The sequence below is a fragment of the Patiria miniata genome, unplaced genomic scaffold (assembly GCF_015706575.1).
Source record: "Patiria miniata isolate m_02_andy unplaced genomic scaffold, ASM1570657v1 HiC_scaffold_11, whole genome shotgun sequence".
Lineage (NCBI taxonomy): Eukaryota > Metazoa > Echinodermata > Asteroidea > Valvatida > Asterinidae > Patiria > Patiria miniata.
In genome coordinates, this window is record NW_024037049.1 from 3,990,096 (window position 1) to 4,094,467 (window position 104,372).

Sequence of the window (104,372 nt, forward strand, 5' to 3'; positions counted from 1 at the left end):
TGCTGTTCACATTATTTTTCACGAAAATCATGTTTGATAACAGGCTGATGAAGGACTGCTGGGAACAGCGAATGGAATTTACAGTGTTCACAAACAAATCCGTAAAAAACAATAATCGTTTCCTTTTTTATAGACGTCTGTAATATGTTGAAATAGTAACGGAGTTGAACATCTGCATCTGTCAAAATACAAAGAGAAGTCAAGCGCGGATCCAGAGGGAGTCGAACCACGGGCCTCGCTCACCCCGCTCTGATGACGGGTGCGCACCTGTAAATAGGTCAAAATATTCTGTATTAGAGAGTTTTGAGAGCCATAAAATTGGGGGATTAAAGAGATATGGTAATGAACCTCTGGCCTGGACTTGGGGCTTCCAATTCTGAGCATTGTGGATGCTATTAAGCTCGAAAGTGGCGCTCATATTCGGATGGAAATTTCTCCCAAAAGTCATCAAGTTAAAGAAAGACCATAAAATAAGCTTTAAGTTTGATGTGTGTCTCGAACACCTTGGAGAGTAATTTGTGAGTATATTTCCTGACTTTCTAAAGTGGGGCCATTTACCATTTGGGTCTATGGCAGTTTATTGCACCCATATATGGCCATAGGGACACTGTTAAAAGCGGGCCCTTATATGGACGCTCTCGAAAAAAAGGTGGCGCTCTTCATCGCTGCCGACTGACGTGACTAGCTTTTTCCGATGATGTCGCCGGCCCCTTCGCGCTCCCCCCTCCCGGCTCGCTCTTAAACTCTGTAGCCGGTAGCAGATACACATGTACATACTTTATTGCGTCAGAGCAGGAGAAGGGTACGACCCCCCCCCCCCCCCCCAGCCCCTCCGGATCCGTGACTGCATGACTGACAGTCAAAGGCAAGTCTGTAAAAGCCCAATGTTATGGAATTTTCCAATTCAATCCTTAAGGAACCCTTGAACACATTCCAACTCGATTTAGGGACAGATGTATCATTAAAAAGAAATTCATATTTTGGCCAATTTTTATGAAAAATCCCTGCCCCCTCCCCCCTCTTTAACTGATAAATCGAGAATTTGTTGACAAATACAAGAATGTTTTGCCCCCCAGTTAGAAAAAGTCCTGGCGACGCCAGTGGAGGTGGGGGACCCCCCCCCTCCCCAAAATCCGCGCCTGCACCTCCTCGATCGTATTGTGCAACACATGATCGAGTAGTATGCAATGACACTTGGACTCCGAAAATCAAAAGGTGGTAAGGGGGGGGGGGAGATCGCACTATACTTTCAATGGGGGCGCTGTTCAAATCCGATGATTATTAACACTAGGCCTATATCACAGAATGAGCATACACCCCTAACAAAGCTGCCGATGTCCGTATTTTTGTGCAAAGCGGACATTATTACCAGCAAACAGTTTTTGCGTGTCAGAGCAGGGGTGGGGTCGCATTTTTGCATGGATTTCTATAGTTCTTTTTTTGGATAGAGCTGGGGGTGGGGTTGACCCCCAAACACCCCACCCAGATCCGCGCCTGCACCTCCTCGATCGTTTTGCGCAACACAATGATCGAGTTGGTGTGCAATGACATCGGAGGTGACCCTGCATTTCTTCAGAAGCTTTCGGCCGCAGCACGCGCCTTCCGCCGCCGTCTCCTGCAGTGCTGTTTTGGCTCTAAAAGGGAGTATTTTTTTCGCAAGGCGTTAAATCTTACCCTCTCGAACAAGCTGATGAAACTCAACCCCATAAAAATGATTTGTCGTGCCTTGTCAACATGATATGAACGTTTAGTTTAATTCCATTGATAAACAACAGTGTTAAGTAAGAATAAAAAATAGGACATATTTTGGACATGTCGTACCAGAGTGAAAAAGTAAGGATGTTCATCGGACATTTTGTGATTTTTATATTTATTTGCAAAGTTGGTGTATACTTGGCTTTTGGGTGTGGAATCTTGAGAGATAGATTTTCAAATTGAGTTGACAATTTTCTAGCATAACATTACTTTAATGAGCTTCCCCCCCCCCCCCACCGCAAAAATTCCTGGATCCGCCCCTGCACGCCTGATGTTGCATTATCTGTTGCAGGGTGGCAAATTGCAACGGGCTACAGATTTTAAGAGCGAGCCAGGCGGGGACGCTGAATTATAGCAGCAAAATCAGGGCGGCGACATCGGCCTGTTGGAAAAAAGCGTGAACGTCAGACCGCAGGGATGAAGAGCGCCGCCTACTGTCCGAGAGGGTCCATGAGTGTCCGCTTTTGACAGTGCCCCTATATGGCCTGCAATAAACTGCCATAGACCCCAATGATAAATGCCCCCACTTCAGAAAGTTAGGGAAAATACTCACAATTTACTCTCCAAAGAGTTGGAGACACACATCAAAACTAAAGCTTATTTTATCACCTTCCTTTTTCTTTTCAATTTTTGGGGCATTCTGATGACTTTAGTTGAGAAACTCCATCGCCATTTTGGAGAAACGGTGCCTACACTCTATTGCAAAATAGAGCGCTTTTTAAGGCCCCAATTTCATCCAAACTTGCACAGAAATACAAACTCTGTGTCCTGTGCACGGCTTCCACCCTTATTGTTAACGAACCCTCAACTTCATGGCCTACAATTTGCTCAAATACTGAAGAATTTGAGTGCATACAAAATAATCGTGATTTGGCCGGCGTAGGCATTTTTTGACCGATTTACTGGCCTGCAACCTGGACTGTTTCCCGGCCCATGCACCTAAATATATTTTTGAAGTCCAAAGGACAATGGGGTCTGGGAACCGGACTAGCCTGCACCCTTTAAACAGCTTCAGAAGCTCTTATTATGTCTTTAGATATAGGCCACGATAAGTTACCCAGAATGCCATCCCCACCGTCCTTCACAAGATTATGTGAAGCTCGTCAGCCCGCCCAGCGTCCTAGGCCCAAATTGCAGGGCGGGGTACGAGCGAAGCGCTATGCACATCGGTATCATGAACAGCGCCCTTGGTGTAATGCGGTTCATGTCCTGGTGTAATGTTGTCTACATTTCAATAGTCTTTTTTTGGAAATTAAGGAGGAGAACTTCCAATTCAAATTATTTTTCACGAAAATAATGTTTGATAACAGGCTGACGAAGGACTGTTGGGAACAGCGAACGGAATATGCATATAGGCCTGATATACAGTGTTAACAAACAATCCGTAAAAAAAAATCCTTTTCTTTTTTAAAGACGTCCGTACGATTTTAAAATAGTAGTAGGGGAGTAGAGAATCTGTGTCTGTCCAAATACAAAGAGTAGAAGTCAGGCGCGGCACCCCTGAGAGAAGTTTGAACCCCCCCCCCCCCCCCGCCAACCCCCCACCCATGTTCTCACGCACAAAAAAATGTACATCTATCACAATTATAATAATGATAAGGTCCACCTGTCCGCAACAATCGAATATAAACATATATCTCTAACGGGCCTGAACCCTCCACCCGCCAAAATTCCTGGATCCGCCCCTGCACGCCTGATGTCTTTTTCAAAAAAGGCCTGCATAATAATAGTTTCCATTGTTGCGTAACGAGAAGTACGTTTAGCACACGTAGGCCTACGACTAACGAGGCTGCCGTATACAATTTTACAAAGAAATGTAAACAGTGGGCTCATTATTGCCCGAAATGTCAACTTTTTTTCGTCCATGGAGCCAAAACAGATGAACCCACCAATGTGCCACGTTTCTCCGCCTATTATTATTTTCAAAAGAACTCTAAGAAAGCCGAATGGCCTAGTGGTTAGATTCGCCGTCCACGCATCGCGCAGGGCACGGGTTCGAATCCCGTCGGTGTCTTTTTGGTTTTAATCGCACTCGTTCAGTCATTATATAAGATGTTTAATTTCCCGTCGTAAAATACCAACAGTACTTTAGCTTAACCGGTAAGCACTGCTGCTGGTACTGTCCGCGAGTTCCAGGTTGGCGCCTTCGTACAGGTTCAGGGCATTTGGTCCACTCGGAGGATCAAGGTTTAGGGGCCGCCCTGTTCCTCCCTAAGCTCTTTGCTTTTACATGGTGCCTGGCCCTCCGGGGTTATATGGATGGACAGGGAAGGAAGTGTGTATTGGTCGGGACCCCGAGATCCCGGAAGAGTCCTAAGGGATTGTGACGGGCATCGTTATGGCCCATCCAATCCCTGAGTGCTTGGCTAGCACATAACTTTTTGATTTTTTTATCCTATTTTTTTAAACTTTGGTTTAATTAGTTTGATATTACATCTGCTCGGCAGGCCTACGGTAGTATTAAAAACAAAGCAAAGGTCTATGTAATAAATCAATGAATTTTTATAACTGACTATAATCAAAACGAAGTTTTGTTCGATCAATATGACTACCATTGTTAATGGCGCAATTACCAATTTCACGTAAAACGCCATATTATACCGGGGAAAAATAAAGATGTACATTGTAATATAAACATTATTTACATCTTTCAAATAATGTTTCTTTAATTGTGAACATTCCCAACAAATATAGTAATTCGCAAAATAGGGGGGAAAACGCAAGATAACAAAGTCCATCACCCTTAAAACTGGAAATTCAAAGTCAAGAGGAATACCAGAATGTACATGTACATTAAGGGTTGAATTGGAAAAAAATCCATTGCATGGGGCTTTAACTGACTTGCTTTTTTACAGTCAGTAACATGCAGGAGCGGATCCTGAGCAATTTTTTTTTGGGGGGGGGGGTGGAACCCCTCCCCTGCTCTGACACAAAAAAGTAAACCTATTCTACAGCGGTTATTAAAACTAGGCCTATATCACAGTATATGCATATGCCCCCTAACAAAGCTGCCGATGTCCGTATTTTTGTGCAAAGTGGACATTATTACCAGTAAACAGTTTAAGCGTGTCAGAAAGGGGGAGGGGGTGTTTCGCATTTTTTTTCACGGAATTCTATGAATTTTTTTTGGACAGAACTGGGCATGGGCATCGCAAGGGGGGCAAGGAGGGGGCGCTTGCCCCCCCCCCCCCCCCCGCGGAAAAGCAAAAAAAAAAAAAAAGGGAGAAAATGAGGCGCGAAGTCATAGTGGTGTAAATCTAATGAGTTGGGAGGGGGTGCAAAATGTTCCTGCCACCCTCTTTAACTGATAAATCGAGAATTTGTTGAGAAATACAAGATTTTTTGGGGAAAATTTTTGCCTCCCTCTAGAAAAAGTCCTGGCGACGCCCATGGAGGTGGGGGACCCCCCCCCTCCCCCAGATCCGCGCCTGCACCTCTTCGACCGTTTTGCGCAACACATGATCGAGTAGTGTGCAATGACCCTGCATTTCTTCAGACGCTCTCGGCAGCAGAACGTGCCTTCCGCCGCCGTCTCCTGCAAGGCTAACCCCTTGCAATTTTTGTCAATTTTCGTCAAAAAAATGAAATTGCTCCAAAATTCCTGGAAAGACGCCTAAGGTCCCCTGGAACACATTCCATTTCGATTTAGCGACAGATATAATTATCATTAAAAAGAAATTCATATTTTAGCCTAATTTTATGAAAAATGAAAGGCTAACCCCTTGCAATTTTTGTCAATTTTGGTCAAAAAATGAAAATGCTCCAAACTTCCTGGAAAGACTGCTAAGGGACCCTCGAACACATTCCAACTCGATTCAAGGACAGATATATCATTAAAAAGAAATTCATATTTTAGCCTAATTTTATGAAAAATGTGAGGCTAACCCCTTGCAATTTTGGTCATTTTTGGTCAAAAAATGAAAATGCTCCAAACTTCCTGGAAAGACTCCTAAGGGACCCTCGAACACATTCCAACTCGATTCAAGGACAGATATATCTATAAAAAGAAATTCATATTTTAGCCTAATTTTATGAAAAATGTAAGGCTAACCCCTTACAATTTTTGTCAATTTTGGTCAAAAAAATGAAAATGCTCAAAACTTCCTGGAAAGACTCCTAAGAGACCCTCGAACACATTCCCACTCGATTTAGGGACAGATATATCAATAAAAAGAAATTCATATTTAGCAAAATTTTATGAAAAATGTAAGGCTAACCATTTGCAATTTTTGTCAATTTTCGTCAAAAAAATGAAATTGCTCCAAACTTCCTGGAAGGACTCCTGTGCAAAGTGGACATTATTACCAGTAAACAGTTTAAGCGTGTCAGAAAGGGGGAGGGGGTGTTTCGCATTTTTTTTCACGGAATTCTATGATTTTTTTTTGGACAGAACTGGGCATGGGCATCGCAAGGGGGGCAAGGAGGGGGCAATTGCCCCCCACCCCACCCCCCTCCCTCGGAAAAGCAAAAAAAAAAAAGAAAAAATGAGGCGCGAAGTCATAGTGGTGTAAATCTAATGAGTTGGGAGGGGGCGCAAAATGTTCCTGCCACCCTCTTTAACTGATAAATCGAGAATTTGTTGAGAAATACAAAAAAAAATTGCCTCCCTCTAGAAAAAGTCCTGGCGACGCCCGTGGAGGTGGGGGACCCCCCCCCTCCCCCAGATCCGCGCCTGCACCTCTTCGACCGTTTTGCGCAACACATGATCGAGTAGTGTGCAATGACATTGGGGATGACCCTGCATTTCTTCAGAGGCTCTCGGCAGCAGCACGTGCCTTCCGCCGCCGTCTCCTGCAAGGCTAACCCCTTGCAATTTTTGTCAATTTTCGTCAAAAAAATGAAATTGCTCCAAAATTCCTGGAAAGACGCCTAAGGTCCCCTGGAACACATTCCATTTCGATTAAGGGACAGATATAATTATCATTAAAAAGAAATTCATATTTTAGCCTAATTTTATGAAAAATGTGAGGCTAACCCCTTGCAATTTTTGTCAATTTTGGTCAAAAAAATGAAAATGCTCCAAACTTCCTGGAAAGACTGCTAAGGGACCCTCGAACACATTCCAACTCGATTCAAGGACAGATATATCATTAAAAAGAAATTCATATTTTAGCCTAATTTTATGAAAAATGTGAGGCTAACCCCTTGCAATTTTTGTCAATTTTGGTCAAAAAATGAAAATGCTTCAAACTTCCTGGAAGACTCCTAAGGGACGCTCAAACACATTCCAACTCGATTCAAGGACAGATATATCTATAAAAAGAAATTCATATTTTAGCCTAATTTTATGAAAAATGTAAGGCTAACCCCCTACAATTTTTGTCAATTTTGTTCAAAAAAATGAAAATGCCCAAAACTTCCTGGAAAGACTGCTAAGGGACCCTCGAACACATTCCAACTCGATTCAAGGACAGATATATCATTAAAAAGAAATTCATATTTAAGCCTAATTTTATGAAAAATGTAAGGCTAACCCCTTACAATTTTTGTCAATTTTGGTCAAAAAAATGAAAATGCTCAAAACTTCCTGGAAAGACTCCTAAGAGACCCTCGAACACATTCCTACTCGATTTAGGGACAGATATATCATTAAAAAGAAATTCATATTTTAGCCAAATTTTTTGTCAATTTTCGTCAAAAAAATGAAATTGCTCCAAACTACCTGGAAGGACTCTTAAGGGACCCTGGAACGCATTCCGACTCAATTTAGGGACATATATATTATTAAGGTACATTCGGGTTTTCCACTTGACTTTGTTTTTCTGTTTTGTATTTCTAGTTTTAAGGGTGAGGGGCTTTGTTTTCTTGCGTGTTCCTATTTTGCGAATAACTATATATTTTGGGAATTAATGAAACGTTATTATTTTGAAACATGTAATAAACACATTAAAATTTACATTTTTTTTTTGCCCGGTAGAATATTGCATACTGCGTTTCTTACTTCAATTGAAAATTGCGACATTAATAATGGCATAGTCATATTGATCGAACAAAACTTCGGTTTGATTATAGTCAATTATCAAAAATTCATTGATTTATTACATAGACCTTTGCTTTGTTTTTAATACTACCGTAGGCCTGCCGAGCAGATGTAATCATCAAACTAATTAAACCATAGTTTTAAACAATACAGGCTAAAAAACATTCTTAGGGCTCTTCCGAAATCTCGGCGTTCCCGGCCAATACACGCTTCCTTCCCTGTCCATCCATGTAACCCCGGAGGGCCAGTCACCATGTAAAAGCAAAGAGCTAAGGGAGGAACAGGGCGGCCCCTAAACCTTGATCCTCCGAGTGGACCAAATGCCCTGAACCTGTGCGAAGGTGCCAACCTGGAACTCGCGGACAGTACCAGCAGCAGTGCTTACCGATTAGGCTAAGGTACTGTTGGTATTTGTATTTTTCGACGGGAAATTAAACATCTTATAATGACTGAATAGAACGCGTGTGTTGAAAAGCAAAAAGACACCGACGGGATTCGATACTGGGCTCCGCGAATCGTGGACGACGGATCTAACCACTCGGCCACCAGGCTTCCTTAGAATTCTCCTCAAAAACAATTTGTCTTAATAATAGGCAGAGAAACCTGGAACATTGCTGCGTGCATCTGTTTTGGCTCCATGGACGAACAGAATTGAAGTCGATATTTTGGGCAGTAATGAGTCAACTGTTTTCATTTGTTTGGACAATTGTATACGGCAGCCTCGTTAGTAGTAGGCCTATACGTGCGCTAAACATACTTATCGTTACGCAACAATGAATACTATTATTATGTAGGCTATTTTGAATTTTGGCGGGGTGGGGGGTTCAGGCCCATTAGATTTCTATATCCGATATTATCATGTTTGGAATTTTTAGCCTATTTTGTGTGTGTCAGAGCGGGGGGGGGGGGGTTCCAGCTGGCTGGGGGGGGGGGGGTTCGAACTCCCTGTGGATTCGCGCCTGACTTCTACTGTTTGTATTTGAAGAGATACAGATTATCAACTCCATCACTACTATTTCAACACAATACGGACGTTTTGAAAAAAAAGACAACGATAATTTGTTTTTACAGATTTGTTTGGTAATCAGGCTTCTATGCCTAATCCGTTCGCTGTTCCCAACAGTCCTTCACCAGGCTGTAATCACACATTATGTTCCTGGAAAATAAAGTAAACAGTACGTTCTCATCCTTAAGTCTAACAAAAAACAACCAAAACACGTAAATATACACGAAAACAACATTACACAAGAACACCACATTACACCAGGGGAGCTGTTCACGATACCGATGTGCCTCCTTTATGATAGCGCTTCGTACGTACCCCCGAGACATTTTTTTAAATCCATGTCTATGACGCGCAACGGGTGAATGACCGAAGACCCGATAGACCTATAGAAAGCGCCTGCTGATTGGTCAAAATCTAGAGAGTCAAGAGGCGGGGTCTTGCCTAATTAATCAGCAAATCTGTTTGCGCATAATAGACTAGGGAGGGTGGGGCCCAGCGAGATTCGGCCAGGATTGTAGGTATGTAAAACCAACAGGTGTGAGTTTGTGTTACATACCCTATGTGGACTTGTGAACAAAAGAGGTCCACATAATGCAGGTTGTGTTAACGTTATGTGGACTAAGCCGTGTCCACATAAGGTTTTGCCCTTTCTGGAAAACAGGTTTAGAGGCATTTTTGGGTTAGGTTTATGTGTAACAGAATGAAGAGAAACACTATAGGGAATCATAGAAAAAAAATTGGGTTAAAAGAGTTTTCACAGTTTAAGTAAAGTTATTTTTTGTACCGAGTTCTCTTAACCACACGAAAACAAAGCAATGTCCACACAAGGTATGTAACGTAATTCTGGGTGAGTGTGTGTGGGTGTGAGCTTGTCTTACATACGCAGTGTGGACTTCCGAACAAAAGACGTCCACATAATGTAGGTAGCACCGACGAAGTGTGGACTTGCCCACGTCCACACAGTGTTTCCCCATTTCTGGAAAACAGGTTTAGAGGCATTTTTGGGTTAGGTTTATCTGTAGCAGAATGAAGAGAAACACTAAAGGGAATCATTGACAAAAAATTGGGTTGTAAGAGTTTTCACAGTTTGAGAAAAATGAGTTTTTCCACTGGTGTTCCTTAACTACACGAAAAGAAAGGAAAGTCCACACTAGGTATGTGAAACAAGTCTGGGTGGGTGGGGGTGTGTGTACGTGTTTATCTTTTCAAACCGTGAACGAAAAATACCAGATAACAAAAGAGAACAATATCGTCCACGATTCCCTGTATACGTCCGTGATTGCGGTCGAGTACAAAACCTATGGGAGTCTTCCTCAGTACAAACAAAAGTTGGACAATATAGGACGTCCACGATAGACGGTGAACACACGTTTGCGTGTGTGTGGGGTTATCATAATTGTTTTTATGAATTTTTATTGAAAAAACAACAACAACAACAACAACAACATTTTGACAGAGCTGGGAGGGGGTGTTGACCACGCCCCTCCCCTCCCGGATCCGCGCCTCGCAGTTCTGCAGTTCCAGTAGAATAAACAATCCCCTTCGAAACTGTCGCAAGAAAAACCCCTTCATTCCAGCAACCTAGACAAGAGACGTTGTTTGGGAAAATGTCACAACCATCAAATATGTTGTCATGCATCACCACGAGAACAAACTATGCAAAACAATGTAATATTGTCAGAGAAGAGGATCACAATTGCACCTAGGTAAATGCAGGGCCACTCGTCCAGTGCACTTCAACATGGGAGATGAACACAAAGGGGCATCCAATGTGCCCAAACACTTTCACATTGCAAAGAACCTGTTTTTTTAATAGGGTACGTGACAACCGATTGCTGTACTGCCAGAAGGTATGAAATCATATAATTATTCAAAGTAAACAGATTCCTTTGTGCAGCCATAAGTCGTGCAAAATTCAGTCCAGAGATGTTTATAGGCCAAAATAAAAAGGAAAAAAACTGCAGGATTGATTTGCCGATGACGTGAGCCACATGCAGGGCAAAGGCCGAGGCTGCTGCTATAATGAATAAAAAGCGGTGGGAAAGACTTCCAAAATGACAGCCATGGCTGCAAATGCAGCAAGTGCCATTGTTCAATGTTACTTGGGAAATCATGGCCTTTGCAGAAAGTGGTCACAAAGTTGTAGGGGTGGTAAATATAAGTTTCCATACCTGCAAGTCAATGGCCGTGGCAAACCTAAATTATCAATTTGTGATGAACAGAATCGGTGAATAACGGACAAAGTGCACTTTGTGAATAACGGACGCGCCATGATAGTCAACAAGTGCGAAGCTGCTGCTTGTCCAGTAACTGTTGGCTCCCAAGCTGCCAAAGCCTTGCTGAAAATGTTAACGGTCAGGAACACAGAACACACATGGCACAATTGCGTTCGCAAAGATTTCATCTGTATCAAACAGCACAGCCACTGTATAAACTTTGCCAACTGGATCCAAAGCCAAACGATGATTCGAAATGTGACAGCTATCAGCCATTATGCACTGTATTTACACATTCATGAACCTAGCAATCGATTGGCTACAAGGTTTTTTTTACCACGTGACGTGTATGTCCACCCTCCATCCTGCATTTTATTAAAAGTTAAAATTAGATTTGGAAGAGCTCAAACCAATACAAAAACATTTAATTCACTTATATTTGTAAAACTAAGGAATGTATGTGCCTTCTAAGTGTGCCATTTCAATAGTATCCAAATTTAATATTCCGTAAAGAAAAGAAAATACGAGCAGGCAGAGACTAGGGCAAATGACTCACTATTTTTACAATTTTATAGATAAACTTTCGCCTTGTAAATAGCGCCCTCTGTTGTTGGGTCATGCACGCCCGGCCCGCGTGCAAATATTTTTCTTTTAAGCAACCAAGTAAAGTCAGTGACAATTCACATGCGCTAAACTTATCACACAGTGGCGTAGCCAGGGTTCTCAACATCATTATCTGGGAGTGCACTTAATCGGTCCAAAATCACGATTTGCATGCCCTCAAATTATACAGTATCTGTGCATATTGTGAGCCATGAACTTGAAGGTTTGTAGAAAATAAGGGTGGAAGCCGTGCAGATCGTGAGCTTGTATTTCTGTGAAATTTGGATAAAATTGGGGCCCAAGAAGCGCTCTATTTTGCATTGGAGTGTAGGCACCGTTTTTCAAAATGGCGATGGTTCATCTTCGGATGGAAATTTCTAAAAAAATTATGGTCATTGACTGTACTTGGTAGCGCGCCCAATTACATTATTTTTTACAAATCCCGGCTTCCTCTAGGTTTTGGCGTTTCCGTCGCATGAACCATTTTGTGAACATTTGCGATCTTTGTTGGCTTTGCGCCGGTCTGGCCCAAGCCGTTCACAGAGAGCAATGAACCGGTCTGGCCAAAGCCATCTACCGAGAGTACTGAGCCGGTATTTACGTCCCAAGCCATCTACCGAGAACACTGCGCCAGTCTGGCCCAAACCATCTACAGAGAGCACTGGGCAATTCTAGCCCAAGGCATGTACGGAGAGCGCTGCGCCAGTCTGGCCCAAGACATCTACTAAGAGCAACGAACCGGTCTGACCTAAGCCATGTACGGAGATCACTGAGCCAGTCTGGCCCAAGTCATCTACTAAGAGCGCTGCGCCAGTCTGGCCCAAGCCATCTACGGAGTGCACTGAGCTGGGCTCAAGCCAGACTAAAGAGCCGGTCTGACCAAGGCCATCTATGTTAGCACTGCTCTTTGTGTGGCCCAAGTTACAGAGAGAACTGAACCGGTCTGGCCCAAGCCATCTACGGAGAGCAACGAGCCGGTCGGGCCAACGCCACTACAGGGAGTACTGCGCCAGTCTGGACAAAGCCATCTACCGAGAGCACTTAGCCAGTCTTGCCCAAGCTACTTCTGAGAGCACTCAGCCAGTCTGGCACAAGCCATCTACTGAGAGCAACGAACCGGTCTGACCTAAGCCATTTACGGAGATCACTGAGCCAGTCTGGCCCAAGTCATCTTCTAAGAGCACTGAGCCAGTCTGGCCCAATCCATCTACGGAGTGCACTGAGCTGGGCTCAAGCCAGACTAAAGAGCCGGTCTGACCAAGGCCATCTATGTTAGCACTGCTCTATGTGTGACCCAAGCCGTTTACGGAGAGCACTGAACCGGTCTGGCCCAAGCCATCTACGGAGAGCAACAAGCCGGTCGGGCCAACGCCATCTAACGAGAGTACTGAGCCGGTATGGCTCAAGCCATCTACCGAGAACACTGAGCCAGTCTTGCCCAAGCTACTACTGAGAGCACTCAGCCAGTCTGGCACAAGCCATCTACGGAATGCACTGAGCTGGGCCCAAGCCATCTACAGAGAGCAATGAGCCGGTCTAGCTCAAATCATCTACAGGAAGCACTGAGCCGGTCTGCCCCAACCTATCTACGGACTAGCACTGAGCAAGTCTGGCCAAAGCCATGTATGGAGAGTAATGAGCCAGTCTGACCCAATCCATTAATGGATAACACTGAGCCAGTCATCCAAGCCATCTACCAGGAGCAATGAGCCGCTCTGGTCCAGGCCAGTCTGGCACAAACCATCTACAGAGAATAATGAACCGGTCTAGCTGGTCCAAGCTATCTGCGGAGAGCACTGCGCCAGTCTGGCCCAAAACCATCTACTGAGACCATTCAGCCCGTATAACCCAAGGCATCTACGGAGAGCAATATTAGCCTGTCTAGCCCAAACCATCTACAGGGAGCACTGAGTCGGTCTGCCCAAGCCATCCACATAGAGCTCTATGGATAGTAAAGAGCCGGTTTGACCCTAGCCATCTATGGGGAGCACTGCGCCAGTCTGGCCCAAGCCGTTTACAGAGAGCACTGAGCCGGGCCCAAGCCATCTGCAAAGAACGATGATCTGGTGTAGCCCACACCATCCTCGGAGTGCACTTGTGCCAGTCTAGCCCAAACCATCTACGGAGATCATAAGGCAATCTGGCTCAAACCATCTACGGAGGAGAGCAATGAGCAAATCTAGCCCAAACCATCTACCGAGAGCAATGAGCGAGAGTCTGGCCCAAGCCATCTACGGAGAGCACCGAGTTGGGCCCAAGTCATCTATGGAGGGCACTGAGCTGGGACCAAGTCATCTACGAAGAGAGCGCTACTGTAACACTTGAATACGATAATTAACCTGCAAAGCTAATTTGCAATTGTTTTTAGTTCATTGATTTCATGACAATTTTAAAAAGGCACCCCCCGCAAAAGGCCTTTGTAAAATTGTTACTAGCATATCCTTTTATGGAAACTGATTAATCGCCTAACAAAAAGAGAATATCGTGCTAACAATTGAACGTTGGTGTTGTATTACAAAACATGGCAGCCAAATTGAAAAACAAACAGCTTAGTCGTCATTTCTGATCGAAATGACGTCACAGTTTCTAAATCGACTCGGATTGGCATACATGAATGTGTGATCCTCGGACTAATCTTTGGGTGGTTACAGTTAGAAATCATTCTGTCAAAATTTAAAGGAGGTGAAAGGGCAACCCAATGTAAAATGCCCATAGGCGGACCGTGCGGTGGTTCGTTGTTCATTCATAGCTGTACAAAAAGTGAAGCTATACGCAGGAGGGAACCATGCAGTCTCAACCTCTCTCATTGTTCAAAATAATTAAAATAGTGTCGTCTAAAAGCTTACGAAACTTTTTTCTCTACTCAAACAAGAAATTGTATATAAAATACGTTGTGTTGCTATATTAATTTTGTGCAAAAACAAAAATAATTGTCAAGTAAAAGTGTACATGTAAATGCGATATCTTTCTTTACAAATCCATGCAGTGGTAATATGGCGGATGGTGACTTCACTTCTTACAGCTAATTGGCTATCAAGATTTTTATATGGAGATCAGTGGTTCCGGGAGCTTGCTGCGTGACCTTGTCACTTTCAGATTCTATGCACCAGCCAACGCAGTCCTGGTGCAAGACGTGCTTTCACTACAGACGGTACATACTTTGTATCGTGCAGCTATAGCTGCATGCCCGTGTGTTAGTAAATGTACATGTATGTTCCTATCCACGAACCTTTCTCGGTCGACAAACCGCACAACAGCACATTAAGTGTGCATTTATCCTACATGTATGAACCAAGTAGCCTATAGAGAGCAACCGCCGTCAACAGAATAAACCACATAAGTTCAAGTGTACCTCTCTCATTGTCTTCCTTTGTTCATAACCTGCCGGGTTGTAGATGTTAGGGCTCGTGACTCATTATCAGTTCGTGTGGTTGCATTCAATTTTAGGAAAGAATTCTTTTAATGAAAATCACAAATATAGGCCTATGAATGAATGAATTAGATTGATGAAAGACATTCTTCATAAATGTCACCAAATTCCTGCTCGCCAACGCACCGCACGTGGAGAATATGAGTTTTGATTTCATTGCAAAGCTGATTTATTGCAAAATATCCTGAGCTGTCAAAACACAAACCTCTGTTGATAATAATTAAATGCATTATCTAAGATTGTTTGTCTTGTCGGATGAAGCAAATATTTAAAGTTACCGATCTTTAAGTTTCAGGTGCCATTCAGTTCTCCCAGTTTCTCGGCAAGTGGAAAGATCTCTAGGCCCATATAGCTGCCTAAATCATAAAGGTTTACGAAGGGGGGGGGGGGTTCCAATAATGTAATTAATTGATGATTCGTTGATTTGTTTTTAGATTTCCAAACCATGACTTTATCCCCAGCTCATCCATCATCGATATTTATAGATAGTTTGCACAGAACGCCCTCGATGCGAACAGGTCTTCGTTCCTCTATGATACACAATAACGAGTTGACGCCCTTCTACTCTATAATTGTCACTGAGTTTAAATTACAAAAACAATTCCCCACTTCGGAGCGCTCTGTGTAAGCTCTCTTTAATCTTCCGAAGCCGTAGCTCCAGGCGAGGCCGTGGTTTGTGGAAAAACGTTTCGTTGAACTTGTGTCAGTGTGGCAATCCGGGTATCTTTTATTCGGTCATGCATGTCGTATAGCTGCGGGCGGGATTTAGTACATACATTATGTGCCATAACCTTGAAAATTTGCAACAAAAACCCTTTCACTAGCTTTGATATCATGAAGGTATACTTTGTGACACATAAATGGTCGCAAGGAATTCTCTATAAAGGGGAATGTCCTGATAACCGGGAATATTCTCCATGTTTCAGCCCCTTATGGGACCGGGGTATTTCGGGTCTTCTAAAGACCGAGTGGGGCACATTTGTTTGTGTCAACAGTCAAAAATAAGTTTACAACGATTTTGTTCAACAGTTTTACTTGTAATATACCTCTCGCGAGTAGTACTAAAAATCTCCTGATATGGAGATTGGCGCGCGTGGCGCGTAGTGTGCGATGTTGCGTAGAACGCAGCGGTGCCGGTGTAGTGTGAATTTAGGGCTATGGAAATACTGACTCTTTGGTAATATTGTCCATGACTAAGCGAAGATAATTAGGAGAGTGACTGGTCACGTGTGAGGGTTCAACCAATAAAATGGTAAAATGGACCAGATTTCATATAGGAATCCAATTCATGTGACACCGGTATTTGTTTGACCTATTGTCAATTTAGGTTCCCGGATATCCCAAATATTGAAAGAAAGGATAAGGCTGGAATTTGAAACGGAAACAGCATAACTGACCTTTTGGAAATAACAAGTTCCTTTGACAAAGTGGCTCATTAAAATAAACAAAATTTCCACCACTCACATCCAGTGGACAAGCTCACCTCCTAAATGTCAAAACAGGGGGTTTTTTTCTTCTAAGTTTTCAAAGTTGTGCAACTGCGTACTTCAAATCTGTCGTATGTTAAGTTGAAATTATTGTACTATTAAATTATATGACCTATATGTCGGGTCCAGATTTTGTTTATGAGACAACTCATGTGGCAAAGGGAAAATGTGTTTAAAACCAGTTGGTGTTTTAACGGGTTCAAAACACCCACGTACATAACGAGCTCTCGTCGACCAATAGGAATGGGTAAACTGTCTTAGGTATTTATGAAGATAAAACTTTCACGTTTTCTTCAATGCATCATCAGCGACCCGGGTTAGGGTTAATAGGAGTCCCTGCATATCCCGGTCCCGCACGAGGAACCACATGTCATGCCCTCCCCCGCACAAAGTCATCGTGATTCCATGATGCCTGGCACCTCAATCGTTATAGGGGACGGCGCCAAACTGATATCTGTTTTAGAGGTAGTCTATGAAAATGGCTACCAGAGTTGTAACAAGTCACTGATTTTGTAACTCGAGTCGAGTCGAGTCATTTTTAAGAAGTGACTCGAGTCGAGTCGAGTCATTAGGTCAAGAATGTAGAGTCGAGTCGAGTCGAGTCTAGTAGAGTCGAGTCAAAGTGTGTAGTCAAGTCAAGTCGAGTCAAGTATTTAGCTCGAGCAAATTCGAGTCACAAATATTTGAACACTATACTATAAGCATAAACACAAGAGAGAAAGTCATTGTTTGGCTTTTTTAATTTGAAATTCGGTCTACTACATATGGCGACACCACATTTGACTCTTACTGAAAATAAAAAGGGGGTGCCAGCTGATCGCCATTCAACTAATGGGGACACTGATCAAACCACGTATGTACATGTATACATCATTCGCGAACATACTAACGTGACGTGAACAAAAACCAGCACCGGCGTAAGTCATTGCAAATAGTCTTCGCAAAGATTTGCTTTTATTTCTGGGACTCGAGTCTTATTAGCATTCCTCGAGTCGAGTCAAGTCATGCTGATGAGGGACTCGAGTCGAGTCGAGTCATTTGCTTGCAGTGACTCGAGTCGAGTCGAGTTACCAAAACTTTGGACTCGAGTCGGACTCGAGTCGAGTCATTGACTCGAGTCATTACAACTCTGGAAAAAAAGCCCCTTGCACTGCAAGGGTCGATGATAATGCTAGCAGATTCGGCGATTAATTATTAAAGCACAAGGAGACTGCGTCGTGACCACGAGATTCTGACCACTCAGCGGGCGCCTTCCATTAGGTCTTCCGTTTATCCGTTGTTGAATTATAAATACATGTCAGCCAAATTGACCACTCCACAGCTTAGTCCACATTTCTGATCGAAATGACGTCACAGTCTCTAAAGACCACTCCGATTGCCTAGCGCGTGGGGTCGCATCATGCTATAACTTACGTTCAACTGCTACTCTGCCCACGTAAATGTGTGATCTTCATACTACTTCCAAGCCGGGACCGAACTCAAACCGAACTCTTGATCCTAGGTCATACATCCGTGTCGTTACCTGGAACGTTTGCACACTGTCAAAAGGTGGGATACCTGAAAGCTCTCTCCCAAGAACTTCTGCACAACCGCATCAGCATTGCTGGAATAGAAAAAGCTTGTATTCCGGGAAACGGGACTCGCCGCGTTGACCAGGGATGGTACTGATCGCAAAAACGTAGTGGCTTGCTTTCTTATGAAAACAGTGTCTAACTCCTTTGCACGGGAATACACTCTTAACTTGCGGGATTACAATAATTTTGCGGGAGTCCAATATTGCGGGAGTACAATCTTGCGGGGTCCGCTCATAAGTCCGACGCCTCATAGGTCCGACGCCTCATAAGTCCGACAAAATCGCATCCCCTAACCAAATAAAGGCCCATAAGTCCGACGCCTCATAGGTCCGACGCCTCATAAGTCCGACGCCTCATAGATCCGACGCCTCATAGCTCCGACGCCTCGTAAGTCCGACAAATTAAACGCTTCGTTTTTCCGTTGTCGGACTTATGAGGCGTCGGACTTATGAGGCGTCGGACCTATGAGGCGGAATAAATAAATGTTATGCCTCATAAGTCCGACGCCTCATAAGTCCGAAATTTCGGACTTATGAGGCGTCGGACCTATGAGGCGTCAGACTTATGATACGGCCCCAATCTTGCAGTTGTCTTTACATGCGCATTGTATACAATATTGCGAGTAGTATATGCGCCCGGGTGTGTTGCGTTTGTTTATGGTGTAAATCGAGGACACACACGTGCAACATCATCGGTGAATCGAGGACAGGAACCAAATCTAGGACGACCTTGATTAGAAAACGTGTACAAAACCAATGGGAGCTGTTGCGAAAAAGTTAGAAGTACAAAGGAAAAGAGAAGAGGAACAAAAGAAAATCCTCGATTTACACCATAAATGCGTGTTTATGAGTGTGTATTATTTTCTGTGTGAATCAGTGTCTATAGGTTTCCCCGTCAATTTCGGCAAATTGATCGGCAAATAATAACACTTGAATTTTGCATGTAAATACAATTTGCAAACTGACTACCTTCAATCCATAATTTAGTTATTATTTAGGAGACAAAATTCACTTCCATATTCTTTTCATTCATTCATTCATATTTATTTCCACTTAATCATTTTAAAGGGAAAGGGTTTAGACAATAATTTAGATAAACGGATAAGATTAAATGGTGGGCTTCTCCAAAAAGCAATCTTGTCAAGTGGAGAAGTCCATTATGTGTAGGAAAAATATATATTAATTAAATTTGTTCCTTTAACTTAACTACACAATGAAATACACTTTAAGTTGTACATACAGAGACACGGGGACCAACACAAACAGGACAAGAAAAAAAACAAATCAAGTACAATCAGAACCTACATGGGAAATCATAAGAAGAATATGTTCACAGCAAATACTAAGTAAAAGTAAATTAAGCATTATTGTAACTTTCCATAATCAGAGACTTTAGCTTTTTCTTAAATAAAAGCCTACTGCTGATAATTCTAAGAATTTGATTTAATGAGTTCCAGAATTTGGGGCCCGGATAATGAATTAACTTTTTCGCTTTAGCAGTACGTATGTGTGGGATATGTCATTGGCACGCACCAAATTAATGAAAGGTTATTGTTCCCGTTAATTTGATGCCACATTTGTTGTTGTTATGCTTATAGTTCTGAAGATTTCAATATTTCATTTTCCAGCCGTGTCCACCTTTGTGTGGAATTGCCATTAAAAGACTTTTATTTTAAATACGGACCTAGGTCACACTTTAAGCAATGATTCCTCTGTAAACCTGGTGGAAAGATTCAAAATAAACTATCTCTGCACATCAGAACTAATTACTTCTCATTCCTTTGGTATTCCTGGCATGTTACTATAATGAGCAAATCCACCAAAAATAGGCATGGTATACGAAACGTGTATGCATATGACTCAATCAACATAGAACAAACCACATCTCTAGAGATTCAAAGCCATTGAGTTTATTTACTCGTTGCAATTTGTTCATTGTTGAGCCTTAAGTTATGGTAAAATGCCTGTACTAATTACGCCAGCCGCTGAAAACATCTATTCATTTGCGCACGAGTTTTCATCGGCGTTCCCACCCACCTGTAAAAGAATGCCACACAACAGTGCTTATAAATGTGATAAACATAATGCCATTTTTCGACGTGTTGGCCCACGCACGTGGCGCTTACAGTATCTCCTTAAAAGCCCGTTGTGTGTCCTGCATTCATCGACCCTTTCGTATTTGTATGACCCATTGTCATTTTGGGTTCCCGGGTATCCCAAATTTAGAAAGAAAAAAAAAGAGTTGGAATTTGAAACAGGAAGGGCATATCTGACCTTTTGGGAATAAAAAAGTTTCTTTTGACAAAGTGGCTCAATGCAACAGATAGATAAGTACACATAATCTCCTTCCACTCACATCCGGTGGACAAAAGTCAAAAAGGAGTTTGCTCTTTTTCTAAGTTTTCAAAGTTGCGCAACTACACATTTCAAATCTGTCTTATAGGCTGGACTTATTGTACTAGAACTGATGATCTATATCCCTGCACTAAAATTGTGGTTGAAAGTGTATAAAAATCTACTTTTCTCTAGGATCGAACATTTATAGAGAAGAAGGCCTCCAGTACGCATCTTGCGAACCTTTGTGGCACTATAGACAACCTTCACCGTATTACAGCAACGCTAATTCTTAGCTATACCATAATCATTTGGCTTTCGACTCATTAGTCCAAATGGCAATTTCCAGCAAGAAAATTATTTGAACTGTCTTCTTGGCAGTGACATTACTATCCAGCGGCAGCCTGTGTTTCCCATCTTTGCAGTTTCCTTCGGAGGAGGCCGCTTTCGCCACCAAGACCATGCAAAGCGACACCATTAAACTAAGTCTTCATGTTATATCACCGAGGGACGCGGACATCTTGCTGTCTTATTCAGTCCGCGCACGCCCACGCGCGCACGGCAACTCGTCCTTGCCAACGCGCCAACGCAGACAGGCTGCTGGCTGTCAACTCGTCGACAGAAGATATCAAATGCAGCTGGCTCTGTTGCCAACGTCTGTCACGACCGTGCCCTACGGAACTCAAGATGGTGAGTAAAAGAATTATGAAACCACTTTTAAGTCCGAGGTTGCCAGAAGTTAGACTGGTCCCCCCCCCCCGACCCCTCATAAAATAATGGGGACCGGTAGCTACAGTGGCGTAGCACGATCATTTTCATGGGGGGGGGGGGGGGGGGGGGGGGTAATGTTTCTTTTAAAAGGGCACTTGCACATCCGTGCTGAAATGTAGACACGTTTTTCCCACCGGACACTTGGCCTCCGTAAAATCAAATGGGGAGTGGGGGGGGGGGGGGGGGGGGGGGGGGGGGGCTGGTACCATATGTCGATTGGGGCGCTGTTCAAAACCGACGATTTATGCACACAAACGGACAATATAAGGTGCTTTTAACGGCGATACATGCGCGAAATGAACAAAAAAGACACCCGCAACGGCCAATGGCACCAACAAAGCCACCACTTACTTTTAAAAAGGGCACTTGTTCAGAAAAAAAGGGCACTTGTTACAAAAATGGGCACTCTTTACAATATATTGAGGGGGGGGGGGTAAACGCTGTTGAAAAAAAAGGCATTTGAATAGAAAAGGGCAGTTTTTACAAAATATTAGGGGGGGTAAATACCCCCTTACCCCCCCCCCCCCCCGGTTACGCCTATAAGATAGCTCCCATTTTAAGCCATTGATTGGATCACCTCTGCACGTGCGCAGCATGATTACTTAGTTTATAAACGATATTCGCTTTGTATGTAGATGGCAATTGAACACACGGTTATCAAAAAAACTAACTCTCTCTTATTCTTACCGCAACCAGTTGGTGTCGCCAGTGTCTCAACGAAGGCAACTTTCAAACATTTTAACTGCTTAAGTTTCAAATACTGAAAAGTACTGCTCCCCTCAATAAACATGTAGTTAGAGGCACTTTCGAATGCAGCGAAAATCCGAAGCTCACCACCACAGAAATTGCACTTTCTAAGTCCTGTCGCTATTTTGCAATAGGTAGGTTCCACGCAAACATTATCGGTTTTATTTTGAATTCGGGGGTTGGGAATCAGACATTCAACAGAACATTTATTTCCAACTTCAACGGTGATAAAGATACAAGAATAATGCAATAAATTATGCAAACACTTAATGTAATGCTAAATGACTGTTACAAAAAGAAAGAGGATAAATACATAGGCCTATAGAAACAAATAAATAAATATAAATATGACAATAACGACATATGCAAGTTCTGCATATAATTTGCATACAGTAGGAGGGAAATCTCCTATTCATTCGGGATTCTTTGCTAGCCACCTGTCCCTAGTCCGAAGGACAATGGAGAGACCGGCAATTCGTCTAGACAGAAGTAGCCCATGTTCAATTTAATATGCCATATTCTTAAGCAAATGAGGCCGCTGTTATCAATGTCATATCACGTTTATTGGAACCCTGTAATTTCTAAGCTTTGATTTAAAAAAAAAGTAACGATGGTTGGGGGGGGGGGGGGCTGTGCCGGGTCCATTGGTTACGATGTTCAACTCGTGTGCCGTGGTAGGTGGGTTCGAATCCTGACAGGGAACATGCATGCTTGTGCGCTTCGGCAAGCCCCTTACTACGATTGCCTCTAGCTCTCTCCACCCAGGCTAGGAGTATTAATAGGTACCTGTGAATGAGAGACCATAATGCGCGGATCTCGTGCTGATGCAGGGTCTCACTCCTGATGAACAGGGATAATAATTGAGATGCGAATTTGATCAGATTCTTATGGAGTTTGCGCAATATAAATGTGTAAATTATTATTATTTGTATTATTTTTAAATGTGTGTTTTTAAGGTATAAACGTAAACCTTTCTCAATATTGCAATAATATGGGATTGATATCTGTTCACCTCCTAAAATAGAGTCGTTAAACGCCCCATTCGGTAAAAAAAAAATATGGCCTATTCTGGTAAACCATCTCTAAACAGTTCAAAAAATTGTAAGTAGCTGCTCATAAAAACAAGTTATGGTACAACTAATAGTTATTGGTCGTAAAATCGAAATAACAAATTAATATATATTTTATCGTGTTTTCCCTAACACGTACAGTAGGGGGGGGGGGGGTAAGTTTTATTTATCTCCAGTGAGATTCGAGCCCATCACGATTCCTGCTTTGTTGAATTGAGCACATTACATGTCTTAACCAATAGACCACCGAATGAACCGGCGACAATAGTTAAAGGTATAGTCCATCATTTGTAATTTGTGCATTTTGTTCGTTTGAAGCAACAAAAGAGTTCAAAATCTAATGAAGGATACTGAGCAACTAATTACCTGATGAAGTTTCAGCTAAGCTTCAGCTGTACATTCCGAGAAAAACAGCATTCTAAGATCTCAATTTCAAATCAAAAGTTGCTGAATCATGTTTTGAATTGTTTTGAATTGCAACCATACGCGACGTCGCGCACTGATCCGACGAATTATAACAACCGCGCGCGCGTGTGCGTCGTTCGAATACTTGTGCGCGCTTCGCTGAATAACAAAATGAACTACTAATTTAAATTTTCCTACGGTGCTTCTTAAGAATCACCGTTGGAAATGCCTTCTTTCGTTGATTACTTCAAAATGACAGCTTCCCAGAAAGAATAATTTCACAGGGAGTTTAGTCCCCTTACTATCTTTCAACCAAGTTAGTTTTTCAACAATAATTACGCCAGTTACTTCTCGGATGGCTGCAAATGATGGACTCTACCTTTAAGAGGCCATGTTACAATCCTTTGAAAGCCCAACTTTATTGTAGCGTGCATCATAACGGTTCACCATGACGGTTCACCATGCCATTTTGGCCAATAACTGTACAAACTACAGTTTGTGTTTAACTTGAAAGGCTCTTAATGAAAAAGCAAACAAAATACAATCCTTTTTAATTTTTTTGTATTCACTAATTCCGTTATTTTGCCGAAAAATCCATCGGTGATCCATCCAAACTAGTAATATTTAAAGGAAGTAAGTGACTCTCCTTCTTATATAATTTACAGCGGTGAATCGTTGTTACACTATGGTTTGGATGGGTTTTTCGTCCAAATAACGGAATGACGGGTATAAAAACAAATTGAACAAGATAACACGTTGTTTGTGCATCGTAATACGGCTTTACATTGAACACGATCTGTATTTTGTAAAAAATATCGGCCAAAATGACATGGTGAACCGTCATGGTGAATCGGGTAAATGCGTTAATCATGTTGTATATGAAACCAGCGCGCGAGCGTGTGTATTGTTATTTGAGCGCGTAATACGCGCAATGTCCAAATCCTAACATCAAGGCTATATTGTACATTCAGACAATCCCGGCCAAAATGGTTGGGACACTGAGCCTGCCACGGTCACCCACTCCCCCGCTCCCCCGGTCAATGTTGTTCTCTCCAGCTGATGGAGCACACACAGCGCTATGAGAGACAACATTGAACGGGGGCCGGGGGGTGGGGCACAGCGAGATTTGGCCGGGATTGTAGGTCATACATCCGTGTCGTAACCTGGAACGTTTGCACACTGTCAAAAGGTGGGATACAAATGGAAGCTCTCTCCCAAGAACCCCTGCACAACCGCATCAGCATTGCTGGAATAGAAAAAGCTTGCATTCCGGGAAACGGGACTCGCCGCGTTGACCAGGGGTGGTACTGATATCGCACAAACGTAGTGGCTTGCTTTCTTATGAAAACCGTGTCTAACTCTCTTGCGCGGGAGTACACTCTTGCGGGATTACAATAATTTTGCGGGAGTTCAATACTTGCGGGAGTACAATCTTGCAGTTGTCTATACATGCGCATTGTATACAATATTTCGAGTAGTATATGCGCCCGGCCGGGTGTGTTGCGTTTGTTTATGGTGTAAATCGAGGACACACACGTGCAACTTCATCGGTGAATCGCGGACAGGAACCATTTTTTTTTTCACTGGTTTTTCATAACCACACGAAAACAAAGGAATGTCCACACTAGGTATGTAAAATAAATATGCGTGTTTATGCCTGTGTATTATTTGCTGTGTGAATCAGTGTCTATAGGTTTTCCCCGTCAATTTCGGCAAATTGCTCGGCAAATAATAACCCTTTAATTTTGCATGTAAATACAATTTGCAAGAATGACTACCTACAATCCATAATGTTGGTTAAAAAGAAAAATCCAACACAATTTGGGAGACAAAATACACTTCCATATTCTATATCGTCGGCATGCACCACATAAATGAAAGGTTATTGTTCCCGTTGATTTGATGCCACATTTGTTGTTGTTATGCTTATAGTTCTGAAGATTTTAATATTCCATTTTCCAGCCGTGTCCACTTTTGTTTGGAATTGCCATTAAAAGACTTTTATTTCAAACACGGAGCTAGGTCACATTTTAAGCAATGATTCCTCTGTGAACCTGGTGAAATTTAAAGATTCAAAATAAACAATCTCTGCACATCAGAACTTATTACTTCTCATTCCTTTGGTATTCCTGGCATGTTACTATAATGAGCAAATCCACTTAAAATAGGCATGGTATACGAACACGTGTATGCATATGACTCAATCAACATAGAAAAAGCCACATCTCAAGAGATTCAAAGCCATTGAGTTTATCTACGTTGCAATATGTTCATTGTTAAGCCTTATTTTATGGTAAAATGCCTGTACTAATTACGCCAGCCGCTGAAAACATCTATTCATTTGCGCACGAGTTCTCATCGGCGTTCCCACCCACCTGTAAAAGAATGCCACACAACAGTGCTTATAAATGTGATAAATATAATGCCATTTTTCGACGTGTTGGCCCACGCACGTGCCGCTTACAATATCTCTGACCTTTTGGGAATAAAAAAGTTTCTTTTGACAAAGTGGCTCAATGCAACAGATAGAAAAGTAAACATAATCTCTATCCACTCACATCCGGTGGACAAAAGTCAAAAAAAAAGTTTGCTCTTTTTTTCAAGTTTTCAAAGTTGCGCAACTACACATTTCATATCTGTCTTATAGGCTGGAATTATTGTACTAGAACAAATGACCTATATCCCTGCACTAAAATTGTGGTTGATTTAGACAATACACAGGTACGTTATGTAGACACACACAAAAAGATTTGAAATTTCGACGGCTATGCCTACGTACATTTTCAAAGTGTATAAAAATCTACTATTTCTCTAGGATCGGACATTTATAGAGAAGAAGGCCTCCACTACGCATCTTGCGAACTTTTGTGGCACTATAGACAACCTTCACCGTATTACAGCAACGCTAATTCTTAGCTATACCATAATCATTTGGCTTTCGACTCATTAGTCAAAATGGCAATTTCGAGCAAGAAAGTTATTTGGACTGTCTTCGTGGCAGTGACATTACTATCCAGCGGCAGCCTGTGTTTCCCATCTTTGCAGTTTCTTTCGGAGGAGGCCGCTTTCGCCACCAAGACCATGCAAAGCGACACCACTAAACTAAGTCTTCATCTTATATCACCGAGGGACGCGGACATCTTGCCGTCTTATTCAGTCCGCGCACGCCCACGCGCGCACGGCAACTCGTCCTTGCCAACGCGCCAGCGCAGACAGGCTGCTGGCTGTCAACTCGTCGACAGAAGATATCAAATGCAGCTGGCTCTGTCGCCAACATCTGTCACGACCGTGCCCTACGGAACTCAAGATGGTGAGTAAAAGAATTATGAAACCACTTTTAAGTCCGAGGTTGACAGAAGTTAGACTGGTCCCCCCCCCCGACCCTCATAAAATAATGGGGACCGGTAGCTACAGTGGCGTAGCACGGTTATTTTCATTGGGGGGGGGGTATTTTTTTTTGTTTAAAGGGCACTTGCACATCCGTGCTGAAATGTAGACACGTTTTTAGACACTTTAGTATCGAAACAGAAAGAAAAAAATAATATAAATGGAATGGCAAACTTTGCGTTTTGATAAACTTTTACTCATTGAATTGGGTGGTGCTGCAAACGTTTCTCAACGGCAGCGGTCAAACCCGTAATGAATAAATTAACCTTAAGGAAACAACTTGTGGGCGAGTTGGCTGAACTAACTCCATAACGACTTTTCTGTACTCTTTATGCAAATAATTTGCTCATGTAACAATGTAAATGGAAACTGCATATTCAAATTTGCATAAAATGTATATTGTGACTGTTCTTTTTGCAGGGGAGGTCATAACTGCTGTTCATGTGATAAGCGCGAACAGGCCGGAACTCGTCCGTTTACGTTTCGGTGCCAGTCTATATTTGGCAACTGATGAGGCTGGAAATCCGTCAAGTTTCTCCGATACAGTGAGTGTCGAATCCCCACCCCCACCAAAAAAAAAATTACCAAAAGAAAAAATAAAAAAGGAACGTTTTTCTCATTAGGGTCACTTTAAACGCCAAGGCTTATGTGCATGAACCGTATTATAGGACGCTGTGTGCGAACTGCTCGTGCAATTAGTGATTAACACTGGGTCATGGAGAATTTAATGTACCATGAAACTTTCCTCCAGATCCTCAAGTAGACCTATCAATGTTCCATTCCTTAAAAAAAAATGTATTCCCATAGTTGCAAATGTCAACATCAAATTTGTTTGTGTTTTTTTTTAACCAGTATAGCGTATACCTTATAGGGGCCAACATTGATTCATCATTATTCAGCGCAAACAAAGGCCGAGGTCGTTGGTACCTAAACTTATTAGTTCACAGAGTTTAAAATAGATACTACTATTAACATCGACGAATATGGAAACAGCCACTGAGCCACTACCAAACCCAAATAAAGATGTCTTCCTCTTCAAAGCTGACATCTCAGTTTGAGCAAACAAGTGGCAAAACAAAAATGGCGGCCATACAAAATGGCGGCTGCCAATTAAAATAATGATAGCTCTCACATATAATTGTCCTTTTTGCTTACAAGATTTCATTTTTAGAATCTTACTTTCGTTTATAAAAGAAAGTTCTGTATCACACAACTTATTAAACACAAGTTCAGTTATAAACAAAGTTTTCGTTTCTAATTTTGCACGTTATTTCTTCCCCAAACAGCCTAATATTACACACATCAGTACGCAAGACCGCACGCTCTGGTGCCAGCGAACGTTTGGTGTCCGCGGGGAGCAGTTCAGTCCATTCAGTGACAGCAGCGTCACTGACAGCTGCAGTTACGACAGATTCTTAGCTGTGATAGAAGAGACGGGAACCAGCGGCGTGTATACAGTCGGGTTCTCAAATCACAGTAGAAGGAACACTTACTTCCGGAAACCATGTTAACAGACCTTATTAAACCCTTCACCCTTCCAATTTTAAGTAAGGTATTTAAATTGTCATGTCCGTGCCTTCTGATGGTTGACGTTTCCAATTATCTAAGAGTGGTTTGGAAACTGTACGGTGTGTCTGACAGACATCTGCAGACGTGAGGTTTATATAGTTGTATTATTTAATTATTAAATTATGCATTGTTTGTATTATTAAAGAAATTGACTGGAGTGGGGTTTGAACCCGCGACATCCAGATCGCAGTTCTGGTAAGCCTACTCCACCACCTAAGTTATCTTGCTCTATGTTGGCGGCTCCCCATTTTGTCAATGTTCAAGACTTTATTTTAAAATACAGCTATAGTAGGGCCATAGGCCTACTCACATCATATGCCTCCAAACGCGAAAGTTTAATTTTTGTATTCTTGTCCCGCAGGGAATGCAAAAAATATAGGTTTCACTGTAAAATTTCGCAACTTGTTCATTCTATCAGAAGTTGTGCATTCCATTTCAGTAGAACCGTTTAGAAAGTGTGTGCTTATCAGTTTGTTTCTGCATTTAATAGGGGACGTTGAACAATAGGGGACAATAGGGTCCCCAATTCAGAATCGTGTAGATTCAGAATTGTACCACATTTTCAATTATTTCCAAACAAATAATACGGGGTGTCGGGGCAGGGAAGGGGGGGGGGTTCGCATTTTTTTCATGAATTTCTTTGGAAACTTGGTTTGTTGTTTTTGACAAGAGCTCCCCCCCCCCCTGCTTCGTATTTTTTAACACCAGAAAAATAATCCATGCACATGTCGCAAATTAATAAGTCCATCACACAAGGTATTAAATTTGTGAGACATAAACAATGGTTTATTTATTATTAAAGGAAAAAAATCCAATCCACCCAGTCGAAGATTCAAGCTTATTATTTTTGTGTGTTCTCCGAGTAACAGTACGCACTTCGTAAATGGTGCCGGAATTAACAATGTATTTTTAAAGACACTTAGAAAGTACTGAAGAAAGCTCACAATACAAGCCTCTCCGTGATGCTAGGTATGGGGTCATTCAGCAGGGGTAATTAGTAGCAGGGGTTCTCTGCGTGGTTCCTCCATTTTGACAAAATTAACTAGTTCCGTAATTTCTGGCTACAGCAACTTTATTATGCTCAAACAAAATAAAACTATCCCTTCATATAGTGATAAACCGTGAATAGATTTTTTATACTTTACAAGAAAGACTACAGAAAACCCTACAGATAACAGGTAAACCGTGCTGAACGAATTAAAACTCTTTTAAAAGTGAGAATTTTAAAATGGGGAAAAAGCCAATGTTCAATAAAGAAATTTAGAATTTTCTGACAAAACAAAGTCCCCAAATCGGTTAAAATCCACTTCTAGGGTCTTAATGATTTCAATGGATTCAGAGCTACAGTCGAGGTGGCCTGGCGGTTTAACTGCACTACGATTTGGGCAACATTGCAGGATGATTCCTAGGATTAATCAACAAAAATTCACTTGGAAAGAATGGTGATTTAATGACAACTGAACTCAATCAATTTCTCAAAAAAATAAATAAACACATCTCTTATGTAATTCTTTATAACAGCACCTAATTCGTTTTAAAGAGATTCTCAATTTTGGCCATATTTACAAGACAATTTTGGTTGGGCACAAGTATTTCCTATTTATAATTTTTCTTCGTACAATTAGAACCCAGTCTCACTGACATGATCACCTGTAGGTGCAATAACCTTAAACAGCACATGGGAGAACCAGACTCATCAGTGACTCTGCCCATGGCTAGGAGAATCTCTCCATAACAATGTTATAAAGGTAATAAGGCTATGGGATTTCTGCATGAGCAGTGAATCACATTGTGATTACCCAATACAGCTCCAGCACCAGGATACTTCATTTTAAACACAATAAGGCATGTAGTTCAGAATACACAACCAATTTCCAACCCATTTTATCACCAACTATTTGGAATTGACAGAATATAAGCATTTCATTAAAAGTGCGCAAACACACAGCTGTAGAATATTCTCCAGGATAGTCCCTGACACATTCTAAACTTTATAAAGGTTGATTTAGCACAGCTAACCCTGTGAAATCAAACCCTGCAATTTGGAAACAAAATAGACCACATTCAATAGCAAAGAACAATCAATGGAGTATAGAGTATACATCCACCAGGGTCAGTTTTAGACTTCCATTTTGTTTTGGACTGAAGAAAAAAAACTTGAAATGAACCTGGACATCAGCACGTGTACTTGTTATAAATCAAGTGATTGAAAAATATTTGAACAGAAATCAACAAGTAAATTCCACCCATCACCCAAAAACTGAGACGATTTGGTAGTTTTCTTGGATCATTGCTTATAAGGTTCTTAGAGTTGTTGACAATTTCTTGCAAGCAATCTTGGCTCTGATTTTAAGCTTAAACCTATTGTTAATACACCTGCCAGTCTAAGTGATTTTGTACTGTAATTTTTCCTAGCAATTTACTTTTATGGTTGCTCTATTGAAAATAATTGCCTTTTTCACTGAACTTTCCAATAAGGACCTCAAAGTACTGAGACAACTTTGTATCAATTGTTTTATTTTTTTTTTTATTTCCCCCCTCCAGTTGAAAGCATAAATACAAATTTTAGGGTCAGGACCATAAAAATAGGGTAGGTTAAACCAGAACCAGATGTATTTTTTTTTTTTTGGCCTTAATTCTGTTGTTACAACATCTTTCAAATAAATTACTTTCAACCATCATGGCTCTTAATCTGCATAGAAACAGGGTCGTTAAGAATCATAGATTGGTTTACCCCATTTAATGTATCATAATCTATCTCTCAACCGGGTTTAAGCTCTAAGCATAGTAACAGGGCGACACTAGTAGATTGGTTAGCACAACCAGCTGGTCATCTGTAAACTGCTGCTTATGCTCATGCCAGTTGTCGTGGTGGGTCCTCCTGAAGTCAGAGAGGGTCTTGCGCACAGTCATCTGAAAAATGGGGAAAAGGAGTAGACAAAAACATTTTCACACTTGTATAGTGGAATCTGGCGACCAGGAATAGAAGCTTTTGCTGCGGTGGTGTCACGCTCACGCACACACTGCACATGTTCTTAAAAGCGAGGCACATGTACTTTTTGGTATTCTTATTGGTCGTAGGAACCCGGAGTGCGTGTGTACTACTAGAGCACCACTCCGTCAGCTTGGTGCCACCGCAGAAAGTGGCTGCCACCGAAGTTGTTTATAATTCCAACTTATAAATATAAAGCCATGAGGGTGCATATATATTGGGGGTCCTGATATATTTTCAATTCTTTCGGTCAATGTCTCTATGGGTTGGTAATTTGTATGTGTATAATATTTGTATGTGTATATAATGTGTGTATTTTTTGGATACTTTTATATTTTTTGGATTGTGCGTATATTAAGTTTTTCTATTTTACTATTTTTATCTTTGACATTTTTATTCCTTGTATCGACTTTTTCAAACATTTTAACGTTACAGTTACTTTTTTTTTTTTTATATATAATGCTATAGTATTAGTTTATTTTTTAAACTTGTAAAGCGCCTTGAGCGTCTTTTTTAGACGGATTTTGGCGCTATATAAATGTTCTCTATTATTATTATTATTATGAGAGGGATTTTTTAATAAAATGTGTGCCGTGAAGATTCCACCTCAAGATGGATTTCCTTTATAACATGGAGTCTCTTTCACCAACAGTTTTGCCACCCGCAATTAACCCTTTAGCACTAACATGAAATTGTATTACATTGTATTTACTCCTCCATAAACCAATAAGACCATAGAGTGCTGGGGCAGTTTGAGGAGTAAAATGGCCGGGCCGTTGCGAGCACGTTCAGTGCTAATGGGTTACAGTTGGAATTGCAACTGCGAGTATAAATTTCAACTTGACTAGACGTTTTGAGTTCTTTTAAAATGCAGAGATGCCACAAATCTATCAATAAAAAGCCTGAAACACTACTAAAAAAAACCCTGAAACTACCCTTACCCCCTTTCAAAAATGTGTTTTCTGGATGTTTCAGACCAAATCTAGCTCTTTTAATTTGTCACATTTTTGAAAGAAAAACCTGAATTCAGGTTAAAACCTGAAAAGTGGCATCTCTGAAAATGGCTGCTACTGTTGATGACTTTCCAGTGCAGGTGCTCCAAACTATTCATATGCCACACTTAAGTTATATCGTGGGAATAATTGGGCTCAACATGACTCCGGACTGCCAGTCTTACAGGGTGCTACTTCTATTGATTTGGGTGGTGACTGACCTCTATAGGTTGAGGGTCGTGTAGGTGATCCGTGAGATCCATGAGAACCCCTGGCATCCACTCTGGCACATCGTAGGGGTAGGCCTGGACACAGGCACTCAGGCCGATAATGCCGGCATGACGCTGCACCACCGAGGCTGAAAACTCTGGAGATTGCAAAAAGAATCAAATTTACTTAAACCCTATAATGTACGTTTTCGCATAATTGCACCTTTTCCTACGTGCCTATTAAAGCTATAGTCCATCATTTGCAACCATCCGAAAAAGTAACTGGCGTATTATTGTTGAAAAACATACTTGGTTGCTTAGTAAGAGAACTAAACTCCCTGTGAAATTAATCTTTCTGGCAAGCTATCATTTTGAAGTAATCAACGAAAGAAGGAAACTTTAAATTAGTAGTTTGTTTTGTTATTCGGCGCAGCACGCGCAAGCATTGGCACGACGCACAGGCGCGCGCGGTTGCTATAATTCGTCGGATCAGTGCGCGACATCGCATATAGCTGCAATTCAAACAATTCAAAACATGATTTAGCAACTTTTGATTTGAAATTGCGATCCTAGAATGCTGTTTTTCTCGGAATATACAGCTGAAGCTGAACTGAAACTTCATCAGGTTAGTTGCTCAGTATCCTTCATTAGATTTTGAACACTTTTGTTGCTTCAAACGAACAAAATGCACAAATTACAAATGATGGACTATATCTTTAACTGTATTCTGAAAAAGTGCTCTTGCTATCACGCTTTGGGATATACACCGTTTTATTGATAAATGCTGTTCAACTTACCATCATTGTTGAAGTCACTTTGCAGTCGGACTTTCTTGGTGGGCAGTCTGGTCTTACACAGGATCTCGAAGTGGCTCTGCAGCTTGGGCTCAATGGAGAAGACCCCACAGTGAAGCAGACCACTCAGGGTGGTACCTGCCATCTCTCTCACCTATTAAAGAGACACAGGGGAACAATCACAAGAATGGCATATGGCACGGGGATCAAGACCATTCCAAAGCTTTCAAAAGCCTGTGGCTAAGCACAGATATTATTTGCTTAACATATGTTACCAGCCAACTGTCATGCAATGTGTATCCCTTGTCACTGGCTCTCACGTGATTCATCAATTTTCTTAGCAATAATTTCCACTTAGAAGCTCCTTAAAATTGACCACCGAATTTGTTAAAATTCAACTAATAAGTAAATGAATCATGTATGATTCTTTGGTTTAGCTTGAAATAAATATGTGGGGGTTCTGGCGTAAGATGACAAAACTTGGCAGAGGTCGAAATGAGGGTTTGTGGTTATTATGAAAGGGAATACAATTCCATTTACAATACTGTTTATTGCACTTCAATCTGAAATTCCATGGACATGTGTGGCTGTTTAAAGGTTTTTTATGGCTGTTTGCATTTATTGATGTGTCAACAAAGTAAAATACCAAGAAATTTAGAGTTTCACCTGTTGTATTCGTGAAAATGAAAGATGCCCATTATTTATCGATAATAACACTTTTATTAAACCATTTTTATACTTTTTCTTTCGACTTTGTGTAGTAGATATATCAAAGATTACAAACATCATTAAATGTGAAAATTGAAAACAAAAGTTGCCCCTATTTGTTTGTTTGTTTGTTTTTTTTTTGGGGGGGGGGGGGGCATTTTTCTCCTCTATTTTGCCAGAACGCCTCACATATTTTCAAGCTGAAAATCTGGTGCATCTATTCAGAAATCTGCTGTAGGGCAAAACGTGTTTCTGCCAACTCAAAATTATCAGTTACAACTGTAGCCAAGTTCATAAACAGGTTTTAGCCTGAAATGATAGTTTCTTTGGCAAAAAAATGTTTACCTGCTTCTTGTATTCCCAAAGGGGTGCCAACTGTACTTTTCCAAGATCTTTTCTTGAATGCCAAACTTTGAGAAGTTTTTGAAACCACGGCTTCATGAGATTTCAGGGCTCTGACCAATGAGACTCCAGCTAACTATGGAGTCCTAATCCTTCAGTGTTATACCAGAGTTGAAAGTATTCTTCTATAGTCTTCTATAATAGTCTTCTATAAAGCCAAAGTTGGAGACAGAGCCACGATTTTACTTATCCCCCATACCCTGACATCAGTGCGCACTTGCCAGGGCAACAGAAGCTGCTGTTTAAATCTAAGCCAGTACACACCTCGAGTCGGTCGTCTTTCAGGAGATCCAACACCAGCTGATGTATAGTAGCTACAGACTCGGATTGACTGCTGACAGTGAAGAGGTTGTAGTAGACCATGACTTGGAGGTAGGCTAGGAGGCTGACTTTAGCTCTCCATGAGGTTCCCTGGGAAATCTGAACAAACAAAAAATGACAAGACAGAGAAAAAGTTTCTCAGGGACACTGCTTGCATTCATAATTGTTAATAATTGTTTGCATCTCACCACTTACAATTCTGGAGTTCTGCCTACAAATGTTTTAATGGAGAAAAGACTTATACTACAAGAACTTAAGTCAAACCAACACTAAGACTTTATGACCCTCGCAAGGATCTGCCATGAAACACCTTTTCAGTATAACCTGTTTTGATTGAACACTACTTGATCAGCTCTTGGCTGGGTGAAACAAAGATACCATTCCAAGGATTACCACAGTACCTCAAGAACCTACAGATTTAAAGCCTCAAGACCCTCAGATGATTGTTCAAAATCCTCAGAATTCTAACCTGGTGCAATGAGTGGAGCACCAATGCGAAAACGCCTCGTAAGGTTTCGAATTGTATTACCTATCTAGACTCAATGCCTCAAGCACTTCAACACTTCAAAAAGCTTCATACATGTAACACTTAGGAGGTTTATACCCCAACCTCAAATTCTCATCTATAATTATGCAAGAAGTTTTAGTGTTACACAAGCTGGCTGAGGCTATGACTCTGCTCTTAAAATCATGCAGACCCAACCACTGCAATATTTCAAACCTCATCAGAATCAGGAGGTTACATCTCCACAGTTCAAACCTTTTGCAATGAAAGGAGACTTAACTGGCACACACTGTTTGACAAGGATTTCGAAGTGTACCTGTCCAGACTTAAAAACCTCAAACGCCTGACCACCTCAATCCTCATGAGGTTCTATACCATGTACCATTAGGAGGTCTAACCTGTTGTAGTGAGTGGAGAACTATTGGCACCACTTCTGGTTTGAGCAGGGTCTTTGCCATAGCAGCCATCCAGAATCGGCTCAGTTGACTCAGCTCCTCGTCGCTTTCGTAACTCTCAAGAGGTGCCACCTATAAAAAAAGGAAATTGAAAAAGGGTTGTGGTTCAAAAATGGTTCATACGCAATAAAGTTCCAGATGCAAGCAACAAGGAAGTCAAAAGGAAGCAGTGCTGTAGGCTCTTTAATGTACTGCATTTACGCTAATCAGATATATTAAAGCCAGAGTCCATCATTTGCAGCTATCCAAAAAGTAACTGGCATAATTATTGTTGAAAAACATATTTGGTTGAAACATAGTAAGGGGACTAAACTTCCTGTGAAATAATTCTTTCTGGCAAGCTGTCATTTTAAAGAAATCAACAAAAGAAGGCATTTCCAACGGTGCTTCTAAAGAAGCATCGTAGGAAATTCAAATTAGTAGTTCGTTTTGTTATTCGGCGAAGCGCGCACAAGCGTTGGCACGATGCACACACGCGGGCGGTTGCTATAATTCGTCGGATCAGTGCGCGACATGGCGTAGCTGCAATCGGCTCAGTGAGAATGTGTCTCGGACGCTGAATTCATGCCCAATTGAAAACATGATTCAGCAACATTTGATTTGAAATCGAGATCCTAGAATGTTGTTTTTCTCGAAATATACAGCTAACGCTGAGCTGAAACTTCATCAGGTTAGTTGTTCAGCACCCTTCTTTAGATCTTGAGCACTTTTGTTGCTTCAAACGAACAAAATGCACAAATTGCAAATGATGGACTATACCTTTAAGCACAATAAATTGCTACTTTAGTACAAACCATAGTATCATTTCCACATACCAACGGAAGAAGCTTGTATACTCCTGGTGCTGTTGGTGCAAAGAGCCGGCTTAGGGTACATTTCATTACTGCATAGAATAAAAAAAAATATATGGAAAACAGTTTAAGACTTACTCCAGCAAAAAACAAAAACAAAAAAAAAAACATTAACAGGAGCCAAAGAAGCTACCTGTGACATAAGAATGGGTAATATCTTGCAGAACTAGGGTTGAGATTTGAAGGTTTGCATGGTGGAAAGATACTAAGACAAGATAAGTTTGTGGTAGCACCATGTGAATAAATCTCTTTTGTGAGTATGTGCGGTTCTGAAAAGAACCGGAGAGACTCACTGTTTCGAACAGTATGTTCTGCCCGTCGTCAGGAGAACAAGGGTTGTTATTGGACATTTTGCAGGAAGTCCTTCTTATGTCTAAAGTTGATTCAGAGGTATAAAATGAGGCAGAAAGTTGGCATCATTTTGGTATTTTGCTAGGTAGAGCCAGAGTGTTTATTTTGTTCACTCGGGTTTTACGGCGCATCTCGATTACTATCCAGGACGAGTTCCAGACAAGTTGCGAGTAGAAACATTCCGTTGTCCGGAAGAAGCTCCGCATTTGTCCTGGACATGTGCCACACAAGTTTTCATGAGCAACTGCTTCACTCACCAACACAGACAACTTCATTGCGGGAAGATTGCAGGGAAGTTGTTCAAAATCCCGCAACTTATATACCCGCTTCAATGTCCGGCACTTGTCCAGAACTTGTACCAGATATGAATTGAGATGGGCCCTTAAGACTTTCAGAGCAATAATGTGCATGTTTCCAGTTGTGAATAATGACAGGAGTTCAAGATGATGAGAGAAATATCAAATCAAAAACCTGTTACATTGTACATCTCCTCTCATTGTTCACTTGAATTTTTTATCTAATCATGCATGATTCCCACTGATGCAGACAATGTTAAAGCCAGAGTCCATCATTTGCAGCTATTCAAAAAGTAACTGGCGTAATTATTGTTGAATATTTTACTTGGTTGAAATAAACCCCCTGTGAAATTATTCTTTCTGGCAAGCTGTCATTTTGAAGAAATCAACAAAAGAAGGCCTTTCCAATGGTGCTTCTTAAGAAGCACTGTAGGAAATTCAAATTAGTAGCTTGTTTTATTTGGTGAAGCGCGCGCAAGCATGAGCACGATGCACACGCACGCGCAGTTGCTATAATTCGTCGGATCATTGCGTGACATCATGTAGCTGCAATCGGCTCAGTGAAAAAGTGTCTCGGATGCTGAATTCAGGCCCAATTCAAAACATGATTCAGCAACTTTTGATTTGAAATCAAGATCCTAGAATGTTGTTTGTCTCGAAATATACAGCTAAAACTGAGCTGAAACTTCATCAGGTTAGTTGTTCAGCACCCTTCTTTAGATCTTGAGCACTTTTGTTGCTTCAAACGAACAAAATGCACAAATTACAAATGATGGACTATACCTTTAAGTGTCTGAAACAGGTTTCTAACTGTGAGTGATTACTCATTTTGTAATCGAGGCTGCTGCATTTGTTATAATTCATCTAGAAAACTGACAACGATAAACACCTGTTTTACAAGTTCTGATCGCCTCCTCCTTTTCTCTTGTGTCTTGGTCGTTCAGAGAGGTCACTGCATGGTTGACACTCTCAAGTGACTGAAAAGGGTCCAGATCTTGTAGGGGGGCCAGCTGAGGAAGGACGCGGTCCAGAAAGGCCTCCGAGCGGGGGGATGAGGGGGAACCATTCGGCAGAGCACAGTCGTACAAGAACACATTGCTCAAGGAGCTGCGGGTACCAGCATACAAATGGAACAACATGCCAGTAGCATTCAGAACAATTAAAAGGATACTGCAGTTAAGCGTTATTTTATTCTGTCACCCTTTTTTTTTTTTTGGTAATAAAATTTATATATAAAGGGAATATTCAACATTTGCAAACATCCAAAAAACAAAACTACCAAACTATTATCAAATTTCTAAATGGACTGTCAGCGAATGACAGTTTAAAGCATCCTGTAAAATCATGGCACCTGGTGTGCTATCATTTTCAAGACAGGTGGTACTTTTTGTAGTAATTTTCAACGCTGATTGGCCAACCAGCGGTGGAAAAAACTGGCTGTTTCAAATACTACCCCTAATTACCATATTTAGTTAGTCCAAACTTGTTTGCAATAGATTACAAACCTATGAACAGATACAAGCCAGCCAGACTGGTTCCCTGACCTCACAATTCATAGACATATATAAATTGCTCTGTTTCATCTTCAGTGGGGTCAGGGAACCAGACTACAGGAAAATGATTGTTTTTCTTACTTTTTCCAGCATCTACAAATACGATACTTCAAACAAGTCACTGTAACAATATTTGCTATAAAATTCTAACCCCCACAATCCATCAATTTCTGAAAATTACAGAAAAACTAAATGCTGTATATTCCCTTTAATTAACAAAACCCAATAAATTCCACATCAACTCCCCCCACAAATTACCAACCCATTCACTATCCAACCCGACTAACTTAGAACTATTTACTTTTTCTCAATGCTTCCCTTTTTTTGAGGGGCTGGAGGGATGTGATAAATGCCCAACCAAGGGTTTAACTACCAATGCCTGGTGCAATCCCACCCATCCATTGTGTGTGTCTCTCTATTTGATGATATCTCACAGGAAAGAATTCCATACAAGGCCACCACTCAGACCTGCACAAAGTCTATGGGCCATTACAGAAAAAGTTAAAGTATTATCAGAGAATTTTTGCACTCCTAGTGTTTCTTCATCAGATTTACAACTTTGGGTATTTTACAGGTCGTATTAAGGAGAAGGAGTGGTGGTATGGTATGGAATTCTGTCCATATCCCAAACCAAAGGGATTGCCACAGACAGTGGCAAGTGTGTGGTAAAGGTGTTTTAAGGTAAAGCATCGGGTGTGGTTGTAAGGGGGAAGTGATTACAGATTGTCACCATTTGATGGATTCAGCCACAGCAGTGCCTACCTGCCAATTTGATTTCTGACATTCTTGTAGCTGTGTGCCAGATTTTTCTCCAGATGGTCTAGCAGTCGATCCAAGAGCTCAGGTATTCGCCATTCCTGCTGGGCTAGACTGCCTTGTAGTATCAACAACCAACTGAGCAGAAACAAATACAATTATTTACAAAACCAAGAAGTCATATGAACTGCTCGCAAAAAGATATTGCAATTTTCTGATGTTGGGTAAAATTAATCTTTCCGTTAAATCAAATTTCATTTGTTTATTTATTAATTTTTATTATAATTTGTATCTTTCTGCAAAAGCTTCTTTCCCATGGACAACTTTGGAAGAAATTAAAGTGTTTATAATTCATGAATGGTGCCACGATATGAAGTTTAAAAATTGAGAAAGCTAAACTTTGAAGTTTAGATTCGAAAGACACAAAAACTAACATTGAGAATTAACTGTATTTGTAGCAAAGGCCTCACAGAGGCTCACGATCCTCGTAAGCTCTGTACAGTTACAATGAGGCTGTTAACAGTGGTATAGACTGTAACAGGCAGGGCGATTTGGGGTTGTACAGGGACTGATTTGGTTCAAAGATGAACATGTGAATTGAGTACCTTGCTTCAAGGAAAGACCCGCCTTCCACGAATGTCGGGAATTCCATGAAGGCCTCCAGGAGCCACTGCAGCTTGCGTGGGTCTCTACTCTCACACATGGTGGAGATGCAGGTGGTCCAGTCGCTGCGGGTTTCTATGGTCACTAGAGAGATGGCAGTCCTCAAAACGGGCACCAGGAACTCCCAGAGTTGCGCCGTCTGGCAAAAACAAGATGAAAGAAGCATTACTAAAGGCGGGTTCATACTCGGCATACACGTAAATGTAAGCACGGAATTGTGCATCACATCAAATTTGCACCTTGCAAATTTGTAAACGTTCAACACATTCATGTTTTGTGTCCTCAAATATGTTCTGCATTCACATTCGTGTTCAGTATGGACCAGCCTCAAAGATTGTTAGTAAATCCTCTTTATTCCCAATCATCATCATCCTTCGGCCACGGCCAAGATCGAATTCACAATGTCTTTTCAGGCATCTCTGTCAGTCATCAGGCAGGTTAAGTTATCTTCTTCTTGCTGAGTGTGACTGCTAACAGCATCCAAATAGTTCATTGGTCTTCTTCCTCTGTTGTAACAGGGGAGAATGGTTCTGAAAAGAACCAGAGGTATAAACTCTGGTTCAAGAACCAGAGTTTGTACCAGCTGGTTCTTTTCAGAACCATTCTCTTAGTTGAGAAATTATTCGCTCCTGGTGTTTCCGCAAACCTTTCATTATTTAGTATCTCCACCATGCAAAGCTTACTTACAGGTAAAGCCTGTGAGTTGTTTTATTATGAGTGCCAATGGAAATTTAGAATGGTCTCAAAACTATTGTTCATCTTGTCTGTCTTGAGCCCACCTTGGTGAAGCCCCAGTGCTTGCTACCCCTGCTCAGCCCAGCTACTATCTCAGCCAGACATCGCTGCTCGCTCTCCTGCTTGCTCTGGGCCAGCCGGCTAAGGTGGGGTTTGAAGACTGGGAGAAAGGTGTCGCCAAAATTACGAAACAGACCCTGCAACCAAACACGGTAAATAATACAACCAATGTAAATGAATCCAATTTTGAAAACATTTGAACATATCTAAAAGAGCTTAAATAGTTCCATCCATTTTCACATGGGATTCCTATTGAAGTCGAAAGTATGTCCCCCAAAAAGTGTCTGGCTGACTATTTTTGAAGTAACTACAAAACCATTAAGTCAATTTTGAAATGTTTGAATTGTGATGCTCCTAATATCCTCGGCATAAACCCGATGAGTTTCATTTAATTTCAGTCAAGCATCACTGCACAATGGTCAATTGATCACAACAATATTTTTGGACACTGTGACCAAGTTCCATGACTTAATCAATTTAAGTGCTGTGTTATGTAATCTGTGTAAAATCATGCACGTTGTGAAAAGGGCTGAGTTAGGATTGGAATCATTTACCTGGCTATCAGTCATCATGGCAAGACATCAGTTTAATGCTCAATGGCAACTCCCAAAACCACATCAGCCTTTTTTCACAACATGCAGGATTTTACACAGCTTACATAACACAGCACCGAAATTGATTAAGGCAAGGAACTTGATCACAGTGTCCAAAAATGTTGTTGTGATCAATTGAACATTGTGCCGTGATGCGCGACTGAAATTAAATGAAACTCATAGGGGTTTAGGCCAAAGATAAGGGGTATGTGCACAATCAAAAAAATTCAAGATTAACTTCATGGTTTTGTAGTTATTTCAAAAATTGTCAGACAGACACTTTTTCTGGGACGTACTGTATATGGAGTCAGTTGGAAAAAGTTGATTCCGTATTCATTGTGGTTTAATTAGAATGTTTCTATTCCTGCTTAAAACTATGCATGTGGAAAAAATACATTTCTCTAGCCAAAATTTCACACGTGGTAGGTCTAGTCAGCTTATCAGCTTATTTTCTTTTTGAGAAAGTTAATTTATGCCTGGCATATTCCCTAAGTGAGACAAATAATTCAGTTGGTAAAAACATTGAGAGTTTTGTTACAATAAGCTGTGAAACTGGGTTTATAAGCCCCATGGCATAACGACATACATGTAACATTCTTTTTAGTTGTTCAAAAAAGACAAAGGTGTTGGCATATTGTGTTAATCATGTGACATACAGGTTCTATACCGGTAGGCATATCACATCTTGTTATTCAAATTTAAAGGCTCAAGTGTAATAAAACTCCAGATACTCCATGCCATTTATATTTATCTTGCAATATGACTTCATTCTGTTATAGAGTTGGACACTGAAAAGTATGATCTGACATTAGACACTGAATTCAGCATACAGAGTGTGCCAAAAAGTGCAACATTCAGAAAACAATTATTAATACTGTTGAATAGTTTTTTTTCTTCAATGAAATTATAATACATTAAAGCCTGACTATTTCTCAATCCACTTATTTTTACCCTGTTCCATTTGGGTCCCTCAATCCAGAAATACAATCAATTAAAGGGAATGTACATCATTGGCGGTTGTTGTAATTTTCAGAAATGAACTATTTGAGGGGTTAGTATAATAGATCAAATATTGTTACACTGACATGTTTGAAGTTTTGTGTTCGAAAATGCTGGAAAAACTAAGAAAAACAAAAATCTTCGAGGAGTCTGGTTCCCTGACTCCACTAAAGATGAAATGGATCAATTTATTGATGCCAGAAATTTGTAAGGTAATGGAACCGCTCTAGTGCCTGCACCCCTTCATGAACATGTAACCAATAGCAAACAAAATTTGGACTGAACAAAAATGGTAAATTGGAGCAGTAGTTGAGAAATAGTCAGGTTTTTCTACGGTGGTTGGCCGACCACCGTTGGAAATTTATACAAAATACCAATTTTCTTGAAAATGACTTCACACCTGGTGCCACAATTTTACAGGATGCTTTAAACTGTCGTTTAACAACATCCTAGTAAGGTTTTTCGTAAAAAAAAAGGGTGGTTTTGTTTTCCGATGTTTGCAAATGTTGTATATTCCCCAGAAGTGAAAGGGTGTAAATTGTACTTTGGCCACTCTCACCTGGACATGCTGAATCTGGGTTAAGCATTGAATATGCATTGAATAGGCACTGAAGTTGGTGACATCACAGGTGAGAGTGGCCCAAGTAAAATGTACACCCTTTCACTTAATCGATTGTATTTCTGGATCTAGAAACCCAAATGGAATTGGGTAAAAAGGATTGAGAAATAGTCAGGCTTTACTGTGATATGTAATTTCATTGAAGAATAAAAACATTAAACAGTTTTAATTATTTGTTTTCTTCATGTTGCACTTTGTTTGGCACACTCTGTCGTCAATGTTTAAAGAGGTTGTGGAATGCTCGAAGACATTTCCGTCATTTTTCGGGTATATGTAGCCTAAGGTGTGATGAAATAAAAACGACTATTGTGTCTGTAATGAAATTAGTACAAAAGGTACTTTTGAGAGCTGTTTTTCAGGTCCTGTTTCGACCCGAACGTGCAATTTGTGTAAAAGTCGTCGTTGGGGGCAGCAAACAAAACATAGCAAATCGTGACGTAATAAACAGGACTCCCGATGCAGCGTAGTATAAACGAGTCCCGTTTATAACGTCACGATTTACTATGTTTTGTTTGCTGCCCCCAACGACGACTTTTACACAAATTGCACGTTTGGGTCGAAACAGGACCTGAAAAATAGCTCTCAAAAGTACCTTTTGTACTCATTTCATGACAGACACAATAGTCGTTTTTATTTCATCACACCTTAGGCTACATATACCCCCAAAATGACGGGAATGTCTTCGAGCATTCCACAACCTCTTTAAAGTATTATCATTCATGGTTTGAACACAATAGGTTCTATTTGTTATACCAAGACAGAGAATGAAGCCGAGGCTGGAGAATAAAGCCAGCGTTTGGTAAACACCTAAGAGATCAGGAGTGAGTTCATTAGTCTGGCTACCTTGAACAGGATGAATCTCTTTGCGCTGAATTTGTCTTTGCCTTTCCGATCCTCCAAGGACAGGAACCGGACCAGCTTCTCAACAAAGTCTTCATTGGAGAAACAGTCATAGATAACCTTCTCATTCTGCATGAGAAAAAAAAAGAATACAATACAACAAAACTTGTGTGATTGCCAGTAATGAAGCAGCAAATTCTCTGACATGTTTTAACTCTCCAATTTCGGAATAAGCTGACTTAGTTAGAATTAAAACAATGCAATATTCAGGTCCAGCCAATATGAGCTCAAAGGCTTGCCCTTTCATTTCACCAGGTAAACACTTTTTATGTAGCTGGTATACCATTACTTAGCTGAGACTTTGACGTTTTTAAAGGAAGGGTAGATCATTTGTCATTTGTGCATTTGTGCAACAAAAGTGCCCAAAATCTAAAGACAGGTGCTTAACAACTAACCTGATGAAGTTTAAGCTCTGCGAATGCTGTATATTCTGAGAAAACAATATTCCAGGATCTCAATTTCAATTCAAAAGTTCTCGAGTCATGTTTTGAATTGCGCCCGAAATAAGCATCCGGGACATGCTCTCATTCTGCTGATTGCAGCTATACAATGTCACGCACTGAATCTACGAGTAAAAGCAACTGCGCGCGTGTGCGACGTGTCAATGCTTGAGTGCACCCTTTCACGGATTCGCCGAATTACAAACCATCTACTAACGTTCAAAAATTTGTCACTTGATACATCTTAGGAAATTGCCTTCTTTTATTGGTTGCTTCAAAATGACAGCATTCCAGAAGGAAGAATTTCACAGGGAGTTTAGTGCCGTTACTATCTTTAAACCAAGTAAGCTTTTCAACAATGATTTTGACCAGCTACTTTTTGGATAGCTGCACATGATACCTTTAAGAGCCCAGGGGGCATGTCAGCCTATGGAATAAACACTCGGCCACTGAGCCTCTATCTTATATGTGTGCAGATTCGGAGATTAGTTATGTACAACAACTGCCTCTTGACCTCCAGATTTGAACCATTTAGCAAACGTTTAGTATTGGACAGTTGCTCCATGGAGGCTGCCATGTTGGAATAATTCAATTTGGTGGCATACAATTTGCATGCAAGGATATATCCCGCATTCATCACAGAGCTGACGGAGCTAAAATGTATAATACTCAGACTAGGATCTGAAGCAAAAATGGTCAATTAATGAAAACATTTTGGAGGTAAAGTCATACTAATATACCTTAAGGCCAAAAAAAAAAAGTCTCCGGTTTCTGGTATGGAGCTTGCCCAAAAAGTGGTGCGGCGACGCGGCTTTTTTTTTTTTTTACCTGATTTTTTTGCTTCAAATGTCAGCTGATGACTGCAAATGGTGCCCGACTAAACTTAGTGCAAATATATGGGAGTCGAGAGAGGCCACATAAAGCTTATTCTTGACCATAACCCCATCTAAAAACACGTTAAAATTGTGCAGCAGCAGGATTCCAGTCAAACCAGTGAGTTTGGCGGTTTTGAGACATCATCTTTCATTGAAAAAAAAACTTTTTCATTTTGCCAACGCGCATGGCTACGGCGACGCGCGCATACCAGAAACCGGAGACTTTTTTGGGGGGGGCCTTTAAGAGCCCGGGGGCATATCAGCCTATGGAATAAACACTCGGCCACTGAGCCTCTATCTTATATGTGAGCAGATTCGGAGATTAGTTATGTAAAGCAACTGCCTCTTGACCTCCACATTTGAACCATTTAGCAAACGTTTAGTATTGGACAGTTGCTCAATGGAGGCTGCCATGTTGGAATAATTCAATTTGGTCGCATACTATTTGCATGCAAGGATATATCCCGCATTCATCACACAGATAGCGGAGTTAAAATGTATAATACTCAGACTAGGACATATAAGATCTGAAGCAAAAATGGTCAATTAATGAAAACATTTTGGAGCTAAAGTCATACTAATATACCTTAAAAGGTTTTTTTTTTATTAAATAAAACAGCCTTATTTTCCAAGGCCTGGTCACACTTGTTTAAAGCTGTAGTCCATCATTTGCAGCCATCCGATAAGTAACTGGCGTAATTGTTGTCGAAAAATATACTTGGTTGAAAGATAGTTAGTGGACTAAACTCCCTGTGAAATTATTCTTTCTGGCAAGCTGTCATTTTGAAGTAATCAACGAAAGAAAGCCTTTCCAATGGTGCGTCTTAAGACGCACCGTAGGAAAATTTAAATTAGAAGTTTGTTTTGTTATTCGGTGAAGCGCGCACAAGCATTGGCACAACGCACACACGAGCGCGGTTGCTATAATTCGTCGGATCAGTGCGCGACATCGCGTATAGCTGCAATTCAAAACAATTCAAAACATTATTCAGCAACTTTTGGTTTGAAATTGAGATCCTAGAAAGCTGTTTTTCTCGGAATATACAGCTGAAGCTGAGCTGAAACTTCATCAGGTTAGTTGTTCAGTATCCTTCATTAGATTTTGAGCACTTTTGTTGCTTCAAATGAACAAAATGCACAAATTACAAATGATGGACTATATCTTTAACCCATTAGCAACTGGACCTCATTGTATTACACTGTATTTACTTACTGAAAAATCAATAACACCATAGACTGCTCGGGCAGTTACGGGTGCTACAGTGAGTTATAATAGGCAGGGCGGTTTCGGGCGCTACAGTGACTAAACGATTAACTGAAAGATAACTTGGACTAACCTCTGACAGCTCATCTCTAGATCTGTCCAGCTTAGGTTGTTCACTGTAAGGGGCGTATTGCACCATGTTCCTTCAGAACAAAAAAACACCAGAAGCATGTCACATGTTTACGTGACATAATGTAAAATGCAATTGTGACATGCAACGATGCTGGCTGTTTTAATTATTGGAAGCGATTCTCTCAATGGATGTGAGTGAAATGTTTGTTTTTAGTGAGCCGATAAATTGGAATGGATTGAGGGATATTATATTTGTATAGGCTGGCTTTGCCTGAGTTTATAAATAAATGTTAATTACATGTAATTATATCAGCATTGGCAATCCGTTATCCTATTCAATTTCAATACCACAGACTGTGCAGGAAGAAAGGATAGCACTGCCTGGCCTACTCGTGAGACCTCTGGTGTACACATAGAGCTATATTAAATTACTAGAGCGCTAACTTGTCATTCTGTGCGCGGAGACGCTTTGAAGCCGTCCTGGGCGCAGACATTTTGAATTCATGTGTGTGTTTGTAGAAGTAATGAAATTTAGATGGATTGAATTTTTAAAGTGTACTCTAAATGCAACGCGCAAGTAGCGCAAACAACTTCAGCGCGTCATTGACGGTTCAAAACAACGTGACGGCAAAAAGCATCTGCAGCGAATACGCGCACGCGTTGCGCTGTTTGCGTAGAGCAAAATGACACGCTCATTTGCTGATCGTGCGTTTCGGTTTCGGGCGTATTGGCTTCGATAACGCACTGGTATGGAATACAAATGCAGATATGCAAATAGCCATACAAAATGTCTAGTTCTCCGTAGGTTTGTGCACAAACATGGATGCGCCCAGCAGGCATTACTTTGTTCACGAAGTTAGCACTCTAGTAATTTAATATAGCTCTATGGGTGTACATGACACAGCACATGCACACACACATTCTGTGTGTATGGGGAGGGATATGCAAGACTAATTTCCAACTCAATATCCGTAAATCCATATGTTAGCGTGGAAATATGCTCAAGGTTGCAATAGCAGTCAACAGTTGGTCTATCTCTCATTGTTGGGGGGGGGGGGGAGGCGTTTGTGCACTGAACCCATAAGGTTGAAAGACAATTGGGATATGATACAATGGTAAGAATATAAATGACATGCCGTGAATCCCTCTTTTAAGACAAAACCCGAGTACAGAACATATATTCCGGTTGTTGCCCAAGCCTGTGCCAGGATTTCAACTCTCTCATAGCTCAAAATGTAATCCCCTGGGGAATTTATTACTAGTTGAATGCCCACAACCAGCAGGAAGCAATTAGCATCATTTGACTGATTGACTTCTTCGGTTTTGCCTTAACCCTTCCCAAGTGGCCTAAATGCACACATATCTTCAACAAGTATTACTGAATATATATTATCTAGTGCAACATTTGTCCAGAAATGAAACCGTCTTTCCTTTCTTTTTATCGTTAAAATTGGTGCACAAAAACTGGAAATCCTGAATGGACTGTACATGTACACTGTAGGTATGATCTGATACACCGTGCCCTCTGGAGACGTGCACACAATCGGGAACAAAAGATTGTAAATGTCTCCACAGGGCAATTTCTATAGATGAATACGTCTCCACAAGGTTTTCACGAAATAGATATATGGATTTTACTCAAAAACTAGGAATTTCCAAGGTGGGTTGATCCGTCGCAAATGGAAGAGTTTTAGAAAAGGGATATTAAGTCCCAATTTCAGCCAAAGAAATTAATTCTGGTTAAAATAAGAGCATTTTGAAACTTCACTTTCAAACTCGAAAACATTACTACATGAGAACAAAGAAATGTCTCCACAAGGATACAAATTTCAGTATGCGTGTGGCCTGTATGTGTGTGTGTCCAGATAGGATGGCCTGGACTGGCCACCTGTGGTTTGGCAAATTGCCTGAAGGGATTAACCAGACAATGTTACAGTGCGCTGAGTAAAATATAAGCATCAAAATCCTGGTATGAAAAAAACCGGAGTTTAAAAAGGCAAAATCACCTCATGAGCTTACTGAATGAACTAAGCTTATTCTGCTTAATGAGCTTGATAAATTCGCTTACTTTGGCCATGTGTAGTAACCCCAATGGGTCTTCTCTACGAAGACACAGGCCTCCCACTCCGTCTCAGTTCTGGGCATCTTGGAGGAATCGTAGAAGTGCCACTGGTTGTCTGGACGGACCCCTGGGGCTAACCGGGCTGGAGGGGAGGCGCCCGAGACCGCGTAGGGGTCCAGGGGGGTCTCCTTGTGAGGGCGCTTCAGGACTTTCAGAATCGCACCAACGACTGCAATAGCCACCTGGTGAGAAGTGACAACAAAAACATTTTTTTTATTTAAAAATTTCACAAAGCTTGGCAATTTGCACATCAAAGTTTGTCCCACTTTTGTGATGACACATTAACCCTACCTCCGTAGTCATTTTGCTTGGGACCATCTCAAATTCTCCCAAAAAACTTCTCGGATATCAACTTAAAAGTTCTCGGACATGGTCCCATGTATTCGATGTGTTATGTAAGAATGAAGACAGATCACGCTGATCTTGCCATTCATGAACAAAAAGAAAGCGGAGAGTTTTTCTCCTTTGATGATTTTGTCTTGTTTTATTTCCCTGGCTAGCTTATACAGTCCCAAGAAACTGACTGGTACTGTTGTTTTTGTTTGCCTGGAGGTTTTTTTTGGTCTGCTTTCCGTTTTTGTCTTTGGTTTTGTACTCTATGTTGCAGTATGGCATTTAAAGGGTTTGTTTCTGTGTAAATTTGTAAATTTGATACATATTTTAACTTCAAAATCGAATTAATGTCAAGTGCGATTGATTTAAAAGCAGGTTGACAAAGCTTTCTTGTATTTGTACCTTGCGCACTGCCAGCGTGTCATCAACGAGGAAGTTTGTAAAAAGCCGGACCATGGCTGTTGGGAGTGGGGTGTCTGGCCTCACCATAAGTTTCAACATGCCTGTCGCCATCTGGGAAAACTTCCATCGTCTGTCGGGGACAGAAATGACAAGAAATATTTCTATGAAGAAAATGGCTCTTTAGGTATAGGATTGGGAGTTTCTCCTATGAACCAGGCATTCTTTTCTTACAGCAGGCCTCAAATTTCTACCAAAAAAAACCCCAAAAAGCCAGTGGCTCAAAAATGATCTACACAAAGATTCAATTTTTGAGACCCTTCTTTTCGAAAGAAATGTGTTCAATTCAGAGGGGGAGCCGGACTTTCTCTTTGAAAGTTTTGGGACAAATTTTGAAGGAATAGAAAAATGGTGGGAATGTCAAGCTAAAATCGGGAAAGTTTTGATTAATGGACTTTTTAATTTTTTTTTAAAGTACTTCGGGACACAATTTTGGTTAGGTAAATACCGGTATGAACAATTGGTATATACATGTGTGACTTGGTGGAGATCTTAGTTAACCCTCCTACTGTTTAAACAGTCACAGACAGTCAAAATTTCTATCCACTTCCCTGCTATACCTTTAACACAGGCTAGTCACCAACAGACAGATCATACGTCAAGCAAGCACTGTGACTAGTCAAAATAGGTCAACAGACAAAGCAGGCAAGTTGTGGTCACAGATGTTTTATCACTCACCCGGAGTCGAAGCATAGCTGTATCAAGTTACTTATCAGTCCCAGCCAGTCAATCTAGCTTTATGTAGGCTGGGAATTCTTAACTGTTGAAAACAGTTACTCGTTTGATTTTGACTGAAAGGACTACTTGGCACAGAATGTATATTTGCATACAAGGGTTAATGAATATAAAAAGCTCTTACAGGTTTCCTCGTTCGACCAGCTCAACTAAAGACGTGACCATGTTGGTGTAGATGCTGCCAAAAAAAAAAAAAGTATGAAAACTAACAATTTAAAAAAATTGATTTCAGGCAGCATGAATATTCATCATAATCTTACATGTGTAATGTTTTCAATAAAAGTTTGAAAAGTGGATCAAGCAAAGCACATTTTGAAAACTGATTTTTTTTTGTACACACCTTAAGTTCTTGTCATTGTTATTCTTTAGCCTCACAACGGCCTGCTCCATTTCTTCAGGGGTGGGTGCTTTAACCACAGTTGAAGGGCTGCCTGACTGTGACAGTTGGCCAGCTACGTCTACGCATTCCTGAGACACCTAGATGGCGACAGATGACAATGTGTGTCAACGATGACATGTTGGTTACAAAAAAATGGCAAGCTACTGGAAACAGCTTACTGACTAAATTAAACTTTGCATAATACTTTTTTTTTTAATTCCTCCCCCCCCCCCCAAAAAAATTTATACACAGTAAACTCCGGCTAAATGGGCACTCTCGGGACCCGAAAATTTGTGACGACTTAGGCGAATGCTGACATGTGCTGTAAGTCGTCATTTTGCCGACTTACATGAATGGTCTTTTGCACACATGATTCATTGCACTAATGGGCTTCGATTTACCCTGGATTATCTCCTTAATGCTTGAGTTGAATCCAGCAAATTAATCCTCGAATTGTATCATCGTGTTTGGGGTATTGATAGTGGAGACCACGATACATTATGTACGCGCACAGTAACGAATTAAATGCGTGCGTGGTACAGCATATACGCACGCATTGACTGCAGCATAGCAGTCATTCAATAAGACGACCCTCAAAATGGACAGAGCGCATGCGTACAGCATAGAGGGGGTACTGGTATTGATATGCTCACGAGGCATATGCGATGTATGCAGCAGGACACCCTTTTTCGACACCGGGGATGCAGCGATCACGGGCCGTGCGAAACCACTTTTCACTCGACACTTTGCCAACCGCAGTACAGGAAGTTGATGTCAATGCGTGATTTGTTGAATGCCGACTTACACAAAGGATTTTGTAATGCTTTTTATGGAAAGGGGACCAAGAGTAACATGACGACTTGAGCGAAATGGCTACTTATAAAAGCCGATTCAAAAATATTGAATGGAAATGCATTACAGACAATCGGGACTTTAGTCAGACAGCCGACTTGAGCGATTTGACGAGTTGTCCGATGTCGGTTTAGCCGGAGTTTACTGTATATACAATCAATCATTTAAATATACTCTTAAGGGCTATTATTATAAACTACATCCCAGCACATTTAAAAATAATTTGTACAAATATAGATTATGGTTATTTTTACTATTTCGCAATGGTTTTACAAAAGGCACTCAAGTGGTTTCTTTTCTTCCTGTCAAAAAAAACTCTTCTTTGATTAAGTTCTTTCGTTTAAAAGCCGAAAAATTATTTACCTTGGACAATTTGTTTTTATAAGACATTTTAAAGCAGTAATACAGCATCCCCTTATGCAGGGTTTCTCAATCACTGGTACCCCGCTTACCTGGTTCTTGATTGCCAGTGTGTCATACACCTTGTGTATCTTGACCGTGATCCCGTCAATCACCTTCATGATGGACAGTTTCTCTGAGTGACCGGCCTTGACCAGGGCCGTCCAGCATTTCTGCATGAGTTCCCAGTCGTGGACGCAGGCCAGCGTGCCCATGCCCCCGGCCTGGAGAATGTGCAGTGCGCCCTAAGGTGGTTCACGGGAGAGGAGAGAAAGATAGAAGAGTTTAAGTCAAGTCTTTTTCTGTGTCCATTAAAGTGAACTGAAATAAAATGTTGTATGGACTCCTGTACAAGTACCACCCACTGATCTGTATATAAAGACTGGATAGCGGATATCCATACACCATTCACACAGTAGACTTTGCATATTGACCAATTCGCCCCGGTCTCACGAAGATGGCCGCGTATAATACGAATGTTCTACGCGTATATACTGCGCGCGCTGTATCAACAGTTGACACGCATTTTGGTCACATACACATAATGATGTTCTAAAAAGGACACATTTTCGTAGTGATTATTATTTCCAAAACGCCGAAAAAATGAACTGCAGCATTAAAAAAGTAAAACCACGATGTTAGAAAAATTGTAAACCACTGTCAGTGCACTCAGTGGTGGTGGTCAAAATATAAGTCAAGTGAACTGCGAAGTTACAAAAGAAATCATGCTGTCTATAAAGACGGCAACTTGTCCTTTGTAGATCACCAGCCGATCTCACCAGTCTCACCAATATGGCGTCAAATGCATTCATTGTGCGGATCTTTATCCGCTATCCAGTCTTTATATAGAGATCAGTGGTACCACCTCAACAATTACAAAAAGAAAGATGGAGGGAGGGGGGGGGGACAATAACACATTAGAGATTTTCTTCAGGTTTGAAATTTGTGCCTGTATCACGTGTCTCTATCAATTATACGTGTGACGTCATAACTAATTGCGTTCTTCTCATACGAGATACGAGAAAGTGACGTACCTGATCAGAAATTTCCATCTTTCGCTCAAAATTTTGCCCAATCTAATAATTATATCAACCTCTCATTCTTTTTGATGTACCAGACATGTCGGATTGTAATTGAAAGCGCTAATAATAAAAGTGAAATTTTCAAGACATGTAGTGAATTTGGCTTTTTTTTTTTACATAAAATTGTGACTTGGTTTCCTTAGCAGCAGTACGTTTACACAGAGGTGCGATGGCGAAACTGAATATGTATATGCTTTCGGCATTTTTTCTGAATGCCGAAAGTGTCTATTGCTGGTGACACCTGACACTCACTCGAAGAAGCTTAATATTCATAGTATTGTGCCAAAAGTAAAAGTGCATGAAACAGCGCACTGCACACAATGTGTCCCTCCAACTTGTGAGCTGACGAAGCACCAAATACTGGTCGTGCTTCCAGTATTAGTCCATGGAAAGGAATCAAGCCTACATAACATGGCTATGTTGACTGAGCACTTACGATTAGGAGTATGAGTGATCAAAAACACAGCTGAAAGTTGGGCAAGGGATGTACAACTTTTTGCAAAAATGACTCAGACTCAAGACTCCATCCAAGTCCTTTCACAAATACTTGGGCTATTTCAGCAAATTGTTCATTGCAATATTGAGATTAAAAGCCAATGTATTCAGCCAGATTCTGTTTTATCATGACACATTTCTAGGGCAGTTGTTAATTTCTTGAGATGCTTAATAATATATAAATTTTCAAATTAATCCCAAAACAAGCTGGAGACATTTTATCAGGTGTTACAGGCTTAGTGTGTTCTTTCAGACGATGCATAACATATTTACTACCATTTTTTTTTACATTTTGATTGAGTTCTTCTGCTCACAGCCTCTTATCGTGAGTGGCTTTTGATCCTTTGTCATTTTTTTTGGTCAGGAGCAACCTCAATGGAATAAATAGAAACAACAAACCTTGAAGGTGTGGTGCGAGATGCTTTCATCCTCTCGCAGGTTTTCCAGAACTCTTGGGATGATGTCATAGCGACTGTAGGTCAGGTGATCTATGCTCTCGAACAGGATATTCTGGGCAACCTTACGAACCTAGACAAGAATCAAATGCATAAAAACCTTAAGGAATATGTAAACTTCTTCAGCATTGTAGAACTCAAGTCCAGCACCCGATTTCACGAAGCGCTGCGACGCGTCGCAACTCGAGTTACGACGTGTGACACGTCGCAACTCGCGACGCGTCGTATCATCCATTTCACGAAAGTTGCGATGTGTTGAACGCGTTCCTTGACAATGGCTTAAAACACGTCGCAAGTTAAGACGTGTCTAGTGGTTGTCGCAAAATAAGAAGAGTCATTTCTAAGCCAGTTTTATGCCATAAACATTACATTAACGAGATTATAATACCGAGGCAATGTGTGTAAAGTTGTAAATAGAAAATTCATTGAATAATTATGAACTAGACCGGAATATTAGAATTGAAATTTCAAAGTAGCTATACAGTCCAATGAGTTTGTTTTCCTTCAAAATTGCATCGCACGGCCGCCATTTTGTTTTACGTTTTAACAAATTTCGAGCTGAGATCCGACGACTCTTTGTTGAATATCAGACGACTATTTACTGTACGCTGACTAAATACAAAAAACAGTCACCGAGTTGTGCTATAAATACAACTACGACGCGTCGCACTTACGACGTGTTTTGTGAAATGGATCGCAGGACGCGTCGCAGCTGCGACGCATCGTAGAGATACGACGCGTCGCATCGCTGCGATGCATCATAAGTTACGAAGAGTTTGATGAAATCGGGTGCAGGACTCGGAGTCAGGTCTGTCTCGAGTCACAATATGACTTGACTTGACTTGAGGAACATCAGCAAAAGACTCGAAGGCTTGGAGTCAACCATTATGACTTGGACTTGACGCTAATGAATAAACAAAATACCTTTTCAAAACTTAACTACAATGCTTATTTCCAGAAAGTAACATTAAAGGTATATAAACAACATTTGCATACATCAACAAACAAAACTACACAATTATTATGAAATACCTTACTTGACTGTCAGTGAATAATAGTCTAAAGCATCCTGTGAAATCGTGGCACCTGGTGTGCTGTCATTTTCAAGGAAAGTGGAATTGTTGTATCAATTACCAACGATGGTCTACTGATGGTCGAGGATGCAAGTTCACTTGAGTATAAGCATTGCTTTTAATAGTATAAGTACTTGAAATTGTAAGTACTTGTAAGTACTTGAGCACTTGTTCTTTACAATGCACTCTCATGCCCATACTCTTCAACCTGTTCTTGACAACAAAATGGCCATTTTGGTTCTTTCATCAGTCCTTTACTGGATGCTACTATGCCTGTAGAGCGCCATGATCCAATGGTTATGGTGTTCAACCAATATGCCATGGTATTTGGGCTCAAACCTGCGATAGTGTTCTTGGGCAAGACACTTTACTAAAATTGACCTATCAGCGTTTGCGAGTTGGCCACAACCTTAGACAACCCTATGGAATTGTGTACGTTAAGTTTTGTTTGTCTCCGATTTTGCGCTTTCTGCGTCCATTTGTATATGTAATATGACAATATTTCACAAGCTGCGTTGGCGCAATTCTACCGCGATATGTTAATTGCCTCTCTCCACTCGGGAGTATAAAAAGGTACCTGCGCGCTTATCTTGGCTGCAGAAATGTGGTCTTTAAATCTGTTGAACAGGGGTTATACTTTTGAAGCACTTTAACCCTAAAGGGGCCGGGTTATTTTGACCATCTCTCAGCCGGGGGGGGGGGGGGGGGGGGGGGGGGGGGGGGGGGGGGGGGGGGGGGGGGGGGGGGGGGGGGGGGGGGCGGATTCCGCCCCCCCCCCCAAGATCTCGGCCATCGAGTGACGAAAATTTTTGAAACTCAGCACATGCATAGAGCAACTCTTCCTTAACATGCCCAAGAAATTTCATGACTATAGGTCAAAGGGTTTTGGAATTATGGCTAATTAATTATTCATATGTATGAATGGCAATTCTGCTCGGTGTACACGACATATATGCGAAAATTCAGTTTTCACGGCGCATAGCGCCGGAAAATTTTTCGCTACGTGCCAACCCGTGGTCCGAGGCTAAAAAGTCATAACAGCTCGGGTCGCGAAAAAATTTTTTTAAAAGCTATCGCGGAAAATGTTGAGGGGGGGGGGGCGGATTCCGCCCCCCCCCCCCCCCCCCCCCCCGGCCCTTTTAGGGTTAAGACGTTCCTTTGGCAGAGAGTGATATATCAAAAGCACCTCACATACCTCACTGTATCTGCTCATAGATAGCATGGTCAGGTCATGCAGGACCATCTGGTCCACTTCTGAGTAGATGACATATCTCAGTTGATTCATGAGCCGCTGGTCGTGCTGTATCTGAACCCGGTCGATCTGGAGGGCTCGAATCATGCGGTTCTTGCCATGTAGCTGAAAACATAATGAGGAATGAAAATGTCAAAAAGGAACAAAAAAATTCCAGGGAATGCTATGTGTTTTTGTTTGCATTTTGAGGGTGACAGGAAATCCATATATATTTGTGGAGAAAATGTTGAAAAACCTTGTTTGTTTACATAGCCTGCTACAGCAGCTTTCTTTTGCCTTTCTGGTGTGTTTCTAGCAGCGAATAAGAATTTGTTCTTAATCAGCACTGGAACATTGTATGTTATGACTTGTTTAAATACTAAAGTGAAGGTTTTTACATCAGTCCATTATTAAGTGGTTCTTGTCAATTTAATGAATTCAGGTGTGTATTTTCTTATTTGTTTGTTTGAAGATTTTTCGTTGGACAAGCGTTACATTCACTGTGTAGACTTCCTAACCAAAGACCAGGTAGCAGCGACGCTGTGTGGACTTGCCCACGTCCACACAAGGTTTTCCCCTTTCTGGAAAACAGGTTTAGAGGCATTTTGGGGTTAGGTTTATCCGTGAAAAAAATGAAGAGAAACACTAAAGGGAATCATAAAAAAAATTTGGGTTGAAAGAGTTTTCACAGTTTGAGTAAAATAAGGTTTTTCCACTAGTTTTTCTTAACTACACAAAAACAAAGGAATGTCCACACTAGGTATGTAAAACATGTCTGGGTGTGTGTGTGTTTAATTTAATTTGAATGTTAAGGTCTCTTATGTTCTATTGATTTAAATATAACATTTGTATGGATACTACACATACTTTTTACTAATTGCACATAGGAAAGCATAAATCTTATGTAATTTTTACGTGGCAAATAAAAATCTTGAATCTTGAATAAAACCAACAAATTTAAAGACAAGCCTGTTTTTAGATTGTTTTTTGAAAGGGGGGGTGTTACTGACCTTGTCTCCGATGGCTTTCTTGATCATCTTCCAACTCTTCATGCGAGTTTCAGAGCGTTGCTTCTGGGTTCCTGTGAACCACAGCAAGGCATGTTGGATCTGTGAATGGGGCACAAACCAAGACTATTCAAAATATACAATCTACAACCAACAAGTCCTGCTAGGACAATGGTTACATGGTGTTCCATCAGAGGTTATAATGAAACCTGGCAGAGCCCTGATTGACGTAGGTAAGCACCAACAATCTTACACGACAAATGCAAAAGCGACGCAAATCTTACATTATTCACAAGATGGAATTTGCGTCGGGGTGATGGAAATTCCATACTATTTTTTGCCCTTCACCGATGTAATATTGAATTTCCATCACCCTGACGCAAATTTCATCTTATGAATACTTTCATTGTGGTACCCGCTGCTACATCAAATTAGAACCTGCCAACCTATCCCGCAACCTCGGTGGTCGAGTGGGTGACGTCTGCACTAGAAAGCAGGAGATCGTTGATTTTTTCCAATACACTCGGGGGGGGGGGGGGGGGGGAACCACACTGAAACCTGACATTCCCTATTCAAAAACCCCTCGCACGCTCCAACCTTACACTCATTCCGCAAACCTATAGCCCTTCCTTATTCACTAACCCACTTCCACCCTAACTCCACCTCCACCCCCCTCTCCTGTTACCCAACACCCTTACATCCACTACCTTATTCCCTTCCCTATTTACCATCCCCTTCCCCATCTCACAACATCTCTACTTTCGCCCACTATTTCCATCCCCCGACACACTGAAATCTGACATTCCCTATTCAAAAACCCCTCGCGCGCTTCAACCTTACACTCATTCTGCAAACCTATATCCTTTCCTTATTCACTAACCCACTTCCACCCTACCTCCACCTCCATCCCCCTCTCCTGTTACCAACACCCTTACATCCACTACCTTATCCCCTTCCCTATTTACCATCCCCTCCCACAACATCTCTACTTTCACCAACTTAACCCCATCCCCTATTCACCAATCGCTTCCCCACCCTCCGGCCACATACATCCAACAACCTATTTAACCCTTCTCCCTCTTCAGCAACCTGTCCCCTTAAATCCACAACCTTATCCCCCTCCATTTACCACACCCCTTGCCAAAACCTCCCTAAGTTCATCCCATCCTTACCCTGCACACAAGCTGTAATGCTTTGGTATCGTCTTCCCCGGTGGCCAGCATGTGATTCATCAGATCGTGCATGACCAGCGTGATCTCTTCTCGTATGCGGGAGAATGCCGAGCTGAACTCCGAGATGCCCACTTGCATCGGGTGGGGGACTCTCTCTTGATTGACCGTCTCAATTCTGTGTGGCCAAGAAATATATAGATTGAGCACTTCAGCAACACTTGTTGGGCAATTCCACGCAAAAGTGGACATAGCTGAAAGTGGAAAATTGATGTAATCTTCAGAATGATAAGCGTCACAACCTAAAGCGTGGTATCAAATTTAACGGGACAACAAGATGTTTCATTTGAATGGTGTGCCAAGGAGATGGAATTTGGTCAAATGCATTTTTGTGTCAAAAACTTACTGCCAAACTAGTTAGTCACTTAACTTCAAGCGATCTTCTCTGAGAAAAATGCATCCTAAATGCTTTGACCTCCTAGAATAATAGAATTTTTATTGACTACCTGGTATAAGAAAAATAAATTGTTAAGACGGCCAACTACTCACAAATTGGTTACAACAGGTTTGTTCCACCTCGGTATAACAAAGCCAGCACCAGTGAGGAATTCATGGATGACTGTAAGGCTCTGAAGAAGCCGCTCCCTGTAAAATATACAAATGGTGTCATTATTGAGCCAACATTCTTCCTTTCATTTGTCTCTCTGGACAATCTTAAACATCAGAGTTTAAGTGGAAAGACCAACTAACGGACTTTGTTAACACTAACCTCATTTAAACAAATCAATTAGAATATCATAATTCCTGCATTGATACCGCCTCAACAAACTCAGTCAAAGGTAGGATAAATCATTTGTGCATTTTTTTCTTTCGAAGGAACAAAAGTGCCCAAAATCTAAAGACGGGTGCTTAGCAAACTAGCCTGATGAACTTTTAGCTCAGGGAGTGCAGCATATTTCGAGAAAACAATATTCTAGGATCTCAATTTCGATTGAAAAGCTTCCGAGTCATTTTGAATTGCACCTGAAATCAAAATCAGCTGATTGCAGCTACGCGATGTCACGCACTGAACTGATGAACAACAGCAACCATGCGCATGTGCATTGTGTCAACGCTTGCATGCACCAATTCACGGATTCACCGTATTACAACCAACTACTAACGGACATTTCCAAAAATCTTTGGAAATTACCTTCTTTTATTTTTTTTCTTCAATATGACAGCATGCCAGAAGGAATAATTTCACAGGATGCTTATTTACTGTCTTTAAACCAAGTAATCTTTTCAACAGTTATTTGGGTTACATTTTGGATAGCTGCAAACAATCTACTCTACCTTTTAGTGCACTTTTTGTCTCACTCCAACACCTTGGATGAAATTTTTTTTTTTTCAAATGGAAAGCAGGGTAAGGAGGAAGCAGTTTCCTTAGTTGGCTCCCAAACTCATGTCACAACCATAGTTGCTCATCGATTAAATGTACCGGTATATCGTTATACTAGATCCGGGTATCTCAACCCTTTGGCACTGTAGTGCCCGAAACTGCCCTGCCTATAACTCACTGTTGCACCCGAAACTGCCCAAGCACAATACGATTTAATTGCTTCTTCCGTGAACAAATACAACGCAATACAATAAAGTACAAGTACTAAATGGGTTAACCCTAACCGCCCTGAATCCTTCAAAATCCTCTTTGCCACAGTAAAGGAATTTGGAGGATTGAGGTTACATGGCAAAAGTGTGTTACTGATTTCGTACTATGCACTTTGTCAAGGTCTTGGACCGGACCTCGTGCTGTTTTTGCTCAGCCATGCATCAATATAGGCCTGGATTATGCTTGAAATCCTCCGTACTGCTCCAGGATGTCACTGGCCAAGCCTCAACATATTGACAGTCACTGCCGCAGGATTTTGCAGGATTCAGGCAGTGGTCACTCCTCCACTGACCGTATTCAAGAAATGATGAAGGAATTTGCAGGATGGAGGCTATATGCTATTTTTTCCATGAGGCCAATTGGAGGATTTTGCAGGATTGAGGCTACATCCTAGCAAAAGGCCTAGGATGTAAGGGTTGAAGTTTCTCTGCACATGCTATTTTCAGAGTTTGGACTCCCCCAATCAAAACAAAAAATGTTTTTAAGGTGCTGTTGTTCTAGCGATATCAAAGTTAATTACTTGTTTGTGCGTTATCGTTACAAAAGCAACCCAAAATAAAAGCGTATTTTCCGAGGAATTAAAACGTCTAAAACAGAAAAAAATTAAACAAAACAAAAATTGAAAACTTGTTTGGAGAAATAATTGAATAAGATGGAGAGAACAGGTAGAGTAAAACTGAAGCTTATCCTACCTGGACAGCTCTTCTCCCTTGATGAAATCCTGGATCTTGGATATCTCTGGATCAAAAAACATCTTCATCAGGTCTTTGATGGCTTTGATACTCTTCTCCGTGGGTAAATGCCACTTTATGTCCAGGTTGTCAATGTCGGTGGACGTACCCCAATCCTGAACACCGAAATAAAAAGTATGGTTTACTTGGTGGTAGATCCTTACATTCTACCCATGGTGAACTGAATCCCATATGTACATGCAGCTAATCCAAACTCATATGAAAAAAAAAATAATGATCGGACACTAGAAATAGGCTAGGGCGAATCCATACCGGAATTGATTAGAATTTTTTCCTAATTTGGAGTCAGAATCTTGATGCCATGAATTAGAGGAATAGACTCCTTTTAGTGCCCAATTCCATTTTGCTGACTGCTGACTCAAGTGTCAAATCCCGGTCTGATTCCAGATAATTTAAAGCAATTATTTTCTGTGGTACATGTGCATGTAAAAATGATCAAGTTTTTAGAGAGTAAATTAACATCTCAATGCCTGCCCATTTTTGATTCACTCCTAATTCATTAGAATATTCATTAAAAAAAAATCCTAAATCATTTTGCTGCTGTGTAAATCTGGAGTCAACCCCTGGCAAGAATCGCAATTGATTCCACAAATGTTGGAGATAACACAATCCTGCCTGACTTGAAGGTGGCCTGTCTCCACAGGCTATCATCCCAGCCCTTAAATAAACATTACCCTTGCTAATTATTTTGGTCAGCTTCATTGTGAGGTCAGTGAAATGCCTGATTTATCTCCATAAATGTATTTATTTCTTAACAAGGTATTCCTTTTTTTCCTGTTTATTGACCTGTTCACCCTGGGGCCCCAGAGTACATTAAAATTAACGCTACACCCCCTTGTACATTTAACAAGCTCAATCGGAAATATCTCGGAAGCTGCGGGCCAACGAATTCGTGTTCGTGCATGAGTCACCTGATTGTGCTATGTAATTCCTGGAAGAAGTAGTGTTTCGAGTAAAAAAGAAATCAGGTTTTTACCCAGTGACCCATGATGACCTTTGACCCCAGTTTGGTCATGTGACATGTTGGGGCTGGGCTACTGAAACTTTCGACAAAGTTTGGTTGAAATCGGTCAAATTATGTAGGAGCAATAGACAATGTCGGCGTTCGTTACTATTACTAACTAACGGACTATCACAGAGACACGATGATTTATTGAGCTGCTATCCCGCAGCTAAAAACATAATATTGGAAACAATCACAGGAATATAAGACGGTCATAAAACAATCATACAAAAATTTAAAAGCGAGAAATCACCTCACCCTGATTGGCAGATACTCATTGAGCGGTCTATCGAGTCCACCGGGTACGCTGCAGTATTCCAATGGGTAGATCATACAGCAGGCTTTGAGGGTGTGTTTCAGGAGGGTACAGGCAAAGCCATAACCTTCCTTACAGGTCAGATGGAGGGTGGATTGTAGGACAGACACCAGTGTAGACTGGTACTCCAGAAGGTCGTGGCTGGGGCACTGAACGATCTACAAAGCGAGCAGAGATGGTGTAAAAAACAAAATGAGGCTTAGGCCAAAAAAAAAAAATATTCAGTCTCTGGTCTACGGAGCTTTTAAAGGGACATAGGTGAAAAAATAAAATTGAAAAAATCATCGTAAGAATGAAAAAAATCTGCGTTCGAACGAAAAAAATCTGCGTTCGAACGAAAAAAATCTGCGTTCGAACGAAAAAAATCTGCGTTCGAACGAAAAAAATCTGCGTTCGAACGAAAAAAATCTGCGTTCGAACGAAAAAAATCTGCGTTCGAACGAAAAAAATCTGCGTTCGAACGAAAAAAATCTGCGTTCGAACGAAAAAAATCTGCGTTCGAACGAAAAAAATCTGCGTTCGAACGAAAAAAAATCTGCGTTCGAACGAAAAAAATCTGCGTTCGAACGAAAAAAATCTGCGTTCGAACGAAAAAAATCTGCGTTCGAACGAAAAAAATCTGCGTTCGAACGAAAAAAAATCTGCGTTCGAACGAAAAAGCTGTTTCCTGTTTGCTGTAAGCTGTTTGCCCTCCCTGTGCTGCCCACCACTTATGTGGGTGATTTTTGTGGGTCAAAACATTCTTTGCCCTGAAAACTGTTGTACCAAACATGTAAAACGTATCAATCATGATGTGACTCATATCATGCTCTTGTAAATGCAACAGTTTCTCCACATTTAACTGGTTATCCATGGGCCACCAAAAAAACATGTCGGGCTAGCCATGGCTATCAGAATAGCCCGACATGTTTGTCAATTGCTATGAGTATGAGTAGGAATCAGCTAATTAGTGAATCCCGTATCTGAAAGTGAGGAAGCAGAAAGTACATGTACATGTACAAGTGTTAGACTAGTAAAATAGGCTTATTGAAAGCCAGAAATGATCAAACAATATATACATGTCAGTCGCTTCTAAAGTTTGGAACTATTACAAGGATTAGGAATGAACATTTATACTGTAAAGGATTTGTGGATAGACAAATTTTTGAAAATCACAATGACGACCAGTTATATTTTTTTATCTGAAAAACTTGAAAGATAATTATATAGCCTTTTTTAATTATTTTTTTGAACTTGCCTCACTTTATAAAAAGAAACCAAAAAGGCAAATTACTTTATAAAATGTCTCATAAGTGTGTTGCCTCAGCATAGCATAATGGGTGGGACTGATGGGGTGGGGGGGGGGTTGTAGCTAGTATTGTAACAGGATAGGGACTCTTAAAAAAAGAAGGACAATTAGCTAGAACTTCATTGCAATGGTCAAACGTCATGACCAACTAACAGCAAGCCCTAGTAAGACCGTTTGAAAGCTCATAGACTGCTTTAAGACCAGTTATTGAAATTCCTGTACTTGGGCCACGGACCTATATTGGGCACATATGTCATGCATGTTGGACCTGAAAAAACATGACCAAATCACCCACATAAGTGGTGGGGCAGCACAGGGAGGGCAAACAGCTTACAGCAAACAGCAAACAGCTTTTTCGTTCGAACGCAGATTTTTTTCGTTCGAACGCAGATTTTTTTCGTTCGAACGCAGATTTTTTTCGTTCGAACGCAGATTTTTTTTCGTTCGAACGCAGATTTTTTTCGTTCGAACGCAGATTTTTTTTCGTTCGAACGCAGATTTTTTTCGTTCGAACGCAGATTTTTTTCGTTCGAACGCAGATTTTTTTCGTTCGAACGCAGATTTTTTTCGTTCGAACGCAGATTTTTTTCGTTCGAACGCAGATTTTTTTCGTTCGAACGCAGATTTTTTTCGTTCGAACGCAGATTTTTTTCGTTCGAACGCAGATTTTTTTCGTTCGAACGCAGATTTTTTTCGTTCGAACGCAGATTTTTTTCATTCTTACGATGATTTTTTCAATTTTTTTTTTTCACCTATGTCCCTTTAAAAGCTCCGTACTGGTCAGACCAAAGTTCCGGAATTGACGCGGGGACGCGGCTTTTTTTTTTTTTTTTGCTTTTTTTTTTTTTCTTCAAGCTTCGATTGTACAGACAAGGTGGGGTACTATTTTGCTTTTTTGGTGTCCTCATGTACATTGGTGTCCTCCATAATTTGCCTTGGTGCTCTCGATCATTTGCCTTGGTGCAATTTCCCATTCCTTGGTGCTCTTTGGTAAAAAAAAAAATTGAGGAGGTGCGCTGTTGGAGCTACCGCGGAACATTTTGGAAAAAAAAAAGATTGACGCGCATGATTAAAATCGACTGACCAGAGAGCGACTTATTTTTTTTTTTGGCCTTACACTCAAGACAGGCTTTATGGTGGAACTTCCCCCATGAGAAGTTAAATCTGTGAGGCGTTCAGGCAAAATGAGACAGAACTGGGCAGAGGTCTATACTGTTTACTACACTGTTTGTTGCACTTCAATCGGACATTCCGTTGACAGTGTTTTTTAATTTTTATTTACGTCATATTTAGTGAGGGTAGCTCCGATCAGTGCAGGGCACTGCTTTCCATGGAGGCCCTCAATATGAGAAATATGAGACCCATTAAGTAGCACCTTTAAGGGTTACAAGGTGCTCCTTAGAGTTCAACTTGATCGCCATTTCAAAAAAGGTAAATTTTGTAAAGTGCATTGAGATTTTTCTGATGATGTAATGTGCTTTATTAGAATTATTATAATATTATTGTTATTTAAAATACTGACAAAAAAATGTTAAATTTCTGTCTTCTTGTCGTGAAAATTAAAGATGTAGAATGTTTTTCTTTAAAACCTTTTATCACGCGATTTTTATACTACAATGTATGTCTTTAAAATATGGGTAGTAGCCATACGGTATCAAAGATTACAAATATCATTAAATCTTAAAATCTATTTTTCTCCAATACGGCCTATGCCCAGTCTCATGTTAATTTCTTTGTTTTGTTGTGCTGCTCAAAATGCAATAAGTTAAATTATTCCTATATTACTAGTGGGGCAGAAATGGGAGAAACTCGGGGGAATTGTGCCTTTGATGATACAAGCATGACACGTGGCACACAGTCAGAGTAGGTCTTAAGAAAGATATTTGGCTATAGGGCCATCACAGATCTGTCCTTTGAAAAAATAGGTAGAATAGCAAACAATTTCCAAAATTTTGAAAATGGCTGCCATTGCTTGTTATTCGACCTATATTTTTTTCAAAGGACACATCTGTGATTGCCCTATAGCCAGATATCTGTCTCATAACATACTCTGCCATGTGCCAAATGCCATGCTTGTATCATCAAAGGCACAATCCCATCACCTATCTGCCGTACTATACTATCTGAATGTGACGTGACTGAATCCAAATTGTCTGTCATCTTCCAAAAGGAAAAAAAATACACTGTGTCAACTGTTTAATTGGAGGGGGATACAACTGAAAACTAGCATAAATATGGGTCATTCCACCGGGTTGGGGAACAATGTGTGACATATGACCATATTAAGAAAAGCATAAATGCCTTGCTAGTAGTTGCTCTACATAATCATGACAATTTTTGTTGTTGGGTATTTCACGACTGCAGAAAGTTTGCAATGATTTCAATGTATTTTGCCAAAAGTTTGAGCAAAAAATGTCATTTTGGATGTAACATTGACACCGTGTCAGTGTTACGTCCAAGCATGACATTTGTACCTTTTTTTTTAAATTTCTGCGAAACATTACCCAAATTCACTTTGCGTACTTCTTACTATGCACGCAATACAATAAGAAAAGCTTTTGTTACGGTAGTCAGGTATCAAAAGGAGCAGAAATGATAGCTTGGTTGTGTGGATGTAACATTGACACGGAGTAAAACCCAAATGTCACACTTCCATTGAGTGATTTTTCACCGCTACATCCACACTTGAGGTATTGTTTCTGCTATATTTGAACCCCGACTATACCAAAACAAAAGCTTTTCTTGGTGCTTAGGTGTCCAGTTGTAAATATGCAATGTCAGTTTGGGTAATATTTAACATACGAGTAAAAATGGCAAAAAAAGAATATTTGGATGTAACAGTGTCAATGTTACGTCCGAATTAATACATTTTTGCTCATATTTTTGTCAAAGTACTTTCAAATGATTTCAAACTCTCTCAAGTATTGAAACACCCTAAGACAAATATTATGTTGAGCAATTGTTTAGAATGCATTGATACTTATAATAATATAACCAAATATATGGATGTAACATGCACTGCTTCCCAACCCGGTGGAATGACCCATAATGTCTTTGTCTTACCTCGGACAGAATCTGAAGATTAAAGAGTAGTTCTCCATCCAGATGTTCTTCTAACTGGACCTCCTCAGAGGCCGTCAAGTTGAGGATGATGCCACTACAGTGAGGGATGAACTTACGCAGAGCCATCTTGGCATTGGCCTGGGGAAAAAATTGAAACGAGAGAAACATGCTGCCAATACTGTCAACTGTAAGAGGATTAAAGTTATAATGAAGAATGGTATTTCTTTTAAGTGGTAAGAAGATTGTTCTGAGAAAAACCTGTGGACAAACAGTATGCTCTTGTTGTCAGTATGGTCTTACTGTCTTCGGGAGACATCTCTTGAAAGTTAAAATCATTGTGTCTGACCCAATATTTCTATCAAAAGTCATTAGCTGTGGTACACTTGCCATGAACTCATGAACAGTAGATGCGTGAACAGTAGATGACCTTCATGAGGACTCTGTGGGAGAGACACATGTTCAGTGCATGTGTATATGCACAATTTTCTGTGCGTGCACAAGTCTGTATCTTATTTGCACGAGTGCCATGCATTTTTTTTGGGGGGGGGGATCAATGTATTCAAGTCACTCCTAACTCTTTCTTTGTAACCGAGCGAGGGGGTAATTTTGCACGGGTCTACAACATAAAATGGTATTTTAGTTAGAGTAGTAGAAACCATTCCTAGAAACACCAGTGTTGTAGTACTTGTACTCAGTACTCGTACTCCTCGGGTACTTTTTTTGTCGCACTCGTACTTGTACTCGTACTCGAATGTCAAAGTACTCGTACTCGAAATGACGGTACTCGTACTCGGATAGCAAAGTACTCGTACTCGACATGTTGAAATTATACTCGATCATTATAGTACTCGTACTCGAATAGCAGTACTCGGGGGAAAAAAATGTTATAGCTTCACTTATCATGGCCTTATTTTTTCGATACTTTCAGTTTGAAATGGTTGATTGGCTTGTTGAGAAATCAAGATCTCCTGATTTTCTTCTGTACAAGTCCGGACAAACACATTTAACAGCTAGCCATGAGTGGGTCTGTACATCGGTCTGACTGGGCCTGGGCCAATTACGCACAATGAACCATTTGCCGTATGGCCGTATTCGGAAATGCGAGTACTCGCACTCGTACACGTACTCGGAAGTACAAGTACTCGTACTCGGCAACCTAATTACTCGGCAGTACTCGGTACTCGGAAAAAAATACTCGACTACAACACTGCTAAAAACACATCATTTCCATCAGTATGTTTCTTATTATCCACCATCAGGCAAAAAATAATCTTCCCACCTCATTACTGCATCAACAGACACTGATTACAGAAGATTCGAACTGGCAAGCCAACCCTGGCAAGCTCTGTTGTAGAGTGGTTAATACATTTCACTAGTATTAGCAGGTGGTCTTGGGTTCCAGTCCCACCGAAGAAGTGTTTACCTTTGTTGCTGACCGACACATGTGTGCAACCATCTTGCCAGCTACTTTTGTCTCTAGTACTTTGTTAGCAACAAAGGAGAACAGCCTATCCAGTGCAACCTGCAGGGAGAACAATTAAACCGACCAATCAATGCTAAGTTGAACAAAGAATTGGTGGTTGTGGGATTTGAACCTCCAACCTCAAGAATGCAGTACCGGAGCCCAATCTATACACAATCATTTGGTAGAGTGCTGCTTCATTATGGGGTCGCAGGCTCAACTACCACTTCAGTCGATATCTTTTAGCGACCTCACATTAAGTATTTTCATATTGTTACGTCTATTAATTGTACATATATGCATATGTTTTTATGGTTTCAATGTGAAGTTTTTAATGTGTATTATACAAATATTGAATGCTTCGAGTGGTGTAGTAAAACTAGCCTCCCAAGGTGATCCATGGACATTCTATTTTCCCGAGGCGAAGCCGAGGGAAAATAGAATGCTCCATGGATCACCGAGGGAGGCTAGTTTTACTACACCACGAGATAAAGCATTCAATATTTGTATAGTATACATGTAGTCATTTATAACACTTCACCCACAGATTCTGCTTGGTTATATTAAAATTATTTAAATCTGAACACAGTTGAAATAAACTTCAATTTCAATGCAAAACTGGAGGAGAATGTGTTTCTCTCTTCCAAACTACCCCTTCGCGAAATGTTTGAACCCAACTCTGCAGCGCGCTCTCTTTGGAACAAAACGCGCTGCGTGCAACGCGCACACCAGCATGCATTTGCACACAAATACCGCAACGTGGAAATAGTACTTTGTTTGCTAATGGTATAGTACTTTGGTTGCTACGGGTATAGTACTTTTTGCGGTGCACAGAAAGATAGCAAAAATACAAAGTATCATGTGACTCGCTCTCGGCCAATCAAGACAAAGAATCTGTGGGTGAGGTGTTATAAATGACTATACGTGTGCAGAACGAGGAGACAAGTTTCATGTTTTACATGATGAGAATAAATTGAATTGAAGTATAAATATCGATGTGCCAACAGATAAAGAATGAAATCTTACCACCCAAAAGAGAGATAAGCTTAGGGCTCACTCCCCGCCTTATCCCCCAAAAAATGAATTTTACGAAGTGATACAAAACCACTGCATTCTAGCTCCACCTATAACACGTAAGGTCTATTAAACTTGTGGAGTTTTGCGACATGTATCCATCTGGGAGATGTAGTTGTGTTCCATTCATTTGTTATTTAACGTGTTTTCAATATCAAAATAAAGAGACAACACAGAAGTCTTGTATCTACCTTGTATAATTGTGGTGAGCACTGTGTCATGATGGTACTGAAGGTTGAAGTTAATCCCATATCAAACAGGTTCTCTTGCTGGTTGGCCCTGTTAGGATTACTGTCTTGTGATCGGATGTGCTCCATGGTGCTGTTATCTATCAGGCTGAAGCACCTGTAATAAGCAAAAGTAGTTTAGCGTAAGTTCCAGAATAATGGGGGTTGAGAAAATTTTAACCTTTTGCATATTCATCAGGCTCCCAAAACATTTTGCCAACTTTTATGTTTTCGGTGGGCAATGGTCGCAAATATGTCGATGCAAAATTTACCCAATTTGTATTTGAAATTTCCAAATTTTCCACAAATATTGAAAAGTTTGTCTATGTTATTGCATCCAAAAAGGTGAATGAGTCTAGAAATTTTACTTAAAGTGAAACCAAAACAAACTTCGAACTCTTTTTCTTTAATGTACTAATCATTGTTTCAGACCCATGTACAGTAATTTTCTTTTCAAGTTCTGTTAAGATTCAACAATGTGAATGGTTCTTGACATTTTAGTGGACATTACTGGAGCTTGCCTTGTCAACTTTGTGTAAATAGTTGACATAATGAGAGAAAAAAATGTGGATTAAGAATGTTCGCAAAGGAAAATTTGAACAAATATTATTAGTGCACAAAAATCAAGGGGTCCTCCAAAGCTTAAAGGTAGAAAAAAAACTTGCACTATGAACTGCCAGAGAAGAGGGCAGTATAATGGACTTTCCTTTTACTTTGAGTTTTGGCAATCAGGACAAGAAAAAGACATTGGAAAAAAAAAATTCTCAATGATTGTTAAAGATGTTTACAAAGAAACATGAAACAGCTTTCTTTAATTACCGATCCATGAAGGTCAGGATGAAATCTTCAAAGCCGGCGGTTGCTGAGCACAGCTCCCGCTCCTGTTCAGTCAGGTCATCCCTGACTAATGGGGCCTCCGAGCAGTCCACCAGGGGGACAAGGGAGATGAAGGTTGAGATGGTCTGGAATGTGATCTATTGAAGGCAGACAAACGTACAAGCAACATGACAGAAAATGATGCCCCATAAACTCGATTAGATGTTTTTCGCTGGGGAATTTCATGAAATCTACGGGTTCTGAGCAGTTGGTCTCGCCTAAATCTCTGTACATGTACATGTAGCTGTGAACACTTCTTACAGTTACAAAAGTTAATTGATCTTTCAAATTTATCTATTCACCTTGGATTCCCAATTTTTATAAAACATCTCAAGAAATATAATTTGACAATTATCTCCGTCAAGGTCAATGGGCGTAGCATTTTTCAAACTGCTTTTAATAAACAAAGTCATCTGTTCAGTAATTTCTGTGCTACAGATTTCCAGTGTTTTATACTGTCAAATTCAAATTAGCATTTCACCACTATGCACGCCCAAGTGTTTTATCAGATGTCCAAGCAGATGTCTGACTCACAATATCCAACTTACCATGCACTTGGCAAAGTCATTTGGGTCAATGCCAGGAAGCATTGCATTAAGCAGAGGGAGCACGTGGCTACGTCCCTCTGAGTACCACTTGCTGCTCCTCAAGAGACTCCTAGATACAGAGACTACGCAGCTGACTGTGGCAATGAGCTGATGGGGTTCCGTCAAGGTATCCAGGGCAGTGTAGGTCCTGAAACCAGAGTGGAAAGGAAAGGATTAACAAACTAACAATGAGTTTAGGGGACTCCTAGATGGAACTGACTATGCTACTGCGGCAATAAGGTGATGGGGTATTTAGCACAGTGTAGGTCTGGGTTCTGGAACCAGAATTGAGAGTAAAATGCTCAACAAACAAAAAATGAGTTTCTAAGGAGACTCCTAGATATAATAGACTACTCAACTGAGTGTGGCAATGAGCTGATGGAGTTCTATCAAGGTATCCAGCACCCGATTTCATCAAGTCTTTGTAACTTACGATACATCGCAGCGCTGCGACGCGTCGTATCCCTACGATGCGTCGCAGCTGCGACGCGTCCTGCGATCCATTTCACAAACCACGTCGTAAGTGCCATGCGTCGTAGGTGTATTTATAGCACAACTTGGTGACTGTTTCATGTATTAAGTCAGAGTACAGTAAATAGTCGTCTGATATTCAACAAAGAGTCGTCGGATCTCCGCTCAAAATTTGTTTAAACGTAAAAACAAAATGGCGGTCGTGCGATGCAATTTTGAAGGAAAACAAGCTCTCAGTGGACTGTATAGCTACTTTGAAATTTCAACTGCAATATTCCAGTCTAATTCCTAATTATTCAATGAATTTTCTATTTACAACTTTACACACATTACCTCGGTATTATAACCTCGTTCATGTAATGTTTATGGCATTAAACTGGCTAAGAAAGGGACTCTTCTTATTTTGCGATGACCACTAGACACGTCGTAACTTGCGACGTGTTTTAAGCCGTTGTCAAGGAACTTACGACGCGTTCAACACATCGCAACTTTTGTGAAATGGATGATACGACGCGTCCCGAGTTGCGATGCGTCGCAGCGCTTCGTGAAATCGGGTGCAGGGCAGATAGGTGCTAGAACCAGGATTCAGAATAAATGTTAAACCAACGAGCAATGAGTTCCTAAGAAGACTCCTACACGAGACTAAGCAGCTAATTGTGTTAAGACCGGTTATTGCAATCCGCTCCTGGAACCAGGATTCAGAGTAAATGCTTAACAAACAAGCAATGACCTCCTAAGGGCACTCCAATGTAGGGACTTCTCAGATATGTGTAGCAATGAGCTGATGGGTCCTATGAAGGTATCCAGGACAGTGTAGGTCATGGAACCAGGACTGAGAATACATGCTTAGCAAACGAGCAATGAGCTGACCACTGCAATAAGCTGATGGGATTCTGTGTAGGTTCTAGAATCCCAGATGGAGAGGAAACATCAAAATCTTGAGCTAGCAATGGGTTTCTACAGAGACTCCTACCGGTAGATTCATAGACTATGCAGCTGTGGTAGGTAGCCAAATGCCAATGGGGATCTATCCAAGGCGCACAAAGTGAGGTAGGTTCTAGCTAGAACCAGGATGTTCCATTTCTCAAACTATTGGAGTCCTTTTTGAATTTGTTCGTTTCATTGGGCTTGCTGCTTCTTCTTTCGTATGAACTCTGGACCAAGGTGAACATCATAGTTAGACTGGTAATTTGGTCACTTCAAGTCATTTGATGGTGTCCTCGTCACGGTCTACGAGTCCATGGTCGCCTTTTGGTGGTCTGAAGTCAGGATAGCCATGAATGATGTGGTCGATGGTTTGAGGTCTGCCGCACTGACACAGATTAGAGCTGGTGGCTCCAATGCTGTGGGGGAATGAGGCACTACAGCCCTGACCAATTCTAAGATGATTGAGTTGGACCCAGGCCTCATGAGGAAGATCCCAGCCTGCGGGTCTGAAGGATGAAGGCTGAATGAAGTCACGAGAGTCTTGTTGAGGCTGTTGACCAGGCTTCCTTCTACTGATTCAAGGTCCATGATGGGGAAAGAGGATGAGAGGTGATGATACGGAGTGCTTCTATGGCGAAGTGCTTGCGGTCGAGCCTGCTGCTGATTTGTGGATCAAAGATACAGGGCATTCGACTGTCTGGATTAAGGCCTTTCTGAGCAAGTTTTGCAGTCATGAAGTCACAGCGAATGTTTGGTGGAGCAATACCAGAGAGGATGGGTAGGTTGCTTGCTGGCGTGGGTTTTATGGGGCCTGCTATTCAGGTATCAAAGTGTTTTGTTAATATAGATATTTAAAATTTTAATACGTTGTCCTTGAGTAGAAGGAGTAAAAAGGAGGGAATCGTTGTCATCAACGTTTACGTTCCATAAAATTTGAATCCACAGGAAAAAATTATAAGTGCATTGAAAACACAGCATCTCAACACAATTTCATGAGTAATAAAGTTAAGTACAGTACATAGTTTTCAAACCAAATTTTTGCTGAGAAAAAATCAAACACTGGGTTGAATTTACTCACTTTTCTAACAGTTGGGGTATGACGAGCTCGGGCCTGACCCGGGCCATGTGTTGTAGTGCACTGGCTGCTTCCATACTGCCGATTTTGCTGTACATGGCTAGGAACACGGACGGCTTGAGACACTCCACAAAGGCAGTGATGTCATCATCACTGAGCTTGTGGGAGTCAGGGATGGGATGGACCCAGGTTGGTTTCTTGTACCGCTCCCTGGAGGAAAACAAAATACCGTCATTACGTAAACAAGGTGATCTGCGGATCGCATGTGTCACCTTTTTTCGCGGTCAATTCCTGTATGTTTTGTGTTCTAAAAAAAAGGTAAAATTTTGTGCCTTTTTAAACAATGACTTCAAATGACCCCTAGTGACCTTTGACCTCCAATTTTGGAAGAGTTGTCATAAACCCCCACCCAAGGATCACTCCATGAAAGTTACTTTGAAATCCATCAAACTCTGTAGATAATGGAACATTTGAAGCATATTTGAACAAAGACCCCTACATGACCTTTGACCTCAGTAATCCAGTGAAGAATTGTGTCTTCCCACCCCAGGGCACTGCATCTACCGGTACGTTTCAACAAAATCCACGAAAGCGTGCACCAGTTATGACTGTGGGAATCATATTTCGAGTCATCCAGACTGTGGTTTAATTGTGCCCATCAAATAATGGTGACATTCTCCAAAGAATGGAAGTTGCACGGTCTGTAGATCTGAGCTGTACTGATCTGAGCTGAAACTTAAATTCGGGCGATTCACAATGCAGTGCGCCACCAAGAGTTTGCCACGGAGAGTTCCTTTTTTCCCAGTGCATTGTGGGAGATGGTCGACAAATTCGCAGCGCGGGACATTTGAAATTGTTAGTTTTTCCGGTCAGTGGTTTCGTAAGCGTATGATCCGAGTATCTGTTTGCCCTTTTCTTTTTCTTTTTATCAATATGGTATTTTTTGTAAGGCGTCAGAACGCTATGCCCCAATCTATAACAAATTAGCTGAAGTTGTCTACTGACACTCATTCAAATGGGCCATGTTTTGTCGACCGTAAACTTGAAAAATAGACTCTCCATGGCAAACTCTTGGTGGCGCACTGCATTGTGAATCGCCCGAATTGTTGCAAATTCACTTGAGAAGCATAGGCAGGTCTTGATGACGGAACCAAAACACCTTTGCTTTGTGGCCTTATTTGGTTATTGTATGTGGAAATCACAACACGCTGCTGAATCCAACCAAATCTTTGTACCAATACAATCTTTCACGCAAAAGCAATGAACAAAAAAAACCTACCTGCGTAATCTTTTTATGAAAGCAGATGGTAGATGAGACAGGATCGGTTGCAATTTCAGCTGTAAAACAATGGGAATGAAAAATCACTGATAGTAAATTATTTTGGTTTCCCTTCACTTGATGAACAAAATATCAAGTCAGTACATTGGCCTCCTGTGTGAAAGGAATATCTTTGGCTCAATGTATGAGCACGTCCTGAACAAACTTGATTGTATAAGCATACGAATGAGCTGAGAATAGAAAATAGGGCAGTCCATTTTCGAATAATTTAGTCTTCGGTTACTTGAAACTGTGTTGGACCGAATATTCGGATATTCGAAAAGTTCTGCCAGCTGCAACTGCATGCTGCGCCGGTATACAAATATTGAGTGGCTCAGAGTGAAATGGGAGAAATATTATCGCAAGGTAAAATCTGGACTTTGCCGAGTGAACTGGAAAAGTCCAGATTTTACCGAGCGATAATATTCCTCCCATTTCACAATTTAAAGCCACTCAATATTTGTTTTATATAACTGACATATAGATCCTTGTCATTTGATATATTTGAACTTTTATTTCACTACAAAACTGGAGGAAAATGTATTTCTCTCTTCCAAAGCACCCCTTCGCGAAAATGTTTGAAACCCACTCTGTAGCGCTGGCTCTTTGGAACAATACAATGCTGAACGCGCACACCAGAATGCCTTTGCACACAAATACCGCATCTTGGAGCAAGAATGATCCTAAATGTTCAATAGTATTTCCCATTCCCCATGGGCGGATAGTACTTTTGGAGACCCGGTGTGAATGGGATTAATAACAAATGTGATGTGAGTTCCACCAATCAAATGACAAGGATATGTATGTCGGATATATAATGACAAATAGTTGCACGAAGAGTGTGGGGTGCTGGTTAAAATTTGCTTGCGGCAATTGATATGGGGCGCTGGCATGTTTTGCAGTAAGTGTTTTATAACTGTAGAGGGGCTTTAACCTGCCAAAAGGAAGAGTAGTTACAGTCGACCACAAAGTGGCACCTGACAATAAAGCGCTGCAACTTTACGATAGAATAACATCACAGTCATCGTGTGTGTAAGTGGTTGGTTTTTTATTTTTCTTCAAATATTCAAATCGGCAATCAGCTATTCTAGTATTCGGTTGATGATCAAATATTCGACTTTTCCTAACAGAAAATGCTTGGCAAATACCATGTACTAGCCAATCTGCTAGGCTTCAGTGTCTATACATCAGCTAATTTGGGAGCCTGAACAAATTTTCAAGGAGCTGTTTGTATTAAAGTTTGCTAAAAACAGAACACAAAAACAGGTTTTCGACCAAAGTCAAACAATGTGTACCATCGTGAGAGTTTCCAGCTTATTCACTGTTTCTATTTCGATGCAGCTCAATAAATCTTAGCCCTGATGATTTGAAGAAAAAAAGGGACAAATTCAAGGCAAGATCTTATTTCTCGCATAATGGCATGAATAGAGAGGCAAGCCAAGTTGGTTAAGATGGATTTTTGCGTCGGGGTGATATAAATCAAATTAGGTTTTGCCCTTCACCGACGTTTAAACACTGTATACTCAGTGTGTTACCTCCCAGTGAAAGTTGGGAAAAATCACTCGGTGGGACTCGAATCTACGACCTCCTGCTTTCTAGTGCAGACGTCTTACCACTCGACCACCAAGCTAACAGGATTGGTTGGCTGGTTCGAATCTGATGTACATAGCAGCGGGTACCGCATAAACTATTGAAGGGCAAAACCTAATTTGAAGTTGGTTACTGTAAGTGTTACAATTAATCAACCATTGCTCATGTCATGATATCACTTCATTATCACTTCTATATTATACAAATATTGAATGCTTCGAGTGGTGAGGTAAAACTAGCCTCCCAAGGTGATCCACGGACCATTCTATTTTCCCGAGGCGAAGCCGAGGGAAAATAGAATGGTCCATGGATCACCGAGGGAGGCTAGTTTTACTTCACCACGAGATAAAGCACTCAATATTTGTTTTATAACACTTCACCCACAGATTCTGCTTGATTTTAATATTTTACATTATTTAAATCTGAACACAATTGAAATTAACTTCAATTTCAATACAAAATTGGTGGGAAATGTATTTCTCTCTTCCAAACCACCTCTTCACGAAATGTTTGAACCCAACTCTGTGGCGCGCTCTCTTGGAAACAATACTCGCTACGCACAACGCGCAACGCGCACACCAGCATGCATTTGCACACAAATACCGCGCCGTGGAAATAGTACTTTGGTTGCTAATGGTATAGTACTTTGGTTGCTATGCACATAGAACTTTTGGCCGTGCACAGAGAGATAGCAAAATTAGAAAGTAACATGTGACTCGCTCTCGGCCAATCAAGACACAGAATCTGTGGGTGAGGTGTTATAAGAAGTATTATCCAGCGTTTGCAAAGGAGGACATGTGTGTCTTACTGTGTATTTGCCGATGTTGGAGGGATGGAAATAGGACTCCACAGCATTGAAGAAGTTGGACAGGTGCTCCTGACACAGCTTGGTGTTACCCTGGCAACAAGCAAAACAAACCAGCATTAAGGATAAATGGAGACACCATAAAAAAAATACAAGCATTTTGTTATGTATGTCCTAGGTATGAGGGCTGATAGATGTCCATGGCATTTTGACTCTTTGCATGCAACAAGCCTACATGTATGTATTGGATTAAAATTGAACCCATTAAAGGGAAAATACAACATTTGCAAACATCAAAAAATAAAATTACCAAATCATTTTGAAATACCTTGCTGGACTGTTAGTGAATGACAGTCTAAAGCATCCTGTAAAATCATGGCACCTGGTATACTGTCATTTTCAAGAAAAGTGGTATTTTTGTATCAATTTCCAACGCTGATTGGCCGACGAGCGTTGGAAAAAACTGGCTTTTTTTCAAATACTGGCCCGAATTGACCATTGCACTTGTTTGCAATCGATTACACACCTATGAACGGGTACAAGCCAGCTAGACTGGTTCCCTGACCTTACAATTCCCCAATGTATGTAAACTGCTCTGTTTCTTCTTATATGGAGTCAGGGAACCAGACTACAGGAACATTATTGTTTTTCTTGGTTTTTATAGCATTTTCGAACCCAAAACCTCAAAAAAGTCAGTGTTACTATATTTGCTATATATTTCCAACCCCCCAATTCCATCCATTTCTGAAAATTACAGCAAAAGCAAATGATGTATATTCCCTTTAAAGACAGTGAGCTCTATGAACTCTGCACATGAACAGTAGTTGGCGGTTTATGACCACTTTCAAGAGACCCAGAGGGAGGGTCACATGGTTTCCGCGCACTGGCTCACACACGTATGGCACTCAACTCATTATTCTGAGTGTGCACAAATCACAGACATATAATAAAACCTAGACACAACATTTGCTATTGCGCCTGTGAGCAAAATGCTACGTATACGCGAACGCCTCGCGTCGCGCAAGAAGACGGTCTCACTGCGTGCGTTATTTGCAATCTTTTGGTCCCGTACGCATGCGGGAAACAAAATAATAAGTGGTGCACAAGTGCATTGTGGCTGGCCTGAACATTTCTGGTATACGTATGAAGTATGACGTTAATCGAAGCCACATGATAATTCACGCTTCATGCCAGGCTGCGTGACGCAGCCCGTTTTGCTCACCTAATTTACAACGTAAAAGCAGTTAATGTCGTGTCTAGGTTTTATTATATGTCTATGGCACAAACCAGTTGCATCTTCGCGTGAGCGTCAGGCACTGTTGGCAATGAGTTCCAACGTTCGTTCCAGTGGTCTCTTTCAATTTTCTCTCTCTTTGTAACTGTCGAGGGCATACATGTACTTATACATGGAGTCCATACCCTCACATTTAAAAAAAAAATTGGGGTTGTCAGTTACGGGCCTTACGGCATTAATTCCATAGTCAAGGAGTAATAACGCAAAGCTATCTCAACACTAAACAGTATAACACAAAACATTTCAAACATGTTTAAACCCAGTTGCACTCACACGGTCATACCATCTCAGCTTGAACAATTTCAGCATTGTGACCTTTACATTATGACCAACTTTTCCCAAAATGACAAATCCATACATGTGACCTACTCAGGCAAAATGAGGCATGTCCCCCAAAACCTTGTATTGACTAATCAACGACTGAAGTTGGATATACTAGAAAAATCATGTCAAAGTCGATATTGATTGTTTTGTATTTTTGAGTACCAAATGTATCCAAGATTCACATTTTGCATTTTTGTTGAGGAAAATATACCCACAAAAGTGGAAAAACTGAAGAACTTTTTCATTGCCGTTGATGGCGCAATGCATGGGGTTTTTTTTTCAAAGCAGTTTTCCTCGAAATGTGGTTAGTGAAACTTGGCAGGACACTGTTGAAGATTCTGCATTATATCTTTGGAATAAATGAAGCTACAGAAATAAATTTGGAATATCATTGGAAAGCCAATGAGTTGCGCTTTAACATAATGTACATAACATAAAAAAGTCAAAGGTAGGGGTTATTCCTCATTATGCTATGGCAGGTCACATATTTTTTAGTTTATTGTAGATTCCATTTCATATGCTTTCTGAAGCCATTTTCCGACTTCCATTGTGTAAAAGAGCAGTTAGAGTTAACTAAAAATTCACAGTGGTTTGGAACAGTTTTTGAAGTGAGCAGCATTGCTCTTAAAGGTGATGTTTGAGGATTATGTGGACAATGTCTCAACCAAATTCAATATAATTGTTCAAATATCAAATTCTTTTAAAGTCAAGAAAGAATGACTTTCTGTAACAGATGTTTGGAACAGCTATGTGCCATGTGCAAGTGAAATCTGCATCAGAGTCATTCCAATCGTTGGTAAATCTGTGCTAAACACACCATCATGGCAACAATCCAAGTTGCGGTGACTCCAACTTCGAATCCTTTGATGGGACAGGTGGCCGGCAGTTTCTTTGCTCCGACAGGAAGGTTCAATCCGCGCATAAAGCGAGTAAAGATCTGAATTGGATGTGAAAACGGGTGGGAAAACAATTCTTACTTTCTATTCACAGTACCGGTATGTATATTTTAGAAGACTCCATTATTATAGTGTTAATTCTTAAGATGCTAAGTACCTAATATAAGGTTGTACGTGGAATTATGCACAACCACTGGCAAACTTGACCTAACTCATTTCGCTGTACAAGTACTCTAAGAAAGGTTTTCATTTTCACATTGACGGCAGTTGGGGACTTAATCTTTTTTCATTAAACAGATGGGTTTTCAACATCATCAATATCAACATGTTTTAGAAATTTCATCCCCCCAAGCCAGAAACATTCTCACGTCAAGCTATGATTCCACATAGAAATATAAAACCAGATACTAGTTAAATTACCGGTATCATATTCGACTGGAAAAAAGATAAAGACCATGTCAGATTTGTTTACAAAATTGCATAATGTGGTCACGAGATGCCAACTTTCAACTAACCGTTCTCCTCTGCACTACATGTGTATCTCTTGAAATATGAGTGGATTGAAAGTTGTGACAAACTATCCGTGTGTCCATATACAACTTGCAAAAGATTCATAAATGTTAGGGTTGCCTATTGGTTGCCTGTCGGTCGGACATAGTGGTGTAAATTTATGGGTACATAGCTTGGGAACCGGGTACCCTTTTGATAAAAAACATGGGTACCTGGGGACCATAACAGATGGTCTATCAAAACTGAAGACAACCCCCCAAAAAAATGAAACCTGGTTTATTCCCTCTTTTGACAGGAACTCTAGTCCTTAAAGGGAATATACAATATTTGCAAACATCGAAAAATAAAACTACCAAGTTTTTACGAAATACCTTACTAGGATGTTGGTAAATGACAGTCTCAAGCATCTTGTAAAATTATGGCACCTGCTGTGAAGTCATTTTCGAGAAAATAGTATTTTTGTATACATTTCCAACGGTGGTCGGCCGTTGGAAATGCTAAGACTGGTTCCCTTGCCTTACAATTTTCCATCATCTATAAATTGATCCATTTTATCTTTTGTGGAGTCAGGGAACCAGACTACTTGAACATTTTTGTTTTTCTTGGTTTTTCCAACCTTTTCGAACATAAAACTTCAAAAATGTCAGTGTGACAATATTTGATCTATTATACTAACCCCTCAAATAGTTCATTTCCGAAAATTACAGCAAAAGCCAATGATGTACATTCCCTTTAACAAAACTATAAAAGTGTGATTATTAGAGGTGTCAGAAGGGCTTTATAGCTTTACAATGTAATCATGGTAAACTGCAACTTTCAAGAGCATCATCTGTCACGTGTTAAAATGCTAAAAAAAACAACGTAAAATCTGCTTGGTTTCCATGTAGCCTGGTTTTCATTTCGAAAATCCCCCACAAATGGCATTCAAAACCTTTCTGTTTCATAGTCTGAGAAGTTACTTAGTAATTTGTAAAGTTGGTTTTGGGCACCTGATCCCTTAATCTGGAACTGGTTCCTGACATCAGCCGTCGGGAACGGTTCTGATGCACAACCCTAATCTGACATCTTAGGTGACATGGTCAATAGCAACTCAATTCCGTAAGACTTTTTTCCTGTGATTTCAAGGATGTTTAAAGGACGTGCAGAAAGTCTCACCTTTGCCATATAAGGCTCCCAATCGATGTATCCAATGTTGTTGTTGGCCACCCTTGAAAACAGCTCAACCAGTTTCTGACAAAGAACGAGAAAATAAGGTTAGGACATTCTTGATGAGCTTCTTGGCACAAGATCGTCATCTTCAAATTTAGAGAGTCTGCCTATTATGTCTAGATACTCCCATCATGCGAATGGCTTTTCTCGAGTTCTGTTCACACTTTGTATCTATCTGACAAACACCAAAGGCTATATTGTATCGGTCAGCATCGGTTTGCATAATTTCAACTGAGGTCGGCAGCAGATCCTGCCTAAAATGAAACATTGTGTATAGACCATAAAATACTGATACTCTGATTGAAGATAATCCCTTTTGAAAAAAATAATAAGTACTTGCTTTTGCAGATGATTATCAATATGTACATGAAAGCCAACCATAGGTTCGTAAAACCAATGGCTGTATAATGCAAAAAAAAGTTCTTTAAATGTTGCTTGAGGACCTACAGGTATGAGATTGGCACACCCATATATGTATGAGATTGGCAGACTATGTTCAGAGATCTAATCAAGTCAGTCACATATCACCAAAAGTCATCACAAATCAAAAGCAAGTCTAGTCTCAAGTCATAAGCTATTCAAAAGAACAGTGACATGGGTAATACTTTGTACTACATGTTATTTGTGCATCACCTGTTTGCTTGGGACTGACTTGTGACAGACTTGTACATTGACATGTGATTAACATGTGTTTGACAAGTGAACGACTTTTTCGATACAACACTGACTGTGATGGACACACTGAGAAGATAACTGACCTCTTCCCAAGTCATGCCGTTGTGTGGCGAGTCCCATATGCCAAGAAGCTCATCCAACCACAACCTGTACCATCAAACACAACATAGCCAGTTCATACCAGTTAAAAATGACACTTCACTTTTATAACTCCATCGGCATTTTTGCTACTTGAGCATTCACAAATCATCATGCCGGAAACTCATGGCAAATTCTTCTCCTTTAAACTTTCATACCACATAAACCCAGTGCAAGTTAGCCTCCAGTAGACAATTACTTGTCTACACTTTGTAATTACACATGCACCTATGGTAGTGTCTGAATCCACGGATCGTGTGTCACTGCCACTTATCAGACATTGTGTAGCAGGGGATGAAAACTCCCTTCATTCCATTGGAAAATTCTTCTAAAACCCACTAGTGATGAGAGGGATGTTAGAGTTAATGACGTTCTTTTAACATATGTCATCCACTGTCATAATGTCATCCACTATCTTAACCCTTGTGCTCCTTTCAAATCCATGAAGTTCTGAAAAAGATTGCCTCAAAAGCTAACTTGAAAAAAATAGGAAAAGCAAGGTACACTGCAGCACTTAAATGGTCAACAAAAGTAAAAGTGTGCATAATAAAAGTGTGCATGAGTTTCGTTGCCACAACTACTTCATCAGATGCAACTACTTCATCTGATAAAGCGGCTGTAGTTGTAGCCTACAAAAGCTAAATAAATGCAAATTTATTTTGTTGGAAATTTAAGAGCTACCTTACTTTTCCATGTGATTTTGCCCGACTCCACAGCTTCCCACTAATTTATAGTTTTAATAAACTGATTAATAAGAATACAAGGTCGCTTATCTGCAATTGACACATTTTGATGCAATGAAAAGTAATAGAGTAATATTTGTTAACTCTTTCAGTGCCAAACTCGTACATGTACGAGGTATATTTGTTAGTACAAAAGCGCCAACCTCGTACATGTACGAGGTAATGTTCGTGCTTAAAATCGCCAAACCTCGTACATGTACGAGGTAGAGTAAACATGTTATCAAAAGGGGGCGCTCTCGCTCTTTCTAATGGTACCATTTTCATGCATGTACAAATTTATTTTTATATCGAGTTCTTGTGAGAGGGCGTCACACTGAGTTTCGACTTGTTGACAAAATGGCGGCGCCCATAAACCGAGCTCGCGTGTTATCTCCACAGAAAAAAAGTGTATTTTTTTGCCAATTTGGACAGGGAAAGGGATTACTTTTCTGATTCAGAATAATCCATGGATATTTCAGAACTGGATGGCGAGTCAGAAGACGAACATTGGGATACCGATACAAATGATAATGATGGTGCTAAAAGTGACAATCATGACAATATTTATGATAATGAACAGAGTTTGTATGAGGAGGGGTATCAGACGCGACACACGTATATTCTGCAAAAGTGCGGAATTCCCCTGTGTTCAGGAGAGTGTTTCAGGGTTTATTACTAGGTGCATGACTAATATTGACTTTTGAAGGTAACAAGAATATACCAGAGAGCAAGATACAACAAGTTTGGTGATTACAACTTATTTACTTTTCTTTTAATAGAATTTTGAATAATTAAAAAAAAAGCTCGAAGTTGGGCACTTTAGGGTTAAACTTTTGAAATGTCGCGGGCACTGAAAGAGTTAACAGGTATCACCTTATTTAACCTTATTCTCCTTAAAAAAAATCTATGGTTCAATAACAAAAGATACTAGACAAACATGTAAGAAATTTGAAAACAAATAAAATAAAAATAACAAATGAAGAAGAAAGAAAATGACAAGTGAACTGACTTGAAACCAAACTGGTGTTGTTCTGGTGGTAAGAGAGTAGGCAGGAACAGCTCCAGGTAAGCAATGCCTTTATTCATGGACTCATCAAATGGACAGAGCAATGGTCGCCACTCATCCAGCATCTCCTGGGTACTCTCCACTGGGAAATATCTGATGGGGAAAACAGTGGGTGAGATTATAGACACAAAACCTGCACACACACAATGAAACAGCACAATCAATTTTGATCTGTCACAGGCAAAATGTCAAATTCTTCAATAACCTAGAATGCCCGTATACTTCAAAATAGTGTCGAGTATATTTCCGTGAGTACGAGTACTTTGCCATTAGTATGAGTATGAGTACCACGCCATGAGTTCAAGAAACATGCTCGATTGGAAATAATTCGGAAGCCGCTGGCCTACGAATGTGTGTTCATGCATGAGTCACATGACTGTGCCATGTACTTTATGGATCGAAGGGGTAGTGTTCAGAGTAAAAATGTCATTTTTGTGACCCCATGATGACCTTTGACCCAAGTTTGGCAATGGGACATGTTGGAGCTGGGCTACTGATACTTTTGACAAAGTTTAGTTGAAATCGGTCAAAATATGTAGGAGCAATAGACAATGTCAATGTTTGTTACTAACTAACTAATTAACTAACTAACTAACTAACTAACTAATGGAATAACGGAGAGACACAATGATTTGTTGAGCTGCTACATTGTATTGCGCAGTTACAAACAATTTTCCGATGAGTACGAGTACACTTTGATGAGTATAAGTATGTGTAGGAGTACTTTCAAAAGGATGATAGGTATGAGCATATTTCAATTGGTATACATGTACAAGAATTTTTGCTGTCAAACTTGTCATTAGACAAATGCAATTTCCTCCCAAACAGTAGAAAATTGCTTTATTACTGCAAGTACCTCTCAAAGAAATAAAAAATCCAGCGGGAGAACATTTCTATGAGTACAAGTGGGTCATTCCGTAAACTTCAGGTCCAAAAGTGTGACTTTTTTAGTCCCTGTTGCACGTGACCTGTGCAATTTGCCATGTAAGCATCATTAAAATGGACTTGTTTCAGTTTTTTTTCTTTTTGTTTGGTAGACACTTTGCTCTTGGTATGCTTGGAGATACAAGGCATTAAAGAATGTAACTTAAATTTGATATCAGACGTAAAAAATCCGATATCAGACGTTACAGGGACAAATTTACAGAATGACCCAAGTACAAGTACAAGCATTTTGCCACAAGTACATGTATGAGAACAAGCACAGGTACTATTTTGCTTGGGAGTGCGATAACATTCTCATGAGTACACGTAGGAGTAGGAGTTTTAAAAATTCACTTACAATGTAAGTACGAGAATGAGGCAAAAAAAAACCAATTAGTTCTGCTTCCGATTACACAGCATTTGAAAATAAAGTAGGAAGGCAGGGATTTTTATTTTTTTTGCAAATTTGTTTGGTGTACTATCATATGGAGGCGTCTACCTGTAATCAAGGGTAAAATGTAAAAACTGATGGTTTTTGGTGTTTTTTCCTCATTTTTCCCATAAAGAAAATTAAGGTAGGGCTGTCAGAAAAGGGTACATGTAGGTAGGGAAACCGGAAACAGAACTATTTTTTTTTGGCCTGAGTACCAGTACAAGTACTAAAATACAACACCGCTTCAAATTTGGAATGAGCACATCCATTTATATTGGGACACAGGAAGTTGAAAGCAGGACGTTGAAAAATTGAAAACTGAAAGGCTTTTTCTCTTCAGGTTTTTGGGTAAGCAGCCTGATGAAAGCAAAACTGTATATTTTTTTTCCTCTCTTTTTTAATAGACCAGGGAGGATAGTTCCAAGCAACTTACTGCCTCGCAACTCTCACTACATTCTTCACGTTTGCTTCTATGGTCCTGCAAAGGAAATAAAAGCATTTCATTAAACTTTTTTCAAATGAAAACATTCTGTGAAGTTTAAGACACACACAAAAACACCCAAACTTGTCAGTAATAACAAATGTTATTACTGACAAGTAATAACATTTGTTATTCGTCTGTTCAGCGACAGTCTGACATCAGGTTGGCGTATGGTGAGTCAGGTTGGTGTAATGGGGAGTCAGGTTGGCGTAGCGGTACTTTCCTCGCCTTCCACCGCTGTGACCCGGGTTCGAATCCCGCCTGGGCCAATATGTGGATTGGGTTTTCAGTCCCCGCCTGATTCCGTGGGTTTTCCCAAGAATATTCTTCCGGGCTTTTCCTCCCACCTCTAAAACTGTAATTTCTTCTCATTGTCTTCTCTCCACAGGTTTCTTCAGGCTTGCGAGCTACAGTGCCTTGGTCGCTTTTGAGGAATCCTTGGTTTCATTAATACCAGGAATGATTAATAATAATAATAATAATGTATTCTTTTAAATGTAGGTTCACACGTAAATGATAAGGTTGTAGGATGTCTCATTTCAGTGCAAAACAACTGGATCACTACTTTGAACTATCAAAGTCAATAAAAAATGAAATAGTCAAGTCAGATTCTATCTCACTGACTAACAGACTGTTTGGAAAGATAACAAATGTTCCAGCTATCATATTTTTAAGTCTTCTACGTTGTTTTGGTACATGTAAATGTGTGTAACAAAGTACATTACATGTATTTTTACATGTATACCTGATGAGTATATAGTTACACAATCAAGCAGGAAAATAAATGGAAAGGTCCTTTACCTGGGAAACCAAGCCAGACCAAGATCCTCATACTGAGAGCACAATACCCGCTCCACCAATTCGTACAAAGGTCTCCATTGTAGCACCAAATCATCTCGGGAAAGTAACTTACGCTTTCTGTGAGTGAACAAACAAACAAAAAAGAATCTGGTGCTTAGGACAGGTTAATAAACAAGCAAGGTATCGGTACAATGTCTGTATACATGTAACGGGGTAAGTTGGTAGGGCGATAACAAGTTTTAGCCAGTAATTACAAGATGTTGATGAAGCTGATCTGCAACCCTCCAGCACAAAAACCAGTCCCTTGGACAATTTTTGAAAACTTGGATTTTTGGCTCATTTCAAAGGGCATTGAATGAAAGCTTTCCAATGATACATAGAATACTGGAATTGGACAAAATCTGACAGAGTTATAGGTACATTGTATGCTCAGTTTCCTAGAAAATGTACAAATTCACTTTTGTTGAAACCTATTCTAGTCTCTAACGCCTCAATCTGAATTTCACTTATTTCGGCCTGTACAATGCATTATAGGCTGTACATGTATCTCTTCCTTAGACCTGTACAAAATGCACTATTTTGGAGTACCTAATATTCAAAACACAATGTCCATCTCTGCTCTCTACATGTAACAGGTACAGTTTTAATTGAAGGGCTTTCTGAGCATCTTTTGCTCGTAAGTAGCGCTCTAGGCTATTTTGAGCACCCACTTTTGTTATACATGTACACTGAATAAATATTGGCTACTTGAACAACTGTTTCTTAAATTTAAGTCAGATTTGGGCATCCAATTCTCAAATGCTGTTAAGTACCCAACTCACACGCATGATCTCCATGGTGGAATAGTCAAAAGATAAAAGTCACATACTCTTCAACCCACTGAACTGAAGTGAAATCCACAATCTACAGAATTTACTTGACAGAACTGATGACAAAAATCACATACCTGAGAAGTCTACAGAAGTTGGCAGAAAACTTGTCAATCAGGGCCAGCTCTAGGTCAGGAATAATAATAAGTTCATACAGCAGCTTGATCAAGAAGATGTGGTCCTCCTTAGAAAACTTGTGGCCATACAGCGTCATGTACCTGTGTGGAAATAATACATGTACATGCTGTAATGGCATTATGAGCAATTGAAGCAAAGTCTACGGAAACGTGCCTTGATATCATATCTTTTAATTTTCTTACAATTTTGGCAAAATTGTGTCTCACAGTGATCACTCGAAATCAAATGAGGCCTTGCTCTGCACCTCCACACCTCATACACTCTTCTTTGATTGATGGAAATATGTGCCCCATGAGAAATTGTTTTTAAGTGAAAAAAAAACTTGATTATCCCCCCCCCCCCCACTCCACGCCTCCCTAAAAAACAGCCCCTTCTTATGATCCTGTCCTGGCATACCCATACCTGGCCATCACTTGTCACCCTGTGCACAAACCCTATGAGACTGGTCTGGAAAATTTCTATTCTAAGTGTTTTCTCAGTTTCCACTTCGGAAAATTTCCACATCTGGCCATCACTTGTCACCAGGTGCACAGTAGTAGTACAGTCGTTTTCCTAGTTCTGGTTTTTTCCTAGTTCCGGATCGCTTCAAATAAAAACCTATTTCTTTTGAATTAGTCTCCTATACATTTTTTATGACGGAGTGCATTTCAAAAAGGAATATAGCCCAGCAGATATGTGACAAAATATCGATGAATTGTGCACTTTTGCATAAAAGTGTGAAACTTGGCACAGACATGACAGATGTTCATATTCATGTCAGAAAATGTTTTAGATGTGGAGCCATCGCAAATTCACCCTTTCAGGGGCGTGGCATCCATTTAAAAAAAGGGGGGGGACTCATCATGCCTGCAGTGAAAACGGTTGTTCCCACTTGTCACAAAAGCAGGAAACTTCAAAAAGATATAATATTAATATATAGATTGTAAGTGTTTTCCAGATTCGGAGCCACCACAAAAGTACCTTTTTGGGGGCGTGTCAGCCGTTTAAAAAAGGGGGGGGGGTAATTATTATAATGCCCACCTTGGGAAAAATTGTGCCAAGATTTCATGAACGAATAAAACGTCCCACAGACATTTATATAGAACACACCCTTTTAGGGGTGTGGCAACCGTATTAGAAAAAAAGGGGGGAGGGGTTCATTATGCCCACCATGGAAAAATTGTTCCCATGTTCATAGAGAAATGGAACTTTCCACAGACATTGACATTCATAAGAAAAAAAAGAATCCAGATGTGGAGCCGTCGCGAACACACCCTTTTTGGGGGCGTGGCAGCCATATTGAAAAAAGGGGGCCAGGTTTCTCATTATGCCCTAACCATGGGAAAAATGTGCCCACATCTCATAAACGAATGAAGCTAATTCCCACAGATGTTAATATTCACACACACAAAATTCAGACGTGGAGCCATCTCAAACACACCCTTTTAGGGGCATGGCAGCCATAGTAAAATAGGGGGAGGGGTAGTCATGATTGATGCCCCTATAAAAAGTTGTGCCTTAACCTTTCATAAATGCATTAAACTCCACACAGACAATATATTCATGAGAATCTTTCTTTTTTCGAATGTGAAGCCATCATAAACTACTTACCCTTTTAGAGGCGTGGCATCCATTAAAAAAAATGGGGGGGTGCTACTTATCATTTGCCCACCATCATGCATCAAAACTTGTGCCTACCTTTCATAAATGACTAACCTTCACAGAAACTTGGTGAAAGAAATTAAATTCAGATGTGGAGCCACCACAAACTCATCCTTTTGGAGGCGTGAGGGGCCTACTCACTGTGCCCACAATTGAAATTTGTATATTTTGTGGCTGATACCGGGTATCTTATAATGGTGATTGGCCCATACATTATTTGGTAACACTGTAAGTTACACCACAGAGCATGGGTAAAGTACAGGTACCGACTACCTACTTCTGAAATCAGAAGGCTTCTCTCTGTCAGCTGACGGAGAGAAGCCTTCTGATTTCAGAAGTACCGACTACCGGTGCCTATTTTATTATCATGCACATATATCTAAATTCCAGATTGATTTCATAATTACGAATACACAGCACACAATTTGTAGCCCCAAACTGTAACATGTAACATTTATGGGCCAAGGAAATCCTTTTTTTTACAAATGTTTTACGGGGGGGGGGGTCATTTGACGCCTGGGGCGCTGTTTAAAAAAAATTATAATCACATTTTAATTTATGGCCATTTCAATACTGAATTGACTTTCAATCGTTTCTTTTGAGGACGTATTATCACTTTCTGATCACTGATGGCTGATAGGTCACTGGAGGAAAAACAAATTAGTGATTGCCAGATATAGGAACCTTTCCCAATTGAAAGTATCCCATTTCTTACGTGTTCAACCGGGCAACCCAGTACAGCGCACCAGGCCGCAGTTCTCGCAGGAGGACGGTACGGGCCAAGTTTCCCTTGATTTCCGCTAGCAGCTTGTTCGATTCATCGTCAATGTCGTCGGCATATGGAAGAAGTTTATTATACACAACTTCGTGCTGAGGCTTAAAACCAAGCCTCAGCTCTCTGTCACTTATCGACTCCATTCTTGAAATGATCAATATTTCGTCTGGTGTTTTCTGCAAATGATAAGAAAATCGTTCAATTTCTGGCACATCATCGTGAAATGCAGTTCTCAGTACGCCGCCATGTTGAATTCCTCCTGTTCGATTTTTGCATGGTGGGTGTCGGCAAACCTTCACAATAAATGTAATCAATTTCTCCTTATTAATAACGACATCATCCCATTCTTATGCGTGAATACATTCATGACGCAGAAATCTAAGAGAAAATAATCCAAATTACATTTATCTTCTTCTTTTAAAAGTTTATCCACATTATTTTTATTCCCTATGTGTTGAGGAATTTACCCATTATTGAAATAGTCCCGTCCACTAGCTGCGTGAATAATCATTTTGGAAACATGACATGATGGCGGCGAGAGCGTCGTCTGCGTTGGTTTCTGTTGATTTTGAGATATTTGGCAAAGTTCAGGGTAAATTCTGTTTTACATAAATGTAGGCTCTGTTGGCACACGTGGTGGATAATGAATTATATTTATAAAGAATTTACGTTAATAATTTTAGTTTAGTTTATCAGGAACAGAAAAATCTTGGAAAATAACTAGCTTTCAATAGTGCTTTACCCTTGGCATAGCTTGGTTACAAATTTGTTTATTTGGTAACGTGGTTAAACTTACTGTTTTTTGGATGACATCTGACACGCATTTTTCTCGGTTTTGTTTATAATTCTTCACGCCCAAGAAAAAAAAAACAATTAAGAATAAGATGTGCCATACAATGTCATGAATGTATACATGTCTAAATATGTACATGTATGTAATCATGAACGTCGGAGTTCTGTAACTGTAAACAGTAACAATCACATTTCTGATGAGCTTCTCTGAGCATGACTGCATGGGTGTCACTTTACCAGATAAATCACTTTACCAGATAAATTCAAACCTGTTTTAGCTATCCGATGCAAGGCAAGACTTAGCCCCACTCTGTGACCAAGATATAAGACTCATCCGTGTCCTTTGAAAATGCAACAGTACAGTCATTGACAGTGGACAAATGGATGGGTCAATATGGAGAAAGAATGACTTTTGAACATGTTGAAGCAATTAACAGCGGAATATTTCTAAAAATGATTCGGAGGAGGGGGGAACGGGGATCAGTTTCATATATAGGCAGAGCAAATGTTTGGGTGCTTCCTACCTTTTTCCATTCCCTGCAACCCCCCCCCCCCCCCAACCACCCCCACCCTACCACCCCCCCCCCCCCCCAAAAAAAAGAAGACACACTCAGTCATGATAGGGGAAAAAAGGGTAATTACATGCTGCATGTACACCCTCTGTATATTTCAAATTCCTTAGCAGAATAGAAAGTAAAAGTGTATTTTCATAATATTTTGTTTGTTTATTTTTGCAGGTGTGTTCTTCCGAAGAGTAAGTGAAACCTTCTTTCCCTTTTGTAGTTCCTGCTTTGCCTGATTCACACTAGTCTGATGAATTAACTGCAGGAAAACAAATGAGCTTTGGCTTTATGTATTATCTCTTTTTGCTACCCCATCCCCAAGTCCCAATAAACCACTATTAACTTTTTACTTTAAATAAAGTACATTTGTTTTACAGTTAACTGTTTTCCTTTCCAGTTAACTTTTGTCATTATACTTTGTTAAATATTAATTCGTAAATTTGTACCGAAATAATTGTTTTTTAAATGTCCAGTTTATACTTAAAATTAATTTGTAAAAAAAAAATAATGTTGTGTATTCGCAGGATACAAAGAGGACAGCTGATCTCTATGGGCTGGTAGGCTGGGTGAGGAACACCAAGAGAAGCACAGTCGAGGGTCATGCACAGGGACCTAATGACAAGATCAAGCAAATGTGTGTACCTCATACCTTGTAGATTATGACCTATAAGAAACTTCCTCATCAGCTGGGCATGACGAGAGTGGTATGCTGCCTAGGGGGACTGGTTTACCCAGCTGATCATTGGTAGCTGACTACCCTGCAAATATGTGACGATAGTCCATTTTCTATGTTTTGAAGTCCCCAATAGATAAACAATGCAGTATCAGAAGAAAATATTTCCAGTTAATGTGTGATCTCTGATATCATCATTGTTTTTATTGACAGTTAGACACTGGATAATGTTTGGCCATTTACTGCATTTATCCAAACAGAAGAGGATGTGCTCAGTCAGACTGGCTGAACAAGAAGAGAAGTCACAGACCAAAATCTTAATTTCCAGAACCTCAGTCTGAAACCTTATTTCCTGATTGCTTATTTCATGTGAACATTTCATGTGTTTTTGTTTACAAAACTCATAATTGTTTAGTGTTTGAGGAATGAATACTCATCATATGACACCTTGTAAGGCAGATCAAATTTATTATAGGTCTCTCTAGATGGCCATCTCTGTAGAAGAACTGCAACTGCGCAGTATTAAAAATATTCCAAAGCGCGCTTGTTGCTTGAAATGTGTTCGAAATACGACACAACCAATGCGCGCTATGCAAGTTCATGCTCAAAATGCCGATGCTCGTAGCTGGTCTGGTGGTAATGACGTCATTTGAGAGACCTATAGCAGAACAGAGATGATAGACTGAGCATAAATATTTTGGGCAAATTGTACCCTCTGCTGTAGTAGTCCCCTTTTTAGACAAAGTAACGCATTCTATTGCAACATAATACTCCGGTGTAATTTTGAATAAATATTCTTAGCAACATATTGTCAATTTGTCATGACAGGAAGACTTGGCTTCAGACTAAAGGTAGTCGTCGATCACACATCGAAAAGGCAGATTTCAAGAATCAGAAAACGATTGAAAAATTGGACTATACAGAGTTTAAAATAATCAGATGAACGTTGATAGCCACAGTATTACTTTGTAGATAAAATTGTGTACATTTTGCCTTGTATGTGGAGTTAAAGTTATACTTTCTTTTTGTTTGTGAGGGCATGAGACTTCTATATTTTACGTATTCAAATGCATTATTTATTGAGTAATCTAACCATTCAATGTGCGTTTTAAAGTACATGTAGTCAACTTGAATTGTATTAACTGCAGCAGTTTATACAGTGACTTTCTTGATGAGGGCCTTGTATCATTATTTTTTGAAACTATATGTACCTGCACCATGCATCTTGTTAAGAGTGCTGGTGTGGACAAATCCATTGTACCAAAAATACCTGGTTTTATCTGCCAATTATTGCAAACCTAATGAAATTATCTTGGGAACTACATGTAAGAACCATTGATATGGAAAATTTGATTCCATCAAAATCCTTGATGGGGTTAAAATCTCAAAATATGTGTACGTTTTTCCAAGTACCAAAACAAGGTACATTTAACAGGCAAATATGCCGCCAGTTTCCATTTTAGACATGTACATACATTTGTAGCAAAATGAAAATGTGGACAGTCATAAACTGGATGTTGAAACAAACAGGAGGGATAACTGTATGGCAGGATGTACTTGATTCCATACCGTGTTTTCCACTTCTATGACAGGATGCAATGTATATGTCTAAAGCAAACATAAAATGTTAACAAATGGAAAGTGAAAACTTGCTTTGTTTACGACACTCTTTTCAGTAAGCCCAATTGTGTAATACATGTACAATGCCTGTCAAGCCCATAATTTTCTCATAAATTGTCTTTATTGATGTTAAACATTAATGCTTTTTTATTTTGAGGGGTATTCCATCTAACAGAAGGTGAGGCTTACATGTATACGACAAGTGTAATGGAAGCCTCTCACTGCCAGACTGGCACTCCACATTGTGTTTAGAGCAAAACAGTAAACCCGAATAAAATCTGGTTACAGATGTGCACTTCCATGTTCTAATTTTGAGTTGACTGGACCCTGGCCATTTAGAGTGACTGCAAAAGTTGTTGTTATGCGTATAGTTGCTCCTTGAACTTGATTCTAATCTCCAGAACAATTAAGCTCACCACGACTCTGGAAACCAGTCTGAACAGGTGTAGGAACTGTTCAAATGAAACAGCCTTTAACTTTTAGGCCTCCCCCCATAAAAAAATAACTTTTCTGTCATGTTCACAAAGGAACAAGTGCTCGTTTCAATTCCCGTGAGACGTTGGTATCTGCTTATTTGCCTTGTAAAGACATTGCAGGAAAAAAACAATTTTAGGAGAAACACATTGTTTAGGTTTTGAAAAGCTGCATTTGATTAATAATCGGGTGCTCACTGCCGTCCCTCAAGCACTGACATAATTTAAATGAAATAACCACTAGCGTGCGTATGTGAACATAGCTTATGACATAAATGGCTCATAAAAATGCATGTTGCTGACAGAGTAGTAGAACTTAGTCATGGGGCCTGAATGAATAATAAGAGTTTAGGAAAATAAAAAAGAAGTTTAAAACTTGACAAATGGATTTTGTATTTTTGTGTGTAAGAGTATTATGTGTAGAATATTCCGTAACCTGTAGTTCAATTTCATGCCGAGCTTATGGACTGACATACTGAGGAATGTTGGAGTAACACTGGACTTCAATAAATTGAATAAAATTAATTTTATTGACTCGCTTCCATCTTTGTCTGATAGTCACACTATGTGAAAAACTGTGGGCCGGGTTCCCGGATATTAACAAAACATGCTTGCAAAAGCATTTATTCATGTTTGTGACTAGAGTAACTAGCGTCACACAAATGGGTTGGACAATGACATTTACATTATACCAGAGGGAACTTCCAGCTGAACATGGCAACCTTTTGAAACAAACTGTATCATGAAACTCTTCTGCTTGAATGTGGCCCCGTTTGCTTTTTGTAATGTTCTAGCAAAGTAGGAAACTTATTTCAGATTTGAAGGACTGTTCAAATGACTGACAGTTTTTTCTTGGCAGTCAATGGAATTCACAAAAGAAAATATACCTAATTCACAACTGAGGTTAGCGAGATCAAACAGAAAACGCCTACACGTACTTGGGGGGGGGGGTGGTTGGATGAAGTATCCTGTTTTACAATACATGAGGGAAGATTCACACTGATGTTGAATGCAAATGTTCCAATGTGGTTAAATTAAACGAGGCAAATGTGCCATCCGTTCACTCATCATCAGCACATTGAGCGAGTATGCTCATGTGGTGGTGTCCCACACAAAAAACCTCCCATGAATGGTCACAAGGTGCAATCTACCTTACATGCAGAGAGTCCATTGGCATCAGCATTTCAAGTTTTCTTACATGGTGAGTGTAAATATACTCCAACCTTGACAAAAATTGTTTTCTGAGCAACAGTATGACTGGAGACAGGCCGCTTTGGAGAAACAATGAACATTTTCAAGCAGTAACTTTCAATTAGAATTCACAAAAAAATTTAAAATAAGTCTTGAAAATCCAAGGTATGACACTGTTCCATTCAGGAGTTGACATCAGACTAGATGATTACGTGCACTTCGGAGGAGGGAGATTTTGGAGTCTATTTTGGTCTGGTGAGTGTCGCTTTGCCCGTTTCACTGTGAAAGTTTCATTACAGAAGCCACACCTGCAACGACACAAACAGAAAAAGGGGAAATGTTACTTAAAAAAACAACTGAATATTCTGTTCTCTCTAAAGCACCCAATCAATTTTCCAACACAAGGCTCTGGAACCCTTAAGATCATAAAAAAAATTAATAAGTACCTTAACCCTAACAACCCAAAATCCATCGAACTCCATCCCCCCCCCCCCCCCTTAACCATTATTGCTTCGTCCTTCGGATGGGACGTAAAGCCGTAGGTCCCGTGTGTTGTATAATGCCTAATGCACGTTAAAGAACCCAGTACACTTATCGCTAAGAGAAGGGGTTCGCCCCGGTGTTTCTGGCAGTGCGATTATCTTCAGTCATGAAGTCTGCACTTGTAAGGAAGGAAGGAAGGAATTCAAATCCATGTAGCTTGTAATTTGACTTGGGACTGGATGACTTGTGATGGAATTGAGGACTTTGGATGGATTTGTGAGGACTTTTGATAGACTTGTGATAGACAACACTGACTATACTTACTTTCAAAGTTGATTTTCTCTGTGATGTTCTTGGTCTTGATACTCTCCTCTTGTTGAGCTATAAATACACGGTTTCCTTCCAGTGGTTTCCAGCCGTACTTGTTCATCCACTGGTTGAGTTCCTGGTCACTGAGATACCCTAGGAGGTCCCCCAGCTGCCGCCGGTCGATAGTTTGGTAGGTGATCCTCAGAATATGGCAGATGTCTGAAGTGAACAAAAAAACATGATAAACTTCAGTTTTTGTCAACACTCTACAAATGTATCCATGTTGAAGATATATTATACAAATATTGAATGCTTCGAGTGGTGTAGTAAAACTAGCCTCCCGAGGTGATCCATGGACCATTCTATTTTCCCGAGGCGAAGCCGAGGGAAAATAGAATGGTCCATGGATCACCGAGGAAGGCTAGTTTTACTTCACCACGAGATAAAGCATTCGATATTTGTTTTATAACACTTCACCCACAGATTCTGCTTGATTTTAATATTTTACATTATTTATATCTGAATACAGTTGAAATAAACTTCAATTTCAATACAAAATTGGTGGAAAATGTATTTCTCTCTTAAAAACTAACCACAAAAATGTTTGAACCCAAGTCTGCGGCGCACACACCAGCATGCATTTGCACACAAATACCGCGCCGTGGAAATAGTACTTTGGTTGCTAATGGTATAGTACTTTGGTTGCTATGCACATAGTACTTTTGGTTGCTATGCGCATAGTACTTTTGGCCGTGCACAGAAAGATAGCAAAATTAGAAAGTAACGTGACTCGCTCTCGGCCAATCAAGACACAGAATCTGTGGGTGAGGTGTTATAAACTTCCTTATTTTACATGTGAATTGTTAAATTAATCATTGAAATCCACTGGCAGATGACATTTTGTAAGAGTTTTTGCTAGACTCAGTTTATTTTGGCTTGTAGGTGTAACTAAACACATTAACCCTAACAGAACTAAAATCATCAAACCCCAACGGCATGTTTTGTTGGAAATCTGTCAGAATGGGTAAAGTACAACTGACAGTCTTTTACATTGGGTTAGCACACCTCCAGAAGTCAGAAATATGTGTGTGCAGTTTCCCATATGGCGTTGGAATTTGCCAGGATGGGTATGGTTCCTAGTAAGTCATGCTGGGGAGTTAGGGTTAAGAAATAAAGTCAAGGACAGTAAAACACTTTTGTGCATGTCACTTAATAGATACAGATTTGATGAAGTTCAATACTTTCCATGCCAATGAATAAAACTACTGCAAACTGTTTACTGACTGGATTGACCTAAATTATACAAATCTAAAAAAAAACATTAGATGGCTTAATGTTTTGGTTCTCTCAAAGGCAAAATGACATTTGTACAGGAAAAAAACAAGTAAGGGACACACATGCCAGGCATGCAACTGGGAAATCACAAAAAAAAGAGGAAATTCACATTTTTCCCAGACTTTGTACAGTGTTTTTCTATTTTCAGTGGCACACATGGGAATTAAAAAAAAAAAGGAAATCAGCCGATCCGAGGAAAAGTTGCATGCCTGACATGCATGCAAATTTGTCAACATGAATTCAGATATTTTAAGCATAGAAAGAACATATCGTAATCATGAAAATACAAAAACTGACTTACATTTTCTAATTGAATCTTTAAAGCCTGCAATTCCCATGAATAACGTACTTGTTGCTCCATCACACTCACTCTGAAAATAAACAACAAACAGAAACACTGATTTCAACAGCATCAGACATCCTACAAAAAGACCCTCGATATACTGAATAATATTAATAATAACTTATGTACCGTAATTTTCGGAATATAAGCCGCGGCTTATACGTTGATTTTGCCCATGAAAATGTTTACTGCGGCTTATACACAGGGCAGCTTATACGCCGAGCCTTGAAGAATAAAAATGAAATTCACATGTGTATTTAATGTACATGTACTGGTATAAGAAGAGATATGTTGCTGAAATGAATTATCAATTAAGAAAGTCATTAACGAACCTAAACCACGTGCCACGTAAAGGTGCCGAGCGGTAAAAAGTACGGTGAAAGCTGTCTTCGATCGACGCTTGCAACAAGCCGTACGTGATTCTATCTAGTGCTGGCTTTCCCCAGCGGACCACACCATTTGAGGTAATATAGGGGTGTACTATCTTAGAAACAATAATTACCAACATTTCCGCTGTTTAAAAAAAGAAAAAAAGGCGACTCATACTTTTTATGGTGTCCGAAACATTTCTTTAGTCGATAATCAGTTGTTCAACTTCACAATATAATTTTTGTACTTGAAATGTATTCAAGAAACGATGTAAACCTCAAAACAGGGACTACATCACCCCTTACAAAATTAATGGATTCGTCCATGAAAATGGCAGCATCGTTTTGACTATTTTCGAAGAAAGTTACGATCGAAACTTGAATACTGCTCGTTAGTAATCACACAAATTTGATAAGTTTTGAGATAAAAACGGACCTGTATATTTTTAGGACAAAACAAATCAGCATCTGTTGCCACAAAGCAAGATTTGTACGTAGCGCTCCAGTCAGACAACACACGCAATGGGGGAAAATCACGGTGGGTTGCATACTCTCTCACGTGCTGCAGGAAAATGTTGTCCTAGGCCGGCCCGCGCCGGGCGATGTACGGCCGGGGAACGGACGGGGCAGCCGGCAGCAATTCCCGGTGATTATTTCTCATCATCAATTTCCACATTTGTTTGTGAGAGTATCGATTGTAAATGATTTGATACAACTTTTGTGGCCCTTTTTATAGCTTCTGTAGTGTAAATGGAATTGGTTCAGAGCATTTTGGCTAGAATTTGGAGGCCTTACAAAATTGAAACCGCTGCCGTCGGTGCGGCTTATACGCCGGTGCGGCTTATACGCCGACTTCAAATCTTAATTTGCAGATATTTGCGTGCTGTGGCTTATACGCCGCGCGGGCTTATATTCCGAAAATTACGGTATTTATATTGTGCAAATTCCATATGAATATGTTCAAATGCGCATCATTTTATTATTACCGTTCATCAGGAATGAGATTCTGCTGGAAGTGTTGCTGGAAAATAGCACTTTTTAATATAAATGCTATTTGTTAGGTGACACTAAAAAAAAAAACTCAAAACATTTCCTATCTCAATGGCATGATCAAAAGATATGAAAAAAAAAAAAATGGGGAAAACTTCAGTTTTTTCCTGATGCACACAATTCCATCAATATAAAATTGTATAGAAATGTACATCAGGCATGTAACTGGGAAGTTACCCCATAAAAGAGGAAAGGCCAAGTTTTACAGGACTCTATACAGTGATTTTCAAATTGTAATGGCCTAAGTGTGAAATAAAAAGAACCCTGAGGAAATCAATCGATCCAAGGAAAAAATGTATGCCCGATTTATGTGTGCTTGGCTGTCAACGTGCTCTTGGACTTACCCAGAAGCGCTTGAACTCGCACGTTTCCAGGAGGTTGGCTAGGTACATGATGGTTACAAGTGGAGCCTCCGATTGCTGCATTCAAGAAGTCAAGGTAAATGCTCAAAAACATTTCCAATTTCAAGATCAGAAGATATCATAGATACTAGGGTTGTGCCGAATATTTGATGATGAAGCAAATATCTGAATAGCATTTTTCGATTCATATTCGAAAAAGTTGAGGTGGTGATAAGGAAGTGCAGGATGTTATAGGTTGCGTGTTTTTTTTGGTAATGCTACACCTTTGTTAAAAGCCACTTTTGTGCATGATTTGAAAGCTTCTATGAGGAACATTAGCTCAACTTTTTCTTTAAACTTGGTCAAATATCAGTCATATGATTCTGCTACCTAGGCCTGTTCTACATAAATATTTTAACCCTAACTTACCAGAATCCATCAAAATCCACACCACTGTTTCGGGGGATTTTTCGGCGGATTCAGGATACCTCCATATTGAAAAAGTTGGGGGATTTTGATGGATTCAGGACATGAAGCCTAGCGGTACTGCAGGATTTTGATGGATTCAGGATACCTACATATTGAGCAGTTGGGGGACTTTGATGGATTCAGGATCTCAACAGATTTACTCCTGGCTAACTGGTGGATTCTGATGGACTCACTGGCCACCAACATTATTTTGCACATGTTGCATGGCAAAATTTATGGATTTTGGGGGATTCAGGATACTTTCTAGTAAATATACCCAAGGGGATAGGGTTAATAAGCTCTTTGTCATTCTAACAAGCGCAGGTACATGTTAAAATCGATGAGTGCATTTTGCAGTGGAATATTCCGATATTCAATGAAGTCCAAGTTCAAATAATCAAACACAAAACTATTCGAAAAATGCACAGCCCTTACTGATACAAGTTTAACGTGGCCAACCTGATATAATAACTTGACATTAGGGAAACATGAATGTCTTTTACTGGTTAAATTGTTGCATGTGGTGTGATTTTGCCATCAAAGTTGGACTCTGTAATATGTAACTTCTAAGAAACGTTTAGAGGTTTAGGGAGACCATTACATGTACAACTGAGAACAGAGTAAATTGCATCTGAATTTGAGACTCAGACAAAATCCCTGGATTTCAGATGACATGAGCACCAGATGTTAATACATAGCTACAGGTGCATGTACTTAATCAAATGATAAAAAACATGCACTACATGGATGTCAATAAAGCGTGACAACAAAAAGCACTATTTATGTGTAGGTCAAGTTACTGTAAATGTACAGAATATGCTAAGGATACATGGACCTCGTCAATGAGGCATTTGCAGAGGATAAAATCTGTATGAGGGAGGTTGGTAAGAGCCTTCAGGAGGACCATGGCTGCAACATTGACCTTGAAAGTGCCTGGATTCAACTGGTACCTGGGAAAAGGGATCAAAAGGTGAAAGGGAGTGGTTAGCCTTTGTGTCAAGTTTGGCTGCATCCGAATCACTTGGCGCCTGGAAGCAAACACATACATGTACATGGGAAGTGGGGATAACCCTCGTAGTTCCCCAGGACTACCAGGCTGCTATATCAAACAGAGTCCGACGGTTACTCATGTGAGTTTCCTGCTCAATACAAAACAGGCCCACACAATCCAACTTGCCAAGTTGTTGGATACCTGAACGTATAAAATGACTGGCACGCTCAATCCAACAGAATCCAACTGTGCCTTGTTTTTCTGTTTCCTGCTGGATCCAACAGAGTCCAACTGGGCATTATTTACCAACACCCAACAGAATCCGACCCCGAATGATTTCAGTTGCCTGCTGAATCCAACATATTTCAACAGGAATTCAAGTACATACACAGGGTTTAAACAGGACCCATTGGGTATGTAAAATAGTTGAGTCCTATTGGATTGAGCAGGGTTATATTGCTGGTCGTGGCCAAGTAATTCGGACACGACTGTTATCAGCCAAAACATTATGGACCAGTTAGAAAATAGTATTTAAATGCACTTCATACATCAACTGGTATGATTATAGTCACCTACCTAATTTAATTCCACTCCAACGTTCATTATACTGTCCTCTTTTTTTGGTCAGAAACCTTCCTAAATCGCAAACACTGTATAAAGTTATGACTTGGGTAAGAGCTCCTTGCAACTTTTATTCAACGGTTGGGCACTGCAGTCCCAATGCCACCAAAATCCTTGAAACTGAGGTGTGAATTTTAATGGAACACTTATTTTGTTCAACTTTACAGACAAGGATACATTCAAGTACATATACTTACAATTTTAAAACTGCCAAGTTCGCCTCCAGATCATATCTATTCTCTGTAGCCTGAATCTCTACATATCGTTCTAATTTTCCAAGGTTTTCAGGATTGTACCTATGCATTGGACAGAGAAACGGTAACAAATTAAAACATTAAAACATCTTTCATGTCTTTAATTATTTAATATATATGGATACGAAGTGTGGCCTATGCACAATTTGGTACTAGTCTGAGCTTCTAAAACCCAACATTGTTTGTCGATAACTGCATGTTGGACTGAAATTCTATTTCCAAATTTGGTAATTGTAAAGTAAAGTGCCCTTTTCCTATACCATGTATACGAAAGAAAAAAATCCACTTTACATATTTGCATATATTGGACTCATCTAATAGTGATCATTGTGATGTTAAAATCCAACAGGATTGTCATGGAAAGAGGGCAGGGTTTTGATTTTTCAAGGGAAATTTTTGGGTACATAGATCGTATCGCAAATACTGCTTGAGTAATTTTGTGCAGTGTGGGAAGGTAAAAGGGGCAATATCTAATGCCTTGTCTCTTCCCACAATTCTCGTTACCCCAAACCAAAAGAGTCCGACTATTTCTGTGTACATAGATCGTATCGCAAATACTGCCTGAGTAATTTTGTGCAGTGTGGGAAGGTAAAAGGGGCAATATCTAATGCCTTGTCTCTTCCCACAATTCTCGTTACCCCAAACCAAAAGAGTCCGACTATTTCTGACATCAGAAATAGTCAGACTCTTCTGGTCTGGGAACCAGACTGGCCTCTGTATATATATGTATACCCTGGCTCATGTGTTAATCTAGCCCTAGTCTTTGGCCCGCACTGGAGTAGGCTCTGCATGCTTGGCCATACGTACGTATTATGTACATGTGAATTGCGTCCCCGCCCGCTTCCTTTTTGGAGGCAGCCTCCTTTTTAATTTCTTCTCTTTTTTTTTTCAACCAAAGAAATGATAACAGTGACATAATTTTGGCCTCTGTCTGTTGCATTTAGCCCATATAAAGCTGGTACGTGTCAATGCATGTATGCCATTTCCTCATTCCAATGGCGGCCAATTTTCGCACTAGTATTAAATTTAGTATTAGCTTGGACCTAGTAATTGCCAGACCATGTCCAAACATGCCAAATGTTAAAAAAGGCGATAAGTTGGGTCCAAGTTACTCGGACTAGACAAGGGCTATGGTCGGGGCCACATGAAAACATGCAGTAATGCACACAAAAGCTGGCGGGCGCGTTGTACGCACTTTTCATCGTACATTGGCATGATTGGGTGTTACTGTTAGGCCTACTGCATTGCGGCCGAGTGGCACATGTCGTGGGTCCTACTAAAGCGCGTCAACAAGCGTCAACAAGCGTCAACAAGTTTCAACAAGTTTTAGTAATCGTTAAGTGCGCGTCAACAAATTTTGTATAGGCCTTTGAACAATAAAAACAGCTTTATATGGTAGAAAAAGCAATAATGAACATCTTCTGCATATCAATTAAAGTTAAAATTATTTTAAAACTTGTTTTATTGAACGCGAAATGTACGACGAATTTGTCGATAAAAATAGGCCGCCATCTTGTTTGGATGGCGCTGTAGTCTTCGCGCATGCGTAGTATGGCTCTTTACACTTCACGCATGCGTAGTACGGCTAGCTACACATAAACAAGATGGCGGCCAACTTTTATCGACAAATTCGTCGTACATTTCGCGTTCAAAAAACCAAGTTTTAAAATAATTTTAACTTTAATTGATATGCAGAAGATGTTCATTATTGCTTTTTCTACCATATAAAGCTGTTTTTATTGTTCAAAGGCCTATACAAAATTTGTTGACGCGCACTTAACGATTACTAAAACTTGTTGACGCTTGTTGACGCTTGTTGACGCTTGTTGACGCGCTTTAGTAGGACCGCATGTCGTGCATGTTGTGGCACAGATGTTGGTTGCCCCGACGTGACCGATTGATAGTCCGATATTATTAGGCCTGATTTTGTGAAATAACTTCTGAACCAAATAACTGACAAGATCTACAAATACTAAAGAAAAGGACGTAAACTAATAAACAGGACCGACTTTTATCACGTTTTCACCTGTCAATTCCTTTCAGCATGGAAGTCACCGTGGCTCTCGCTTCGTCGAACGCCATCTTGGATTTTCCATTAGACTGGAGACCGGAGCTGATCTCATAAATTGAGGACAGGCGCAGGCACCGACGTCACGTCTTTTGAGATTTCATTGGACGATTCCCCTCTCGTTACCGTACCCTGATTGGCCTTTTATTTTAGCAAGAACTACCTTTTGCCGCCACTGGCCTTTGCCGACTTTTATTATGATACAGATAATGATACTGATACAACAAGCACTATTTACGTACAAGTATTAAAACAATTTACTGCCCATTTCCTATTCAAACATGTTTGTACTTAACTGTAATTTACATAACTACTACACTCGTGTGTCTAATAACTTACATTTCCACGTACCCAAACATAGAACATCTGCCTTTAGCTTTCAATACAACATTAAGTACTCTGGACCTAAATTATGAAATAATCTACCATTCTCTCTTAGATGTTCAAGGTCATATAATATTTTTAAACGCAAATTTAAATTGTACTTTATGTAATGTAATATATTTTATATGTAATGTG

At 40.3% G+C, this 104,372-nt stretch overlaps 4 protein-coding genes across 4 annotated transcripts; 2 read left to right on the plus strand and 2 right to left on the minus strand.

The window, feature by feature from the left end:
* Positions 1-26,280: 26,280 nt before the first annotated feature.
* On the plus strand, positions 26,281-28,967 carry LOC119742482. The gene is made up of 3 exons (XM_038218425.1): positions 26,281-26,687; positions 27,185-27,309; positions 28,051-28,967. The coding sequence occupies exons 1-3, from the start codon at positions 26,333-26,335 to the stop codon at positions 28,273-28,275; spliced, it is 705 nt and encodes a 234-aa protein (XP_038074353.1). The 5' UTR covers positions 26,281-26,332; the 3' UTR covers positions 28,276-28,967.
* Positions 28,968-30,343: 1,376 nt separating this feature from the next.
* Positions 30,344-90,184, minus strand: LOC119742473 (proteasome activator complex subunit 4-like). Its single transcript, XM_038218412.1, has 40 exons — positions 89,851-90,184; positions 87,434-87,574; positions 86,488-86,604; positions 85,639-85,683; positions 83,792-83,941; positions 82,006-82,069; positions 81,194-81,268; positions 79,450-79,569; positions 77,018-77,107; positions 74,581-74,639; positions 73,305-73,511; positions 70,790-70,976; positions 70,185-70,339; positions 69,330-69,483; positions 68,026-68,124; positions 66,603-66,740; positions 62,194-62,409; positions 60,873-61,027; positions 59,079-59,174; positions 58,533-58,707; positions 57,364-57,462; positions 56,318-56,479; positions 53,994-54,122; positions 52,071-52,262; positions 50,728-50,864; positions 50,512-50,565; positions 49,596-49,725; positions 48,807-49,042; positions 46,740-46,809; positions 44,031-44,156; positions 40,961-41,113; positions 40,124-40,320; positions 39,525-39,656; positions 38,099-38,316; positions 36,527-36,594; positions 35,655-35,783; positions 34,695-34,850; positions 33,324-33,474; positions 32,539-32,684; positions 30,344-31,246 (listed from the first exon to the last, which is right to left on the minus strand). The coding sequence occupies exons 1-40, from the start codon at positions 90,051-90,053 to the stop codon at positions 31,112-31,114; spliced, it is 5,466 nt and encodes a 1,821-aa protein (XP_038074340.1). The 5' UTR covers positions 90,054-90,184; the 3' UTR covers positions 30,344-31,111.
* A 209-nt stretch (positions 90,185-90,393) lies between these two features.
* Positions 90,394-93,874, plus strand: LOC119742499 (acylphosphatase-1-like). Its single transcript, XM_038218446.1, has 4 exons — positions 90,394-90,502; positions 91,440-91,456; positions 91,790-91,899; positions 92,767-93,874. The coding sequence occupies exons 1-4, from the start codon at positions 90,436-90,438 to the stop codon at positions 92,879-92,881; spliced, it is 309 nt and encodes a 102-aa protein (XP_038074374.1). The 5' UTR covers positions 90,394-90,435; the 3' UTR covers positions 92,882-93,874.
* A 659-nt stretch (positions 93,875-94,533) lies between these two features.
* On the minus strand, positions 94,534-103,965 carry LOC119742492 (eukaryotic translation initiation factor 3 subunit K-like). Its single transcript, XM_038218434.1, has 7 exons — positions 103,812-103,965; positions 101,729-101,827; positions 100,749-100,869; positions 99,455-99,529; positions 97,651-97,720; positions 96,030-96,233; positions 94,534-95,530 (listed from the first exon to the last, which is right to left on the minus strand). The coding sequence occupies exons 1-7, from the start codon at positions 103,865-103,867 to the stop codon at positions 95,499-95,501; spliced, it is 657 nt and encodes a 218-aa protein (XP_038074362.1). The 5' UTR covers positions 103,868-103,965; the 3' UTR covers positions 94,534-95,498.
* Positions 103,966-104,372: the final 407 nt, after the last annotated feature.

Bases quoted from the DNA above. Each gene is read 5' to 3' on its own strand.
- LOC119742482 (XM_038218425.1), top strand. From the start codon at position 26,333: ATGGCAATTTCGAGCAAGAAAGTTATTTGGACTGTCTTCGTGGCAGTG. The intron at 26,688-27,184 runs GTGAGTAAAAGA...TTCTTTTTGCAG, and splicing joins GCCCTACGGAACTCAAGATG to GGGAGGTCATAACTGCTGTT. The intron at 27,310-28,050 runs GTGAGTGTCGAA...TTCCCCAAACAG, and splicing joins CGTCAAGTTTCTCCGATACA to CCTAATATTACACACATCAG.
- LOC119742492 (XM_038218434.1), bottom strand. From the start codon at position 103,867: ATGGCGTTCGACGAAGCGAGAGCCACGGTGACTTCCATGCTGAAAGGA. The intron at 97,721-99,454 runs GTAAGTCCAAGA...GTTTATTTTCAG, and splicing joins GCGAGTTCAAGCGCTTCTGG to AGTGAGTGTGATGGAGCAAC. The intron at 95,531-96,029 runs GTAAGTATAGTC...GTGTCGTTGCAG, and splicing joins AGAGAAAATCAACTTTGAAA to GTGTGGCTTCTGTAATGAAA.
- LOC119742499 (XM_038218446.1), top strand. From the start codon at position 90,436: ATGATGGCGGCGAGAGCGTCGTCTGCGTTGGTTTCTGTTGATTTTGAG. The intron at 91,900-92,766 runs GTGTGTACCTCA...TTGTCATGACAG, and splicing joins AATGACAAGATCAAGCAAAT to GAAGACTTGGCTTCAGACTA.
- LOC119742473 (XM_038218412.1), bottom strand. From the start codon at position 90,053: ATGGAGTCGATAAGTGACAGAGAGCTGAGGCTTGGTTTTAAGCCTCAG. The intron at 52,263-53,993 runs GTTTGTTGTTTC...GAACCACCTTAG, and splicing joins TCTCGCACCACACCTTCAAG to GGCGCACTGCACATTCTCCA. The intron at 41,114-44,030 runs GTAGCCAGACTA...GTTTGGTTGCAG, and splicing joins AGAGATTCATCCTGTTCAAG to GGTCTGTTTCGTAATTTTGG.